This window comes from Mesocricetus auratus, unplaced genomic scaffold (genome assembly GCF_017639785.1).
Source record: "Mesocricetus auratus isolate SY011 unplaced genomic scaffold, BCM_Maur_2.0 Super-Scaffold_100023, whole genome shotgun sequence".
NCBI classification, from domain to species: Eukaryota; Metazoa; Chordata; class Mammalia; order Rodentia; family Cricetidae; genus Mesocricetus; species Mesocricetus auratus.
In genome coordinates, this window is record NW_024429204.1 from 4,150,167 (window position 1) to 4,294,123 (window position 143,957).

General features: G+C 45.6%; 1 protein-coding gene and 2 long non-coding RNA genes across 10 annotated transcripts; 1 reads left to right on the forward strand and 2 right to left on the reverse strand.

The window, feature by feature from the left end:
• Window positions 1–5,027: 5,027 nt before the first annotated feature.
• On the reverse strand, window positions 5,028–106,326 carry Ubr5 (ubiquitin protein ligase E3 component n-recognin 5). Of its 8 annotated transcripts, none has more exons than XM_040730503.1 (59): window positions 106,040–106,326; window positions 75,899–75,943; window positions 75,286–75,367; window positions 74,794–74,870; window positions 73,913–74,032; window positions 71,873–72,062; window positions 71,573–71,732; window positions 70,865–71,014; window positions 68,351–68,544; window positions 60,761–60,877; window positions 60,567–60,677; window positions 59,485–59,639; window positions 58,670–58,787; window positions 55,281–55,465; window positions 53,063–53,172; window positions 52,291–52,403; window positions 50,415–50,558; window positions 50,218–50,329; window positions 49,863–50,017; window positions 49,231–49,428; window positions 47,571–47,781; window positions 45,036–45,162; window positions 41,255–41,406; window positions 40,722–40,817; window positions 40,245–40,368; window positions 39,663–39,760; window positions 39,065–39,240; window positions 38,588–38,679; window positions 37,221–37,367; window positions 37,026–37,144; window positions 36,821–36,947; window positions 36,604–36,733; window positions 35,616–35,776; window positions 35,276–35,515; window positions 33,602–33,725; window positions 32,902–33,013; window positions 31,834–31,965; window positions 31,256–31,513; window positions 30,544–30,812; window positions 30,164–30,375; window positions 27,770–28,000; window positions 27,122–27,195; window positions 25,464–25,636; window positions 25,268–25,381; window positions 24,194–24,414; window positions 23,045–23,165; window positions 22,858–22,962; window positions 20,814–21,057; window positions 18,392–18,503; window positions 18,000–18,144; window positions 17,077–17,207; window positions 14,909–14,969; window positions 13,358–13,533; window positions 12,790–12,874; window positions 10,634–10,789; window positions 10,235–10,348; window positions 8,842–8,986; window positions 7,380–7,465; window positions 5,028–5,639 (listed from the first exon to the last, which is right to left on the reverse strand). In XM_040730503.1, the coding sequence occupies exons 1-59, from the start codon at window positions 106,099–106,101 to the stop codon at window positions 5,427–5,429; spliced, it is 8,412 nt and encodes a 2,803-aa protein (XP_040586437.1). In that variant the 5' UTR covers window positions 106,102–106,326; the 3' UTR covers window positions 5,028–5,426. The 8 variants fall into 8 exon arrangements, with proteins under 8 accessions (XP_040586437.1, XP_012970736.1, XP_040586438.1 ...); XM_013115282.3 differs by having other exon boundaries at window positions 39,065–39,213; window positions 68,351–68,562; XM_040730504.1 differs by having other exon boundaries at window positions 25,464–25,594; window positions 68,351–68,562.
• Window positions 106,327–114,967: 8,641 nt separating this feature from the next.
• LOC121133663 lies at window positions 114,968–117,881 on the forward strand. Its single transcript, XR_005870615.1, has 2 exons — window positions 114,968–116,111; window positions 117,402–117,881. It is a non-coding gene; the product is annotated as an uncharacterized LOC121133663 (long non-coding RNA).
• Window positions 117,882–129,490: 11,609 nt separating this feature from the next.
• LOC121133741 lies at window positions 129,491–135,781 on the reverse strand. The gene is made up of 2 exons (XR_005870719.1): window positions 135,656–135,781; window positions 129,491–129,943 (listed from the first exon to the last, which is right to left on the reverse strand). It is a non-coding gene; the product is annotated as an uncharacterized LOC121133741 (long non-coding RNA).
• Between the last annotated feature and the right edge of the window lie 8,176 nt (window positions 135,782–143,957).

The following is a 143,957-nucleotide window of genomic DNA, read 5'->3' on the forward strand; positions in this document are numbered from 1 at the left end:
AGGACGTTGACCCTGGAACCACTGGTAGCAGAGATTCCGGTCCCCTCATTTGACAGCTGTGTGCATGTGCTTATGCGTGAGTACCGGTTAATTCACTATACAGACGAAGTCCAGGACGGTGTTCACTTAGGAGGCTGACACACAAAGATCAGAAGCTCAAGGCCAGCCTGAGATACATAATGAGACCGTGTCTCTAAAAACAGTATTTGGGGAAGGAGAAAATGAAATAATAGATTGCAGTGGAACCAAATTGCAGGGTTTTTTTTTTTTTAATTGAAAATGAAACATAGTTCTGGACAAGTAAGAGGTCCCTATCCACTTAGGAACACATCACTTTTATCCTCAGCGGGCATTTCCAGGGCTGTGTTGTTTCATTGGTTGGCTACCTATTAATCCAGTAGGCGTCACTGGCAAAACACGTAATTCACACAATACTTTCATACAAAACATATAAACATGTAATACTTTTCACTCCTTGACTAGGTGGTGCATGCCTCTTAAATTGCATCATGGAACTGCCCAAACATTTTTTAGATGAGTATGAAAATTCCTGATTCCTTTATTACACTCTTCCAAAATATTTGCACATGGAAGTCTCTTTACTAGCTACTTCACAGATGTGGCCCCACGTGACTCTGACCCTTGATTCCCCAGGCTTTCCCTCTGAAAGCCAGACAGGATGACAAGATGCCTTCACTACCCCATGACTCAGCTCTGCACAATCCACATGATGAAGACAATGCAAACATCTACCACCAGTTCAAATAGCCAGCCGGTGCCTTCTAAACACAGAAAAGAGAATCTGGGGACAGAAATTCAACACGGGAAAAGAAAGTCCCCCGTAAACAATTCCCTGGGTGGCCCTGGGGGTCAAGTCTTGAGGCTATATTCTCAATCAAAATAAAAATCTTGTTTTGAAAGTCCTGGAAGTGTTTGGGGTTTAACAAGCCATGTCCACTATGCAGAAAGACCCCCGATGGAGAGGGCTGCACATTCCGAGGTGTACAGGCTGGAGGCTTGTGAAATTGACTGTGTGGGATCATGAAAACTCAATACGAGGCCATGGGAATGACAGGAAGAACGGGTTAATACATGTTCCCAGGGCTGGGAAGATAAGAACACCAGCTGCTCTCTTCTGGGTTCAATTCCCGGCTCCCACATGGCAGCTAACAACTTTCTGTGACTCTGGTTCCAAGGGACTCAACACCGTCTTCCGGGCTCCATGGACACTGCATACATGCGGTGTGTAGCAGTACAGACACACATGCAGGCAAAACTCCCATAAGCATAGAGTAAGACTGAGTAAATCTCATTTCTTCATCAGCCAGAAGCGGTGGAAGGCCCTCAGTAAGCAGTATAGGATGACTACAAGTCAGCAATGCCTTTTAGGCAGAAAAGTTCAGTCCTAAGCGTGGATCTCGTTATATTCGCTGTTGTAGCTCTGACAATCTCAAAGGCATAGCGAACAGAGCATTTGCATCAAGTGAATCAGCAGCCCGTCTGTCTGCTTCTCAGTAACTGTGTGAAGGGCACTTTACCACAGACATCCCAGGCACTGGCACATCCAGGAAAAACACAGAACAAAGGGTACCTACGGTCCTAAGTTAAAACTGGTTGTTGCAGTTCATCAATTTAAAAAGGCTCCGCAGGTGAAGGAGCCTCGAATGCAACGCTGGTGTCCTGAGTTACATCCCAGGAACCCACCTAAAGGCGGGAGAACCAACTCCACAAAGGTGTCCTCAAACCTCCACACCTGTGGAGTGTGGTTACAGAACAAGGTTTCACGTATGTACTTACGAACTACAAGCATGTATGTGATTACACTCATCACCACCTTCTTTCAGAGTGCATAGAATGTTTTCGTGAAATAGTTATGCTGAAGCTAATGCTAACCGGCTCGGAATCTAAAGATGGAAGCATGTCAAACACATTAATGCTCAAGTATTTTACACCAGCTTGGCTTTACAAAATGTTTCTACATTAAACAGCTCATGCTGGATTTCTGAATGTTCATTACCTTCCCCTTTCTAAGTTTTGCTACTTCTAGAAATCTAGTGCTCAAACTCCAAGCCTGTGCTTTTATTTTTCACTTGTTTAGTGCCTATATCCTCATTTGTTACCCCAATCCACTTGTTGATAGTTGAGGGTTATGTTTTGCTATGGGCAGAATTTTCCCAATGAACTAAGGCACAATGTGTTTATTCCCTGAGCGCACTGAATGAATGTGTTAGTGGCGATAATCACATAAGCCTTCTGTTTCTGTAGGCGATGAGCTGACTCCATGAGACAGATGAAAACCCTTTATGTGTGTTGCTGGCTACCTAGGAGCAGAGGCACTTGTGTATAAAGATCCTGCAGGCTAATGTGTGTTACATAAAGTTCACCTAATCATTACTGTGCCATAAGCTTGCCACAGTTTATTTAACTTTGTCAAGTTTCAGAAACAAGTAACCTATTGTATATAACATTGTTGACTTTAGGGCATCCCACATCTTTAAAGTTCTAGAGACCGCTAGGGAAAATAACTGAAGGATAAGTCTGTTGTTAAATCTTTAGCTTTTGCAAAGTAGCATAGTAAGAACATCCAGATGGCCACACGGTTGAAGGCGCCAGGCTGAACATAACAACGCAGCTAGAACCTTTCTGGTACATTTCACTATTCTGTAACTCAGTTGCATGATTGTACTTGCCACAGAATACTACTGCAGTCCAATGTTAGTACCGGTGATATAACTTAACAATTCATTACTCAGTAGCTGGATAATCTTCATTAAATCATGAGACATAGAAAGTAATGAAGAGAAAGTTAATGTAATCAGCAATCTATGTGTCTGAATTGAAGACACATTGTAAATGCATGTGAGGTAACTGAATGCTATTTAAAGTTTTATCTGTATGTTCACACCCATTTCAACCACTAACTACCCAGGCAGTCCATTAAAGGCATATTCATCCAGCCCTGATCAAATGTGAGCCAGGATTGATCAACTGTTGTGCTTTTCACAGACTTCAAGTAGTAAAGACTTGGCTTTAAGAAAACTTGATAGTAGATTTTAACCCATGAGAGAAATGGAATGCCCTCTGGATCGAGTTTTAAATTCACCCAGATGCTGCTCTCTTATGAATGAAGATTGCTGGCTTCCATCATGTAACGTATCAGAAAAGTGACCAAGAGTCAGACAGTGCCCAGGTACCCGCACTGACAAGCCACAGGTGAGTCTCTCCATATAAAAACACGAGAATTATTTCAGCTCAAGCTTTACCCTTGCAGTTGTCATTAAGTACATCGAAACAACCCTATCTTATCTTTATAGCGGGAGCCTTTTCTGGGAACATAAATGTAGTAAAAAGTAATTTCTTTTGAAAACCCTCTCAAGCCCAGCCCAGTAGCCACGACAGAGCCATCTTGATAGTCATACTTCAGGGAAACCGAGAAGCAGCAGAGCTTCAAAGCCAGTAAAGTTCATTCTTGGTCTCCTGATATGTCTCCGGTTGTTTCACTGAATCGCTAAACAAGACCAAAAGAGAACCTTATTTTATATGACTTTATTTTACATTTAGAACCATTTTATGCGTTACTTAAAAAACAAAACCAAAAAACCTCACTCTGCTTTTACTGTTACTAAAAGCATTTTAACCAAAATCTTGATTTAGGAAGACATTTCGCATTATTTTAAATAACGCATTAGTTTAAGTATCTTCATTCTTTCAGTAACTAGTAAAAATAAATTTACAATTAGGATTTCACGTGTCCTAGTCTAATTTGTTAATTTGATCAAGCCTGTCATGTGCACACAGGGCTTATGTTGATGTTTTGTTCCTTTGAAACACACTGATGCTTGTTAGCTCTTAATTCAGAATAATATTTAAACATAAAAACCAATGTTTCATTTTGGTTAACTTACATCTAAAACAACACAGTGTTGTATACATCTTAAGTAACATAGTGACCTTCACTGTATTCAGTTTAAAATATTTTAGTGCTAACAGAATTGTGAATGCCATGTGGTTCAGTCTTTAAAGGAAATTATAAAAGTACAGTCCCTTTAAACATGGCAACTATCCAAGGCTAGAAGTCCTAAACAGGAATTGAAAAGACAGGGACCTTCTGTTCCTTGATATCCCACTGAATAAAACTGCTAAGTCCATGAAATGTAAGGGTAATAGACCACAGTCATATAAGGACGGGAGGGAGGGAGGGAGGGAGGGAGGGAAGAACCTGTCATTTAGTTTTCAGGTAGTTAACTCAAACTTTCTGTGCCATTTAATGGTCACACATCACTTCTATTTGTAAAAAGAAACGGCCTGGCTGGGTGCCATTCGGGGTTCTCTGCTAACTGTAAAATGTGGACTAGTTTTTTAAACTTTCTTATAGTCCATATGTATATATAAACTTAAAAAAAATATATGAATAGAACCATGTCAGTGCATTGTCCCTAGCTTTAAAAAATGTTCAACTATATAAATAAAAACTGTTTCTTCATATTACTTGACATTTCTTCTGTAATTTATTTAAAAAAGTAAAATATAACAAGATACTTAAGGCTAGATACAAAAGTAGTTAAGCTGTTCACGGAACATTTAAAATTCCCCCAAATGTATTTTCAGTAATCATGATCCTATGAAACATTTTACAGTTATCAGAAAGTGCCCAGCTGAGTATACATGACTGAATTCCCTTAGCACAAATGCCTGTTAGGACGCACAGGCAGAAGCCTGTCTGACTGCATTGAGACCGGGGGACAAAGGAAAGGTGAGTGTGCATTGTGCACTGGCCTCCTCATCTCAACAGAAAAAGTGCCCTCTCCCAACTAACGAGTCACATGCGGAATATCAGTGGTGTCATCTAATACCCTGGAGCGCAGTGCAGCTGAAGTAACCGCAATAAAAGTCATTTTTATAGGTAAAAGTGATTTTGTCTCTAAAATTCGAATGCTAAGAACTTTTTACAAGTTCCATATACATAATACACAATTACAGCCAACCACAAATTAAACACCATAAAAAAGTTAAAATGAAACACAGAACATACTTAATTTTTTATTTTGAAATCCCCTATTCCCTCTATACAAGAACCTTTGCTGAAACACTTTCCACAAAGGCAGCAGTGAATTTTCAGAACATTTTACATTTTTTCCCCTCAGCAAAAAAGATAAATCACAGTGTAAATTATGTTGTTCTGCTGTCATCTTTGGCTGGGGTTAGACCTAGAAGCTGGCGACTAGCGGACCATCATAGACAAAAGATGCCAGTGCTCCTCAGGCCTTTAAGCTACACACTCAGCAAGGAATGTTTGCATTTAATCTCTTTAAGGTACCACCAGGGGATGTGACAGCATTAACTTCCATAAACTTTTATAGACAAATGGGAAAAAAATCTACAAAATTAGCTAGTAATATTACACAGCAATACACACTTTTTATACTCTACACAAAACCAAAATTCTTGGTCTTAATGGCGAGTAGTAATTTTTGTTTGAGAATCTGTTTAGAGGAATAGAGAGGGACATAAAGTCGAGAAATACAAGTATTTGCAGTAGGAAGATGTTGGTCGTCTGGTGGTCGTATTGTGATTGAGGGCATAGGCTGAAAACCTTCTTCACTGGCTGGCAGCGATGGGCTTGATGTCCAAAAATAAACCTAAGTAAGAACACATAATTACAACTCTGGCTTTTATAGGCTAATAGTTAACCTTCATTCTGGCAATATAAACCCAACTTGATGCTTAAAACCTAGTTTAAAAATAAAGCCTTATAAACAGAACTGCCCAAATATGAGCTGACTAAAAAACAACAGACATGCTAAGGTGGATTTTTTACTTTGGCGCGCGGGGTGGGGGTTGGGGGAGCTTCAGCATAAATTACTACAGACAACTGCGATGCTGAAAGCACAAGAAATAGTCTTTCCTAGAGAAAGCACACTAGCTGGTTATCCTGAAAACATCTATCTGCATAACCCTACAGCCTGAGCAGGTTTTACTCACGCACTTAGGAACATGAACCAATGCACGCGTGCGCACACACACACACACATGCACGCACGCACGCACGCAGTGCACATGAACTTGAAACGAGCAAGCAGGGGGGTACACATGGGAGTTTTGAGGGAGGGAAGGAGGAAACAATGTAGTTTAATCTCAAAAAATAAAATAAAACGCCCCTTAGTTTTACAATTCTTTTCTTATACTAAACTGCATCAGAAAGGGTTCAGGACACAGGTGTTACACTGTAGCTTTCAAGTCTCTTCCAGTGGCCTCTGAGGCCCTCACTACAGCTAACATCTCTATCTCTTCTTGGGAAAACATTTCTAAAGAAAAGAACTAAGAGTCCCACAGACTGTCCAACCACATTTTATCTACTAGCAAATAATGCAACGTTATCAATGCTGATATCTACAGTACATCAAAATCCACAATAGTCGTCTCGAACTCCAGTACCAATTTGTTTTGTACAACAGGGAAAACAATGCGCAGTGTCAACTGTTACTCTACTTCTGTTAGTAAATATACCAAAGAAATTCTTCTGTGCAGAAGTGTTTATTTTTATGGATATAAAACACTCTGCGATGATCATTTTCTGTGACAGAATTTAATTTGTGGCATTTACTTTGCACAACTAAGTACTGAAGCAAGCCAATCTGACTTTCCAGAGTAGCTCAGAAACTTAATTGTGGTTATTTCCTAAAACATAATTGTATAAGAAACTCATCTCAACACAAATCCACTCCCAAGTACCAGAGCAAAACTGGTCCCACCGTCTCTTTAACAGTAAGAAAAGGCTTCATGTAAGAAATCTCTTCAAGAATGAATAAGCTGGGGTGGGAGAGGTGGCTCAGAGGATAACAGGACTGGATGCTGTTCCCAAAGACTGGATTCATTCATTCATTCATTCATTCATTCATTCATTCATTCATGATTTATTTATTATGTATACAGTGTTCTGTCTGCATGTAACCCTGCAGGCCAGAAGAAGGCACCAGATCTCACTACAGATGGTTGTGAGCCACCATGTGGTTGCTGGGAATTGAACTCAGGACCTCTAGAAGACCAGCCAGTGATCTTAACCACTGAGCCTTCTCTCCAGCCTGAAAGAATGGATTTAATTCCCAGTACCCACACAATGACACAAAATAATCTGACGCTCTCTTGTGTCCTTAGAAGACACTACATGCACATGGACACATATGCAGGTAAAATACCCGTATACATCAAAAAGAAATAAAAAAAAACCAAAGAAGATAGTCAAGAGAAATAGTGACAAGAGCTTTTATCAGTAAACTATGTTCTTCAAGAGGGAAATCCACCCCCCACCTCCTAAAACACCAGAGCAGAACAAAACCCTTGCATTCCATTCCCACAACCTTGTGAAACGTTTCACTTACCAGGTCTTGTCGCTCTGCCATACTCATTTTCTCTACTATTGACCAGAACCAGCGCTTGAACTGCAGGAGTTTCTCAGCATTCTCTCCTGGAATAGAGAGTCAGAACGTACAGTAGACGCTGTTTCTTTAGCACTGTAAACTTCTTACATAAATAAAGACAAACTGTAAAATTTAAGACACCTAACTCCTAATAGGAAATTGCACATCTCAAAACCTTCATAATTAATTATGTAATCCTGACTTGAAATGAGTAGAGGAAAACTGTCATCACCCAAAGCAATAACCCACAACATGAAATGCACCAGTAAACCTGAGTCTCCTTGTGTAATGACTGAGTTTCTAAGCCACACAAGATCTTAAAAGGCAAACTTAGATTCATTCACTGAGTCCACAAGGAGAGGGAGAGGACACCTCAGACACCTTTCTAAAAGGTTTCATGACGCAGGTGCTGCTGACCAGACATCTTTATATATGTTGTCTGTTTCCCCTTCTACAGTTTTGGTTGTCAAAGGAATCAAGTTCTTCTAAGTACCAACATTAAAATGTGTCACAAAACCCACTACGTAGCTACCTATAAATTACCAAGCACAAAGGGGATAAAGAGGGGGAAAAATATTTTAAAATTTCCTGCAATTTGGACTGGCACACACCTTTAATACCAGCACTAGGAGGCAGAGGCAAGTGGGATCTCTGTGAGTTCAAAACTAGCCTGGTCTACAAAGTGAGCTGTAGGACAGCCAGTGCTATATAGACCCTGTTTCAAAAAAATCGAAAAATAAAAATAAAATCCATAATTTGGTGGAGGCCACTATAGAAAACAAAAGGGAAAAAAACTACCATTCACATATGTAGTAATTATAGTACAGCTACGACCTTCTCAACCAACTTCAAAAGCTTAAATAAAACAACTTCAGGGCAAGTTAAACATTGAGATAAAGCTTATTTGCAAAAGATTATCATCACTTTTTTCCCTTCTAGATTCATCGTGTGACGTGTGTCTTTACAAAAAAGCGACCCTGTTATAAATGTACAAAGCAAACATGAGAACACTTATTGTTACTTTAGTACGTAAAAGTCATGTATCTTATACCACAAACAATTTACTGTGTTCTAAATTATACCCATCTTTTTGTTTGGGGGTGTGTGTGTACATGCATGCACACATTTTGTTTTTTTTTTTTAGGCAGGTTCTCATTATGTATCTGAGGCTGGCCTAAACTTTGATTCTCCTGCGTAGGCCTCCCATAATACAAAAGAATAATCTAACTCTAAGCTATCAAAATGTTAAATTTCATCTAATCATACCTTTAAGGCAATTAAAAAAAAAACCCCACCCCGACTCTCATCTGCAGGGCTCGGGGACAGCCTGGGGTCTGAGAGGGCCCCGCTTCACCTGCCGCCCGCACGCACGCACGCACGCACGCACGCACGCACGCACGCACGCACGCACGCGCAGTCCTACCTGACTCGTCATTGAAAGAGGTAAAGCTGATCAACATCTGCACATTGACTTCGCCACAGCCGTTCACCAAGAGCCGGAAGTCCTCCGCTGTTAGGTCTTCTAACGAGTTTTTGGGAAGTACATCTAGTAGACCCTTCCTCATTGCCTAGAGAATTTGAAATGTTTTCTTTTATTGCAAGCAGTATTTTATTTTCCATGGCATCGGTTTCTACAGTTCAGAAGTCACCTAGTGGCTTTATGTGCAGTAGAGAGCTGACATTGTTACACTATATAAATAACTTCAGTCTGGCAAAAGCACACCTTAGAGAAAGCACAGTAACAACATACCCCCAGACTCAAATCCAAAACCTACAGTCCAGAACGACCCTGCGTGCGAATAAATAGTGTACCCAGAGCTGTCCCAGGTGCCTCCCCTTCATCAACTGTTCATCGTGCTCGTGTTGTAGAGAATGAAGCCAGTGCACTGAAGCACTGAGTAACCCGCTAATGAGCAGTAGAACATGGTAGAGTATTAACTTGAACTTAGCACCATTCCTACAAGAATCACCACCAGTCTTCAATTTGCTTTTTTTTTCATTTTTTATGTATTTATATGTATACAGTGTTCTGCCTGCATGTATGACTGCAGGCCAGAAGAGGGCGCCAGAGCTCACTGCAAATGGCTGTGAGCCACCATGTGGTTGCTAGGAATTGAACTCAGGACCTCTGAGCCACCATCTTTTGAATTTACAGAAGCTTTATCCTGGCAAGGGAAAGCTTTAATATTACAGGTCCAGTGTGTTGCTTCTAGAAAAGCACTGACTGCAGAGCTGGCTGTTGTCCTGAGAACTTCATTGTTTGGAATGCCCTCTCCACTGCTGTTAGCGCTGTTAGCCACGCAGTGAGCTATTGTGACGACATGTGTTCCTCTAAAATGCCAGCAATCACGTCTGGGTGTGCAGCCAACACTTCAGGTCCAGCCACCAATAAACACCTGGGCTGGGACAACTTGGACTCCCCTAAACAGATGTTGGTGATGCTTGTACTTGCAACCCTTCAGGTTCCTCTGCTTGTGTAGCTAGGGTGTCTTTGCGTTTAGTAAGGATGACTGAGTCCAGCGAATCCTAGGTTAGGTTAGGAGACACAGGCGGTGATGGGACGCTTAAAGAACTACACTCAGTCCTGCAAGCTCCCTCCAACTTTCGCTCACCAGAACGATTTTCTGATCTTTACACAGCTGCCAACAGTTACATCCAAAAGAAAATGAGTACTTAGTCTCGCCTCTCAACTTCAGTTGTAGGTTCACTTTACATGTGAAGATTTGGGCCTTTTGTAGACAGATTACTGGGCTAATTTACCACAACGCCAAAACAGCTTCATCACACGACACAATACTTTTCTAGAGAATACTTACATGCAATGGCTGTTCTGCAACAACCAACATTCTGTGTTCTGCATACTTCCTCACATACTCATACACATTCTGAGGAGTGACCGGGATATTTACACCGTTTGGAATGAGTTCAACCTATGAAAAAAATCAGAAGTGACATGTAAAAGCAATTCTGAGAAACAATAACAGCCCATGAGAATTTCATTTCCTAAAATTGTAGAATTTAAAATTCTGACAATATCTGAGTGGTGCAAACTCTGTGGTATACATACGTACAAAAATCCTGCCTCAAGTCTGTCTTGCCAATTCCTGCCTCCCCTCTGTGTTCACCTGCAGCGCTCACTCTTATGTGTGCATGCTCTCCCCACAAATAACCCAGTGAACTCTCTTGCAACACCAGCGAGCAGGGATCTGCTTTACCTGTCCTCCGCCCTCTTCTTTACACAGGTCAATCGCAAACGCCAAATCCATGGCTGAGAAAACAGCCTCAGCATCTGAACTCTGAGACGCCAGGATCAGTTGTCGCAAACTCTCATACATCACAGGGTCAAAAAAAGCAAAGTCGTGCCAGTTGACCTAAGGAACAACCACACAAGACAATCTGAAAGCAGCCTCCTTTCTCAAGCCAGCGGTCAATTACAATGTGTGATAGCCTGTACCTTTGGGGCAGGGGAGCGACAGGGATTGAACCCAGAGCCGTGTGCACACTAAGTAAGCGCTCCACCACTGAGCTATATCCCAGCCCGAATTGTATTTAACTTGATAGAGAACTTCCCACAAAACACACAAAACTTCTCTAAAGAGAGAGAGGGAAAAAAGTAAATCTTTGGCTTTGATAATTCATTTAATTTTTCATAACAGGAATTTCTAAATTTAACTACCATGAGGTGGAGCCAACAGCACGCTTTAAAACTAAGTATCAAAACTAATTTGGAAAGCCAGTGTTATTTACTGAGCACGCTGAGGTGAATAAGCTGGCTCCTGACTGTCTCACGTGCTCTTGACGGCCACCGTACACGGCAGGAGGACTTACTAAACTGCTCTCAGAGATGCGTCACTTACTAAGGTCACGTCACTGAGTTAAGCTGACGTACACCGGGTCTCATGAGTTAACATCCCAACACCTTTATTTCTAAGAGCTTTGATATTCACTCGTTTTATGCACAAGAGTGTTTTATCCTGACATGTTAACGGTTAAATTGTGGTCCTAACTAAAAAGGAAAATATATACCTCTCATTACAATAGGCTCATTTAGAGAGAAAGCAGTATCCAGTGATTTAGCTAATTTGATACTAAAATGTGACCAAACACCCATGTGAGGTCATAGGCCCTAATGGAAGAGAGGCCTCTGTAGTTATTTTGTTGAATGGACTCGTCATACCTATCAAATCGTCTTCTCAATAATTTTTTATGACACACATTTAGCACTACTGTCAGCCTCTGTTAGAGAAATTTCTTTCTGCAGTGGTCAGTTTGACTGCAGAATCACCTAGTCAAAGCACTAAGAACGAGTGCTAACTGTCCAGTCATAAATGGGACATCTGTATACTACCCAAGGCTCAGAATCTATTGTGTAAGAAGTAGGCTGGGGCGTGTCTGTGTGTGTGTGTGTGTGTGTGTGTGTGTGTGTGTGTGTCCGTCTGTCTGTCTAAGCCAGAGAAAGGAGCAGTACAGAGACTGATGAGCGTAGCGCGCTCTTCAGCTATCATTTAGGACAGCTGGGATTGCCTGCTTAGACTGGTCAGGGACCTGAGGGGATCACAGTGACCACCCACACCTCCCTAGCAATTTATACAATTACTGGCCGATGGTGGAGGACAGGCCAGTTTCTTCAGTGATTTATCCACTGGCCAAGTGCCACGCTCCTGTCAACAACCTTAACGACACCCACGGTTCTAGTCAGACATGAAAGCAGAAGAAGGGGCAAAACAACACAAGCAGAATGGGGACACGACCAAAATAACTTTGTGGACATAGGTGGAAATGCCCTATTATTATTTTGCATAATTAACATGCTAATAAAAACCACTTAGTATGGTACAGCCACCTCTGAAAGACTCTGCTGTCTTTACAACACTTTAGACATTGTTGTGATACAGCCGAGGAATTAGCAGCACATGCTAATCTTGCCAGGCTATCAGATCGCCAACACATGGAGAAAATAATGCCATTTTATAAGCCAGAGGAATACTAAGCATGTCTGCTTCATTTATTTACTCTCTTTGGCCCCTCTGCGGCACTTCTATGTACTTTTCAAGTTGGAATGTTGTTCAAAACTATACTCTACCACCACCCACTTGTGACCAATTGCAGTGCCAAGCCTAGTATTTTTATAAAGTTGTCAGGGGGGGTTGCTCCTCAGTAGGATCCAGGTCTGTCAGGAACCAACCATAACCGTTACCAACTCTTACGTGCCATCTTCCCACATTCAAAGACTTCAACAATGTCATTAAATACTCGGCAATTATGATTAGAATGCTTTAACACAAACTGAGAAATACTGTATAGGGTACCATCATTACTTTGCAAAAGAAATGTTTACAATTGCAAAAGCAGTTATAGGCATCAAACTTACTTTTCTACCAAGCAACACTTTAATTACATGCCTATTCAATGTGATAGGACATAGTTCATTTTGCAACAGACAAAGTCCAAGAATCCTAAAAATAAGAACAGAAATATAATTTAAATTCAAAACTAATTGTAGAGTTAGCACCACAATACATATATATATATATATAAAATATTGAGAACTTCTCGAAGCCTCATTTCTGACATAAAATAGAGCGCACATCCAATTTTAAAGCTAATATATATAATATTGAGAACCTCTCGAAGCCTCATTTCTGGCATAAAATAGAGCGCATATCCAATTTTAAAGCTAATATATATAATATTGAGAACCTCTCGAAGCCTCATTTCTGGCATAAAATAGAGCGCATATCCAATGTAAAGCTGACAGGCTTTTAGCCAGGGTATGTGGTGACGCACCTCTACCTCCCCAGCCCTGGGAGCCCAGCCCGGGCTACACAGAACACTTGGGGCTAGAGGAGCAGCTCAGTGGTAGAGAGCATGCTTAGGATACGACAAGGCCCTGGGTCCGATCACCACATTCAAATATTAAAGACAGTTAGGTAGTTTACCTGCCGATGTTCCTGAAGCAATTCAACCTTGCTTCTGTGTTTCTGCCAGGTCTCGGAGTATAAAACCCTCTCTTTCCAGGTTGGTAAAACAGGGGCGCGTTGTCATCTCCGTCATCTGTGTCGTCTAAATCCATGTCCACTACACTTCGACTGGAGCCGTGACGCTTGCGGTTTTCCTGATAACAAAGTCATGAGAGGTGAGGCTCCTGAGCGCATCTAAAAAATGAAATCTAAGAAATGGTTCTCTGAAATCCTTCAGAATAAAAGCAACCAGAAGAGCATTCATATCTACATGTGAATCACAATATTAACATTAAACTCCGAGCTACACTGCACAAACCTTAAGTATGCTAAACCTTAATTTCTGTTATTAAAACAAAACAGTTGGGACTGGAACCTCGGGTGACCGGGGGGTGGGGGGTGGGCGTGCCTGGGAAGCACAAAGCCCACGTTCATCTCTACTGCACAAACCAGGCAGAAAGCAAAGGCCTGTGATGCCAGCACTGGCTAGAGGAAAGCCCTAACCTTCAACACAAACCGCGCCCTCTTCACCTTACTGCCTAGCAGGTGTTTTCAGCAGCTATACAGCTCTGCACTGACACTTCTTTCAGCATTTCAATGATGGCCTCTGTTGTTTTCTCTATTATTTCATTGGGTCTGGACAGTTTTAGTGCAGTCTGCCTGAAGTCTGTATCTTAGAAAAGTCATTTCTCCACCACTATTTCAGCCAGGGCTCTTCCTACTGTCTTCCAAAGGCATCAATGTCATCGCTCTTTTACTACTGCCACAGACCCTGAGACAATACCTGAGATCTGTTTTCTACCTGCCATATTCATTTTGTTATTGGCTTTTTTCCTTTGGGGGATTGTACTTGTACTCCAAAAACTTTTTTAAACTTTGTTTTCCTACTGAGAACTTCATCACCATCTCAGACAAACTCTCTTCTGAGAAGAACTGGTCAGTCCTGTCTGGTTCTTGGTTGAGTTTTTTTTTTTTTTTGGTTTTTCGAGACAGGGTTTCTCTGTGGCTTTGCAGGCTGTCCTGGAACTCACTTGGTAGTCCAGCCTGGCCTCGAAGTTTGTCAAGTTGCTACTATTTATTTGTTCAGAATTCAGTTTTGCATTTACACTGATTTTTCTCTATTGTGACCAATGAAAGAGGTTACAGTGAATATTCTCTTGGCTAGCATTAGAAGATTAACTGTGAAATATAAGAAATAAACTAACCACGCCCACAAAGTGCTGTACTGTTTTATTTGCATCTTTGGCACCAGCAGCCTCTTGGAGGAGTGGCTCCTAATATTCTACACTGGATCTCCAAACTTAAGATTAATTCAACCAAGTGGCTGGTGTTATGTTAATATATAACTCAACTTTTTATTTTGACTCTGTAGTAATATACAGTTGTAATAAACTACATAGTTGTCTTTCTATACTGCAAATCATAAATTTTATTTACAAAGACATCATCCTAAATCCTGTTTCCTTCCCCTATATCTCCCTTTTTGATTGTTTTAACTGCTCATTAACACATGTACTGAAAATCCCTTACCTGTACCTTTTCTGAGGAGTCTAATAACCCAAGGTCCAAGATGCTATCAGCTCCATTTTCCCTGAAAATAAAGGAAACCTTTTTACATTCCAAAATATCCATTCATATTTATTACACATTTTAAAAACCAATTTAGCTCAAAACCATGGAATACACTTATAATCCTAGTACCTGGGAGCATGCACTACATAACAAACTTGAGGTCAGTACTTACGGTATACTGCTAAGACATGTTTCAAAAACAAAACCCAAAAAACCCTACTAATGGTCACACATACAATTTAAGAGATGGCTAAGACAGCATATAAGTGTTTATTAGGATGTTAAAACTTTAGTACAAAGTGAGCAATGCAGAAATTGCAGGGAAATGCTTAGAACACAATTATACCAGCAATCAAATCTCTAGCATAAGTCTTACACACAATTACTATTCACTCCATAAAACCAGACCTCAGTTTTGCTCAATAGAAAGTACTATATTAGCAATGCTTACTTACTTTTACAAAATCTTATTTAAAAAAATGCAACTTTCAATTTTCTATACAATAGACTAAGCTATTATCAGTCTGCTCACAGTTCCAGAGACAAGGCAAAGAATAAAGAAACAATAATTAAAAGTCCAGAGAAAGAGCTGGAGAGATGACTCAGAGGTTCTGAGTTCAATTCCCAGCACCCACATGGTGGCTCATAACCATCTGTAATGAGATCTGGCGCCCTCTTTTGGCCTGCAGGCAGAACACCCTACACATAACAAATAAATAAATCCAGAGGAAAACAGTGGCCAAAGAAATTATCAGTAGATGCACAGCTTTTGGCTTGGGCCACTCGAAGGCCTTGAGAAGTGGTTGCTGAGCGCTGATGCTCAGCCTAGCTGCCTACACTACTTCTATAACTGTAGCTAACACAGCTCAAGTCTGGACGGCAGCAGCAGTGGTCCTAGTGCGATGATCTGAGCAGGAGTGGCCTGCACCTACAGCCTCAGATATTTGAGTGCTTAGTCGGGAGTGGGGGTGAGGGGCGGGGAGCACACTATCGGAGAAGTATTAGGAGGTGTGGCCTTGTTGGATGAAGTGTGTCATTGGGGTTTCAAAGCCCAAGCCAAGTCCAGTGCCGCCTCCCCATCCTGCTGCCTGTGGATCAGGACATAGGACTCAGTGCCTCGCCTACCTGCCTGCTCCCTGCCAGACTGATAATGGACTAAACCTCTGAAACTGTAAGCAAACCCCAATTGTGTTTTCCTTTGTAAAAGCTGCCATGGGCATGGTGTCTCTTCACAGCAACAGAACAGACTAATATACCTATCATGTGTGAGGTTCACACAGCACCACATAAATTTTCATTTAAAACAATCCATGCTACAAACTGGATGCAGGAACAAGCCCATCTAAGTGTGGCTTATCTTCCTAACATTTGTCACAGTGAATACAGGGACTATTTGGTATTTTTAGATTTCATATTCAAGTTAAAGAAACAACTTGCACAAAATTTTAAGGTGAATCTGAAGCGCTAGAAGAAATATCTGTAACACAGGAATTTAGGAGATTTAGCACAGATTCTTTGAGCATAATGTGGTCTTTTGCCTGCGGTGCTCCCAATGGGGGACGTGAGCTGTGCTTCAGGTAGATATCAGATATGCTTCTTCTAAACAAAACAGTTTCTAAGCCAGACATGGTAGCTGTAAAACCCGGCATTCACATGTCTGAGGCAGGAAGTTAGGGTTCAAGGCTAGCTTACAATTCTACATGTCAGATCCTTTTTATAACCCAAGAAAGCACGAAAACTTAAGATACTGCATTTAGGAATTATGAGATACTACTTTTTAAAAAACTGAAAAGGTAGTCTACTTCGCTGAGATTTTATTTCATTTTACACGTATGAGTGTTGTTCTGTGCACTAAGCACAGAAGGCATGAAGCCCTCTGGAAGTGGGGTGGCAGTCATGGGTCCCCTGGAAGATCAGCAGGTGCTCCTAAGCACGCTGCAGTCTTGTGAGATGTGTGTGAAGAGCGCACCGTCTGGAGATGAAGGAAGCAGCCGACCGATGTGTGACAGAGACCGGTGTGTGACAGAGACCGTGTGTGACAGAGACCGGTGTGTGACAGAGACCGGTGTGTGACAGAGACCAGTGTGTGACAGAGCGCTGCTCCTCCAGCTGTGCGTGCTACTCACCTTCCATGTGTGATGATGAGCTCCATGGCCTCATCCACCCTTGCCCTCAGGGAGTCTTCACTGGCTAAGAGGAGCAGCAGCTGAGCAGGGGACAACTCCAGCAGCATGCCAGTGATCTTACTCGCAAATGCCTATGCAAGACGGACAAAGCTACTTCATCAACTCTGCTTTCCAAGGCTTCAGTCAAGAGAAGCTAAGAAATAAGCTCAATACAAATTTGAGAGCTAATAAAGCTTTTTATGAAACTGCAAGCTAATCAGACAACTCAGACAAGGAATGCATTTGTTTTGTTGTGGTTAGAATGACAGTCTATCTCTATTTGAATTCTAGGTAAATATACATGCAATTTCTATCATTTTTGTCTTCTTCAGAGAGCCAAAAACACTTTCGTTGAAAAAGTGGGGGAAAAGGAAGGGAGAAAGGTGTCTTTTATTTAAGGCTGACTTACGGCAAGAGACAGAATTGAGTTTCTGTTTCATTAGTCTTTCGGCTATAATGTCGTACATAATACATAAAGACCAAAACAAAAAAACCCACAACTAGTTTACAGGTTTCACACTGAGAGAAATTTAGTAAAATATTCAAATTGAAACCTTGAGCTATTTTATCATCATTAAAGAACTGCCATTTGTTTTAGCTACAGCTTGCTAACAGATTGTATCTATTTCAAAAAGTAACGATAATTTGTGTAGGTAAAAATATAAATAAATATAAATCATAGCTAATTCTCTAACACAAAAGGAAAAGAAACTCAAATCGGGCAGAACTAAATTGTCTCAAACTAAGTTTTATGGGGGGGAAAGATTCAAATTGTACAGTTACTTCCAAGCAACACTTTCATTTCTTCTAAGTAGCTTTTAGTGACTAACTTTAGCTCAAAGCGCCCGCATCCGGTTAATGGTACGGCAGTGCCCAGGACTCACAGGTTGCATGGCTTGGACTCGGGGATAAAGCCTCTCTCCAAGCGCCTGCCGATGAGCTGGGAGGGGATCAGGGTCGTCACTGGGGTTCCCCTCAGAAGCAGGTCTGAAAGGCCTGGTGTCGATGGAAAGCTGTCTCCTGAAGTCTCTGTGAAAAGAAGATTAGACTCTCAAGAGACTGCCCATAGTGCCCAGAAATTTTAAACAAAAGTAAATGCAGCTAATGCATTTCAACAAGAAAATTAAAAGTAAATCCCCAGGTTAAATCAGACCCATTCATTAGTCTGACTACTGTTGCCATGCATCTGCCAATTCCAAATCTCACATTGATTTACAAGTCTTTATCCACCGAGTCTAAAATGTCGGGACTGAGTAAATAGTAAAATCCATCATACCTATCCCGGTCTCTCCGAGAGCCTGCTCGCAAACCACTACTCCTCCTCATCTCCCTTTCTCTTTCTCTTTCCCGATCTCTCTCTCCTCGGTTCCTCAGTCTTTGCATTAAACCTGGAAGATGAGGTGAAAGTCAGCCCACTGAAATAAGCACAATGATTATGTTCCATCAATGCTGAAGGACAGAGCACAGGTGTGGCTGCTGGAGACCACCCACACTGCCAGTGCATCCTCCTGTCTGTCATTGTACCTCTATCCATCATCCACCCACCCACCCACCCACCCACCCACCCATCTATCTATCTATCCATCTATCCATCTATTTATCCACCATCCACCCACCTACCCACCCACCCATCTATCTATCCATCTACCCATCTATCCATCTATTTATCCATCATCCACCCACCCACCCATCCACTCATCTATCCATCCATCTATCTACCCATCTATCTATCTATCTATCCATCCATTCCCATCTATCTATCATCCATCCATTCCCATCTATCATCCATCTATCTATCTATCTATCCATCTACCCATCTATCCATCTATTTATCCATCATCCACCCACCCACCCACTCATCTATCCATGTATCCATCCATCTATCTACCCATCTATGTATCTATCTATCTATCTATCCATCCATTCCCATCTATCTATCATCCATCTATCCATCTATCCATCCATCCATCTATCTATCTATCCATCTATCCATCTATCTATCCATCTATCTACCCATCTATCTATCTATCTATCCATCCATCCACCCACCCACCCACCCACCCACCCGCTCCCCCTCTGGTGCACGTGCACTGTCTGTATGTACACCCATGTGCCTACGCTCATGCATCAGACATCTACCACTGGACACTTTAGATACACTCTCTCACTTGAAACTTGCCATCCCATAACAGGGTTATAAGCCCATACAAGTCATGCCCCGCTTTTAATGTGCTGGGGATGTGAACTCAGGTTCTCCTGTTGTCACAGCAAGACAATTACTAGACCACTTCGCCGTCTCCTTGCTTTTTAAGGGTTACTGGTAATTGTACAGAATAGAATGAATGTACACGGCACATCATACAAGCTCACTTTAATATTTATGAACTACTTTTCCTGGTCATGTCAAAACTACGAGATAATATGTAACAACTACTACTGGATTGATTTCATTATAGACAGTGCTAAAATTTCTTACACAGTCAAAGTCACTGGATACCTTTTCTGTTCTTAGTTTTGGCTTTGAGCACTGTAGACCACCAGAACATTAGCTACTATGAAATTCCAATACTCAATCTGACTGCAGTATTTTTGTCACTCTTTTTAAAAATTACATCTGTGTATTTGCTGTACCCAACAGACAGCATACACATGCCACAACACGTGTGGAGGTCAGAGGACAACTCACAAGACTGGGTCCTCTCTTTCCACCACAGGGGCCCCGGGGATCAAACTCAGGGAATCAGGCTTGGCAACAAGCCCCTTTTACTAATATCTCACCCGTCCTTGAGTATGGATGGCTTAATGATGTCTGATAAAGATATTTCTAAAACGTTAGGATTGTCCAGGCCTCCTCATGCAAATCTGTTAATGTGCTTTCATCGTTTTAAATGGTTAAAGTGATGGCCGAGGCTGGTGAGCTCTCCATCTGATCAGCCAGCCCCTCACACCGTCTATCTCCCAGTCATCTCCGTGGGGGTAGAGTACACATGGCCAGTGAGGTACGGATGGAGCCCAAGTAATTTCTATGAACTTCCTCTGACCAATTACTCCATCCACCCACTGACAAGACTGGAGACCTTCTGACTATACTCGGCACACATTACTGATTACTAGACCTTTGTCATTGTCATAAAGCTCTACATTTTAGAACTGAAAACTAGGTAAGAGTTCTAGCCCCCAAAAGTTGGCTTCATAACTAGGTTGCAAAGTTCCAAGATGGTAAAAAATAAAGCCCTACTTTTAAAGAGGGAAAAAATCCTACTGAAATGAAAGTAATACGCATAGCGACAGTTGGTTTACCCGTGGCCTCAAACTCTTTACTTCGTGGGACTGGAGCATGTTTTTGAGTCAACCTTAAAACAGCCTACCCAAGAGAATTCTGTTTTCTCTTCAATAGCTGGCAACTCCTACAAGGCTGACAGAACACTCCCTCTCTGAGTTTGTATAGTGCCACTGAGGAGCTCACAACTTGTCACCTTAACACCTAACAACAAGGACAGGAGCTGGCGTGACCGCAAACATCCAAGAGCATGTTGCAGTAAAAAGCAGACTGTCAATCCAAGTAGTTTTGTCAAGACTAAATCATACTCTAGAATAAAACTAGCTAAAATATAAATGTATACACATATAGTCATGATTACCACTTATTATGACAAACAAGAGTAATCATTAGGACGCTTGAAATCTAGAGTACTTACTTGTGTGGGTGCCTTTGTTGGCATTCTGGATACAATCTAGATTTGGCAATTTTTCATTTGATAAAAATGCTTGGGCGATGGCTGTATAGAAACTCCGTGCCACCCCACTGCCCTCCCCTGGTTCATCCTTAAAGGTGACTTTAACTCTGTGGACAGCCATTGGTGTGGTAGCACATCTGCGGCCAAAATGATTGTTGAGCTGCCTCATGGTCTGCTGAATGAGAAGATCCCGGTCCCGATCGACCTATTATAATACACCAAACAGTAAATCCATGCTAGAAACCACGGGGTTGGTTTTCCACCTAAAAGTAGAATCTCACCTTTGTCTGGATAGTTTAAATACCACAAAGAAATCTGAGCTCTCAGAAGCTTTTACACTCTAAATACACCACTTCTCAAAGTAAAGACTGTCCTGCACATTAATTAAATAGGGCTAATGGAATTTCACTCAATTAAATCCATTCTTTCACAGAGCAGGCCATGGTGGCGCACGCCTTTAATCCCAGCAATTGGGAGGCAGGGCAGGTGGATCTCTTGAGTTCGAGGCCAGCCTGGTCTACAGAGTGAGCTCGAGGACAGCCAAAGATACACAGAAAAACCCTGCCTAAGGAAAACAAAATGAATGAAAAAAATGAAGATTCACCAGAGAGCAGGAATTTATCCTGTAGCCCAGGAGGGCCTCAAACTACTGATGCGGAAACACATTCAGCTCCCTCGGGGACAGAAAATCTAAGTGTGAAAATGACATGCTGGAGATTCCAGCACACGCAGCCATTCGGTATTGAGGACTGATAAACAACTTCAACAATTTGAGGATTGGCCACAGGCACAAACTTGACAAGCTAAGCTCAACCCCTGAACTGACGTGACAGGAGGGTACAGTCACACCTCCAGGCTGTCTTCCCACACCGCACATGCTCTGACCTGTCCCACACACAGATAAATGGGCCGTTAAAAGGTGCACATTTTTATTATTTATTTATTTATTCATTCATTTATTTAAAGGGAAGGCTTCACTGTCTGGCCCTGGCTGTCCTGGAACTCACTATGTAGACCAGGCTGGCCTCGAACTCACAGAGATCTGCCTGCCTCTACCTCGTGAGTGCTGGTCCCTATCTCAAACCAACAAAAAGAAAACATTTTATTGGTGGTAGTAGTGATATTGTAATTATAAGACTGTTGTAAAATGTGGGATAAAGACAAATTATCCACCAATAATATTCAGTCTAGAAGAAAGGATATCTTCAATTCAAATTCTCACTATGAATTTCACAATAATTTCTTAAAGCTCTAGAAATAACAACCAACCTAGTAGAATGTGTAACCTCAAACTTGAGCCACTTTTAACCTTGTGATTTCTTAAAGAATGGCCGCTGTCAGGCCTGTGGCAGGAAATGCACATGGCACACACGGAAAGTAACAAGGAAGGCAATTACAGACAATATTAAAGGGACCGGGCACTAAAAAGGACACAGCACTAGCCAGCAAACAAGCAAATTATGCACCAATAAGAATAGTCTGGTACTGACTTGTGAAGCAACCTTGTTTCTTATCTAAATTTAAAATGGAAAATAAAAAAAATATTAATATAAAAAAAAAAAAAAAAAAGAATAGTCTGAATGGAATTCAATACCACAGAAGTTTTTAAGTTCATGTTCATGTGTCTGTACATACATGTGCACAGGTATGCTTCACATGTGTGAAGGCCAGAGGTTAGCACTGGGGTTTATTCCTTTATCATTTTCTGCCCTATTTTTTTTTTTTGAGATGAGGTTCTCATTGATTTCAGCAAGATTGGCTGACCAAGGAGTACCAAGAATCCTGTCTCTGCCTCCCCAGTGGAAAGATCAAAGGTACGAAACACACCATCCTGACTGAGCATGGAGATCTGAACTCAGGTCCTCATGCTCGTGTGACAAACATCTTACCAGTCCAAAAGTACCTTTAAAAAAAAAAAAGAGCCTTCTATAAAAGATGCTGGGAGACATCTATTTAATATCTCCATGTTGTGAAGTGCATACTATAGATTAGAAAGGATAAATACCTTTACCTCTAGTGATAAGTCTCTTGATTGCTGGTTTCTCAGTTTCTCCATTTCTCTACGGAACTTTGATTCTTTTACCTCAAAACCACCCAGTTCAGTTAAGATCTTAAAATGAAAAACATAACAGTTAGTCACTGAAACATGTTCTTATCGTGCAGAAGAGAATCCAAGAGCATAAAGTACACACCGATCCAGGCTCTGCTCCCACATCTTCCATGAAAACTCTGCCAAACAGTTCTAAAGACAGGCGCCAGCGTCCCAGCAGCATGTCGTGAGAGATGACCATCCCCATGAAGCTGCACTGTGGCCTGCAGACGTCAAACAGGGGAGGAAGGAATTAGCCAATTCCCCAAATTCAGGCTTCTGGTCAATAGCAGTACCTTTCTTGGGCTTTTAATATTCTGATACCTTAATTATTTCAAGCCATATCCTACTTCATGAAAGACCCTTCCCATGGTGTGTGCGTGTGTGCGTGCGTGTGCACGCGCGCGCGCGTGTGTGTCTGTGTGTGTGTTGACTAGTATCACATCACTATGGCATCTTCTATCTTCAGAGTCAAATGTCCATCTCCACTTCCACAACCTCCAGAACTTTCATTTATTACCTATACAAATGATGCTTAATTAGAGCCCAACACGGGCATGATGTACTGTGGCCTCCTGGCAACAATGCCCATCAGCGCCATCTCCTCCCCGCCGCAGACATCCCGCCACCCGCCTTCGACGTGCCTTTCTTCCCACCCCTTAAGCTAGGTGCCAACCTAACACCCTCGTCCTCACCAGCTGGAACCACTACTAACTGGTCTTCAGACCTCAATTCTTTTCTCCAACCTGGCCTAACCACTCAAAGTCTAGGCTACTAAGATAGAAATTATCCCGTACTCCTTATAGTTGGCGGACAGTGTCCATACATAGCACCCTGTTCATTAGCTAACTTAGCTCATTAACCTAAGCAAAAAAAACTAAGGCATAAACAAGAGCCAGCAAATCACTTAGTGATCATGAACACTGAGCAACAATATATGCTATTAACTTACTTAGTAAACAAAAACCTATCTGCCAGACACACATCTGTGAACCCAATTAAACATGAGATCCCGAAAACTCTACTCTTTCTAGTATTTGCATGTCCCCCTTATCTCAACTGCTGATAAAATGTGTTAAATCAGCATTAAACAGTAAGAAAAATAGATAGCATCTTGGAAATTCAATCCATGAAAAGGAAGACCATCTATGCTAAAGTCCAGAAAGCTCACCAATATTTAACTCTCCGCTAGTAAACTAGGAAACCACAGGAGTGGCAGTAACTAGAATCTGACACACGCACAGAGGCTCACCTGAACGATGTAAGGGGAGGCCCTTCACTCTCGGTGAGTCCGATCTCTGCGAGCAAAGTGCTCTTCAACTGGGCGGCAACATCGTGAGCAGACGGCCCTGGTTTTGAACTCTCGGCTTCCTCAGCCAGCACACTCTGCTCTTCCCCTTCCTTCTTTTGCCGGTTTTGCATGTTCATCACGTTTTTTAGATTGGCAGCATAAGACATTTTAGTTGGGAGCACCTAGGCAATTTGAGGATTAGAAGTTACACATTAGGGGGAAAAGACGTTTTCAATTTAAACAGAGCCCCACAGAAACCCTACGAGAGTTAAGTCATGACAGCCCTCCCTTTCACAGTCTCTACCACCAAATGCAGTCTGCTCCTGTCAACCCGTCCTCGGATGGCCACAAAATCCAACGCACTCAACAGAGCAGCCTAGAGCATTTTCAAAGTACCAAGTCTCCTACATTCTCCTTTACCGCTTAATTGTAAAAATCTATTCAACTATCTTCTCTCATGCTGCCTTTAAACATGATACTATTTTTTCCTACAAAAACAGGATAAATTTTTACCTCTAAAATCAGCCATATATACCTGAAAACTTTAGCTGTGTGATAACTGACATTCCCACTTGAAATTTATAATCTCTTCAAGCCTTACTTCTTACCTAAATCTTTCCTGGGTTAAAGAGAATGAGACAGTACAGGAGAGACAGAATTACTGAGGTGTCATTACTAACTTATCTTTATCATTACTTATTTATCTTTATTTTTGATTCAAGTAGCTCAGCACATCAAGGGAAATCTGAAGACAAAATTACAGGTGCTCGTATATAGCGAGTGATCTTATCTGGAGACCTAAGCTTTCAGCAGCATACATCAACAACACGCTGCAGCACTAAGTACACAAGGAGACATGTGATGTGTGAAAAGAGCAGACAGAGTCAATCAAAGGAACAGCTCTATTATAGAAGGGCCTTGTGGCAATTCTACTATAGAGAGACATAAAATATTCTCAACTAATGCATCTCTTCAAATCTGGATGCTGGGAAAAGAGCTAACTAACAAATACAGCGTAAACTTTTACTATCTTACCTCGAGGCAATTTCTGTCCGTCGTAACTTCCACTAAGCATTTCCCACTACTGGAAGATGAGGAATAAAGACCCTGACTTGGACGGCCAAATAGATCTTCCTTTCTAGCATTTGGCTGGAATTTAACAAGACATATTACAGTTAGACTGAACACTTCAAAACCAGCTGTAAAAGAGCATCGGGCCTGTTTAGTTCACCTGCAACAAATGTGGCTGATCGGCCAAGGGGATGGCTTCAGCCAAAGGCACTTCAAATGGGTTTGGGGGTATACATCCAAGGAACGTCATAGAGTCTGAACGTCGGAAAAAAGGGTGGTTTTGGCCAGTTTCTGCAGGGAGAGATTCATCATCCTTATCATTCAAAGTAGCACCTAAACATTAAAAATTAAAAAAAAAAAAAGTAAGTACAAAGGGTAACAGAAAATCAATCTGTTCAGTCCAAAATGCTTGGCAGCTCTTAGAAAATGTTTATCTACTAGAAAGCAAGTTAAAGGCTGGATTGGAAACAGTCTCATTGTGTGGCAGCCTTGGCTGGCCGGGCTGACCTGCCCCTACTTACCTCAGTATTGACATTAAAGGTCTGTGTGATAGCACAGCTAGCATTTGATGTGCTTTGTAAGTGACATCCAAAAGAACTGAGTGCATTATAATCACACAGCAATAGAAATCTAAGGATGAAAGCGGAATGAACACTGCTCCACTCTGTGTTGGACAGGGGTCTTCTACCCACCCTCTTTTTAGATCCACAGAACAGGCTGACATGCAGCTAGGCTCCTGAGCATGTGCAGGGCTCAGCCTGGTGACACAAAAGGAGACCAAAGAATCCACAACCTCACCGTCTGCGTCCACCCTGAAATCAACAAGGAGCTGCTGTCGAGCAGCTTTGTGCCGGGCATGCCAGCAGCCGCTCTCTTAACGGAACAAAGTCTTGGCGGTGTCTACTAAGGCTGCGGAAATGGTGGACTACGACTGGACTTTCAAAAGGAGAAAGAAAAAGGCCAAACCCACCACAACAAGCAACAACCAAAAACCAAACCCAGAGTGGTTGTCTTTCCCTAAGCTAACCAAAGTATTAGCTGGGAATAATAAACAGGAAAGTGGACTACTGGTTTTCAATCTTTAACTCCCAACTAAGATAATAGAAAACAACAAGTTGGCTCTGCAACAGTTGGTTCCTATCCTTCCTAATGCTGTAACCCTTTAATACAATTCCTCACCTCCAACCATTAAATTATTTTCACTGCTACTTCATAACTGTGATTTTGCTACTATTATGAGTCATAAAGTAAACATGTGTTTTCCGACGGTCTTAGGCAACCTCTGTGAAAAGATCATTCTCTCTCCAAGAGGTCATGACCCCCAGGTAGGTTGAAAACCACTGGTCTACAAGATCCTCCAATTCTGTGGTCTTAAAACTTACTTCTCTCAGTTTCTATAACTAAATCTTCATCAGTATTAATAATTAACATTTCCTATGATTTGAAGTAATGGTGAATTAGAATGGGAAATTCTAAAAGAAAAAGAGACTATTGATATTAATTGAGTCTTAATTATGAAATATATAACAGGAGGATGTGTAAGGAAAATGAGGGAAGGGGAGGGGAGGGAAGGAAAGGGAAGGGAGGGGAAGGAAGGGGAGGGAGGGGAAGGGAGGGAGGGGAGGGGAGGGAGGGGAGGGGAGGGGAGGGGAGGGAAGGGAAGGGAAGGGAAGGGAAGGGAAGGGAAGGGAAGGGAAGGGAAGGGAAGGGAAGGGAAGGGAAGGGAGGAAGTCAGCTCCCCACACGGACAGAACGGTGCAGTTAGAGGCCTGGAGGGAACCCTCTGAGGCAGAAGCCATCCCCTGCCCCTGCACTAACTTTGACTCGTGTCCTCATCGTTCTCGTGCTCAGAGTCTTCATTGTCGATGCCCAGCTCTAAGAGCTCCCGTGTCCTAGGAGAGAGCAGAGTCCATCGTTCAGGAAGAGCAGAGGGGAGGGAATGCAAGAAAAGAACACGAGAAATGCCACCCTCTCGTGTCTAACCCATGTGCTAGTTTGGGTGAGTGTGTCACAGCATGCGCACGCCAGTCAGAAGACAATCTGCAGGAGGTGGTTCTCAAACCACCACGTGAGACCCAAGGCTTGAACTCAGGTGGTTAGGCAAACACCTTTACTGTCTGACACCTCACCCTCAACACTACTCTATATGGTTTCAGATAATGGGAAGTAGTAAAATGATCTGCCAAATTCCCTATAATAACAAAATAGGTCCAACAGAAGCCAAAATAAATAAATATCACTGAAGAAATATTGAGTGTCTACATCAACTTCAGCACAAATATCTCACCAATTAAGTTTAACTGGATTCCAGGTTTTCATTTTAAATGAGAAATCATGACAGAGCAGTTGGGTAGAGGTTGAGCCCAGTTTCCTACATGAAATACCTTTCTTAGCTTCTGCAATGCGTTTAGAGACAACACCAGGCAAGCAGTTCTCAAACAACGCTCCAGGAAAGCATGGATATACCTTTTGCGCTCCAGCTGAGGGGTGTCCAGTGTTGTCTGCTGATTCATTGCTTTAATCCAATATATCAGGGCTTGGAAAACATAAGCCACGTGTTTCAGGGAGCACACGTCCAACACCGGAAGGACATCAGAATGCTCGTCATTATGAGACCGCATTAAAGAAAGGGCGTAATTGAGAAAATCCCCTCGAGCAGACATCATTCCCTGCCGGGCACTAAGCAGCGTGGCACGCCTACAGGAACACCAACAAAAAAAGATGTGTATAAGCTCACACGTATGAAGTCTGTTATATGACAGACTAAGAAGTGAACACCACGGGTTGAAACGATGCCTCATTAGTTAAAAGCACGTGCCACTCTTGCAGAGGACCTGGGTTCAGATCCCAGCACACACATGGTGACCCACAACCACCCATGACTCCATTTCCAGGATCTGACATCCTCTAATTACTTCCTCGGGTACTTCACATGTGCAAAGCATTCATAAACCTAAAATTAAATAAACCATAAGAGAAAGCAGAGCATTCAAATGCTCTTTAGATGTGTCTGAATTTGCATTTCTAACGAGTTGTCCAGCATCATTGGCAAGTCAACACCATGATGAACTCAGATGTGTAATTTGAGTTGTCCCCACCCTTCAGGCAGGAGGACTGCAAGTTCCGTTTACATCACACTCACTAGAGTGGCATGGGCGGGCTATCTATGTCTATAACCCTAGCACATTTGAGGTAGATGCAAGAGGATTAGACGTTCAAGGCCATCCTCTATTGCAAAGTTACTTTTAGGTCAGAAAAGGGGGGTGAGGATGGGGGAGGGATATAGAGAAACTAAAGCTCTCTCAAATACCGCTTTTAGGAAAACGGTCTGGCAGTGTCTCAAAATGTTAAGCATGCACCATTATCACATGACCTAGCAATTCCACAACTAGATAAAACCAAAACTGAATGTCCACACAAAACCTTTAAGAGATGTGTAACATCATGCACAAGACCGGAAAGGTAGAAATGTTCCAACCAAACACCATTGTGCTAAATGACAGAAGCCAGTCCAAAAAGACCACAGATTGTATGGTTCTTTTCTTTCTTTTTTTGGGGGTGGGGGTTGGGGGGGTGTTTGAGACAGGATTTCTCTGTGTAGCTTTGGAGCCTGTACTGGGACTTGCTCTGTAGACCAGGCTGGACTCACAGAGATCCGCCTGTCTCTGCCTCCCAAGTGCTAGGATTAATTAAAGGCGTGCGCCACCAACGCCCATTCGTATTGTTTGACTCTATTTACATAATATGTTCAGAATCTATAGATAGAAAACAGGGTAGGAATGACCATTAAGAAGTGTAAGGCCGGGCGGTGGTGGCGCACGCCTTTAATCCCAGCACTCGGGAGGCAGAGGCAGGCGGATCTCTGTGAGTTCGAGGCCAGGCTGGACCGACAGCCTCCAAAACAATACAGAGAAACCCTGTCTCGTAAAACAAAACAAAACAAAACAAAAAAAAAAAAAAAGAAGTGCAAGATTTCCTAAAGAGATGATGAAATGTTCCAAATGTGTAGTGAGTCAATGAATCACACACTTAAAAGAGAGTAAGTTACACACACTAAGTGATTATAATGTAACGATGACTGGGCGGGGTAGGGGCATACGATGCTGACCCCAATCAAGATCCTATGTGAGAGCCCTGTGTTGTTTCTAAGAGGATTCTATGCAGATGCCTGGTCAGACAGGACTGTGAACCATGTGGGTGGGTACACCGCCCCAGGAGCCCAGAGAAGGGTGCCCTGCCCATCTCAACAACTGTATCTCAATGTTTTCCTTCCGTCTCTTCCTCCCTTGCTGTCCCCAGACCCTGCCTGCAGCTCACCGTTATACTGCATAACTGAACACGAGGTGCACAGTAAACATAAATATATTTTATGATCTAACAGGATAAGAGAGGGGGAGGAGCGCTCTCTCTCTCTCTCTCTCTCTCTCTCACACACACATCTCTCTCTCTCTCTCTCTCTCTCACACACACACACACACACACACACACACACACACACACACACACACACACACATCCTAAAGTACAAACTGCATTTATGATCAGTCCTAGTCAGAAACAAGTCTTTCCAGAAATAGATGCCTAAAAAAGGAGGCAGAGAGAATTAAGACATTTGGAAACAAGGACAGAGGCTAACAATAGTTTTTAGGAATACATTCCTAGGATGACACGAATGGATTAAAAAAAAAAAACTTTGCTAACTAAATTATTTTGCTTAAACTGCCTATCAAAAACAAGTAATATGAGGTAGTTCTCCTTTACCAAAAGATGAGGTTAAATGTTAAGAGCAATTAAAATTTTCTAACCTAGGATTTTAGGGGCTCTGACTCAACACACAGATGCATATGGAGAATTTCATACCGTCTGCCTTCCAGAGTCCTTAAACTGGCCTCCTCTCGCGCAGTCATCCTCTCTCTGCGAGCTGAGTTCTGAGAGGCATGAAGGGGGTGGTTTGGATGTCCTGGGTCGCCAGCAGATGCTAATGCAGAACCATAACGTAATTGAGCTTCAGTAGAATCCATAATACTGACCATCCAGTTCCACGTGGGAATAAGCTTTTCTTCTACATAGTTCTATGAAGATCAAACTAAAATAGTCAACACTGTCCACACAAAGCTGAATTTGATACAGTAACAGTATGTCAACACTTAAGTATTTGTAATATTCCCATTATATTGAAATTCTCCTTAAGTGATGGGAAGACACTTAGGCTAAGAAGCAACTGTGCAATGGTCTCATACCTGTAAGTTGACTGCATCTTGGTAAGTCAGCTTCACAGCTGCTGGAATCTGAGAGTACACTAGGTGATTATACTTAGGGATAAGGCCCATCAAGTCCGAGATTTGTCGGATGACAATGCTGTAAGCCCTGGCTAAACTGCTGGCAGATGTTAAGTAGCTGCTGGCATTGCTAGCCTCCAAAGCAGCGGCTGCGGCTGCAGCACTTGTACTGATGGTGCCGCTCCGGCGTAAATTTGAAGGATCAATATAAATCAAACCCGCAGAACTCGCTATAAGGAAAAAGGACAATTATCGTTAGCTAACATGCTGCTAACTGCTACTGCCATCCACTGTCCATGCTCACACAAATCTAAATGATCAATCAATATGCACATGAGCTATACAATGAGGAAGTGCTGCGGTGGACAAGAAGTAATTATACATTATTAACCAGGAGTAATTCTGTACTTCACAACCAGCACCAAAGAAAGCATTTGGCAAATATGTTGTTACAACTGGAGGCGTGGAGACCAAAGTCGGGTTTGGGGACACTAGTGACATCTACCAGGTAAAGGCTGTGGGTATAATTTAATATCCTACAATGTCCACAATTTAATATTATTTAATATCCACAGAAGAGCTCAACAACGAAGAATCATCCATCCCAAGCAGACAGTGAAGCAAAAGTGAAGAGCCCCAGTGCGAGCGTGTCTGTGTGCTTGGGTGGACTTGCCTGCGGGCGTAGATGTACTAGAAGGGGCTGTGCTGGCCGCTCGCTGGTGCTGCGTGTTACGGACAGCCCACTGCATGGAACGCGGAGCCTGGGCTGCGCCGCTCGCATGGGAGCTATTGGTGGTTCTTTCCAGCGGCTCGTCCAGCATGAAGGTCTCCTGCTCCAGGTCGTCACTCTGACTGCTGCTGCTGTCAGAGTCACTCGAGTCGTTTGACTGAGAATCGTCTTCAGAAAAAAAGGCAGGAACACTGCTCGCTCCTAAAGTTTTAAAGTGTAAAACAAAAACACGCTGCAGTCCACTGATAATTAACTTTACATGAACCACCTCACTCAAGAAAATATATTGAACAGTGCCAGATGATTTGTAATACTGAGAAACCACCATAAAGTTTAATTAGAATAGAACCCTTTTAAATAAACTTTAATATTAATCCATTACTGAAAAAACAAAAGAAACCAAAAGCCGACAGGACAGCCACAGGAAAGAGGTTCAAGTACAGGAAGGCTCTAGCTGACCACACATGTATCATACAGGCTTTGCACATGCCAGCCGCGGCTTCTGCGACGAGGCCACATACCTGCTTCTGAGCCAGCAGTCGCTGCGGTGACAACACTTCTGCGTCCACTAGCATTATCTTGGTTACTATGGTTACTTTCACTGTCACTCTCTGTCTCAGCAGCTGCTAACAAATCTAGCTCCATGTCACTTCCTAGAAAAGTATTAAAAATTCACCAAACAATCAAAACAGGTCTAGGCACACGTCAGTACTATGCAGAGAGACTATGGACTGTTTTCCTTTCTCTCCACTGCAAATTTCTTTGTTAAATTGGGATTAATTTATATCAGAGGTGAGGGGAATCAGACAGGATCTTCCTAAGTAGCCAAGGCTGGCCTTAAATTCAAAATCCAGCCTCAGCTTACAGAGGGTTGATCATTTCATGGTTTAAGGGCCAGTGAGATGGCTCAGAGGGCACAGGCACTAGTGCAGAGTCTGAAACATAGGCACTAGTGCAGAGTCTGAAATCTGAGCGCGGTCAGCAGGCCTCACTCACAAGGTGGCTAGAGAGCAGAGTTGCCGCTGACCTCTCACTCAGCCGTGGCACACACACGCTTGCACTCAGACTGTACACACGCTAAACAAACGGTGTGAGTAGGGCTCGTGAGACACGGTTTCTCTGTGCAGCTCTGGCTGTCCAAGAACTCACAGAGATCCGCCTGCCTCTGCCTCCCGTGTGCTGGGATTAAAGGCGTGTGCCGCCACACCTGGCTAACTGAATGAATTTTTCAAATTACATGTATTTATTGAGTAAAGCAATAAAAAGGGCCTGTGTGTAGAGCCAGAGGACAGCTAGTGGGATGTGCTGTCTCCTTTCAGCATGAGGGTCCCCAGGCCTGAGTCAGTCCCCGCAGTGGGCGGAGCTTGCTTGGCCCCCACCGCAGTCATGCACATCTGTAAGCCCAGCGCTTGGCAAGCGGAGGCGGACGATGGCAAGTTCAAGGCCGTCTACGCGGTGAGCCTGCGGTCGGCCTGGTATACATGAGTCCCTGGCTGAATTGAACAACGAGGTGGGGTGGGAGCAGCTATTCTCTGCAAGGGAATATCACTTGCTAAAACCTGCAACCACACTGCAGAGTGCTGGCATACCGTCCTCATCATGCTCGTCGTGGTGGCCCTCAGCCTCCGCATTCTCCTCCCCGTGCTCCTCCTGTTCGTCGTGATGGTCCTCCTCTCCAGCCACGCCTTCCACCACCTCAACCTAAACCCACAAGCTGAGTTGTAGACAATTACAGCACGCAGCAGACCTCTGTCGCTATCAGTTTCATCGACAGAATAGTGAAATAAAATACAAAGCACTCTAAAATAAGAAACTCTAGATTTATAACATGCAGTTTTAAAAATCATTTGCTAATGCAATTTTCAAATTCTATCAAAATTTATCAAAATTCTATTGACATCTCCCACAGTTTGTAATTTCCGTCCATAAACAGAACCTTAAAAGTGTAAGCAGGAAGCTGTTCTAAGGGGTGGTGGAGGGGTTGGATTTTCTATGTCCTTCAACCATTATAAAACTCCAATCCCGGCTTTCACATATTAAGCTATTAAAAAATAATTTGAGACTATCTTTACCCATAATATTTGAGTTAAAAAAACAAGTTGTGTCCAGGTTCCTGGTACTCAACAAAGGAACGGTTGCTGACATCACTGTAATGCTAACACATCCAGACACAGAAAACAGACGTCCACGGGTTGGACGGGACTCAGTGACCGCTGCTCCGGTGAACACTGATAGTGACCGCTGCTCCCTCCCATCAGTGAGTCACCTGCACGTAAACAGCTGACCCACCTCCTCCACATCTGCTGACACAATATCGTCCTGCTCTTCATCTCGGCCTCTCACAGGCTGGGACTGGCTGACGCGCCTCTGCTGTGGGTTCCGGATGATGTACGATGACGGCGACTGGCTGGAGCTGCAAGCAGGTCAGGCGGTGAGAACACAGGCGTCACAGTGTGCAGGTCACCACACGCTTCTCACCGGAACCCATGCTTTAGCTCATTCCTTACATCCTTCCTGTCCTCCAGCATCCTCAGATGCAAGACACAGGTGTCAACATCCATCCATGCATCAGCAGAAACCTGCTCTGCACCAGCCTGTACTCACTGACTCGTGTGTTTGTGTGTGTAAATCGTTAATAAATCCTATCCTAAAAGCAGTAACAACCAATCATAGAGTGCCCAAAGTTGCACCTCTTCTAAAACTTGACTTAGAAATAACAAAGGCAGGTGCTTCCATGTAAAATAAAGATGAAATTAAGTTTTAAACATACCAGAAACTGGAGATGTGATATTAAACAGTCTGTGGTAATTTCATTTAGAGATTCAGGAATGGGCTCAAATAAATAAAATTGAGCAATGTTAAGACGGAAAACTCATATCTGAGAGCCACTAAGCCAACAGCGCCTCGACAGCAGTCGGTACTCTCCAGCCAGGAAGCTCAGTGCCTGGTAAAACAGACGCCTGACTGCGGAAACAGAGGAACTGCAGGAAACCTTCACAGGTGAAAAGATCCGCCTGTGATCTCTGAGTTCGAGACCAGCCTAGTCTACAAGAGTTAGTTCCAGGACAGTCTCCAAAGCCACAGAGAAGCCCTGTCTCAACAACGCCCCCCACCCCCCAAAAAAAAAAACCTCTACCGGGCATGGTGGCTCATGTATGTCATCCCAACAGTTGGGAAGCTCAGGCAAAAGAACTGCCTTGAGTTTGAGGCCAGCCCAGGTTACAAAACCAGGTCTTGAGGTGTTGTAGGTTTTAGAAGCACTACAAATAAAAGTCAATATATGTAATTACTATTTTTTTTTTTTGGAAAAACAGCACAAAGTAATTAAGAAACTGGCTCTTCTCAGGGTACTGGGATCAGTATCCCATGAAATCCAGCAGACTTGGCTAACAAAACCATTAGACAATCAACTACACCTGAGAAGTTGTACAACTTAATTTACAAAGCTTTCAGAAATCAAAAGTTTCTCGATGGTAGGACCATGGCTGAAGAGCTTTGTCAGATAAAGTGGAATTCACTGAATAACAGGTGGTTTCCAGAAACGACAGAGGAAAACCCCAGCACTAAAGAGTCTTTTTCTTTCTTCTGTTTTAAAATTTGGTCTGGTTTTTTGTTTTTGTTTGAGACAGGGTTTCTCTGTGTAGCCCTGGTTGTCCCTGAACTAACTCTGTAGATCAGGCTGACCTAGAGAGATCCACCTGCCTGTGTCCTGAGTTAAAGGCACGTGCCACCACCGCCCAGCTATTTTTTTTTCCTTAATTTCTGTCTTGGTCCAATTTCCACTTTAGCAGTGAGTTGTTTTCAAGACTTTGTAAGCTTTCGGTTGCTGATACTCTGTTTTAATCCATGGTGGTCAGATATGTACCAAAACATCATCAGACTTGCATTCAGGTAACAAAATTAAACCTGAGGAAACCTGTTTGACGGACAAACACACCATTTGCCCACGGAGAACTAACGTACCTGCTTGACTGATCCGACGATGGCCGTGGTGGTAACGGTTCGACTGAAAACAGCTCTTCACTGCCTTGCATGGCGTCTATGCTAGTGCTGGCCAGGGTGAACGGTGCGGTGGGGCGGGCAATCCCCATCCTGACAGGAACAATCAGAGACTCTGCCACATTGCACAACTCTTCTACAGCATAAGGAAGCAGTGCTTGGAACACACGTTTGCATTTTCCAATTGGCTGAGGGATGAAATTGCTACAGCCGAAAGGAAAACAGAATCTCTGTGAGTCCTCTCAGACACATATTGACACCACCACACTAAAACTGTGTGTGAAAAAAATTTTAAGTGCCTTACTTTTTCTTTTTGGATGAAGCCATTTCCACGCTAAGAATGACAAACACTCTTGCCACCGACCGTAGAAACCTCATTGTCACTGCGACTGCTTCTTCTCGGCGTCCAGGCGTATATTTGTTTTGAAGTTCTTTTACTAATGTGCCCAGTAGAGTATCCAAAAGCTTTAAAAGTAATCATTTTATTAATGCTGAGATTATTTCAAAGGTGTCAAATATGAAGTATGAGGCTCTGGTACTTTGTAAATGGTAATCGTTCCCAACAAAGTATTAGAAATGATTACTGTGTGTGTGTGTGTGTGTGTGTGTGTGTGGAGCTGAGAGAAACTTGTAGGAACTGGTCTTCTCCTTGGACTGAACTCAGGGTGTGTGCCAAGTACTTTTCTGTATCTGCCTAACCACCTGGCCAGCTTCATAACAAAATCTTGGAACAAACTGAGCCAAACCATTTACAGAGTCACTGTGTGTCTGATGGATAGTGGGTCCCAAATGTATAGCACCTTGGCTTTTGTCTGAACTACATATACCCATCACAATTGTGTAGAAAAGAATTTCAAATATGTCAATCAGCACACTGTGTACTCTCTACAGTACACCTCAAGTACAAAGTAGATCCAAATATTTGCAATTTCATAGCTACTAAACTATTAAATACCATCTTATGCATAGTTTGTGAAACAGATATCAACTACAAATACCCCATTTTGTGTTTTTTTTTCTTTTTATAATGTTTCTTATAACAACTTTTACATCAAGACATGTTGCATTTCATTTCAGGAAATGGCTAGGCTATGGTGTAAAAATTTCCTATGGATATATTCACAAAACATTTTTGCTTTCTTAATTTTGCATTATTTTGTCCTAATTCTATGCTGCTATTTTCAATTATTTAGTGTAGGTTTGTAGGGAACAGGGCTGAATGGTTGTAATCAGAGGTTACTAGCATCACGACTGACTTAGACTCATGGGGTGGTAAGAATCAATGAACTCACCAAAATGTCCGCCGTACACTTGACGATAAGGCAATGGGTGAAACAGTCCAGCCGTATTGTACCACTCTGCTGGTTGAGGTAGACTTGCTCTTCCGGCAAGAGGTGGCCTACCCTACTGCTGGCACTCAGACTGGAAAAAGGAAAGACAGACACGCTGCAGAAAGCAACACTAACTCAGGATGCAGAGACAGCTTCAAATGTCCTAACAGATACATACGGGTCCTTATTCTCCTGTGATCCAAACATGATCATAGATCTTAAGGCATTCCAGTCCTGCAGGACTCGCTCTAGTGCGAGCTGGGCAAACCTTGGAGGCTCTAAGTCGTGATCAGGCATATCTGAATCTGAAAAGGAGGAAGGGGTGGGTCAGACAAATAAAGCTCACTGCTTTGCACACAGTCACAACTGTTCGGAGCACTCACCTTCAGGACTGGCTGTTTTCCGGTTGCGATCCTCCCTGATTCGTGGTGGCCTGTACTGACAATGTTCCACTGTCTGCCTGGCCACAGTCTGTACTAGGAACAGCAACAGGTGCTCTCCCCTGGAAAACAGAGCATGTTGTGAGCGAGAGAGGTACCAACACCTGCTGAGCGCTCTAATCTAAGAATTCTACTTGCCTACTGTTTGGCAGGGTGACCAGATTTGTAGCAGTGAGCAGGCGATAAAGGAGATCAAGACGAGCTGATTTCTGTCCAGCAATCAGAGTTTTACACTTACATTTCTCCCAACAATCACAATAGGCTGTTGGTGAAGTCCGCTTCAGTCTATAAGGAATTCACAGCAAAGTTCATATTTGGAAAAACTTTCAAACAGAGATCTACACTAAACCAGAGATGTGTGGTTTGGTGAAAATGCAAAGTGTAACCATATACCAAAAAAAAGAAAAAGAAAAAAAGAAAAAAATATTTCATGGTGTGAAATCCAGAAAGGAACACTGAGATTCCTATAAAAACAAGCAGCACCCTGGAATGCTCTCAGACAGTCACTTCCTTTGTCTTTCCCCAACCAACCCTAGGGGGCCCCATTGGCATCTAACTCTCTAGCCATTATCAGCAGCCTTTTCTTGCATCTGTCTTTACAGACAGGACTGCAAATGCTGTCAGAACATGACCTGCCTGGTTCATCCTGCCTGCCCTGGAGGTCAGGCAGGGCAGTGAGCACAGTGTATAAATGCAAATGCACTTAGCATCAAAGCAGAAATGGAAAGGATCTCTATGCTTGCCTGTCTATGGGGCAGGGTGAGTGAAGGGTGGAGGCACTACAGTGTGCCACAGGGCATGTTTAGAAGTCAGAGGGCCGTTTGCAGGAGTCTAGTCTCTGTGTCTGTGTCTGTCTGTCTGTCTGTCTCTCTCTCGTTATGTGAACCAGGGGTCAAACTCAGGGTCATCAGGCTTTGTAGCAAGTGCCTTCACTAGCTCTACACTTGTTACTTATATCAGGGTTCCTGTTGGTAGCCCTGAGACACCGCAAACATTAGGTGTTGCATAGTTTTCCTTCAGGTCTGTGAAAACTAATAAAACCAGCTAGGAGGACCCCATTTTGGAATAAAAGATTAAAGGCATTTAAAAATACAACAAGGTATAGACCAATTACTCATCATGACATTGAATGATGGGGGTGGGAACAGTTAAGACTGCAGAGTGCAGAGGAAAAAAACTACTCTGTGCACACTTAGAAGCATTAATCTGATTGATAGTAAACAGAGTCTAATCACATGTTAATCTGCTTAGTTGGTAAGAAACGGATTCTAATCACACATTCCTTAGCCTATTGTCCTGCTTTTAGTTAGGAGGACTACACATAACAGAAAACAAGTACTTGACAATACACAAAATCAAAAGCCACATTTCTGTATATATGAACTGAAATGCAAGGAAACCTCAGACTCTAAACTATGGCAACAATTGAAGCATAATGGAAGTACTTTGTACTGCAATACACACCTCAATACCTTGTAAGACGTTTAAAATACAACTGGACTTACTTGCAATCGTGCCCTTTATGACAGACCCTTGCGCATTCTGTACAACAACAAAGTGACTCCAGTAAACCACAAGTTCGACATTCAAAAATGTCCTGAAATTAAAATGGATCACTTTTTTAAAAGGAGTAATCACATGCATATCATTGTAACTTAGTCACAGGTCATAAGGGCAGGGTAACGGGAACAAGGAGGGCGTGATGAATGTGTAACTGACAAGGTAAAAGGATGAAAACCAATACTACTAGGACATTAAATAATTCACCAAATAGACAGGAACTGTAAAATCTGTATCAAGAGTGTGGATCAGACTCTGCTGCCTGTGAAGACCTAATTCTCATAATCTACCCCATCTAATGGAGTACTGAATGACCCTTTTTGCCATATTTACATAGGAATCAAATAAAAATCAATTCTTTGGATAATTTCTAAAGTAGAAGACAAGAGCAGACATATTCACACACTGTTGGGGTCACTTGCCTGGTTGATGTGCTCTGCTCCAGTCCACGTAAAACTGCAGGTGTCATTGCAGCACAAGACATATAAAGGGGAGTCGTCAGGGTTAGTACCTGACGGGCAAACCATTCCCATAAACACATCTTCCTCTCTTTCGCTTGAGGACACTTCAGCTGAAATATCAGGACACAGAAATTCACCTATCAACAAAGAACTGAATCACACCACAACCTAGGAGCCCTAATACACTTTCAGCATAAATTAGAAACCACTTCCTGTCTAGTTGCAGAGAGCACAGGATGTTCTCAGGGCACCCAGCCCCTACGTGACAGCTCAAAATGTTTTTAACTGCAGTCTCCACTTCCGGGTTATCAGGCACACACATGTGGCACAGACACACATGAACACAAAATACTCATGCAAGTTGCTTTTTTATGAGAAGTTAGAAATGTATTTGAAAAAAGTATTAACAAAACTTTATACACACAAAATTATCGTGGCAGTTTCAATTCTATCACTTATATACACGAGTATGGTTTGAATAATTGCAATAGTAGACATGAAGAGAATCAACTCAAATTAAAAATGAACAACTCATCTAGGCCTTGACTATAGTAATTACCTTTTGCAATTTTCTGGGCTGTTTCTAAGATGGTAATTGCAGCAGGATAAGCTCGGCCACTTACAGCTGACATAAAGGGGGTCATCCCTCTTGCATCCCTAAAATGAGAAAAATTATACAGACATGATGGCTCATATCTTTAAACCTAACGCTAAGGAGGCAGAGGTAGGCAGATCTCTATGAGAAGCCAGGCAGGGCTACACAATGAGCCACTGTCTTAAAAACACAAACAGAAAAGAAAGGGAGTTTTTATTATAAACACACACTGAACTTTGGTCTCAAGTCACAGAAAGATTACTCTGTGCCGCTGTTAGAGACATCATCTTCCCACCGTGTCTACGATGGCCCTGACCACTCTCCTGCCTCAGCTATATAAGTGCTGGAACCTTGCATTACCCATGGCAACTTCATTCTGCACTCTGACCCGACTAACATAAAAGTTGTTTCTATTCATGCAAGGTATATGCTCTGATGCTTAGAAGGCCTCTTCACTAAAGGAAATGTAAGTCCACATCAACTATGACAGCAGCATGAGTAACACTCTAACGATGGATCTGAACAGTCAGTCGCTGAGCTGCTTACTTGGCGGAAAGGAGCTCCCGTAGGTACGGCTGCAACACTGCACTATCACACAACAATTTTAATATAAAATGCGCATTTGCCTTTCGATCCTTGGACTCCACTACAGCAGGTTCTGTGGAAGGACCTGTAATTAAGCAGAGCCATTCAGTACCAAGAAAAGGTGAGAAAGACAGAGCTCTAGAAAACCTCAAGTTCATAGAGTACGCCACCACAGCAAATTATCGTGATACAAAGAATTTAAGCATATAACACCTTTTATAAATTTCAATTGATTTCTCAATGTGTGTGTGCAAACACTACACTGTATTATATATATAGAAGAATTATATATATAAGAATATTATATATATAGAAGATTAAGTAGAGTGCAATACTTTCTAAACAAAGAAAAAGAGAACCTCTGAGACAGAACTATGAACGTTATTCAGATCCCTGTATCCACTGAGTCAGCCCAAGCAGACAGCAGTCTGGTCTTACCTGGGATGGTGGAGGTGCTTGGTCCTTGACCACTGCCAGTCGCTGCTGTGGTAAGAGATCCCACAGCGGGGGCCAGGATAAAATCAATGTCACCATCTTTCAGTAAACAGAACAGCAGGATGCACATCATTATGAGCAACATGCCCTAACCTCTCTCCTAACAGGCCTGAAAGCTTTGCTCCACAAACCAAGGGTCAAATCAAACAAAAGGTTAAGTGGAAAGTTCTTTTCCAGACTATGGAAGGAATCCACTGGGCAAATCATACATTTATACTGATGTATTACCAATCAAGGTACCATCAAGCCTTTACCAGCATAGAAATAAATTATGCCAGAGAATATTCTAAAAATAAATAAATAAGCAAAAAACAACAAACAAACAAAAAACCAAACCCCTTAGATAAATTTTTCCACTAATCAAGTTGTAGTGTTTACATTCTACCATCAAAATGTTAAGTATTTCACTAAAATGTCATTTCTTCTTTCACAACCTTGCCTTTTTATTAAGCACTAAAGAAAACAAGAGCTCTTACCAGGATCCATTGAAGGAGGGTCAGGAACCCAACTAGGGGGGGCTATGGGGGGTGAGACTGGGTCCTGGTGGTCACTGGATGAAGCTCCAGCCTCATGTCTACCCAGACCAGCTGCTCTGAGTGACCGTCTCATCATTTCCCGCAATCTCAGACTAGAAGGACAAAATCACAACTCATTACCACGTCTAAGCTGGCAGCAGGTGTACAGAGGCCCATCTGAGAGCCGCTACACTGTTGCATAAGCAAGTACTCCAGGCAAGGGAAGTGCAGTACAAAGACCAGCTCTGTAATCACAGACGAGTCAGTGCAGGACAGAGGTGAAGCTAGGGGCGGAGCTTAGTACCCAATGCAGCCCTGAGAGCAGCAGTGCCCTAGCGCACTTGAGCAAGGTACGATGAGTATGATCTTTCACACACTTAGACAGTACAACAGTTTCTCAGACAGAGTTCCCAAAAATTAAGTTCAATAACAAATACTAATAAAACTACTGATTAGTACAAAATGAGTATCATTAGCCTACTAAATCCCTTTTCTGTGAACTCAAAAGCAATTAAACTAATATCCACATGAATTAGATTTTTAATATCAAAAGATGTCCCCCCATCCAACAAAAAAGCCTTCATAAACAGTACAGCTCACACATTCAAGAAATGAGTAAAACTAAAAACATTACTGACCAAGTGTGATTTGTTCCCTCCTGCTATGAGAGAGAGAGAGAGGGGGGGGGTGCATAGGTGCCCTACGTCACGAAGGCCTCATGTGGGGACTGGTGCCTTCCTACAAAGCCTGTGCTGTACAAGAATAAAGAAAAGCTTCCGCTAGCCACACACTCATGCCTAGGATAATAGCGATCAAGAGAGCACAAATCCCTCTACTGAGCCAGTGCTTACAGCTTCTAAATAAAAAGTAAAGACTCAATTGTAAGGGCAAGATAGCAGATGGGAACTTCACTTTCCATGCAGCCAGACTCTCAAAGACATGACTTCCCATGGGAGAGACTAATACTGTATGAGAGGCATACTCTAACAATCTGAAGGGCTCTGTTAGTGGTTGCGGTCTCCAGCTGTAATCACTAGTTAATCAGAGCAAATGTCATTCTATATCAACATACTTTGCTTTTATAAGAAAAGGATGAAGGGCCTGAGTTTAAGAGGTTGTTTCCAGGAGGCATTTTTAGAAACTTATTTGTGGTGTGCTTTTTGGAACAAATGCTGGAAGACCCCACAAAGTTAAATTGTAATGTCTCAAATACTGGATTACCTATTAAAACATTAACTACTACAAATACCTATTGAACAGTCTTCCCCACCTCCCCAATTTAAAATTTTAAGATTAAGCAATTAAGATTAAACGTTTTTAGCAGCGTGACTATTTCAGTCAAAGGCACTCAAGGGCAGCTTTCTCCCCAGTTCAGGCCCAGCAGTCTGTGCACTGTGAAGACAGACGCTCCAGGTGAGCCCGAGGAAGGCAGAAGGTAGTGAACGGGAAACACTGGGATAACCTGAAAACGGATGTGTCTGGGGCTCATTAAGGAAAGTGCCAGGGTCACAGCAAAATGCCTACTAGGTGAGAAACATGACATACTGACTGCAAAGGGAAGCCAGGCAAAAGAAACAAATAGTGGCAAACTAGAGGTATACATATTCACCTAAAGGCATTCGGATGTTTAAAAAATTAACACTGCATAGGCCAAAGGAAACACATGTGGGGTGCTCTCCAACTTCTAGCTGAGAGCACATTAGAATAAATGAAGGTAAACGGAGACCATAGTCTCATCTTGAACGTGCAAGCTCCCAACTTTGCTGTTGTCATGTAGTCAATTCAATATTAAATAAGGGGTTCACTCCTTGTCATTTTTAAATTGTCCTTAACCTTTTTCTTCATTAGCTCATACAGATTCTTAAAAAATAAAAACAAAAACAAAAAGAAAATCATTCTTCAAGATGCTGTACACAATTCATGGAGATTCACCTGGATCCTCAGTGCTGAGGACAATACTGAGGAGGGGCCACCTTGGCTGCTAAGATTCAGAGTTTTGACAGTTCTTCACATAGGCTTGCCTGGAGTCATCGTGTTTTCTGACAATATGGAAGAATTCAAGGATGGTGTAATTTCCTCTTTGTGAGCACGTTATATCCATGCTATAGAAGCCTTAGAATCCAGTCATGTTCAAACATAACACTGTGACAGAAAAGTGAAGGTCATGCGTCTTCCCGTTAACAACGCTAGAGCACACACACCTGCAATCAGATGTACCAGTCAAGCTTTGCACTAACTGCCCTTGTACTCAGGACTACGCGTCATAGCATCATCTGAAGGCATTACAGCATTCCATTCAATGAGACTGCATCAGTCCTGAGCTTACGGCTCAGGATGCCCAGCCTGTATACTCATCAAGGGGCATCGCCTACAAAGTCCACTGTAGGCTAGAGGAGGATCTCACTTCAGTGAAGCAGTCTGTGGACTTCCTACTGCCCGGCGTGGATAATAAGCCTCCTTCCTGTGCTGTCATCTGGTCAGCCGGCAGCCCTGAGTTTGCACTGGTTAAGAGCACTGCAGTGGAATCTTCGGCAAATTCCTCAAAGGAGCTTACTCTGCAAATTTATTTCTGTGAGCGATTCATCGCCCACTCTTGAAGCTCCTTTTAGTCTTTGCCTTCAAATAATCCTTATATGAAAAGATGGCAGTATTGGCATTGGACCAACCATATCAGAGTCCAAAGTGACTGGCACCTGTAATTTCCCTGAGGAAATGAGATACCTGAAATAATTCAGAGACTAATATCTTCGTGAAGAATTTAAGTTGCTTTCCATTTTAGAGTCAACACTTTGCTTAATGTAGTTCTAGATAAATAAGTTGGTAATAATTTCCATTCTGTACAGCATACATAATGTTTCTGTACTATTTAAAACTATAATTTGGTCACCCACAGAGTCTTTTGTTAAGTCTCATTCACTTTTGGACCTTTTTGAGCTCAGGAAAACCATCAACTTGGTAGCTTTCCTAATGCCAAATTAAGAAAAAACAACATCTGGGAGGGAAAGAGGAGTGTGCAGCAGAAAACAGGCCAGTGGAGTCTTCGCTTGAGTGGGTGTCTCCACCTATCACGTGACTGCCCGCGAACAGTGCTTTCTCTCGAATGCCACGTGTCAGTCACAACACCCTGACCCTCACAGCCAGAAGAAATTTGTCTTTTTTCCTACCGAAAACCACTGGATTCTTTATTGTCTAGCCAAAGGCCTAGCAAGTTTAAGAGGTTATAAAGGATTGTCCATCCAACAACTCAGAAAACCTGAAAATTAAAACCAAACATTCAAAACAGACACCAGCCTTTTATTTCTTCCCAGATCATTAAGGTATCTGAGGAATGGACCTAAATAAGCAATATGAAAATTAAAAGATTGAGGGTTGGTTTTTGTTTGGGGTTTTTTGGGGGGGAATCAAAGACTATAAGGTGTTCCTGGGGGGGGGGGGGAATCAATGACTATAAGGTGTTCCTTGTTCTCCATCTAAAGAAAACAGCCACCTCAGAAGAAAGGGGAGTTTACATGAAGCTGAGCTGTGTTTAGAATCATCCCATTCATCAGGTGTCAGAGCTCCTAGTGTTCAAAGCTGAACTCTAATTAGTAATCAGACCTTTTCCCACAGTGCCATTGGAAGAAGCCAAAAAGCAAAGCAGGCCCCACCAATTCATGCACACGGACAGTTAGAGATACACACTGCTCTCTGTACTTGGGACTGTTTGCCTCCAATTAAACTTTCCGTGTAAAAATCATATTACCTTCGACTACTTGATGACGCAGCCCGGTTACCTGGGCCATTACTTGAAACGACTGAGATTGCGTTTGCGATGGCCTCCACAGCAGAGAGCCTCTCTGCAAACGTGTTTCTTTCTGAACGCTCTGCTTCTGAAACACAAGAGGAAATCAGGGTTTAACCCTGAAAACAACTGATAGTGTGGACTGATCAGTAAACACTAACTCACTCAGGCAGTACTTGAATTAACATAGCACACAACTGTTCTCCATGACAAAGCTTCAACTATGACCTCTGTTTCTTTATTCTGCCTCATTTCAGGAGCATAAAAACTTAAGTAGACTTGAATTTGCCTTTTACTGCTGAGTTAAAAAAAAAAGACTCACTTATTAGTATGTCAGCCTTAGTTTATATGCTATTTATAAACAAGCCCTAGGGATTCTGGTGGAATAAAAATGAAACTTGCATACCACAACTCCATATGCACTTACCGCAGAAGCATCAGCAGAGTTCAGAGCACTTACAAAGCAGCTCTTAGGTTCCTCCTTGAGTCAACTTAAAACTCCAGGGCTCAACCTGGCTTTGGTGGCCACACTTTAATCCCAGCACTCAGAGGCAGAGGCAGGAGGATCTCTGCGAGTTTGAAGCCAGCCTGGTCTACAGAGCGAGTTCCAGGACAGGTTCCACATCTACAGAGAAATCCTATCTCGAAACAATCCCCCCAACCAAAACAACAACAAAAAAAGTCCTCCAAGGCCAAAACAAACAAACAAAAAAAAAACCACCTTATTGACTTTTCAAAAACATGTAACAACCTAGCAACTTATTTTTTCCCTTCTACATTCCAAACAAGACACTTCAGGGGTGGGGGACTGGGGGCTGGAGAGACAGCCAGCTCAGCAGTAGGAGCACCCAAGTTCCCAGGGACTCCTACTGAGCTCACATTCACCCTAACTCCGCCTCCAGGAGAACCAACACCTCTAGCCTCCCCAGCACTGGCCCAAAAGTCCACAGACAGACACAGAGATGAAAACTTTTAGGGAGTGGAGACATGCCCAGTAATTAAAACACTTCCTGTTCCTCCAGAGGACCAGAAATCAGTTCCCAGCAAGTGACTCACAGCTGCTTGTAAGTGCAGCTCAGGCAATCTGATAGCTCTGCTCTACTCAGACACCTGCAGCCCCGTGTGCACACCCACAGACCTAACATGTACACAGCCGCGTGTGCACACCCACAGGCCTAACATGTACACACACCCACAGACCTAACATGTACACAGCCCCGTGTGCACACCCACAGGCCTAACATGTACACAGCCCCGTGTGCACACCCACAGACCTAACATGTACACAGCCCCGTGTGCACACCCACAGGCCTAACATGTACACAGCTGCCGTGTGCACACACCCACAGACCTAACATGTACACAGCCGCATGTGCACACCCACAGGCCTAACATGTGCACACACCCACAGACCTAACATGTACACAGCCCCGTGTGCACACCCACAGGCCTAACATGTACACAGCCCCGTGTGCACACCCACAGGCCTAACATGTACACAGCCGCCGTGTGCACACACCCACAGACCTAACATGTACACAGCCGCGTGTGCACACCCACAGGCCTAACATGTACACAGCCGCCGTGTGCACACACCCACAGACCTAACATGTACACAGCCCCGTGTGCACACCCACAGGCCTAACATGTACACAGCCGCCGTGTGCACACACCCACAGGCCTAACATGTACACAGCCGCCGTGTGCACACACCCACAGACCTAACATGTACACAGCCGCGTGTGCACACCCACAGGCCTAACATGTGCACACACCCACAGGCCTAACATGTACACAGCCGCGTGTGCACACCCACAGGCCTAACATGTACACACACCCACAGACCTAACATGTGCACACACCCACAGGCCTAACATGTACACAGCCACGTGTGTACACCCACAGGCCTAACATGTACACAGCCGCCATGTGCACACACCCACAGGCCTAACATGTACACAGCCGCCGTGTGCACACCCACAGGCCTAACATGTACACACACCCACAGACCTAACATGTACACACACCCACAGGCCTAACATGTACACAGCCGCCATGTGCACACACCCACAGGCCTAACATGTACACAGCCACCGTGTGCACACACCCACAGGCCTAACATGTACACAGCCGCCGTGTGCACACACCCACAGGCCTAACATGTACACAGCCGCCATGTGCACACACCCACAGACCTAACATGTACACATCATTGAAAATAGGCTTTTTAAAGTCATTAAGTTCATTTAGTATCAACATACTCAGCTTATATGTTATTCCAAACACAGATCAAACCTACTGCTGGCTTCCGTATCTAACCCTCAGAAATATTTTTACTGCCCTACAAAGTCAGCCCTTCCAAGACTATACAAAATAAGAAGAGTGCAAGTGCATGTTCTGTACGGGGAGTGGGGGTGGGACTGGGGGAGGGGGGTGGAGGGTGTCAGCTTCTCTTCCCAAGCCCTTCCAAGGCCTGGTTTTGGATCTGAGTCTTACCCTCTTCTTCCTTAGTTTCCTTGTTGCTAGTTGGAAAGCAAACAGATACGCAAGCATGCAGAATGTTCCGGTTCCCATCACATCTGTGGCTGATGAACGTCTGCAGCATCTGTAGGTTTTGCTCTAAAACAACTGCTTGCTCAAGATTCACAAGATACTGCCGGCAGGCCTCATAGTCACAGCGGAGAATATGCTGCATTAAGGTCTGCTTCTGTAAGCGGGCAGGAGAGAGAGGGCAGAAAGACTTCAGTGAAACCGAGCAGCAAACATGTTCAAAATGGCCGCTCTAATGCAATCAGATTTTCAAGTAACCTGGTAAGAGCGGCTGGATTCATCTGTACTCTGTAAGAATAGTGTATCGGTGAGAACAGAAACGAACAGAAACGTTCTCTAACTTTGCAGCTAACGGAAAGCAATCATACGGTGAGTAACTAACTGAATGAGAACGCCTGGGGCATGACAAACTGACCGCGTTTGGTGACGCCCTGGTATTTACTAAGCTACTGTCAGAGCCCACTAAGCGAAAGGATGTACATTTTATTCAGGCTTACCCGCCGGCACCTCACTGTACGAAAGGTGCGCTTCAGTGATAAGAAGCACTCGCCTGACCACCTAAGGTCAATCTGCATGGCCCACATGGTGAAAAGAAGCGAACCCCACAAGTTGCCCTCTGCCCCCACAGGTGCCTCCCACCACACCACCCAGTCATGTGCATACACAGTAATAAAGTGTGTAAAGAGTTACGCTGTGGTACGTGGAATTATGATAGGTGTGATTTCCAAAGTCAAAAGCAGACCTAACTCTCCAAGGCCTGACAGTGCAGTAGGTGTGCAGAGAAAACATCCTTAGTCATCCCACAGCACAAACACGTAGTTCAGGGGCTGGAGATGCCTGGGCAGTTAAAAGCATATGATGCTCTCGCAGAGGACCCAGATTCTGTTCCCAGAACCCACAGCCCTGTCATTCTAGTTCTAGGGGATCTGGCATTTTGCTCTGGCCCCTGTGGGCGCCAGGAATGCACACACTGCACAAACATGCTTGCAAACTTTCATATACATATAAAAACACACACAGAAGTAGTACCAAAGGGAACACTTAATAGAACATAAAACACTTGCTTCATTTTCAAAAGCAAACTCATTCATTATATGTAGCTTTTACTAGAACAAACAGGTATGCAGGGGAATACAGACGGACAAAGAGAAGGGCACTAAACAACTTCTTAGAAAATTGCCTTCAATAATGCTTCCCTCCCCGGGAAGAAAGTGCAATAGAGAGGTCATTGTCCACATGAGAAAATAGGTCTTAAGGTACTTGGCATGTGTGGCAAAAGCTGCTTTCGCTGTGGAACTGACTTCCACTCTGGGTACCACAGACGGAAATCTCCTGTCTTGGCCCTCGGCACAGACACCACTTCCTCAAAAGCTTGCTATACAGTCGGTCTGACTTCTATCTGTGACCACTATGCTGTCCCAACAGTATATACGCCTTTATTTAAAAAAAAAATGATGCCATAACTGATGATTTTTCTTATCTCTGTTGTATTAAAAAACTATTGGCTCTTATAGGGAAGGAAGGAACGAGATTTTTCAAGAATTTTCTCAAGATTTCAGTATTTCTTTTGAATTAAAATGTTAAGCGATTTCAAAAGGTAATTTACCTCTACAGCCATGATGATAACAGCGGCTTTCTTTTTGATTGTTGAGTTAGCAGGAAGATTTATTAAAGAATGCACACCCATCCCAAGACTACTAATTGGTGGGAGATCAAGCCAGTCAGGGTCCCGAATTCCTCCCATGCAGTCTTTGGCCATGGGGTAGATAGTACCATTTCCATCTCGGAGAATAATAGGAGATTCCTGTAATGGATGAAAAATAATAATGCTCGATCCCAATCAAAAATAATCATACAACCCTACTGTGACCATGCATGCCCAAATTGTAAGTACTTAGGAGGATAAAATATAACAGGGAGAGCAAGAATTCAAGTTCAGCCTAATCTGAGACTCTTATCAAAGAAAGGAAGGAAGGAAAGGAGGGAGGGAGGGAGGGAGGGGAGGGGAGGGGAGGGGAGGGGGATGGAGGGGAAGGGTGAGGGTAACCAAAGATTGACTTTACACTAAGTGTGTCTACTTTAAAATAAAGGTTAGCAATATCAAATCAAATCTAAAACTCTCAAACAGAATGTGCTGAACATCCTGAATTTTTCTTCAATTTCTAGTAGGCAAACGGTAAGTAACACAAAAATGCCAGCTTTGTATCTGTTCTTAAGAAGCAAAATTGAGCCTCTTACCTGCCCAGCAGTGAAAATAGCTACATTCCTCTCATTCTGACCAAGAAAAGCAATGCTGCTTGTTGGGAAATTATTTTCTTGTTCAGCTTTTCCCGTAGCAAGATCAAAGATACAGTACCGCACCCAGCTCCCCGTCTTCAGAACGGCATGCACACCTTTCAAAGGCACGGAACGGAAAGTAGAGAATCTTAGCATTACTCAATCTTAGCAGTTACTAAATTTTAACCTCTCCAACAACACTTAGGAATAAAGTCAGCCACATTTCACTCTATTATGCGACATGCCGGGGGCAAAGACTGTCAAGTCAGCACTCCCGTATGTGGCAGCTGTAACCAGGAAAGCTAGGAACACTCACCTTTGGAGTCCACATTCACTGCTAGTATTTCAGTCTTCTCTGGTATACAAAGCTTTTTAGGAGTCCTCTGGAAACAGTCGGGAACTTTCGGTGTACCTCCGGTTTTGACAACCTGCCACCAACATAGGGAGTTTTGCTCTCACTGTAACAAAGCCACTGCATCCATCCCAGAATACACTGAGAACCCGATACGATACCTGCAGCTCGTCAATTCTGAGCAGCCTGCAGTCCTGCAGGAGTGAAGAAGGGTCAGCATCCGGGCCAGAGCTGCTCGGACAGTTCGTGCTACTGGATGTTCCCGGAAACTTCACAGCAACATAGGCACCGTCCACCTTCAGCACCTGAAAATAAGAGGCAAATACAAACATTAACAGTAAAAACAGTTCATGTGAAATTAGCATGCAAATTTCACCTGCCAAGCTGATTTAATGCTAAAGTCACCTGAATCCCTATAAATATGTGACCTCAGTGAGCACAACATTGTTGCATTAACCTGAAAAAAACAATTAAATCTCTGCTGTCACATCCACATTCAAGACTAAAAGAACCAACTCATGGAGCCAACGATCTCAAGGCATGTTAACTACTTACTGACCAAACCTCTCAGCTTCCTTCTTTATTGCTGTCACCTGACAGAAAATGCTTTCTATCATTTGTAATGTAACCTAGGCTGCTCTTCACGGTGCAACTCAGTGGGAACCTTGAATAAATTGTGATCCTTCTACCTCTACCTCCCAAGTGATGAGATTACAAATAAACGACACCCTGCCCAGTCTGCCACTTTCTTCAGCATGTAGGCCAGTAGCCTAGAAAGCTACAAACCTAGATCTTCAAATGGAATTAGCATGACTGAGTAAGTTCAAATTACCAGATGCATAGCGTGTGGCAACACTGCCATCTTGGTTTTTCATCTCCTTCCTTTGCGTACAAATGAAAAACCATATTTTCAAAGGTCATCATATTTAGAAAATAAAAATAATTAAAAAGAAGTCACCGGTATTCTCTACCTGTAGGGATATTCAGAATACGTACAAAAGGGTCAATTAATTAACAGCATTGAAGCTGATGGCTTCTCTTTACTTCAGGAGGAAATGAGGAGAAAGCAGAGAGCAGATCGTAGAGAACAGTGCTTAATGCTACGATCAGTCCCCTGCGGTTTCAGAGTTCCAGTCAGACTGCATCAAAGGAACGCAGATGGCTCAGCAGCACACGCTGTGCAGTTGTGAGGACCAGTGCAGCTCAGTAAGTGTCCTGCAAGAAGGGCCTGGACTCTGGCTGCAAGGGACTCAGCACACAGACACACACTCACGTGAGCATGCATGCACACCTCACACACACATAGATAGTAATCTGCTCTCTTCAACTCCACATGTGAAATTACCCCAAATAACTTATAAACAAAACAGCACTCCAATGCCCAAGGCACACATGTGATAGCAATTCTTGGTTGCCAAAACTTAACTATCTGAAATTAACTAAAACTCCAGGCGCAGGGTACTCCTGTAAGGGATTTTTTTTCTTTCTTAATCTGGATCTTTGGAGTGGGAAACTACACCTTTAATCCACCTAAATTTAATCTGACCACACCCCCTGCTGGCAGCCCACAGAGGATACAGAGCAACCCCCTTCACTCTGCCCGCTTGCTCTCACTCGCTAGCTGGTCATTCCTTCCCTGCCCTGGAGCAGACTTTTCCAGGATCCCAGTGTACAATGAATACCAGCCCAGACATCGAGCCTCATGGACTGACCAACTACTGGGTCCTTGGACCTTCCTGTGCAGTAGAGAGCCACTGTTGGACTAGTTGGATCACAGCCTCTAAGTCATTCTAATAAATGCTGCGTGCGTGCGAGAGTATATACCCATTTCATCAGCTCTGCTCCCCAGACGGCCCTGACTAAGGCCGCCCAGCATCGTCTCTTCACCTTCAGCATCAGACACAGAACTGACACTAAGGAACCACGGAGGGAGACAATATGAGGAAAGGCATCCATGAGAAAGGGGTCTCAGACACTAACCACGGAAATCCTCAAATGAAGTAGTCAGTAACCAATTCTCATGTGTAGAGAACAAACCTTGCCGACAGGAACATTCTTGACGTCCTCAACAAAAACAACTTCCCGGAGAGACCACTGCTCTTCGTTCACCTTCTCCTCTTCTTTTGGGGCAGGAGTTGATCGACGCCGTTCTTAGACAACAACAGAATGGTAAGTACCAAAGGAAAACATAAAACATCTTTACAGAGTCCATCTAAGCACACCAGCAGTGCAGAATCCTTAAGACCCCCCTCCTTTCTGAAAACTAAAGCTCTCATCTCAGTAAACTCAGCAATTAAAGAAGGGCTATACCTGGTTACTGCCAAACTACTAACACGACTACACACTAAAATGAGTTATGCCAACATTTAAAAAGGAGTATCTGCTATGTTCTTCTTAAAACCATCATAGAACTCCAAAGTGCAACTTTCAAGAAACTTGAAACCCAAGACATGGTTCTAATCTTAGCTTTATAAATTACATAAATCCTAAGCAACAGTTGAAATCCTGTCAAAGTATATACAAAATAGTTAAGTCTCAAAAAGAACTGGAACATACCCTGGACAGTGGGGGAGGGACAATTTCCTTTGATGATTACAAAGAACTTTATTTTTAAACTATGTTTCAAAAACAACTGAAACAATTAACACTATACATAAGTAGTCTCTTTCTGCTTGAAGTTGTACAACAACAGAAAATAGCAAAAGCACAGGCAATACCTAGGAAAAGCCTGTTTAAATGCCACTGAGTTAACAAGTGAGACAAACAGCCCTCTGTCTACCTGGGTCTACACAGCGCACAGGAAACCTACTGTAGGGCATTGACGCGCTGCTGGCTATGGAGGAGGCGTCGCTGCAGGTGGAGGCGGGGGATGGCGGGGGACCCATCTCTGTCTTCACAGGTTCCTGCTTACTCTCAGGCCTAAGTGACAGAGCATTGTCTTTAGAACTAGGAGTAAACAGAAACTTTCAAACAAATTATCAAAACAAGTTTAGAGTGGGGGGAAGTCTTATTAAATGGATAAGAGTTTTACACATAAAACTACAGTTTCATGCAATAAAAAATATAGAGGACACACATCAGAAAGATAACAGTGCAAAAAGCAAAACAAAAACAGCCAGGCATTGGTGGGAAACATGCCATTAATCCCAGCACGGGGGAGGCAGAAGAAGAGGAAGAAGAAGGAAGAAAGGAGGAGGAGGGAGGGAGAGGAGGGAGGAGGGAGGGAGAGGAAAGAGGAGGGAGGGGGAGAGAGAAGGAGAAGGAGAAGCAGTCACACTCTGAACAAAGCCCCCAGGCCTTCTCTAGGAAAAAGCCAAAGCATCCTAACTGTGACAACTCTATGTTCTACAGGTGATAAAGCATACATTTATATACAGTAAAATCATTTTTAGTCACAGCCCCTTAGTTTCTCACAAACCTTCTAAAAGTTTTTAATATATCACATACAGAAATAATTTGGGTCTTCATCTTAACCCTCTTGCTTCCTAATGCTCTTACTGGGAATTCTACCTGAATGTATTTAAGAGGAGAAAAAAAAAAAAAAAAAAAGACAGAGTCTCACCATGTAACCCTGGCTACCTGGAATTCATCATGCAGACCACACTGGTCTCTGCTTTCCATGTTGGGATTAATTAAAGGCATGAGCCAAATGTTGAAATTATTCTGAAAGTAGCCACGTTGTTTTCACCGTTGTCTTAAGCAACAGAGCTAAGCCCAGCAACCCTGCTGCTCCGTCCCGGGAGAAGGTGGAGCAGACCAATATTGACTGATGGCCAGCATTCCTCCCGCGAAGGTGCTTTGCTTAAGCTCTATTTAAACAGAAATGGCTGTGTTCTCAATATAGAGCTTTGTTGATAGAAACTGATAAATCCAAAGAAGACTGTGAAAATCTCTAAGTTATACAGTCTGAGTATCATATTCTGTTCATCTTGTTTACAGGTTATGCCTGGTTGTTTGTTGTTTTGGTTTGAGACAGGGGGTCTCTCTATGTAGCACTGACTAGGCTGAACTCCCTATGTAGACCAGGCCAGCTGTGAACGTGAGGTTGTGTTCCTGCCTCTACTTCATGTGCCAGGACTACAGGCGTGCACCTAGACCTCCATGCCCAGGTTGACTGACACCTGTGCACCCAGACCATCACACCCAGAAAATTGATATTTGTACATAAAAGCTGACCCAACACCTAGCACTATAAATTTCAATTTTTTATAGAGTTCAAAAATATGAAAGTCTGATCTATTTTTATTTTTAGGGCCACTTTTAAAAAAAACCTAAATTATCAAATTTAACTATTAGTGTCATGGATTTGATTACTTTTTTTTAACTTTTTATTTATGTATGTATCACTGCTCTGCATGCATGTATGCCTGCAGACCAGAAGAGGGCACCAGACCTTATTATAGATGGTTGTGAGCCACCATGTGGCCGCTGGGAATTGAACTCGGGACCACTGGATGAGCCAGTGCTCTTAAACGTCTGAGCCATCTCTCCAATCTGGGTTTGATTTCTTAAGACTATATTTTTAGCTTACTAACAAACCCTGTGCTTCTGAGTTTCAGCGTGCACTTGTATGTAACATCAGAAAAAATGTCAGAGGTTATATTGATGAATTTATAAAATTTATAATCATATGAACACCTGTATATGTAGTGTAAGCACATCATTTTCCAATGTACCAAAATTTAGCGAAAAAGAAAACACTCTTCCATGTAATAATAGTAACATGTTTTTATCAGACTAAAGGCTCTAGGTAGAACATGTTAGAGCTATGTGACACCTGCAAAGAACACGAGCTAATGACAAAAAGGAGGAAGGGAAACAAAGACCACACAAAGAGAAGGCTCCATGTCAAGTGTGTGCCTTACTGAGAGCTGGAGAGCCGGCTCAGCCATGAACTAAAGCACCTGCTGCCTTTCTCCCCCAGCTCCACACACACACACACACAAGCAAAGCTCGGCAGCTCCCCATTTCCTGATGCAAACTCTTGATGGCCACGTTCACACACACAGCAGGGCCGCGGTACTCACTTTGTCTCGATGGTTTTGCTGGCTTTTTCCATGCTCTTCAGGCTCTCTGGAGACCGCAGCTGAAATCTACAGCTGTCATTCATATTCCAAACTGACTCCATTAAGACACCAACTTTAGGAATCCCAGCACTGATTGAAAACGCAACTGCTCCAGCATGATAAAGAGGATTATTTCTTAAGCACACCTAGCAAACAAAAGAAAATCACAGCCAAGGTGACACAGCAAACAATGACAAACAGTTCAAACGTCTGCAACAGTGGGCTTCCTATGTTTTCCAACACAAGCCTCCACTCAACAAGGGCTCACTGAACCTCATCCAATCATCAGACCCTACTTCTAATCAACAGAGATTCCGTGTCTGCTAGACACACATCCTTAAGACTCACGCGGTCAGGGTCAGCTGTTCCACTGAGGGACAAGTCAGCAGAAACAACAGGAAAAACTGGAAATGGCACAACACTTCAACTAAAATGTGAAGGGACTACTACTACGTTCTTCTCTACTCCAGGCCACTGTGCGCTATCTCTTCCTAACTCTGATGCTCCTCAGGAGCTAGCTGATACCTGTCTCTATCAGAAAGCGTCTCTATGGATGCTTTCCTGAGAAGGACTAGCTGATACCTGTCTCTATCAGAAAGCGTCTCTATGGATGCTTTCCTCAGACGCTTCATTCAGTGTGCACTGTAATCTTTCAACTTAAAGGAAGCAGGTGTGACAGCTTAGGCCTAGAAATGCCTCAGCAAAGTCAGATTCCTAAATAAGCAAATAAATAAATATAGGCCGTGACATCAGGGGCTTAAACAAGTTTCAAGTGTCAATAACCTGTACATTTCTCACTTGCTAGCTTAAGGATAATGAACATTAAAGGACCTTGTACAATAAGGTTACACACCAAAGCTCTAAAAGCCAGGTTTGTGGCACTTACCCACGCTGAAAGAAAGCTGCACACTGTCGGGCATAGCATAATAGTGACTTAGTTCTCCCCAAGACAATTACATACCATCAACTATAGGTCTCAAAGGCAAACTTGGAAAAAGGCTTTAGCCAGACTTTCAGGAAAAACAGTCCAGTCTGCCGCCTTCCACCACAGCCAAAACAGCCACTACGGGGCATGCTCCTACCTTCTCTTACATGTCTCTCTACCCAACACTCAGTAACTGTACCTACTTAAAGTCATATGAAAATCAGCGTCAGGCATAATGGTGCCTCCTTTTAACCCCAGAACTCAGGAGGCAAAGAGAGGAGCATCTACCTCTGTGAGTTTAAGCCCAGCCCAATTTTTATAAAGCAAGTTGCAAGCCAACTTTCAAGGCAGTCCCACAAACCTTCCTCAATAAACTACATTTCTGCTTCACTTGAAAAAGTAAAATTTTGCCAGGCAGTGATGGCACACGCCTTTAGTCCCAGTACTAGAGAGGCAAAGGCAGGTGACTCTCTGTGAGCGAGTTCCGGGACAGCCAAGGTGGTCACACAGAGAAACCCTGTCTCAAAAAATAAAATAAAATCTAGTGAAAAGAGAGCAAAAAATATTCAAAAAAATTTACTGGAGATTCAAACTTGCATTAGCATTAACTGAAATTACTTATTAGCCCTTATCACAATAAATGCACTTGCAGACAAGGAATAAATCCTAGTCTGGGTCAGCAGATCACTCAATTCATACAAGATGAATACAGACGGACTATTAGGATCTATGGGTGCAGATGGAGCTAACCAACTATTCTTTCTGACAGCAAACCATGCTTTTCTTTTCTGTGACTCCATAAACCTCCAGTTTCAAAACAAAAACTTAATTGCACCTCGAGGCACTCTGATATGGTCTATCCTTCAGCAATGTTACCAGTCTATGGTGTTTAAAACTTATCCTTTTGGTTGGAGAGAAGGCTCTCAACAATTAACACACACTGCTCCGAGAGAGGACTTGGGTTTGGCTTCCGATGCCCACATGACCACTCACAACCAACTGTAACTCCAGCCCCTACCCTGGCCTCCTCCAGCACCAGGCAGGCACACATGCCATGTAATGTGCACGCACAGGCGAAAGTAGTGAAACCCATAAAATAAAAGCTCTTAAGCTAAAACCAAGTCATAGAACCTTCCTTCTCACCTCCCCTGCTCACAGTATGTCCATATAGTGCACTGAAGCTGGGGTCAAGCATGACTAGGAGGGACAAGGACGACTGAGCTGGGAGCGCTGCGGGGCCAGCCAGCACACCACACTGTAAGGGCCGCGTTTGTCCTAAGTCCTAGGGCCTGAAGCTCTCAGAGCCTGCTCTCATTCCAACACTTATAAGGAATGAATTTATCACAGCAGATAAATCTCCATCAGGTCCTTCTGATCCCAGGTCATCCCATTTTAATAACCTTAATAACCAGTAAGTATATACCTAACTCATATGACAGTAACAAAACCTGAACTGAAAAATAGTCAAAATATCAGTGCAATCGTCTGTGAGAGTGCACGTGCGTGCGTGCGTGCGTGCCCACGAGTGCAGGTACCTGCAGGACCCAGAGGACTGCGACCAATCACCTGGAGATGGAGTTACAGGCAGGCAGCTGTGAACGGCCCAACAAGAATGCTCAAAACTGAACACAGATTCTCTGCAATAGTGCACTCTTAACCACTCATCTCTCGCACCAGCCCTCTCAGAATCATTTTACAGGTGTTTGTGCACACACTTGTGTGTACACATGTGCCCTGGTGTTGAGGGTGTAAGTTAGGGACAACTCAGCCACGCTATTTCACTCCTCCCGTTCTGTAGGTCTCAAGATTCAAGATCAGGCCATCAGATTAGCAGAAAGCTGAGACACCTCCATAGCTCAATTTGACTAAACTCTTAGTATCTTCTCCTTCACTCAACTTGCTATCCTCTGGCTGAGGCATTCAGAGATAATCCACTGCACAGAGATAAACGGCTGAAGAATGAAAGGGACATAGGTCCTGCAGGAGCCTCAGCACTTGGAAAAGCACTAGAGCATTAGAAAATCATTTTCTAGCATACCATCTCAGAGCGTCTTACTGACAATACCCCACAGAGCAGTTTTCAGCCTGGGCTGACAATCAACCACAGCCTTACCCCGCCCTGTCACTAGGACAACCTGAGCTAACATTCCTGAAAGGGTCACTCCAGGTTCTCTCTACTGGAAAAGTACTAACGAGTTCCTAAAGCCAGGTCGATGAAGGAAAAGCACACACAAACACAAGACTAGAATCTACAGTTATCTGAGTGCAGAAAGGAGAGTAACGTGGCTCCTAGAAACGGATACATACAAGAACACAGGCATTTGAGTTACTCTTGACGAACTGGAAAATGCCTGTCCACAGGGACTGCTCATCAGGAAAGGAAGGGAGGCCATTTAGACAGACAGGCCTCACTCCGACCACTCACCTGAGTCCCAACCGTGATATTTGGCATGGAGGAAAGGCCAGCACTAGATTTGGGCTTTTTATTTTTTGCTCTAGCTTTCTCTAACATTTTCTTCCTTTGACTAAAAGGGACAACACCCCTGAAAAGAAAACCACAGACTGGTCAAGAAGACAGCAAAAAAAAATCATTAAGTAAGTCTGAAATTATAGTCACTTAGCATTGCAGGTACATTGCTTCTCCAATTGTTTTATTTCAGAGCAGTATTAATCTGCAATTACAGCTTCACTTCATGTTGTTCGTAACCTTATTAACAAATAACTGGAACCAGCTTCATTAAATCTTTAAGACTAAACTCTACGGAAAGTAACTTTTTCTTACAAATAATTACTTTTGATGATACAAATTTACTGGTAACCCCTGAAAATACAACAAAGAGTAAATGTTGAGCCTTATTAACATATGAATATAAAGAAAAAACTTCATGCAATGAAATTTTAAAATAAAATGTCCCAAAATTTGCAATTCGTGTAAAATTGAAGTATGTGTATGTGTTCAGAAGGAAGGATTAAAACCACCTGCAAATACTAGCTGTAATCACCTATGCAATGTGGGAGTCGGTACAATTTATTCCACTTTGTACTTTCATGAAATGTGATAACATGTTTGCTAAGTATACTGTTTGCATAAATTTATTCTTACTATTTAAATGCAACTGCTCCAAAGGGAAATTCATGTCTCTACAAAGCACTACCTTTTCAATGACCTCGAGGCGGTACTCTTCTCTTCCAAACTGCTTTCTTTCTATGTGACAAGAATACTCTGTGGAAGACACTCACCACCAATATAAGTTATTCTCCAGCTGGGCGCAGGTATAAAGAGCACAACAATGTAAAGAAACGATCCGCTCTCCCTGAAGTTCAGAGTACGTCTGTGCCGTGTGCTCTAACTTAGAAGCCACAGAACTCAAAGTTTCGTCCACCCATGTAGCAACCTAAGGAAAACAACAGTAGAGGTTTAAGGAAAAGAGGCAAGACACAGTACATTCTATCAGCTCCCAGTCTGAAGCGTTTGTTGGAGTTCAGCACTACAAAAGCAGAGGGTGCAGAAAAGGTTCCTGGGGCTGGAGACAGCTCAGTGATTAAGAGCACTTGCTGCTCTTGCAGACACCCAGGCTCAGCCGCCACCACCCACACGGAGGGTCACATGGAGGGCCACCACACACATGGCCTCAGGCACATGCACAGGGTACATCAACACATGTGCAAGTCAGCAAAACACTCATCACACACGTGAAAAACACTCCAACACTTTCTTCAAGAGTAACTCAAATCCCAACCATTTCTAAGACACTAGCCAAGACTACGTGTGCTCCTCTCTGGGGACAGGGAGAAGGAGACAAGTTCTACTGCAATCCAGCCTGACCTCAAACTCGTGACCTCCCTGCTTCAGCACCCCAAATGACACAAGTACAGGCACGGGGCCACCAAGAATTTGTAATACAGTTCAGTAGCTTTAAAGCCATGGCCGTCTCCAGCCACAGCACCCCGACATGCCCGGCCTCTTGCGCCCTTTCCCCTGCCTGCCTCTCAGCAACTCCCCTTCTGGCTTCCCTGGGGTGCTTCTTCTTCCTTAGCAGTAGAAAGCCACTGTAAACACATATGCCAACCAGCAGGATGGGCTAAAAGTTCACCCACCGGACCCTCACACAGTGAGGAGAGAACGGATTCTCCAATGTGAGCCATGCGCCCACATGAGCTATACTAAGCAACTGTAAACAGCTTCAAAGTTAAACAACACTATAAAGCAGCTAACAAAAATGGAATTATTGTAAATGTTAATGAAGACGAAAAAGGTCAGAGAAAGCACGCCACAACTTTAATCATTAAATAAATGGTCGTCAATGCAGATTGGTTCCTACCTTGTTGTTTTCAGTAGCTACAGTTGCTCTTATGCTATTTGCAGACAGGAGGACTATCTTTTCATTGGTCAGCCCCAAAAATGCTGCTCGTGGATGGTGTAATGAAGGATTCTTTGAAAGCAGAAGAAAAATGTATTACCATTTCTTATGTTGCTATGTAGAGTCACTAACTCCAGGTTAGATATAACAAGTACCTGGGCACTTCTATAAGGCTCGGACTCACTCCATCTCCACTGATAAAGCTCTCCTTTACTGCTGACAGCGAGAAGCTCAGAATACAGAGCCCCAATGCAGGTAAATTTTGTTCCATCCTATAAAGTAAAAATAAAACAAAACCATGAATACAAAAATTGCCACATCCCTCGGTTTAGAGGCCACTTTCGATCCCTACAAATCTCGAATGCTCTCATAAGCAAATAAAGCACAGTCTCAAGACCGATAAGCCCACGGCTCCCTTCCCAGTGCCAAGTGGACACGATATGTCTTCAGCTTCCTGTTTGCAGAAGCACATCCACAGGATGTCGCACGACTATCCTTGCTGCCGTCTCTGCGTCCACTTCAGATAATCCATGCGTGCCCTCTCCTCAATCTATGCTAGGACACTCTCGCCAACTCTCAAGTTCAGCTCTCAGCCCAGAACACAGCCCAGAACACTCACCACCCCATCTGAGACAAATGTAAGGTCTTCTCTGCTACTGTAACCTCGAACAGTCCACAGGGTTAGGGTTAGGAAGTGTGCTGAATAAGGGGGAGGGGAGTGTGAGACCCTTCCAAACTGCTGAACCCAATGGCCTATCTATCAGCTTTTTAAGGTGAAGCTTCATTAACTTTTAAGGGGAAAGACACGTAACCATGTAACAGACTAGACACAAAACAGGCAATGACTGTAAGAAGCATAAACTTGCACTTACGGAATCTTCCTTGGTCAGCTCAGCTACAGTGCTGGCTTAGCTAACTGGGGTATCTGTCAGGGCTCTCAGCACAGGTCACTAGTCAGAATATATAAGACACACCCCGACTTCAATCTGACTGCATCTGCACCAGCTGCTTCAAGTCACCTTACAGATGGCATCAGTGACACCATCAGAAATTCTCATTCTTTAGTCACCAAATCCTCACTCCGTAAGGCACGGGCACCACAAGACCACCGCCCTTTCCTTGCAGGAGCTGGGCCACATCTTACCTTCTCTATCTCTTCCTCTCCTCTCAACCCTTTAGCTAAACTGTAATACAATGGCCGGGCAGTGCTGACACACATCTTTAATTCCAGCACTTAGGAGGCAAAGGCAGGCAGATCACAAGTCACAAGACAACCAAGGGTACAAAGAGAGACCCTTTCTCAAAAAAAAAAAAAAAAGAAGAAGAAAAAACAGTAACAACAAATTTAAATATAATGGAATGACATTGTCTAAAATCTAAGTCCGCCTCCTAAAGCAGCTTGATGTTGCTATTTCTCTAAACACACTTTTCACATCACAAAGGAACATATTTTATCAAGTATCTGGGAGGGGTGTGAACCTATCTGCAACATGCCCAGCACAGGACCTACTGTAAAACAGGTGCTTAGTCAGATTCAGCCATGACAACGCGGCTCCCCACTTCACCTTCTATGCACCCAAGTGATGACAGCTCCCAGAGGCTGGCTCCCTGCACAGCTCCACCTCTGTGTCACATAACCAAAGCCCCTTTCTAATCTCTTACCACCTCCAGCTCCAGAGAGACCTCCTACCTCCTTTGAAGGCCACACAGACACACACACTGAACACAGCCCCTCCTGTACCCCTTTCCCACAACAACCCTTCAAACTAGGCTGTCCTTAGTGCGCCTCGTGGTTAGCCTCTCACTTAGGCTGTTTCACCGTACCAGTTTACTGAAGCGAATACATGGTAATCCCAGTGCCAAGTGGACACTCTATGTTTATCCATCTGCTTGCCACAAACACTACATGCCAGCCGTGTATGCCAGTACACACCTCTAAGTGCTCATGCTGAGGTAGGAGGATTGAGAGCTCGGGGATAGCCTGGGCTACACAGCTACCCTGTGCCCTGCCATGCTCCTTTATTTTCAATTCACTAACCACTTATTCCACCCCCTTATCACACCATGTGCCCTCCAGACTGTGTCACTGTCCCCTTATATACCTCCACCTCCAGCCCCCGTGACTACACTAAGGAGCACTACACTTTGAAATCCAGTGTCCAGGTATACCTGCAGGACTCTGGAAAGATCCAGAGCTGGCATAGAATAAACATATTTCAGTATCAGTTAAAGCATAAGGAGAGGAATGCGGGGGGGGGGGGGGGCACGACCCAGAAAAAGCATGAGTATGGGCTTCTCAGAGAGTCATGGATACTGAGACACCCCAAGTCTGTGGGTATCCAAGTATCTCTCCTACAAGGCCCACCCTCATCTGTGGTTCTCACAGGCCTCCACTAGTGAGGCCCGTCACCCACCACTTATCAGAGGAACCTGGCAGCCCTCTCCACTCAGCAATCTGGCAGCCAGGGGAGAGTAACTTGCTAAGGTCTTCTCATTCTGCTCAACAATCCTACAACATGCTCACAGCTAACTAGATGCTCTCTTCCTTTTCCTGTATGTATCGAGAGCAACCCCATCCCAACAATTGTCGACCCTGAGGACCCTGGGTCACTGGGCAGCTGACTTCAGACATGGACGATGTCTCCAGCCTCGCACTTCTCCCTCAAAGGCAGCAGCGATCTGTAGTCACTGTTCTGCAAACAGACCGTGAGCTCTCACCACTCAGTCTAAGCGTGACTGCGCTCAATGCCCACTTTACATCACAAACTTAGAGGTCAGATCCTCCGTGAAGCCCTTCTCCAACCTCTCATGTGGGATCAGTCGCCCCCACTCGATCCGCACTGATGCTGAGGCCAGCACATCACACTGCTGCGCCTGCTCCTCAATGAGCTCCTTGGAGCTGGGTCACTGCGGGCCAGCATGACACACGGCATGGAGCGAAGGCACACCAACCAACTGCACAGTGAACACATAAACCTGAACCCCAACATCTTCCATAAATGCTGTCAAAGTCAGCCCAGCCTAACTATAAAAACACAATGACAAGACTCCCTGGAGCTGATTTATTCATTTAAAAAAACCAATAAACGTGACATCCATCCATGACAGCCCACTGTTCTTTCACCAGGACATGTCCTAGGTGAGCCACCTGGGCTGATCAGAACCTGAAAATCTGCTATGGACGATCACCAGCCCAGGGAAGGAACAGAAATGTCACTGAGCGCTAAATACGCCATATCGCCATGACCGAAGGAGCAGCAGTGCCGTTTGGCCGGCGGGGCTCCTGCACCTCATCTCTTCTCTCCTAACGGTGTCCTTTCTGGTGCTCCCGGTGTGCGGTCCTCACACACATTCTTACACACTTTGTAAACTTTGTTTCTGTCTTGTTTGCCTGGTACTCACTTTGAAACACAAGTTGTCCTTGAACACATGCAATTCTCCTGAGTACTGGGATCACAGGCATGCCTGAATAGAGTAAACTTCTATGGACATTTTTTAGAAATTCCCAATATCAATAAACAAGTTTCCACTTCCCATACTGAAAGCCATGGTAAAGATGAAGCAACACGGCTAGTAAGGGCGCTGCCATAGCACATAAGGCTGATACCAAATGCAGAGCCAGGGGTCACAGGTCAGCCCCTCACCGCCACTCAGAGAGACAGATACAGCACACACGGTCCTGCAGGTATACCTGGACACTGGATTTCAAAGTGTAGTGCTCCTTAGTGAAGTCACGGGAGCTGGAGGTGGAGGTATATAAGGGGACAGTGACACAGTCTGGAGGGCACATGGTGTGATAAGGGGGTTGGAATAAGTGGTTAGTGAATTGAAAATAAAGGAGCATGGCAGGCCACGGGGTTAGGGCTAGGGCTAGGGCTAGGGTTAGGTAGGGGTACACGTACTCACTTCCTCTTAAACTATCTGAAAACATCCAGGCTGGTAAGGGACACACTGCTAATACGTGCTGCCCTGCCAATCCCTTCTGTATCCACAGACAGACAGACAGACAGACAGACAGACAGAAGCCACCACAATGCCCTCCTGGGAGCTCAAGCTTTCAATTTCAAAGTGTGTGCTACCAGAGCCAAGGCAAAGCTGCCGGGCGTGGCGAGCTCACTCGTGGACATGTGGGAGTCACTGCACCTCTGAGCTCACTCGTGGTCATGTGGGAGTCACTGCACCTCTGAGCTCACTCGTGGACATGTGGGAGTCACTGCACCTCTGAGCTCACTCGTGGACATGTGGGAGTCACTGCACCTCTGAGCTCACTCGTGGACATGTGGGAGTCACTGCACCTCTGAGGTTCCAACTGGACATTCCAGCACATCCCAGGAAAGCCACACTCCTCTCAGACAACTGTAACTGAGGCAGCAGACATCTACTGATTGACCGACTGCTCCAGGGGAAGTGCGTTTCTAGACTTTTACGCCACGCATGCGCAGCTGCCAGCTGCTTTACACCGTTCACCTCATGGTTCCACGCCGTCTGGATACCTGACTGTACTCTGGCTTTTCCTTTCTGAAGACTCCACATTTACATGAAATCACACAGCCTATGTTTGGAACTGATTCCCGTAGCGTGACTTCCTCTAAGCTATCCCTTTTGTGACAAACAGATTTTGCTTGTGTGTGTGTGTGTGTGTGTGTGTGTGTGTGTGTGTGTGTGTGTGTCTGTGTGTGTGTGTCTGTGTGTGTGTGTGTGTGTGTGTCTGAGGGTGTGGGTGTGTGTGGGTGTGGGTGTGGGGGTAGGGGGGGTGGGGGTGTGGGTGTGTGTGTGTGGATGTGTGCAGTGCACACCCTTTATAAGGTGGCTTCATCCCCTTTGCACACATATTCCTCAGTGTTAAGTCCACTGACCTCTATGTACAGTGCACGCCACAGCACCCACCTACCCACAGAAATAAACACAATAAATAAGTAAATAGATGAGTATAAAAAATTACAGAATGTGAGTTAGGTAATTCCCTGAAATTAAAATGAGCTATATTAATTTTTTGCCTCGAGGACTGTTTCCTGCTTAGGAAGCCTACCAGGCTCTGGCTTCACTGCTGACTATTCCACTAACAAGCTACATGCATGTCAGAGACAGGAAGTCTTCTGTCAACGTGAGGTGCTAAGTCTGTTGCAAATAACAGGACAGAGCTGAAGAGATGGCTCGGGAGCTGAGAGCTCTGTCTACTCCTAAGAGCACCCAGGTTCAAGGACAGCATCGTCCAACGCTCCAGCGCGTCTTCCGATGCCCAGAGAAACCAAGCAGAAAGCACACAGACATGCATGCAGGCGAATACCTGACATACACAAGCTATAAAAACTCCAATAACTGTAACATACAAAAGTAAGACTACCTTGTCATACACCGATAAACTAAGAATATAAAAACACACTATCCTATCAACATAATGTACCAGGTAGTGGTGGCCACACACCTTTAATTCCAACACTCGGGAGGCAGAGGCAGGCGGATCTCTGTGAGTTTGAGGCCAGCCTGGTCTACAGAGTGAGTTTCAGGACAGCCTCCAAAACAATACAGAGAAACCCTGTCTCAAAAAACCAAAAAAGAAAAAGCCTAAGTGATCAATACAGTCCCACTATCTAGCAAAGCAAAGGCCTCTCTCTAGCAGCGATCAGAACACAATGGTGGAGCCAAGCTCCCATGTGCCCTGGTTCTCAAGGGTCAGCTTACACACAACACGCCCAACTGTCCTGAGCTGGGACTCCCAGATCCTCGTTACAGCCCAGTTCTCAGCAGATGGCAGTGTGGCAGCCACCAAGTGCATCCCAATCCTATTGCCTATGTAGCACGCTGACTTCCTTCAACCCTTCCAAGCCTTCCTTCCCCTCCCTCAGGACTCACAATCGGGTGGAAACAACCCAGGCAAGAGACGTGACAGCTACTGAACAATGGTGTCAACCCCGTGGTTTCATGGAGAGAGGAAAGAGAAGGCGCGGGAGGAAGGGGAGAGAGAGATGGGGAGAACGAGGAGAAGAGAAAGGGAAGAAAAGGAAGGAGAGAAGAGGGAGGAGGGAGGAGGGAGGAGGGAGAAGTACTGCATGGTTTGAACACTACCACAAAGACAAGGAACCGGGCATGTTTCCACCATTGATAACTAAAAGAACACAATTAAGGAAAAGTATGTCAACTTCCAATAAAAAACAATCCAAAGACAGGCCCCTCCTGCATTCAAGTTTCCCACATGAGCTAAGTAGCAAAAAATATACTAACTGCATTAAGATTGATAATAACTACGGAAAACATAAATCTGGGAGGTTTAATATTCCCCCAAATTTGAGTTCAAACAAATTAAGAGTAAACTGAGGTCAGTTCTCTTCATCTGCTGGTGGTTAACCTCTAAGTTGACCCACACACACCCTTTTCCCCTGCTCAAGACTGGGTCTCATGTGGCCCAGTCTAGTCTGGAGTTCGATTCTCCTGTCTCACCTTCCCAAACAATAGCATAAGAGGTGTGTACCAAAAGATCAGTTTATTTATCCTTAATTAATTAATTAGTCCCTTTAATTCAAGCACTTGGGAGGCAAAGGCAGGCAGATCTCTGTTTTAGGCCGGCCCGGTCTACAGAGAGTCCCAGAACTACACAGAGAAACCCGGTCTCGAAAAACAAACCAACCACCCAGCCAATCAACCAAAGAACCAAAAACAATTAGTCCCACTCAACTATCTGCAGAATTAGGGGAGAAAAGAGGGTATAGTTTCTTAATGAGTGAAGGCCACAGACTTCTAAAGAAGCCTTTGAAAATAAATTAACCACTTAAGACAGTGCGACACAGGCCATGAACACACGCCATAGACAGAATTAAGCTGTGGTAGAGATGGATTTGTTCACCAAGTGAACAAACAAGCCCTAGGTGCATCAGACTCACTTCCTGTCCTTATGTGGCCTGCTCGGTCCACTACTGTCGCAGCCGTCAAAGGGTCTGTCACAACGTACTGTCAGACAACAGCAGTTATCTAACTCCACAAACACAGAGCCTTCATCTTGTTCTGACATGCATGTTGCATCAACAACCAGAGCTTGGCATGCAGGAACTAGGGTCCAACTGGCATTTCAAATTTAGCAAAGTAAATCTCTACCAAAGATTATAACAATTTTTGTTTTGTTTTGTTTTTGTTGTTGTTTGAGACAGCGTTTCTCTGTGCAGCTTTGTAGACCAGGCTGGTCTCGAACTCACAGATATCCGCCTGCCTCTGGCTCCCGAGTGCTGGAATTAAAGGCGTGCGCCACCACCTCCCGGCTATTAAAACAATTATTAAAATAATTATCACCAGGAAAAATGTCCTGGAGGACACGTGCTCAGGGGTTACTGAGACCATCACCCCAGTTTCTCTGGTGTCTTGGAGGACACGTGCTCAGGGGTTACTGAGACCATCACCCCAGTTTCTCTGGTGTCTTGGAGGACACGTGCTCAGGGGTTACTGAGATCATCACCCCAGTTTCTCTGGTGTCCTGGAGGACACGTGCTCAGGGGTTACTGAGACCATCACCCCAGTTTCTCTGGTATCCTGGAGGACACGTGCTCAGGGGTTACTGAGACCATCACCCCAGTTTCTCTGACTCACTCCACCAGCAGCAACACCACTGCACACGTGGTGCACGCACGGCCGGGGCAATGCTCTAGCAGACAAGCACTCTCAAGAGTCCCAAACAATGACAATAACCACACAGAGACCCTTCAGTGGAGGGGAGGGTGTTAGCAATCTACTCAAAAGTGTAACCCTTCTCCAAATACCTTCTCAGGCCACCACTGCAAATCTTCCCCCAGGGACACAGGACTTTGGACAGGCGTGCTCTTCTTATCCGGGTTTGGCTCTCCTTCTTTGCTGGAAGAGCCCCTCTCGTTATCAAATGAGGCTCCATCGAGCCACCTCCGTTCCCGCAAACGTAGGACAGATTCCCGCTCCCGCAAAAGCTCCGAGTCTCTCTCTAAGGGAAGAAGGAGAACTGGTATGCAATGGGGTCACACCAGTGGGATAAAAGTAAGCCACTCTCTAGTACACACCCTGCAGGACGCAGCTAACAGCACTTCAGATACTCAAAACGTACACAAGCAACGGCTAATCAGGCTGACACGAAGCTTCAGGCAGTAACCCTTCAAGTGACTGGGGACAACTATAAACTAGTATATTGTGAGGCATCCTGGTGCTTCCAGAGCAGATTGTAGACTAAAATAATTTCATTTCGTATTTGTGTTTTTGGATTTAAATAGTCTGGAATTATTACTTCATCCATATTATTATTATTCATATGAAACTCATATTGTATCATTAGAAATACTTAGTATAAGAGTCATTGATTTATAAACTAGAATTCATATATAAATACATGTAAGCTAGTTTTTACGTCAACTTGACAGTCATCTAGGAAAAAACCACACTGACTGGGAAAGCGACCCTACCAGACTAGCCCATGCTATTTTCCTGAAGAGTGGTTGGTGTGGAGGGGCCCAGCCCATGGTGGCGCTGTAAGCAGACAGGTGTGGCTGAGCCAGCCCTGTGAAGCAAGCCAGTCAGCAGCTTCCTTCCCTCCGGGGTGCACTGGCTCCTCCTCCTCCTGGCTTCCCTCAGACTGTGCCATGGAAGTGTACACTGAAATAAACCTCTTCCTCCTCCTTCCTAAACCACTTTTGGTCACGGTGTTTTATCTCGGCACAAACCAAGAGTATTTTTTACAAATCTTCAAGGTTTGTTGTTTTCAATGAAGAAACAAAACAAAAACAAAAAACACACACACCAACGCTAATAGGCTGAACTGTAAATACATCAGGATAAAGTAAAAACTCAAGTCCTTGTGAAAGGTAAATTTACAGCATGGACTTTATAGGTGAGTCATTTAAAATGTCTTGAGAAGATGACAGTGTGGGGGCGGGGCTTTCTAGAGAGTCTTTCTGTACTGTCCTTCAAACTGGCCTCAAATTATCTAAAGCCACACAGTCACACCTCAGGTGTGACAGTCAAAAGAGCCAGGTGTGGAGCCCTCGGAGAGGCCGGGGAAAGTGACTCTCTGACTTCAGTGACAGTCAGAGCTTTACAAAGAAACCGTGTCCTGGAAAAGTAAGTAACGCAGTAAAAACTACCCTTTTCAGGACTTTAATAGCTGAGCCACAGGAAACTGCTGCATCTGAGGCTGCGCATACAGCTCTAGGTAACCACTTGCCCAGCACGTGACAAGCTTTGGTTTCAATTCCCCAACACCACTAAAACAAAAACTACCACAGTGCCCAAGTCAAAAGTGGTTGAGTACCAGCTATTTCACACAATTCAGACTAAAAGTATCTACACAGAATGAACTGAAGAAACTCAGGAGTTACTAATGTCAAAACATTAAGTGTTTGAAAATTCCACACTTGCTCTTTTGAAAGCAACGCAGTTGCAGCTGCTACCCGTGTCCGTGTGAACCGGTCACCCACAAAGGTGGGAGATTTATAAAGACTCAACTTCTGCAGCAAGGTCATCCTTAACAGAACTCGGCATCTTTCCTAGTTTCCTGACTATTGCTAATTACAGCTTTTTCTCTATTATTTAAATCAAGCAGTTTTTAACTCTGGAAAGCAAAAAAAAATTTTTTTAGTTGCAGAGTATAAGTTTTACATGTGCCTACTAGAGGTTGGCTTAAGTGGGTCAAAATCTGCACTATATGCCTTGTAAAGATTTTAAACTTGAGCCGGGCGTTGGTGGCGCATGCCTTTAATCCCAGCACTAGGGAGGCAGAGGCAGGTGGATCTCTGTGAGTTCGAGGCCAGCCTGGTCTACAAAGTGAGTTCCAGGACAGCCTCCAAAGCTACAGAGAAACCCTGTCTCGAAAAACCAAAAAAAAAAAAAAAAAACAAAAAGATTTTAAGCTTGTATAAACAGATATCTGCGCATTTAATACTGGTCAGTCCTGCCTGCTAAGTGTTTCATATTTCACTTTTACATCTACTCGGCATTTAAAATGAACATGACTATTTTTTTTTCAAACAAGTTAAGATTTTTTTCCCTGAATGATGATGGATGCTACTGTGAACTAGAAATCTGCTTTTAGTTAGATGGAAATCTATCTTACTAGGTAAAAATAGACTTCGGCATGTGCTATACAATATAAGGCCCTCTCTGAAATATTTTTGTGCTTTGAAGCCAAGGATCCCTAGTCCACTGACATGTAATGACTTCACCCGACTGCAATACTCTGAGCTCAGACAGATGCCTTTACCACTATCTTTCCACATAACAAGCCCACAAACAAGAAGAAATAAATGCAAAATTACCTCGAGATGAGCCTAGCCTAGAAAGTGATGAGCGACGAAAAGAAGGGTAACCAAAATAGCTAATGTCCTCAGAAAACATGGCGTCAGCATCGATAATGACACTTGGGTGGGCAGAGTGAATGTCAGCATCAAGAAGAGACATAAGATCCTCTACAAATAAACACAAACAGACATAAATGAAGCAGCTACAGACAATGTATCTGTAGACCACTAAAAGATCATTAAGAATTAAAATATATTAAAATCAGGGACTATTTTCAACAGAGTACAAAAAAAATCTCAAGATCTAGGAAATAATGTTAACATTATAAACATAAATCTTAAGGACCATAACATGCATAATTGCTACAGGCTCTGTTCACTAAATTACAGACTACTTTAAGATACTTAACAACATTACAGAAACAAAATACAAACTATAAATGCAGTTCAGAAAGTACCAATGTTCAGTAATGACATCATCAAACAACATCCCACATGTCGGCTAGGGATGAATCCATTAATACAATCACGTCTTAATTAGGATCAAGCCCAAATCCACTGAACAAAAACACTTTCCCTTAAAAGGCACTTTATAATCAACTGTATGGCAAGAAATATCCACCACTTTCCAAAACCCAGACATAACCACCAGGTATACTTTTAAAGGCCCAGTCCTCAGCCAGAGGAGCAGCGGGCAGGAGAGGAGTGTAAGCTCAAGGTACCAACCTCCAGGCAGGTAAGATTCACTGGCCGTGTCATCCCCATCATCTCCGTCTTCATCATCTCGGCTGAGTAAATTATTTACAGCAAGGTTTACATCAAGGTTTGTCCGCTGAAGTTCTCGAATAATAACACTTCTGGATTTGCCTTGTAAAACAACCTGAGCCTAAAATAAACAAAGGATAGTGCTATGCTGATTTCAAAGCCACATTTTTCAACTCTTCACAGACATGACTACGGGGATGCGTCCCACCATCCTCAACCTCCCCCTCCTGCCTTTGCAGCAAAGGTTCTGAAAGAGCCCACCTGTGAAATCAGCTCCTCAGGGATGACGGAGGCTGGGATAACCGGCTGGGGCTGACTGCCCAGAAGTCCAGACCCCCGATCCCGCCCTGTGCGAATGACTCGAGTCTGTCGCCGGGAATCCCGAGCTCCAGCAGATGATCTCCCAGAGGAGCCTCCTCCACTTCCCCCAACGCCAGAACTCCAGCGGCTCCTAGATATTGGGCAGTTTGTAAAGTCTTTAAACAATTCACTCCAAGAAGTCATGTTGAGTCTCACTCTTGTATTACCTAGTTAGAATTCTGGAACAAGCTTTGTCTAAACTTATAATATGCAAATATAAATTTAGTTTTAAACAATAAATACAACAACCTTTCCATCTTTGTTGAAGACCTGCATACAGAGGTGGGTATCATAGTATCTCCCTATAATCCCAACACTCAGGAGACAGAAGTCCAGCCTGGGCCACATCCTGAGACCCTACCCAAAATCTGCCTGAGGAGATAGTTAAGTTCCTAAGTAGGAGGACCCCAGACTTTCTTGGCAGCCAGCCCAACTAAGTAGGCGACACCCAGTTCAGTGCCCTGCTGCAGGACTACAGAGGGAGTGACTGGGGAAGAGGCGTGGCATGTACCATTAGGATCCACACACAGGAGTGCTCGCACACCCACACCTACAAACGCACGCTCGCGCACGCACGCACGCGCGCACACACACACACACACACACACACACCGAGACACATGTGTGAAAAGTGGAAGAACTACACCAATCAGTCTAAAACAATGTAGCAAGCAGAGTGATTTTATGTCCCAGTCAGCTGTGAAAGAGGCACTTGAAGCTTACTGTGTGAATCTAATCACTAATTTCATCTAAAAATGCCCCAGTCTGGCTAATAATCCATGTGGCCAATGAATGAACACAAAAGAAATGAATTGCTATTTCTACCAAGTAGTGCATACCATTTCCCCCTAAGCAAGGAATGCTAAAAATCTGATGGGATGATATTATCTAAGCTCGCACATATGTCCATCTTAACAAGCATCACAAACTAAATGTCAAGAGGTATATAAACAGGCGTCATGAAAAAAAAAAGGAGTATCTATCTGCCTACCAAAAGAGGTCATCCATCAGTTTAAATTTAGTAGCATAGTTTCAATTCAGTGTCACAGTACCAGCTGGCAGCTGACTAGCTCTGTTTTGGGAACCCTGCATTCAGTTTAGTTGCCCATTACTGTAACCATTGCTACAGCAGATCTTGGGGTTCCCCACTCTGTTTAACCTGTCAGAATTCAAACACACCCTAAACATTCTTCTAACCAACGTGGGCTTTAGACAGATGAATATGCTACGCTAAGCACATAGTGCTGGTTTTAGTTTTACAAGATGGTACTGAATGTGCAATTCCTTTTATCCATAATTAAGGCAGAGACAAGAGGCAGGCATATTGCTCTGAGTTCGAGGCTAGCCTAGTCTACAGAAGTAGTTCCAGGATAGCCAGGGTGGGAATGGCATGCTCACACACCAATCAAACCCCGGGCCCCCCCCCACACACACACACACAAAGTATAGCTGGGTGTGGTTCTCTGTAGATTCAAGGCCAACCTGGTCCACAGAGTGAGTTCTAGGACAGCTATAACTATGTAGATACACTGTCCCAAATTCCAAAAAAGAACCAAAGCATAAAATGAATAAAAACACATGCTTAGAATTTACAAATAGCTTCTTTAATCTGACAGTATATAAACTTCACAAAAAAATGGTATGAGCTTAAATTTTTTTTTAAAAAGCACTACCATATTTGGATACCAAAAAGAAATGTTAGATTTTTTCCCCCAGAAAAATAATTCACAATAGATTGCCGTTGAATACAAAACCTTTTTAAATTTTCAAATGATACAACCCCATTAAGTGACACTTTAGACGTCTCGCATGTCTACTGGTCAGCAATCTAGATTCTGCAATTAGTTTGTGTGGGGTAGACAATACTGCCATGATCGTCACAGCACAAGGCGCTCACAGGCATTGGCAGAGAAGAGATGCCTGCAACTGGACACCACTTACCCCAGAGTGTTGCCTGCCAGCCTGCCCAGAGTCTCAGAACCAGAGAGAAACCACGGGGAGTCACTTGTCCTTCCAGGCCTGGAAGTCCTTCCTGCCCCTGAGCTGCTGTTCAGCTTTGACCTAGGAGAGTCAAGAGATAAACGGGTCATCCAACAGCGCAGGCTGCTGGGGGAGGCGAGGCCAAGGCTAGAACCTCCCCTGTAGAATGACGACCTGCTCCACAGTCGGGCTACTCCTACTAAAACATGCAGCTGACACTAGCAGAAACTGCTCTCAATTTCAAATAGAAATGAATGGTAAATAGCAATTTTCTTTACGGTTTACAATTGATCATGTTTTTCTAAGAAACAATCAAGTAGAAGTTGTATCTTATGAAGCATCCTTTAATACACTATAATTTTTAAAGACCAAAATTTGAAGAGGAAAAAAAACTTGACTGCTTTCAGACTGAGTTGACATGACCTGCATGGTCATTTCAGTGAACACACCAGCACACCTTCAAGACCAGCCTTGAAACCTCCCACCCCAGCAAGTCATTTCCCTCTCATGCCTTTTTTATCATGAGGATAACCAAGATCAAAACATTGCTTTTCTGAAATACCTCCTAAGGGTTAAATGTGTACTGCATTAAATACAAAATCCAAGATAAGGATGTAGCTCTGTGGTAAAGCACTGTCTACTATATACTATGCTTCAGATTTGACTCCCAAAACACCATGCATGCGCGCTCTCTCTCTCTCTCTCTCTCTCTCTCTCTCTCTCTCTCTCTCTCTCTCTCTCTCTCTCTCTCTCTCTCACACACACACACACACACACACACACACACACACACACACACACACACACACACACACACACACGGGGAAAAAAAGACATCTTACCCATCGTTATTATCAGGTTTACCCAATTCCAGTCTGTCTGGTTGTACTGAAAAACCAATTCTACAAATTCTGCCATCCTAAAAGCAAAGAAAACATGTAAAATTCTGAAAAGACACTAGTTTCAATTTATTCCGTAATCAGATTCTGCCTATCACTGTCAACTCAGAAGACAAGGGCACCCGAGAGGAAGCACAGGCCTGGGCTGAGGAACATGACCGAGTACCGCAGGCTCAGGAAAGCCTCGGAACAGGACAGGGCTATTCAGGGTGAGCGCTCTGTGCACAGTGACTGCGCAGCAGTTCTTCTGAACTCGCTTCCAGGCTCACTAAATCATTTCCGCCCCAGTCTCTGGGCCAGTGAGTTTACGCGGAAAGAGACTGGGCATCAGGAAACCCCTCCACGCACCCCGTTTCCCTTGACTATAGGGAAGCGCTGACGCAGGTGGGCATGACTTCCATTTCTCGGTTGTCTACCTCATGGGGAAGACTTTACCTCCAGGAGAAAGGCAGCGTGATTCGGTCCTACAACGCACTGTTTTATAGCAGCCTGCTCCAGGACATTCAAAGGCGGGTGGCTAGGGAAAAGAAAAAGCATTGAAAATAAAGTGAACTGACTCCTGAACTGAACTGCAAAGCAGTAAATACAGTGTAATGCCTACCATATCAGTGCAGCTGCATGGCACGCCAAACTGTCTAAAATACAGCATTATGGAAACCATAACTTAAACCATCCCAACTTTGATGGTAAGAGTAAAAGATGTGGCGGCGACATATAGCTTTCTTTAATCCTGCAATCTCTGTGCTGGGAGTTAGAGGCTAGCCTGACCCACGTATTCAAAGACAGCCAGGGCCACACCGCAGAAGAGGATTCTTAAACTAATCTAATCACATAAAAATGAATCCTTTGGGGCTGAAGACAGAGCCCAGCAGTTAAAACACACTGACTGCTCTTCCAGAGGATCCAGGTTCAATTCCCAGCAAGCACCCACATGGGAACTCACCCCCTTACACAGGCAAAACACCAATTAATGTTTTTAAAAATGAACCCTGCAGCTCCATGCTAGGGCAGATGCTTACCACATTCACCCATGTGCTTAAAGTCTTACCTGTTCAAATTGTGCTTGTTCAGCTTCTCTGAAACTTCCCGTAACCTTAAAACACAAAAGCCAAGTGTTAATAACCCTGGAACTGGCCCTGCATAAGCAAGATGGCTCTGGCAGACACGCACAAGTCCTGGGCTGATCCCCACAGTAACACACAGAGCAATCACAAGAGACACTGTTAGTTCTAGCCAGAGCAATAAGACAACAAAAGGAGATCAAGGGGATACAAATTGGAAAGGAAGAAGTCAAACTTTCACTATTTGCAGATGATATGATACTTTACATAAGTGACCTGAAAAACTCTACCAGGGGACTCCTACAACTGATAAATACCTTCAGCAAAGTGGCAGGATACAAGATCAACTCAAGAAAATCAGTAGCCCTACTATATACAGATAATAAAAGGGTTAAGCAAGAAATCAGAGAAACATCACCCTTTACACAAATACCTTGGGGTAATGCTAACCAAACAAGTGAAAAGACCTGTATAGTGAGAACTTTGAGTCTTTAAAGAAAGAAATTAAAGAAGATACCAGAAAATGGAGAGATCTCCCATGCTCTTGGATAGGTAAGATCAACATAGTAAAAATGGCAATCTCACCTAAAGCAATCTACAGATTCAATGCTATCCCCACTGAAATCCCAGCACAGTTCTTCACAGACCTTGAAAGAACAATTCTCAACTTTATATGGAAAAACAAAAGACACAGAATAGCCAAAACCACCCTGTCCAACAAGGCAACGTCTAGAGGCATCACCACCCCTGACTTCAAGCTCTATTATAAAGCTATAGTCCTGAAAACATCTTGGTACTGGCACAAAAATAGACAGGTAGACCAATAGAATCAAATAGAAAACCCAGATATTAACCCACACACACATCAACACTTGGTTTTTGACAAAGAAGCTAATATTATACAATGGAAAAAAGAAAGCATCTTCAACAAATGGTGCTGGCATAACTGGTTGCCAGCATGTAGAAGACTGCAGATAGACCCCACGTCTATCGCCTTGCACAAAACTTAAGTCCAAATGGATTAAAGAACTCCTCCCCCTTTCTAACCCATCAGCAACTCCAGGATTAACCACATTCTAGTTTGTGTAACAAACACCAGCAGCAAAACTGCTTCCTGAGCAAATGCCAAACGGAAAACTCATTTTGAAAAACTGCAGTTTAGCCAGCTGGTAGTGGTGCACGGCACTAATCCCAACACTGAGGAGGCAGAGGCAGGCAGATCTCTGCGAGTTCAAGGCCAGCCTGGTCTACAGAGGGAGTTCCAGGACAGCCAGGAGGACGGTTACACAGAGAAACTCTGTCTCAAACAAAAACCTGCAGTTTAACCCAGGTGTAACGGAGGCAGGCAGAGCTCTGTGACTTTAGGCCAGCCCGGTCTACACAATGAGTTTGAGGACAGCCAGAACTACACAGTGAAACCTTATTGGGGTTTTGAAAGTACATGGATATTAGGAAATGAAAGTAACTGGGAAGCATGATGTGAAAATTTACCTCAATGGAGTTTTGCCCAAGCCTAGGGACCACCTGAAGGGACAGCCTGGGTCCTACTAGGGGACATGAGCTGAATGGAACCTCGTGTCTGCAAGGACACCGCCTGTGTCCACAGGAAGCTCTGCACATGCTTAGAGAAAGAGCTCTGGACTAAGCAGGGGGCTCAGGGGGAAGTGCCTGCCCCACAAGCATCAGGGCCTCAGTCTGGACCCCCACTCCACATAAAAGCCAGGCTTGGCAGCACACCCCATTACTCCCAGTGCTGGGGTGGGGGTTGCAGAGACACACGACACCCAAATAGAGAAGAAACCAGGAGCCACGTTCAATAGAGACCAAGTCTCAAAAATATGGAGTGCCTCACTCCTTTAATCCCAGAGCTTGGGAGGCAGAAGCAGAGGCAGGAGGATCTGTGAATGTGAGGCCTGACTGGTCTACATAGTGAGCTCCAGGACAGCCTTGACTACATAGAGACTGTATACACACACACACACACACACACACGCGCGCGCGCGCGGTAGATGAAGGCAGCCAATGCCAACCTTTGGTATACACATGGGTACACAATCCCAAAAGAACTCTCCCGGAACCACATAAGAGAGATAATAACTTATGCTGTCCATCATAATTTTTCTGTTTCCCTCAAAGACACTGTCCGGAATTAATACAAAATGTGATCAGCCTAAAGAAGTAATTTTATCATATACAATATACCCAGAGATGCTCAAGAATTCTTTTCTTCAAGTTACCTAAACAACTGTCTAATCTTTAAAAAAAAAATTGGAAAGAATTTTTATACAAATAAGCTGAGAGGGACTGGAGAGGTGGTCCAGAAGTTAAGAGCAGTTGGCTGCTCTTCCAGGGGACCCGGCTTCAATTCCCAGCCCCCTCATGGTGGCTCCCAACTGTCTGTAACTCCAGTTCCAGGGGCTCTGACGCCTAGAGAGCTTACAGAGTCATTGCACCCATGGGTAAATGCTCTATTACTGCAGTGAGTGCCTGAGAACCAGTAGTCTTGACTTTGTCGAGTGGCGCACTACTAGGGCACACACAATGACAAGCCTGTGCAATAACTGACCCCAACCAAAGCAAAAAGTCGTGCAATCTCCACCGCCACCACCAGAAAAACTAATCTCATTTTACTAGCCTGGTGGTGTGTTTGCTTTCATTAACAGGTTGCCTTGGTTCTGGGGGGAATCAAGTTTTTCCCCTAAATTCCAGTTTGCTCTATTATAGGAGACATTTCTGTTTCAAAACAAGGTTAAATACAAGAGTAATGTACAATGGAATTCAAAAGCTAACTAGGAAATGAAGACAAAATAGACTGGGACTGCACACCAGAGCGACAGCAGCCTTCAGTCCACAGAGTGACAGCAGCCTTCAGTCCATCCACAGAGTGACAGCAGCCTTCAGTCCATCCACAGAGTGAAAGCAGCCTTCAGTCCATCCACAGAGTGACAGCAGCTTCAGTCCACAGAGTGACAGCAGCCTTCAGTCCAGAGTGAAAGCAGCCTTCAGTCCATCCACAGAGTGACATCAGCCTTCAGTCCATCCACAGAGTGACAGCAGCCTTCAGTCCACAGAGTGACAGCAGCCTTCAGTAGGCCTGCAGCCGAGGCCGAACTCTGGCTGTGCATATTCACTAAGAACACACAAAACTCCCCCAGACTAGAGTCAAAGTGTGGCAAAGGGCTAAGGCTTAATTTCCCCCTCACCACAGCAGTGACACACAAAAGACACATTTGTTCACTGGCATACAAAACTCTTTTCTCATTACCACGTCTTTTCTATTAGCTCAAAAATAGACAAATTAGGGGAGATGGTCAAAACTTCCTTCAAAATTGGAAAAGTAAACGCCCCAGTGGCTTCCCCAGGGTTTCAGGTAGATGCTTATGGAACTAAACTAAGCTTTGGGGATGCTAAGGAGCTAGAAAACAATTAACTACTCAACCTCAAGAGCAGAGAAAACAGGTCCTGCATCAGTCAGTTAAATCCTTTCATCTGAAACTCACAGTTCAAGAGAGCCAGTGAAGCTGGGCCTGGTGGTGCACACCTTTACCCCAAACTCTCTTTGTAAATTCACTGGACTACAATACAGTGAGTTCTGGACCCCCAGAGACTCTGAGGCCTTATCTCAAAACACAAAGATGGTCAGTGAGACAGCTGAGAGGGTAAAGTCACTCACTACAAAAGCCTGATGCCATGAGTTTAATCCCTGGAACCCACATTTCAAAAGCAACAACAAAACTGAAGAATACCAACTCCAAAGTTGTCCCGACTTTCACATCTGTGCTGTCAAGTTTTATCCACGCAGGTAACCTGTACAAAAAAGGACACTCTCCACAGTCCAGCATGGTTGCACCATGCTGGCAATCCCAGCACCGGGAGGCAGGAGCAGGAGGGCCAAAACCCGTTTGAGACTAGCCAGGTGCAAAAGCAAGATTGTTTCACAGCAAATGAAACAGTTAATGTTTCTTTAACCCATAGTTAAAACTGGGTGAGGCATGGCTATGATCTAAACACTCAGGGAAGCCAGTCCCAGCTACAGATTGAGTTCTAGGACAGCTGGGTATATAACAAGACCCTGACTAAAAGAAAATAATAAAAGGGGGGGCATAATTAATTAACGTCCTAGGCTCACAGAGATCCGCCTGCCTCTGCCTCCTGAGTGCTGGGGTTAGAGCCGTGCACCACCTTCAGGCTTCCATATCTGAACTGTGCATTCAGATACTCTGCTCGTGTTAACTGGGGTAGGAGGGGGTGTTACTGTTGTCTGAACAGACTCTCATGGATCCCAGGCTGGGGACCCACCTGCACCCACCTTCTGTTTTGAGTGGTGGGATTACAGATGTGCGCCACCACATGTGATTCATATGGTGCCGGGAAATGAATCAACCAGCCGAGCTCCATCCCCAGCCTCCATGTCATTTTTATAGGCAAATCAGTCGACACAGAGGCAAATACTTCCCACTTCACCTCTTAATGAGCACTGTAGCCAAGAGGCTTTCAAGTGGCCCTACCCTAGCTCTGGCTAGCCATTCACTGTGGAATAAGTACTCACGCACCACTGAAGGTCACCTGAGCCCGCAGACCTGAACCACGACTCTCACAGAGAGCACCTTAAACTCCTGTCTGCATTCACACCACAGGAGGCATGTGCTGCCAAGACACACACAGACACGCTAAAATGTGCAAGAAGGAAGGGCGGTGGTGGCGCACGCCTTTAATCCCAGCACTAGGGAAGCAGAGGCAGGCAGATCTCTGTGAGTTCGAGGCCAGCCTGTTCCAGGACAGTCTGGACAGTTACAGAAAAACCCTGTCTCTAAATAAAAAATAAATAAATAAATAAATAAATAGTAATAATAATAAATAAAATCTCATTTTTTGTTGTTGTTGCTTTCAGAGACGAGGGCTCTCTCTCTATGTAGTCCTGGCTGTCTTGGACCTTGCTCTATAGACCAGGCATTATATGTCAGGCATTGTAGCTCTGGAGCTGTGGACAGCAAAGAAAAGCCCGGAAGGGTTATGCCCAGGGTGGAGAGGGAGGCTGTTGTACATCTCCAGTCTTCTTCCCTGCCCTGTAACGTACCTTCCTGACTCTCAAATTTGATCAAGATCACATTAGAGTCCTCAAAGTAATTTAATGAGGACTCCAAAGGATTTGCTGATGGTAACCTCACCTCCATCATGATAAAATTAAAACCCTGATAACACTTACTACAGACTGACAACAATTTCATTCCTAACAAAAACATTTGGTTGGGGGATGTTTCTGCCTTGTTAGTGGGCTCTCAGATGGCCTTTTACGGTGCAGCAAGTTGGAGAGTGACTCAGTATGGGACGGGTATGGCTGGGAGGGAAGAGCTTCATTACTGAGGGTGACAACACTAAGAACGGTCGGTCTTTAAGGAGGCCGTCCTACAGAGACGGCATAGAAAGGAAGTGTGTGGTTGTGAGTGAAGCTTCCAGCTGACTTGAACTCCAAGCGTGGTCTCCTCAGCAGCTAACTAGAACTGGATGTGTGCAACCTAAGTCCATCTACTCAGTTACTTTCCAAAGGCTCCTGGTGTCCCATCTTAATATCCTTTTCAGGTAACTAAGTGATGGTTTCTAAACAGCTCAGGGTGGCAGCGACCCGAATCCACGCCTGACTCATCTATAGCGCCATGTGCTATTCACATGGGAAATACTTGCCAAGACTTCGTCAGCTACCACTGCTCTTGTCCCTACAATGTCAAACTCCAAGAGTTTTTGAGAAAACTCAGTACTAGAAACAAACACCATAGTTGTTTTTTCAAGACAGGGCTTCTCTCTGTAGCTTTGGAGACTGTCCTGGAACTCGCTCTGTAGACCAGGCTGGCCTTGAACTCACAGAGATCCGTCTGCGTCTGCCTCTGCCTCCCGAGTGCTGGGGTTAAAGGTGTGCACCACCAACGCCTGGCAATAGTTGTTTTTCTTAAAACAACAGTTATTTCATTGGAGGAGGAGGAAGAGGAGGAGGAGGAGGAGGAAGAGTAGGAAGGAAGCTTCTATGAAGTCACTGGTACAAAATACAACTGCAGTCACAAAAGACTTCCCCTCCACACAACTGTTAAGGTGCTCTTACACTGAGACATGAGAGGCAACAGGTAATTAATTGCTGCTGCCTTATCAATGCTTGCCCCCTCCAAATGCAAGAGTGAATGAACCCTGACACACCTTGGGCTATGCCTTGACTTTTCACTAAGAATGGCTATTTGACCCACAACTGCTTCTGAATTATGCCTCAAATGTGAGGACGATTAAAAGACAAGTCTCAGCATTCTAGTGAAATCTTCAGGCTCTACAGACCACACTGCTGCAGCTCTAGATAACACACACGGTTAGAGTGTGTTCAAGGGTGTCAGAACAAAGTTCTTGTCCCAGGAACATGAAGAACTGCTTCAGACCTCCAGCACCCGCATCAAAGCAGAATGGAGGCAGGAGGCTGACCTCTACTCTCCATACAGTCAGTCACCACACATGAGCAAACATACTCATACACCACACACACACACACACACACACACACACACACACACACACACACACACACTCTGCATGTACACTTTATTAAATCAATCAAATAAAATAATGGAAATTAAATAATAAACACAAATGCAAATAACTGCCCATCCTTCTCATGAAATCAATCAAAGCTTCCTGGCTACGCCAGGCATGGGGACACACCCTTAAGCGCAGCAGCAGGGAACACAGGGCAGGCAGATCTTAAGAGTTGAGGCCAGCTATCTGTATGACCCAAGTTGCAAGCCAGTCCAGTAACAGAAAGATAAGGTGAGTTCACACGCACAGCAGTGAGCAGAGACACCTGCCCTGCGGTGCTTCCGGTTTGGAGACAGCGGACACAGAAGGCCCACCCTGCCTCTGGAAAAGGCCATTTCCTCAGAGATGAGTAAAATGATCTAATCCCTCTTTGCTCAGCCACAGGCCTGTCCACATTGTCTCTCTCTAAATTTGGCTTGGCATCCCTCTAAGCCTCCTACCTCCTTGCCTATCCACAGAGAAGCAAACACCTGGCGTCACTCTGCAATGACCCAAGTGGCACAGATGATGGCTTACAGAGAGACTTCCAGTCCACCTTCTCAGTCAGTCACAAGCAGGACTTACACTTGCTCTAGCACTTATGAGGATGGCGGATGCCGGCCTATCAAAGACTTTCACTGTATAGACCAAAGACACGAGACACGAGACAAACGGAAGAGTCTACGTAAATGCCGTAAATATACTACATGATGCATGTTTTCTTAAATGTCCATCTTGGTAATCTACGTCCTCTAAAACAGTTTCTAATTGAGACTTCAAAGATCCCTACAAAATCAAAATGACAAAATTTAGGTTATAAAAAGCTCCAATAGAGAAATAATTTCTCCCCAGAGTCTGATTTCTGTGGTTAGAAATCCCCATTTAATGTTTCAGGTAACGTAAGACAAGGAGACACAAGTCCCAAATGACTGAGCATGTGAAAGACGGATACCCAGGGAGAGTGCACTCCAAACACAAAAATGAGTCACTTTCCCTTAAACCAAAACCAGCCTGGCTATTTTCAGCTCTGCTCAAAACAGGAAAAGGGAAAGAGGGCCATGCCAGGCGGACGGACAAGAGGGGATTTGGTAGGAAAGGCCAAAGATACGGCCTTTTTACAGTCTTTTCTGATAGCTGTAAGTCCTGGCTCATCTCACTTCTTTATTTTCCCTTCCCTGACAGGATCAGGTCTCTCTGTGGCTCTGACTGTCCTACTCTGCAGGCCAGACTGGTCAAATCTGCTAAGACCCATGTGTCTCTGCCTCTGGAGTGCTGACGTGACATGTGTGCCACTACCCTCAACTTGGCTTCACTACAAACAAACAGTAAACCGTACCTACACGGGAGCCAGGGCATGTCAACAGGACAAGGCAGCTTCACAGCTCCGGCCAGCGTGCAGACCACACAGGCCCCACCTGGTTCCAATACCTACACCTCATTCACAGGAAACCCCTGCCAACAGCACATCCCGTACTCAGATCCTCGCAGCTCCAGTTTTAACCTGACTACTTCCCAACATAGAAAAGCACTTTGACCTCTGGCATAAGGTATGAACAGAAATGAAGACCGGTAATGAAATCCAACTGTTGAGTAGCATGGGAGACTGCACGCCTGACCACTGTCAGAGCTGAAGAGCTGAGTAAGAACTACAGGCTGGTTTCCTGCTGCCCCTGGTCCACAGCACGCGCGCGCACACACACACCCATTTATTTGGCTTGCTTTAACCCCACACATCTTTAAGACAGATTCTCATCTGATAAGTGGAAATGTAACCATCTGTCTAGAAGAGGAGCTTACAGAGGGATTAGAGGTTATTTTGTTGCAAATCTTGGTGAGAGCCAATCACCTAAATGGTCAATAAATAGTAGTTATCAATAGTGGAAACTTACTTTTCACTCTTGCACTGTGTGCTATATTGCAACTTGGCACCTTGCACGCTCTAGCTTGAACGAGTTGTCTGCTAGGAATCTGAGGCTCGCAGCTGATTGAGAGTGGGGCTTCCTTCTCGCCCTGGCATATGCTCTAACCATGTCTCAACTCCACTGTTCAAGTCTGATGCACCCACTGCCCGTCTCCTCCACAGCACTCAGGCTGTCGCCCTTCTTTGGAAACATTATTAACTTCTAAACCCTCAACAGCACACACTGACATGCTTACTAGCTACAATCTGACCGGATCTTAGTTCTAAGCCCTACACTATTTCAAAATAGTGGAGTCCTAGTTTTGTTCATGTTTTTAAGAGTTCATTAGTTTTATCTTTGTGTGAGTGTTTTAAGTGTGTGTAAGAACACCACATGCATGCCTGGTGCCTGAGGAGGGAAGCTAACGAGGGCGTGTGATACCACAGAAGTAGAGCCACCGAAGGTCGTGAGCCATCCTGAAGACGCTGAGAATCAAACCAAGGTCCTGCAGAACAGCACATGCCCGGAGCCCCTGGACTCTCTCCAGCCAGGCAATGCATGCCTAAGGCAGAGCTCGGTGAATTTGAGAACAGCCTGGGCTACATAGAGAAACCACGACTAAAAAAAAAAGGCTAGTCAAGAAAGCTCATACGCAAACCACCAGGAACCCTGTTTATTACTGAAAGATTTATAAGTTCACTCAGAATGGGTCTGGAACTTGTACTAAATAATCTTTGAAATCTCTACCTACTGTGGTTCTGAACAATGAGGCCCTAATGCAGAAAGCCTTCCTTTAGTATAATTCTGGTACACAGAGCACATAAAGAAAATAATTGTTTCTTAACCAAACCAAAGACAGTTAAGATACCTGAAAACACTTTAGGACGCATGGAAGGGAGAATTCTAAGATTTGATATTTATGGTATCATCTAAACAGTGCCAGGGTAGGAGACTATAGCTTCAAGAATAAACATTAGAGGCTAAGCAAGTCTGAGAACAAAATACAGGCAGCTGACTGACAAAAGCGATAAAGAGAAATAATGTATTTCATAAACACCAATCTCATTAAGGGGGACAGAGGACAGAGACACAGGGCCAGTGCAGCCTCAAGTGGATGTGAGTCACAAAACCAAGACCACACTAGGAAGTTGAGCACTCAGCAGGGGGACACCACGGCGGTACTTGCCGGGGCTGACACACAAGGAACTGAGGTAGTCAGTAAGGGTAGAGTACACTAAGCCTTGACTGCAATTCTTTTCAGCTGGAAGACTGGGGCTCCCAAACTCATCTTGAGTACAGAGGGTGCATTTTGAAGGCCACTACGCTTGCACATAAGGAGATGTTCGTTCCAGAAGGACAATATGGCATTACTGGGCAGCCAAGGTTCAAGAGGCTCCAAACCTTATTTGATGCAACACGCATGTATGAACTGACATTACCAGCAGTAACAATGACAAATAAAAAAGAAAAAAAAGGAAATCACACTAGGTATGTGGAGTGGGTGTGTTTTGGGGGAAAATAAATTCTATCTTCAAGACTATGCTAGTTTTTATGTGTCTATCCCTATTACTTCCAAAAATGCACTAAAATAACAAGTGAGTTATAAAGTTATAAGAGAAATCAAGAGTTAGAAAATTCAAGATGTTTGAAAACAGCTAAGAAGGTGCTAACCCTCTTGCCTTTGAACAAAAATAACCATTCAGACCCCCAGGTCCGGAACAGTGGCCAGGGCCTTACCTACAGAAGCAGCAGACGATAAAGACAATGTTTGTGTAAAGCGTACACATTGCTGCCAGACACACTGGGAAGGGGGAGAACCATCAGGTTCAGGCCAGCCTGAGCTACAGAGGTCTATCTCGAAACTCATACAACTTTAAAGCCCTTGAACTAGTTTAAATGTTACTGAACTGGGCACATGGCTCAGTGGTTAAAACCCTTGATGACCCAAGCTCAGTTCCCAGCAGCTACTTTGGCTGGCTTGAGATCCCTTCAGCTCTGGGAGATCAACACCCTCTTCTGGCTCCCCAGGCACCCCCACACGGCTTACATTCAGACACACACATAAACAGACTAAAATAATAACAATAAGCAAACCCTTTTCTTAAAAGATTACTAAACACTAACAGGAATCCTCACAGGATTGTCTTATCACAGAATAGGGTTTTTTCATGTAAACTGCCTTGGGTTAATTAAAGAGGCCCCCCCCAAAAAAATCTGAATTGGAGCTGCAGAGTAGAGATGCTCTTCCAGGACCAGGGTTCAATTCCCAGCACCCACACATGTGTAACTCCAGTTCCAGGGGTCCCAGCCCACTTCTGAACTCCATGGGGACCAGGCACACAACGGTGCACAGATACATACAGGTAAAACATCCATGTGTAAAATAAAAAGTTCTAAATCTAGGTACAGAAAGCCCACAATTCCAGGAGCAGTGGGTCAGAGAAGGGGGGAGGGGCTTCCAGGAACACACCACCCAGGATGGGAAGCAGCTTATGGCTGTAGACCAGAGGCAGTTAGGGAGAGGACAGGGAGAAAGGCAGCTCAACACGCAGCATGCGCTCACATCCACAGAGGAAGACCAACCCCATCAGCCTGCCCGAGACCTGTCTACAAAGGAGACAAACAAACCAGACTAGCTCACCACAGCACCCAGAGCTTGCTGAACAACAGTTTGAACACTCGCCCTCAGAAGTGGCCTAGTCCTTCTCACCTGCGCGTGTCCACATGAATACACTTTCTTCTCAGATTATTATTTCATGCCTGTGTCAGTACTATTTGTGACAGCTGGCTGTGAGCTACCGTGTGGGTGCTGGGAATTTCACTGAGGTCCTCTGGGAGAGCCATCTGTCCAGCCCCAGTGAGTTTCTGTATCTTCTCTCCTTCCTCAGGTTATATGCTGGGTGATCTAGTATGGTGACAGCTCTCATTTTCAGATGATCAGAGCAGGACCATTGTTCACTTCTGAGGCCAGTGTGCTCTTAGCTGTGAAGCTTTCTCTATCCTAAAACGCTAGGGTATGAGGGTGTGGACTGCTCAGAAACTACAAACACAGTTAATCTATGGACTTGCGCTACCTCCAGTAGTTTCAAATGTCTTAAAGTACCTTTTCTTGAGACAATGTCTCATTTTGTTGTGGATTACACAGAAACTGCGGCTGTGTAGACAAGACACTGACACACAATTCAGATTCCCAGCACTAGGATTAAAGGTGTGAACCAGGCCCCTCTCAGAGCTCACTTTTTAATGGAACACAATGGCTAAGTGTTTGGGTTCGTCTTAGCTCTCTGCAGCCAACGGACTGCCCATAAACCACTGTGTGCAGCACCGGCCCCTGTAGCCAGGTCCTAGTTAGCGTTTCCTTTTCCCTCGCCAGCAGTGGTGAAATTAAGTAGAAATAACAAGAGCAGCTCGTCCATCCCAAGTCTCCACTGGTTCAAATGTCTACGGAAACTGCCATGACGAGTCATCGACATTCCCCTGTAATCCCAGCCCTCAGGAAGCAGAGGCAGGAGGACTACAAGTTCAAGGCCAGCCTGGACTAAACAGCAAGACTCTGAGGGGTGGGGGTGTTATCATCCTGAAAGGACTGCCCTAAAACAAGACTTCCCAACTTCAGGAGTTGCCGGCGTGCGGTGGTCACATAAGAAAGAGGAATCGCTGTAGACTATGAATCCACACATAATACTTACTGTGTTTCTCAGCCATGGGTTATTCCTTTGGACACTTCCTATCACTGCCCACTAAGAACTCAGGCAGGCCTGAGAGCCTGCACCTGCGCCTTACAGCGCCAACAACAAGGCTTGGTCAAAGGCAGAGCTTCAAACAGACGAACACAAACAAGCAAAGGGTGTTGTGTGCACGATGGCCTCACAACACTTACAGGTTCACTTCTGTTCTACTCAATTCAAAACTCCAGTATGACTTTAAAACTGACTACAACTAACATCAGAAGAACCCTTTAGGCAAGGCCACGTGTAATGTCCATTTCCAGGAAACTCTCATCTCTGTAGAGATGGTGATGGGCCACAGAACCTCACACATGACGGGCAAGTACTCTAACCACTGAGCTTTCCCCGGACTTCTTCCTTCCCATACGGGAAAGCTACGTTATTGCAAAGTAATAGTCTACCATGCTGGACAGTTCTGTCTACTTGACACAAGGTAGAGTCATCAGACAGGAGGGAGTCTCAACTGAGAAAATGGCTCCCTCGAATGAGGCACGGTCCACTCCCTGAGCTGACCATCCTGTGTGGTGATACATTGTTTGATTTATTAAAGCCATACTAGGTAGCCACAGAAGCCAGGCAGCGGTGGCACAGAGGCATCGGATCTCTCCGAGTTCAAGGCCACCCAGGGCAACAGACTGAATCAGTCTAAAAGAGAAATAGTTCTCATGCCTTTGGCCCCAGGACTCATGAGAGGTATTTAAGACAGGAGCAGGGTCTCAGAGCTGGCATTCATTCTCCAGCCACGCTGAGGAGAGGCAGGAGTCTGAGGCTTGGTGAGAGCCATGGAGACAGGATCAGCCCTTTCAGCCTGAGATAGAGATAGCGGTAAGAGCCAGTGGCTGGCTGCTTTGCTCTTCTGGTCTTGCTGGAACTCAGTATCTGTCTCCTGGCTTTTTATTTGTCACGTTACAAGGCCATCACAGTGAGGCCATCATCTCAGACCAGGTGTCTCTGAACAGAAAAGCACCCAGTCCTAAAGCTGAACGATCATCTAAAAGAAAATACTGTTTTCACAGGAATCACACAGACCAAATACTAACCGCTCGCCCACATTCCTCTAAATCAGGGAGAAGAGCAGTGGTCCACACTTCCTCCATTAGACATGTGAACAATGCTTTTGGAGGCCTCTATGATGGCCCACTGTCAAGTTCATACTTGTGTCTCAAATGCTCACTGTAAATGACACTTTCACAAGGTGTGCTATGTACAATGCAGTAAGTGTCAAACACACGAGTACCAACCTTTTCATGGTATCCAAATCTCCTTCTGGATGATTAACTTTACTAGTATCAGTTATCATCTTTCTTAATGGTGACTTGAAAAGCAATAAATTCTTCCCCGCACTCGGGAGCAGAGGCAGGTAGATCTCTGTGAGTTCAAGGACAGCCTGGCCCACAGAGGGAGTTCCAGGACAGCCAGGACTATACAGCGAAACCATGTCTCAAAAAACAACAGTAATAATAATGATAATATTAATAAATTCTTAGATACAGTTGCCACCCAGAGTTTAATTACTCTCCCCTGGAATGTGTGCTAGACTCAAGACACAACTCTCAAAGAGAATGAGGCATAAATGAGGTCACACAGCCCTAAGGGTAAGTCAGACATAAGAAGTTGCCCCAGCCTGGTTGAGTCTGCCAAACCCTGAGCTGCCACATAACAAGTCTAGCTTCCTTAAAGCCTCCACGCTGGAGACACGCCTATGGAGTCACCAATGAAGTCTTCGGGAAACTTCCATTATGCCAGTGTTCAAGTACAAACGCAAAAGGTAGAACAGGAACCAAGCAGCTGAGCTCTGTAAAACCAGGACAGACAGATGAAAGCGTTAAGTTTGGGGTGACTGATGATCACCCAGTCCAGTCCATAAGAACTCAGTATGATGATCAAAGAGGAACTGGGCATTTCCTCTGGCCTTCTCTCCTCTGCCTATGAGTAAAGCTTCAGCTATGCCTTGGACATCTTCCTGTAACTGAACCACATGAAAACAAAACCAGGGACTGAGAGGGTGGGGCTCAGGGTCCACAGGGCAGCGCTGGCCAAGGGCGCAGGAGACCCTCGGCACCATCCCTGCACTGCCAAAACAAACCAAAAGTAACCCTTACATTAACCTACACTTGTGAACTTCCTTACACATCTCCTCAAAAATAAACTCTTCAAATTCATTCAACCAGAAACTGAAGAATAAATCCCTGTTCAAAAGAAAAGCATCAACAGCAACAAAAAAGCCTCCTCAGCAAGCCCTGGTACCCAACACAGCACTGACAAGTAAGCTCCTCAGACTCCTGCTTCCTCACCCTAATGAGATGCTGCAAGAGACATCAGGATGGCAAGACCACACCCTTGGCCACTGAGCACCTCTAAGAAATCCATCTCTACACACCTCCCAGCCCTGAGCACCAGCTGGACTCAAGAGTCGCGAGCACAGGACGCTATCTCACTGTAACACAGCCCGATGCAAGCATCTACAGAGCAAAGCTGCAACTCACACGAGGTTCGTATTCACCAGGTCTAGGAAAATATCAGGACTACATTCAAACACACACCATGGAAACTGAGATTATTACACTATACGGCTCAGTTCAAAGTTAATGAGGCCAGTGCACTGACACCCTGTAACCCAGCACTGGAAAGCCTGGAGCAGGATGGTTATATGAGGCCCAGACTTAAGATGGGCGAGCATGAAGCCTGACTAGTCTTTGTCACTTTAAAGCAGAGAAGTTTCTAGACCATGTGTGCTGTGTGCGGGGTGTTTTCCATGTGAGAAACTCCCTACCTGCATGCATGTGGGTTTGGAGACCAGGACAACCTCGGGTGTCATTTCTCATCTCTCCCTGGGCCCTTGGCCTCACTGAGTAAGCAAGACAGCTGGCCCAGGGACCAGCCTGTGCCCGCCTCTGGGGTCCTGGGATTTACAACCATATGTCCCCATTGTTTTGGTTTTGGTTTTTTAAGACATACTCAGCTTTATACTCGGGTGCCAAGGACAGAACTTAGCTCTGAGAGCTGGACTTTAAAACAAAAGTTTAAGTTAATGAAAACTGAAAATGTGGTGCTTTGAGAATCAAGAGACAGACCTTTAATCCCAGCAAGGGGTAGGAGGTGCCAGTGAATCTGAGTTTGAAGCCACTCGGAGCTACAAAGTGAAACCCTGTCTTAAAAGAATACACAGGTAAATCGCCTGAATACAGGATGAGTGTATGTGATCCTAAAGAGAAAAACACAAATACTTTTGTAAAAATGTCTCCATGAGGCCAGCAGTGGTGGCGCAAGCCTTTAATTCCAGGACTAGGGAGGCAGAGGCAGGCGGATCTCTGTGAGTTCGAGACCAGCCTGGTTTCCAGGACAGCCTCCAAACCACAGAGAAACCCTATTATCAAAAAAACAAAAAAACCAAAAAGTCTCCATGATAAGCATTTAAATGAAAAAATTGTTTTGAAAGCTATTTTATATCGACATTATAAGGCAAGCAGAGAAATGTAAATACAGTTTCCTCGGTGACTATCATTTTGTAATTCTAAGGTATAAAAATGGCGGAATGGTTATCGAGAAAAAGACCCACATATGGGAGATAAGGTAACTCTCAAACAAGTCAGTAAAGTGAAATAATAAACATATGTACACTTGAAAGCATGGCAGACATCTAACTCAGTCTACAAGAGGAGTACCAGAAAACCTACTGGTCAGTTTACAATTGTTCTGCATGTTTGGAAATGCTCATAGTTGAGAGCTGGGAAAATTTATTTATTTTTAAAAGAGAAGCTCTGACCCCAGCCTCAACTGGCACTGAACTTGTACCAAAGTCTGGGCCTCTTTAGGGCCGGGTTTAGGAACTACAGTTGTGCTACTACACCTGGTGGAAGACTTCAGAACAGAAATCACTATCACCAAAGCGACAGACTCAAGAAGGATCACGGGTTAGAAATGCCTTGTTCACTTCATACAAAGGAGGATACAAGTTGTTCTTTTTTTAAGAGGAGGAAGAGGAAGATGACAATTGAGATGGCTCAGCAGGTTAAAAAAGAAAAAACATAACACTTGCTGAATTAGCTGCAGAGTTCAAAGAACCCAAACCCATGTCAAAGTAGAGCTGACTTCTAATCACCACATTCATTGTGTGACACACATGTGCACACACCCTCCACCACACACACACACAATAAACTTTTTAATCTAAAGACTAAATTCAACATTCCTTCTAAAACTCAGAACATAGCTTTGGTCTCGGGCTCAATGGTACACAGCTTGCCTAACATGCAGGAGGTTCCATCCTCAGGGCCACATAAACCAGACATAATGGTGCTCTCTGGGAAACATCGGCAGTAGTATCAGGAATTCTGCTATTACACACACACATACCCGCACGCATGCACGCACACAACAAATAAGCAAGCAGGCAGGTCATGTGTGATGGTGTATGCGGTTACTGGAGCATTCGAGTGGATGGATGTCTGTGAGCTTAAAGCCAGCCTGGACTACAGAGTGAGTCCCAAGAAAGCCAGAGCTATATGATAAAGAGACTGCCATATAAAATAAACAAGCAAATAAAATAGTTGTAAGGAGCTCATGCCCACCTTTCCAGCACTCAGGAGGGTGAGTCATAGTGAGTCTGATGCCAGCCTGGGCTACACAGTTAATGCCAAGCCAATATGGCTGTGGGATTTCATGAAGACACTGTGCTCACTTTTTAGACTTTTAAAGACTACTGTTGTATTTGTGCTGCCTGAGTGCCACAGCAGCAGGTGCAGGGTGCCTTCAGAGCGATGCCTGTCTGTCTACCGTGGGTCCCGAGGAGTGACTGCAGGTGTCAAGCTTTCACAGTAAACAGCCTTCATCGGCTTGTTTGGTTTTTTTGTTTGTTTAAGACACGGTCTCTCTACATAGTCCTGGAACTTCTTGTGTAGACCAGGCTGGCCTCGAACTCACAGAGATCCGCCTGCCTCTGCCTCGAGTGCTGGGATCAAAGGCATGCGCCACCACCGCCCGGCTGATTCTCCCACTTTGGAGCCTTCCCAGGTGCCTAGAAAGCCCGTGGGTTCTTTTCACGGCCCTGCCCTGCCCTGCAGCCCAAGCTCCTCCATCAACCCCTTAGCTACCCGGCACTTACCCACGGCCCCACCCTCACCCTCAAGAATTCCTCAGGCAACCTTCCCACCTCCCAACACCATCCTCAGCAGACTTCACCACAGTTAGGGCTGCCACTCCCATGAACCATCAGAACCAGAGCTCACACAGCAGAGCCCCTAACCCTGCTGGCGTAAACGACAAGCCCGTATTTAAACACAGGGACTCGCATCCACTATACAATACCCCTGCAGCTAGCTATTGCTGTACACACAGGCGAGACAAAGCTGTACAGCAGCTAACCAGGCCCGACCTCCGCGCCTGACGTAAACACTCCAGCACTCCAGGCTAGGGTAGGAGGCCCTTCTCTTTTCTTTAACAGTTTTCTTTTTTCCAAGACAAGGTTTCTCTGTGTAGCCCAGGCTGACCTGTAACTACTTCTGTAGACCAGGCTGGGCTGGCCTTGAACTCAGAGATTCACCTGCCTCTGCCTCCCAGGGCCTCACTGAGGTAGGAAAATCTCAAATTTGAGGTTATATGGTGAAGATGCCATCTTAAAAAAAAAAAAAAAAGAAAGAAATCAAGCCAGACGTGGTGAAACACATCTTTCACCTTTGGTGGAGGCAGGCAGATCTGTGTGAGACTGAGACCAGCCTGGTATACACAGTGAGTTTGAGGGTAGCCAGAGCTACATAGTGAGACTCTTTCTCAAAGGGGAAAAAAAAAAACGTAGAAATCGGGAGATGTATTTCTGACTATTTATTTCACCTCTCCTTGGAGCCTTCGGCACAAAGCATAATAGGCAATTCTACAGCCCTTAAAAGATACCGCATGAGGCCTTTAATCCCAGCACATCAGAGGCACAGGCAGGTGGATCTCTGTGAGTTCGACACCAAGCCTGGTCTACACAAGAAGTTCCAGGACTATGTAGAGAGACAGGCTCCAAAACAATACAGAGAAACCCTGTCTCAAAACAAAACAAAACAAAACAAAAAAGATACCACATGAAGCCGGGTGTTGGTGGCGCACACCTTTAATCCCAGCTCTCGGGAGGCAGAGGATCTCTGAGTTCGAGGCCAGCCTGGTCTACAGAGCAAGTTCCAGGACAGGTTCCAAAAACAATACAGAGAAGCCCTGTCTCAAAAAAACCAAAAAAAAAAAAAAAAAAAAAAAAAAAAAGATACCCCATGGATGTCCGTAACGCTGATGTACCGCTCACAACATACTAATTGAAACTGAGTCGGATAACCCTGGTCTCATTTACATATCTCTGGAGCCAGTGCCTACAGGAGCAAGAGAGCAGAGGAAAGGCAGACACACAGCACACGCTCGAGCACCCACTCCCCTTGCCAGGTCCAGCACCGGGTCAAAGTACTAGGAAACCATCCTCAAATGCAGAGAGCATCCTCACACAGGAAGTTCTGAACTATAATTAAAATTCTGATGATCAGGCCAGCACAGGCACACCTCTGAGTTCTAAGCTAGTCTAGTTTATCATACAGCAAGGCCCCATCTCAGTTCAACAATAATAAACAGCAAACACAAGATTTCCTGCTAAACCATCTTGCCAGTTCAAGAAAATGTATGTTCTATCGCTAGTACCTGAACAAAATGCAAAATACACAGTATTATTACATGGACACTTCTACCTCTCCTGCAACTTTAAAGAAAGAAAAATGACCCCCAGCTCAGCCCCGAAGCTGCACCAAGCTTGAACCATCTAGTCTAGGCCCTTACTCTTCTCAGAAAAGCTCCAAACACTTCTCAACCCAAAGAGCAAGACCTCGCTGGTCCACAGCGTTCCTGGAGGAACATGCTTGCTTGTGAGGCAAAAGGAAAGGTCCCCTACACTGTTCTAACTCCACCACCGTCGACAGGCTCCACGACTCTACCAGTCCAGTTTGCCTACACACACCAGCTGGAACCTACTGGTGCTGGCGTGGCTGTTAGGTTTCCCTCTGAGTGCCCTTCACTTCTGGGAGGCTGTATCTACGCAACTGTTCATTTCTATAGTTAAAGACAAAGTAAACGAAGTACTGACTCCTTGCATCCTATTTACCCAATGAGTGTGTGTGTGTAGACAGACAGACAGACACACACACACACACACACACACACACACACACACACACACCACATTAAAATATTCTCCTTTTGAAACCTCAGTGGAGGTGCACACCTTTAATCCCAGCACTCAGAAGGCAGAGGCAGGCGGATCTGAGTTAAAGGCCAGCCAGGGCTACAGAGAGACCAAGTGTGCCTGTGGGGGAGGGGATAATGACACAGGACAATGAGACAGCTAAGAACTCAAGCTCCGGGGGAAGGAAAGCCAGGGGCAGTGAAGATCCGGCAGCTTCACTGCTCCTGCTGGCTGTCCCCAGCTAATCGTGTTTCCAGGGCTAAGCAGGGGCAGGAGCTCTACCATGAAACTACACCCCTCTCCCACAGCAAGTTAGAAATGGGTGGTCTTGGCGCTTTGGTGTTCCTAGTGATGCTGGTCGCCAGGTACTGAGAGAAAACGGTACCTAAAAAAGGCAGAGGAAATGACTTACTACAATTGACCAGAATACGCTACTTACAGAGTATCCTTGGTGGAGGAGGGGTCTTCCCGTGTCAAAACTAACAGGCTTTGGGGACACAGCATACATAGACAAGACCCTCAGTGAGCCCATGTTCCCTCAGGACTGTCAGACAGAGTTGGGCATAGTGATCACATAGCAACAGAGAGGCTGAGCTAAGAGGAGGCGGGTTCAAGGCCAGCCTGGACCACTGAAGCTTCCTGGCAACTGAAAGGTCACAGAGACATCTCCATCTCAGCCCCCAAAAGACAACACCCTGTCACGCAGAGCTTTGCCAAACCACAACTACTGTGGAAATGGCAGCTAACCAGCTACTGCCTGCCATCTGTGAACACAAATGCTGGCTCTCAGAAGTCACAGGAAGGTGAGCGGCTGCCAAGATTGTCAACACGGATCACCTCTGACCTGGTCTGCATTCCCTTGGCAGTGACTGAATCCTAACAGGGGATTTGAAGAGCCTGGTCCAGCAATCTGAGTCCATCCCATGCTGCTGAACATAGAAGACAAAGTGCTCCTATACTTCTCCAAAGAAAGACAACAAAAAGTCACCCTGTCCACAGCACCAAAGCACTCCCTTCTCCCTCTCCCTCAACAGAACCCTGGTACAAAAATACAATCATTTCACTGGGGGGGGGGGGCTGTCAACAAGTTCCTTAAAAATTAAAAATTTAACCACCACTAGAAATACAAGCATATTAAGAAAAAGCATGGTGAGAAGGTGGTGGCACACGCCTTTAATCTCAGCATGCGGGAGGCAGACGCAGGCGGATCTCTTGAGTTCAAAGCCAGCCTGGTCTACACAGCAAGTTCCAGGGCAGCCAGGACTACACAGAGAAACCCTGTCTCAAAAACACCAAAATAATTAATCAGTTAGTCGGCAAGCTGGTTAAGGGGGGGAAAGAAAGCATACAGTGAAGTGTGCCTTGTTTGTGCAAAACCCCAGACTCCAAAGGAGAGACACTTCAGCCAGACGTGTTCACAATGAAGACGGCACTCAGTGTTTCTTAAAGACTTCTAGCCACAGATGACACAGCAATAACTAGACAAGCCTAAATGACTTCTGCTTGGGGGAGGGGCAGACAGACCAGGATGTCACCAAATAGATCTGATCCTCTCCAGCCGGACTACCACAGCCAACACAAATTACTCTGGCCAAAAAAACAACGCCAACAATGTAGGAAACTAATCAGCTACAACCTGACACTCCTTCCCTCAAAGCTGCTCATACAAACCCTGTCTTCATCACTTAAGACACAAAAACACTCTACCAAAGTGTCTCCTTTCTTAACTCTCTATCAAAAGAACTTCCTAATCTCAAATTTAACTTTTCCCTTAAGACTTAACAAATCACAGCAAGCAGGCTATCACGAACTGGGAAGGCAGTCTCAACTTTAGGCTAGGCTGTGTTCGAAACCCCAAACGTGCACATGAAACAGAAGAGTTACTCTGTATGCAAAATGAACTCCAAAAGATGAAGTGGGAGGGCTTTAACCCAGCACTCAGGACACGGGCAGGAAGACAGAGCTCTATAAACTTGAGGCCAGCCTGATCTACAGAGTACCAGGCCAGCTACACAGCGAGACTGTCTCAAAATAAAAATAAAGAACAGTAATAACAGATACTTTATTTCATGAACTACACACACCTGAGACTGAATATGGTATTTCTGCTAAGTAATAAATCACACTTGTAAGACAGCATTAGATGCCACTGCTTTATTATCATAGCAAGAATGCAAACTCTACAAAAGCAGTTATCTGAGAATTTACCAGAACTGGAATTGTATTACTACCACACAGGCAAGAATAAAACATGAAATGCCTTATTAAAGAATAATTTCTAAGAACTTATGTAACCCTCTAAATACTAACTCAGAAAGAGGCCATCCGATTTTCACATCTCACTCCCTGGTGTGTGTGCTGCCATAGGAAATCCTGTCCCTCCAAAGGTTATCCCATCACGGTGACAACCCACCAGCGGGTGACGTGCCCGGGAACAAGCCGCAGTGCTGGGGCGGGTGGAGCTCAGTGGTAGTTCAGCACTCAAACAGACAAATGGCAACACAGCTGTCAGGAACATGCAGGCTTCCAGTGTGGAAGTGTGTGGTGGCTCATACCTCAATCCTAGTGCTTAGAGGCTGGGAGGGCTATAGGTTAAGGGTAAATTCCAGGCTGGTCTGGAATAGTCCAGTGAGATTGAGTCAAAAAAAAAAAAAAAAAACACAAACACCATTGTGTCCCACACCCCTCTTAAAGGTCACAGTTCAAAGGTGTTTTCTCCTGAGGTCAGGTTAAAAGCACTTTAATCCTAGCTCTCGGGTGGCTGAGGCAGGTGGAGCTCCGCATTTAAGATCAGCCTGATCTACATTTTTTTTCTTTGAGACGGCAGTTCTCTGTGTAGCCTGGTTGTCCTGGAACTCTGTAGACCAGGCTGGCCTCAAACTCCTGAGTGCTGGGATTAAAGGCATGAGCCAACATCACCTAGCTTTTTTCCTGATTTATTTTATTTTATGTGCATTGGTGTTTTGCTGTGTTTGTGAGAAGGTGTCAGAAGCCCTGGAACTGGAGTGACAACAGATGGGTTGTGAGTCGCCATGTGGGTGCTGGAAATCAAACCCAAGTCCTGTGGAAGAGCAGCCAGAGAACTCTTGTTGCTCTTAGGAGGTTTCAGTCCCCAGCACCCATAGGGTCCCTAACAACTGGTTGTAGCTCCAACTGCGGGGAATCCCATGCCCTCTCTTCCATGTGGTGCACAGACATACAAGCAGGCAAAGCCTACATAAAATAAAATGCTCCATTTAACAAGAGAGAATGTCTAGCATATCAGGACCCAACAAACTGTATTAAACACAACCAGCGAAGTTATCAATCATAAAGACAACAGAGAATCTGGACAGATTTTGGCACCAGTGTATTTTAGGTGTTTAAAGGTTCAGTGTTGAGAAATACAATGAGAATGTATCACTTAAACTATCTGGTGGAGGGAGGCCTGTTAAGACACGACACACCTCAGTTGGTTGATAAGGTGCTCACTGCCAAATCCCTGACAGCCTGAAGATGCTGTGAAGGAGGCCACATGGGGAAGGACAGAGCCCAGCCCACTTCTGTCTGCCACGTGTGTCTGCGGCGCATCCGTTCCAGTGTGCACACACGTGCGCACACAGTGTAGAATGCAAAACTAGACCCCTTTATGGTTCAGCAGATTCTCTCTCTCCTCTCTCTCTCTCTCTCTCTCTCTCTCTCTCTCTCTCTCTCTCTCTCTCTCTCTCACACACACACACACAGGAGCTCCGGCACATCCAAATAATTTTTTTGAGAGAGGGGGATGGGCCCAGTGAGGCTAGGATTGCCATGAGTTGGCGCCAAGAAGATGAATACAGAGTGGTCAGTTTATTATTTTCTGTACTTCTGCAGATGTTTAAATCTTTCAAAAGGTTTTTAAATATTAATATTCGGGAGAATTTTTTAAAACAAGCTGGCAACCAAAAAAAAATCAACAATTCATAATCAGAGCAAGCCAAAAGAAAATTTATTTCCATATGATCAGAATGGCAAGCCATCAAGTCAAAATAAAAACAAAAAACCCACAAGTAGTAACAGCAATTTTTTTCTCAAGACAAGGAAAAGGATACCAACCTGTTGCAACCTAAAATTGATCCTTCATAGCTGGGCAGTGGTAGCGCACGCCTTTAATCCCAGCACTCGGGAGGCAGAGGCAGGCGGATCTCTGTGAGTTCGGTACCAGCCTGGTCTACAGAGCGAGTTCCAGGACAGCCTCCAAAGCCACAGAGAAACCCTGTCTCAAAAAACCAACCAACCAACCACACATTTATATATGTACACGCACATTTATATATGTATGTGTGTGTGTGTGTATGCCCTGTGGTTGTAGGCCCCACTGGCTAAGGCTAGCTATGAATGATGTCCAACACAAAATTACAAACCTAACTTTTAAAAATATAGACTGTTTAAAGATTTCTTATTTTTGCTGTAACTAGGTATGCCTGTGTGACTGTGGGGTTGTGAGCACTTGAGTGTGGTGGCCTCAGAGGCCAGGACTGGGTGCATCCCTATGAAGCTGGAGCAAGAGCTGAGGACTCGGGTCCTCTGTCTGCAAGAGCAGCGCCTGCTCTTAGCACTGAGCCATCCGTCTCTTTGTCCTTTCCTTCTGGTGACTTGATTGCAGTTTTCAAGGGTGAACTTTGTAGATGGCTGTCACATATGTCACACTCAAGAAGGTGGGCCATGGAAGAGGGCTCAGACGGGAGATCACCTGCCTACCTGGGTTGGCACAAGGAAAATCAGGTACAGTGGCTTACACCCTTTATGCCTGTAACCTGTTGGGAGGAATCTAGAAGCAAGACGGTGGAAAGTCAAGGTCACCCTTAGTACACAGTGAGTTTGAGACTGGAAAGGAATACAAGACTGTCTCAGCAAAAAGAAGAGTCACTCGTGGGTGTACACTTGTCATCCTAGCACTCAAGAGGCGGGCCAGAGTGACAGACATACACACACAGTACTCAGGGGCTCCCCACCTGGACACACGCCTCAGAAGGCAGAGGCAGGGGGATCTCTATGAGCTGCAAGCCAGCCAAGGTTGTACAAAAAAAACAAGACAAAGTGCTTGGATGTAATGCAGCCGTCTCTACGGATGACATTTCCCTCTGGCTCTTACCTAGGTCACACAATTGTTAAGGAAAACCCTGGTGGGGCTTCCTGCCTCCACTGGCTCACCTCTGCCAGCACATTTCCTTTGCTATGAGAGCCAGGACCTGTGCCCACGTCTAGGATTCAGTAACTAACTGCTTGCTTTGCAAAACTGCGCTCCCATTTGTCTTGTCTCTCTCTCTTTTTTCTTTGTTTTTTGTTGTTTTGTTTCAGAGACAGGGTTTCTTTATGGCTCTGGAGGCCTTTCTGGAACTCGCTCTTGTAGACCAGGCTGCTCTCCAGCTCACTGAGACCCTCCTGCCTCTGTCTCCCGAGCTGGGATTAAAGGCGTGCGCCACCAACACCAGGCTCCATTTGTCTTCTCAACTTGTTGGGCTAGTCTACACGGTTTTCAATCTTTTCTTAAGCAACTGCCTTTAACCCATTTATTACACATGACTTTCCATCACAATGTTTCTAGTATCAAAATTTTTAGATGACAATCTCAACCTAACACTTGGGTGTTGTTTCTGGTGAGGTTCAGACAAGTTAGTTATTATATAAGCCTCCACACCAACACCTTTGTTCAGTTCTGGGTAATCAATCACCCTCCATACCTTTTGGTTCCAGCTCAGGGTGCAAAGACATAAAACCCAACAGAGCCTTGTCACAGTTAGCCAACCCCATCCTACCTGCACTGTCCTAAGTGGAACCAAAGAACTTGACACACCTATTTACCAAAGGACTGACTTAGACTTTAATTTTGATTAGCTTTCAATTGTGTTTTGAAACTAACCTAAGAACCTGGTTTTTTCACCTGCACTAAAGATAATCATGGCCCAGGTTAGGGCCGGTGCTTAGCAACCCTGAAGCATGGCTTCAGCACTCAAGAGTCTGCAGACACTGCCAGGTCCCCTCCCTGAACGGTAACTGCTGTGAGCTCAATGGACAAACCTGTGACTAAAGTCACTGAGTCAAGTGGCCTGGGGGTCACAGCTAGTCCACCCCAGCCTCAAACCTGCTGCAGTCAGGCCTCACTCTCCCAAGCGCTAGCTAGCATTGCTGGCAGGAGCCGCCATGCCCAGATTGGTTTTCATTTATGCTGTTTTTCAGGGCCTGGAGCTCTGTGGTATAGCACTTCCTAGGATTCTCAGGCTGCCTGGGCCAATCCCAGCACCCTGAGGAAGGAAGGGAGGAAAGCTGTGGAGGGCACTCTAGGAGGAGCATGAACACCAAGTAGCACATATGAAAACAAGTAAAAGTACCGCCTCTCCGTATTTTCCAGACTCACATTTAATACGTGTTTCTCTCATTCATTATCTCAACTGCTCCTCTCTGACCTTGAGGCCAGAACTCAGCCTACCAGTTTCAAATTCCTTTGTGTTCTATCTTGTAGCCTTCTCCCTGAGGGAGAAACTATTAGAGAAAAGCCCTAGTGATATGAGCACCACGCCTGATTACCACTGATTACACAACACATCATAATGCAGAAAGGCAACACTCACAGGAATCCCACATACAATGCAACTCATTTATATTATAACCAACCTGTACCCCAAGGAATAATCTGAGGACAACCTGTGCCATATCCAAGTCACTTCAAGGAGACTTTTCCTTATGGAGCACGAGGAAAGGGTTGAGAAAGTCAGCTCTAACAACAACAAAAACAAGTAACCTGGAGAGAGGGGCGGGGCAGAAGGTGTGCAAACTCTAGGCTGACTGAAGAGTCTTCAGTAAGTCTGTTCTTTACAACTGAAATCAGCGCACCCCAAAGAAACTACATGACGAATATTAGTATGGACTACAGAAAATCTTGGGAGGTAGGGCCTGACATGGCACAGCAAGAGCATGTTCTCACTGGGCAAGCCTGACGGAACCACAGGACACACTCCTCAAACACACAAGCTGTGGTACTGCACACCCACACACAGCTGGGTGAAGACCCTCGCTGCCAAGCCCAACCCTAACCTCCTGGGGAGGATGCGAACAACCAGAGCAAGTGTCCCTGACCTCCAAACCTCTGCTGTGCACACACGTGCCACACACAAATTTCAAAATGCTAAAAAATAAAGCCAGATAAAACGTGTTTCTTATATATTACACAAGACATGTAAGCTGAGGAACAAATGTCAAACCAGCACCTCTGGGGCAGGTGTCTGCCAAGGCTGGGAGCCACGGACAGTGGGGAAGGTCTAGATGTTACAGAATCTAAAGTCAGGGCACCACCATGCAGACTTCAACTAGGGCTCACTGTGCGCCTCTCCTGAGTCATCCCGTAAGTCTTTCACCCGTGTGAGGGGCACAACTCACTTCTCAGGGACTGGTGGCAGGGCGCTCCCAGCTCTCCCTCAGCCCTCAGGCTTCAGAACCAGTCTGGGTCTAGTTCTCCTGCTGTCTGAGACACTGGTAAACAGGAGCGAGGACAAGAAATCCCCTGGAGAGCTGGGGATACGGTTCAGGAGTCAGAACACTGCTGGCTTTGCAGTATGAGGATCCTAACTCCACCCCTAGATGAACTTAATCTAAATAAAGTGAGTCTTCTGTCACAAAGCAACTACTTCAGCACTGAGGAGGCCTTCCACAGGCCATGCACATCACAGCTAAGCAGCATGGCAGGTCTCCAGTGTCACCCGTGATGAGCAGGTTATGACTCAAAGTCACCTGTCTTTCCCTTAACACGCTCATTCCAGGGAGCTAGAAAGATGCTTAGCAGTTCATAACCCGGGCTGCTTCTGCTGAGGGTGTGGGTTCCACTTCCACCCCACCCAGCAGCTCAGTCACCCGGATCTCCTGTACCAGACACAAACGCAGGCACTCATATACACACATAAAATTAAAACAAAATTAAAAACTCATCATCCCGGGTGCTGCACACAGCTGTAATCTCAGCACCTGGAATCTCAGGCTTTGACAGGAAGATTCTGATTTCAAGACAATTTGGGCAACACAGAGACTTCATCCCAGACTGTTATCTAGACAGACAGACAGACAGACAGGAAAATGTCACAAATCTCTAAATATTCTTAATACAATGCATGAACTCTAAAAGAGTCAAAAACAAAGCTGGGCCTGGAAAATGGCAGTATTAAAAAAAACTGAATTTCTCAAACAGCTAAGTAAAAGGAACACTTTTTAAGATAAATCAAGCCGGGCGTTGGTGGCGCACGCCTTTAATCCCAGCACTCGGGAGGCAGAGGCGGGCAGATCTCTGTGAGTTCGAGGCCAGCCTAGTCTACAAGAGCTAGTTCCAGGACAGCCTCCAAAGCCATAGAGAAACCCTGTCTGAAAAAACCAAATAATAATAATAATAATTAAATCGGAATGCCCAACACACACAGGAGATGTAGCATAGTAGAGTGTCTAGAAGCATGAAGAAGCCCTGGGCTCTAGCCCTGGGAAAACGGGGTGTGGGGGGCTCAGGCCTGTAATCACAGCACTAGGGAGTCAGAGATAGGAAGGTCACCATCAGACACACCGTCAACTCCAGGACAGCCAGGATCCTGTCTAAATAAATAAATAACAAATACAAGGCTGGTAACAGCAGCACAAGGGTTTTGGAATGCACCCTCAACTGAAGCGGCTATTTAAAAGTTCTTGGTACAGAAAGTCAGTACTACCACAAGTATGCCCTCCCTCTCTGATGCAACTTACAAGTTACAAAGACAAATGACTCAAGCATGACCAACAGGCTTCTCTGAATGGCAGTAGAGCTGTCCTCACTAGTAGCCTGACTCTAAGATTAAAAAAAGACAAATCTGCCATTGAAGCAGTAAATAAACACATCCAATGAAATCAAGCCAGAATAAGGATCCTATAACAGAACGTTCAAATAGCTTAAAGGTTGTTTCCATATTTAAGGAACTATAAGACAACTCCCAGTAGTTAATCTTTTCAGAGAGCATTCTCAGTTCCACAAACATGTATTTAAACAACATGGCTAAAGATTAGACAAATCTGCATCCAGTGCCAGAAACAAGACCATCTACAGCAGCACTGTAGGCTTCTTCCTCTCTCTCTCCGGGAAGTTCATAACAAACTCATCGCTCACTTAGCAAAATTACACCTCGCTCCTGAACTTGGGAAACGAGGGCCTTCAGCACGCAGAAGACTATGGACCAGCAGGCCTGCATCCGGGGGAGGGACGCTTCCAACGCCCCCCTTCTGCCGGGTAAACACTGAGTCCATCATTAGGTCCCAGGCCCCAAGACACGCTTTGATGGAGGCCTCCCTCGACCTCCGACAATGTCTGCAAGTGTACAGGAACTTTTCCTGCTTTATCTCAGAGCATGAGGCCCAGCAACTCAGTATCCTGAGCCGGCAAGGCACAGCCACGGGGGAAGAATGCAAATCAAAACAGCCTTGCGAGGCCTTTTTTTTAATTTTTAAATCAAAATCCCTCCTCTGCCGGTAACAAACCCAACCGAGAAATCCACAGCGTGTTAAGGAAAGCGGCATTGCGAACTGCAACACCCAGACTTTTCCCCGGTGGACGCGCTATGCGCAGTTTTCAGCTGTCAAATTACAACGCGAAGAAAACGCTATCATCAGAATTAAAAAAAAAAAAAAAGGAAACAAAAAAAAAAAGGCTCTCACCGCAGGAGTTTGGCAGCACCATTTCGAGAGGAGGAGGGAGGGCAAAGGGAATCCAATCCACCCCCTCCCGGGGCAGGCAGCCTCTCCGCAGGCGCTCAATCTAATAATAATAACATCGTCGCGGCGCTCCCTCCGTCCCCTCCCACCCGCGGCGTGCCGGGAATCGCCCTCCCCGCTCGCCCTCTCCCCCCGGGGTGGGGTGGAAGCCCGGCCCCCGGGACCCGGCTCGCGGGAGCCCCGGACCCGCCGCGGCCCTGCCCTCTCTTGCCCACCTCCACCATCCCCCAGCCGCATTGTCTGCCTCTATTCAACTTTGACTAATATGGATTCCTCGGGCCTGGGCCGGGAACCCCGCCACACACACACACACACACTCAGACACACACGCGCGCGCGCACACACACACACACTCAGACACACACGCGCGCGCGCGCACACACACGCATACACTCATGCACACATGCACTCACACTCACACACGCGCGTGCACACCCGCGCTCGCACTCACGCCGGCCAGTCTCACACAGACATACGCATACACTCACACTCACACTCGCGCGTGCACACGCTCACCCACCGGTCAGGCTCACACACACAACACGCACATGACGCCGACACGCATCCGCACACTCACACTCATTCGCGCGCGCACTCACGTACACACTCACTCACGCTCGCGCGCGCGCGCGCGCACACACACCGGTCACACGCGCGCACACACACACAGACACCGGCACACATTCTCACACTCACTCGCGCACGCACGCACGCACTCACGTACACACACACACACGCACGCACGCACACACACACAGACACACACACCCCGACTTCAACGAGGCCGGCTCCTCGCGGGAGGGGGAGGGGGCCGGCTGGGCCGTCCGTCTACACCGCGGCCGCGTCCACACCGCCCTCGCCCCGGCCCCGGCCCCGGCGGGCTCCCCCTCGTTTGGCTCGCACGGGACCTACAGGGGGCGGTAGGGCCCCGGCGCGGCCGTGGGGGAGGGGAGGGAGGGGAGGGGAAGGAGGGAGGGAGGCAGAGAGGCGGCGCCCCTCCCCCGCCGCCCGTACCTGTCATTGAGCTGGTCCTCGGTGCCCGGCAGCGGGTGGACCACGAAGTGGATGGACGTCATGGCGCCGCCCGCTCGCCCCGCTCGCCCGGCTCCCGGGGGCGAGCCTGAGCCTCCTCCTCCTCCTCCGCCGCCGCCGCCCGCTCCCCCCGGGGAGCCCCTTGCCGTCCGCGGAGCCCACGGCCGCCGCCACCGCCGCCTGCTCCTCCTCCTCCTCCTCGGGGCACCCAAACGGAGGCCGGCGAGCGCGCGGGGCCCGCCGCCTCCCCGCCGAGCGTGTGTCGGCGGCCGGGCGCTGCGGCGGCGCGGCGGGCGGGAGGGCGGATCAACGCGCCGCCCGCTCGGCCGGCCACGGCGCGCACGGACGGCGGCGGCGGCTGGAGGGTCCCGCGGCGGACGCGGGGAGCGGCGGGCGAGCCGGGCGGTGGTGCTGGTGGCGCTGGTGGGGAGGTGGGGGGAGACAGCAGCCCGCGGCGCGCGTCACGGCTGACGAACCGCCGCCGCCAGCGCCGCCGCCGCCATCTTCACTTCTGCCCCAGTTTCCTCCGTCTCGCAGGCTGGGCGCCGAGCGGCGGGGGGGGGGAGGGGGGCGGGGACTGGGGGAAGGGGCGGAGCGAACGAGGGCGGGCCCGACGTGGGGGCGGGGCCCCGGCGCGAGGGGCGGGGCGGGGCTCCGGGAAACGGGCGGCCGGGCCGCGCCGATTGGACGGTCGGACGCGCGTCGCTGTAAGGCGCTCTCCTATTGGCGCGCTGGGCCGCGAGCCCGCCCCGCCCCCCCTCGTCGTGGTCGTCGTCCTCCTCCTCCTCCTCCTTCTTCACCCCCCCCACCGGGGCGGGGCCGGCGGGATCCGGGGAGCACGTGCTCGGCCAGCCGGACGGGCGGGCGGGCGGTCCGGGCACGCGCCCTCGCGAGGCTTCTGCCGGCCCCGGATCCGTCGCGGGCCGTCCGTCCCCGGATGCTCCGTCTGGGCTCCCCGTCCTGCAGGCGCGGTTATGGTTACCCGGGAGGTCACACCCCACCCCCTACCACCACCACCACCAAGGGAAGCGGAGACGCGCGGCCTCGGGCGGCGGTTACGTAAGAGCCCCATCGGAACCCCGCGGCGAGGTCGGTCCTGGGAGAGACCGGGGCTGCACCACCCCTGCCATCGGGCAGCCACACAGGAGGGGTGGACGACATTGCCGCCAGCTTCCTGTTCCTCGTGATCTCTTTCCAGGGGCCTTGAAAGATACGACAATGCACCTGTTGGAGGACGAGGTTCCTTGTGGTCTGGGGATACCGGGACTTCGGTTTCTGAAGTCTCTCCATTGCTTTTTCTATTTGCTTATTTGTTTGTTTGTTTTTTTCTCCCCTTCCCTCCATTCCCTCCCCCCTCTCCCCCCCCCCCCCCCGGGGAACCAGTGCGGATTCCCTCTTAAAGTTTGTTTTTTGTTTGTTTGTTTTTCGAGACAGGGTTTCTCTGTATTGCTTTGGAGGCTGTCCTGGAACCTGCTCTGTAGACCAGGCTGGCCTCGAACTCACAGAGATCCGCCTGCCTCTGCCTCCCGAGTGCTGGGATTAAAGGCGTGCGCCACCAACGACCGGCCGTATACAAGGTTCTTAATGGTGGCACAGCACAGCAGTTTTCTTCTCTTCATGCTTCTTAGATTAGGAAGTTTTTTTGAGCATACTGAGGAGAAGTATAAACCAAGGTTGACTGGGAACTCCTCAAGACAGAGCAGTAGCACTTTAGTCTACTTTAGTCTACACTAGATTAGACTAAAGTGGTCTAGGCTGAGCGGATGCACACCTTTTGTCCCAGGACTCACGACAGAGGCTGGCAAACCTCTTGAGTCGTAGGCCAACCCAGTCTAAGAGCTCCAGGCCAGCTAGAACTGCACAGTAAAACCCTGTCTCCATCAATCAATCAATAGTGGTTTGAAGGCCACTGAAACTGTGTAAGTGGACTATGACTAATAACCATCATGTAATTTCTACTTTTTTTTTTTTTTCTTGAGTCGATGTGATGGAAACTGCTGGTTCTAGAACCAGACAAAGCAGATTTTGGGTCCCATTTCTGCTACTTAACAGAAAGTGGCCTCGATGATTTTCCCTGTCATAGCATTTTGTTATGTCTGAATACTGTGTGTCAAACCAAAAGAAGTGTCAATCACACCGCTGTTCGTAGTACACGTAATGAAAGGTTTTAATGCATCATGTGCTCACTATTATACGCTACTTTATACCCGATGTCTCATAATACGCAAATCACATGGCAAGGTAAAGAATGCCCTTGCTGCACACGTGAGGGCTTCGGAGCCCAAACGCCTTGGCTAAGTGCTGAGGCTCCGACTAAAATCCAGCTGCTCTGATGATTTCCATCGTTCACTCTGTATCCCAGCTGCCATCTAGTAGTTAATAATTTAGAGGAACGGGGTATAGAAAACCAGAAGGATGGGCACGATCGATCCAATGAGGGTGCCATTAAAAGAGGAGATCGTTCCAGCTGGAAAGTAGTGAGCAGGGCTTTCCGTGACATTCTGAGGAAACTGGCGTGTGACTGCTTCAGATTTGCTCCTGAGCAGGGCTCAGCCTCCCTGACCTTCTGCTTTTTTTTTTTTTTTTTTTTTTTTTTTTGGTTTTTCAAGTCAGGGTTTCTCTGTGGCTTTGGAGGTTGTCCTGGAACTCACTCTGTAGACCAGGCTGGCCTCAAACTCACAGAGACCCGCCTGCCTCTGCCTCCCGAGTGCTGGGATTAAAGGCGTGCGCCACCAACGTCCGGCGCCCCTCTGCTTTCTTTGCCTTGTCTCTTTCTTCCGAACTGACGGTCCTCCACCCTCTCACGATGCTTCTAGACTGTTTTACCCACTCCTCGTTTTCTGTACCTAAGACCTGAAGTTCCCAACTAACGAAAGGAATTAAAGAAAACTAAGCAGTTGCAGGAACCATCAACGACAGAAAAGCTGATGCAGATCTAACTCAAAGGAGGGAAGAAGTCCCAGCACCATCAAGCAGCAGACCTTGGCAGCGTTGGCCACGTGGTTCTGGATTTAGAGTTGAGAATATAAGGGGTTGTGGAATCTCCTCCCTCTGTGGCTGAGGAAGGCCACTGAGGCCCGGCGCACGACTTTGGTCCCAGCACTCTCCTGGCAGAGACAGGCAGATCTCAGTAAGTTGGAGGCCAGCCTGGTCTACAAACCTACACAGAGAAACCTTGTCTTAAAAAAAAAAAAAAAGGAAGGAAGGAAATGATTGCCTTTAGTACTGTTAGCGCAGCAGTAACAGCCCAGGAAGGGAAAGCTCCTGGTCAAAAGAGTAGACTATCTGGCCTGAGTAGAGACCTTAAGGGATACTAAAGGCACAGGCTGAATAACTAGCCCTTGAATGAGCTGTGTACTTCTCTTTCCTGGAATCTCTGCCCCCTAGCACAGTCCCTATAAGCCACCATGAGGTCACCATGAGGCCTGTTGAGACCTAACTCAGAAAGGCACGACTTTTCCTTTTGCTTTTTGGCTGCTGGCTGGAACCTGTGTCTGATTCTCACTCCCTGCCTGATGTGTTTGTGTAGCAATGTGGCTGCTGCTGTACCGTGTGTCCGGTTTCCATGGCAGTAACTCAAACAGCTTGGGTCAGTTTTTTCCTTCCTCATTCTCCTCCACGCAGCTGCCAAGATTGACACGTTGCCTGTCCATCCTGGTGTTTTTATTTTATTTTATTCTCTTTTAATTCTTATTTGGTTGCTTGACACAGGGTTTCTCTGAATAATAGTACTGGATATCCTGGAACTCGGTAAACCAAGCTGACCTAAAACCCTCAGAGAGCCCCCTACCTCTGCCTCCCAAGTACTGGGATTAGAGGTGTGTACCACCATGCCTGACTTATTTTATTAGTTTTCATCAGACACAGGGTTTCTCTGTGTAAACCTGGCTGTCCTGAAACTTGCTCTGTAGACCAGGCTGGCCTCGAACTCACAGAGATCCGCCTGCTTCTGCCTCTTGAGTGCTAGGATTAAAGGTGTGTACCTCTGCTGCCTGCCTCTTGTTTTAAACTCTAATAAACTTGTTATCAAGCTTAATTGAGTCTGTTCTTTAAAATCTTGTATTAATGAGACCAAGAATCCCAAGAGGTGACCCTGATTTCCCTGGTATCAATACCATGTGGGAATGCAGAAACACATTCCAAGAGGAAGAAAGAGGTCAGCCGGTGCCTGTTTTACCATCGTGGGCAACTGGGATGCAGTCCTACTTGGAGCCCTCTGAGAAACCGTAGCACACCCCACAGTTAACCTCCAGAGAAGGGAAGAAGATGGCTTCTTAACCATCAACTCCAGGTCTCAGAGATGAGGACTGCTCAGGGAGTCTTAGTCTGCTGGCATACAGGGCCTTGCATATTCTGGGCAAATCTCACTTCTCCAGTCAAAGAACAGCCCCAAGAACTTCAAGGAGATCCAGAATTTTGAAACTTACAATGAAAAAAATCAAAAGAATGAAGACTAATAAAGGCCTTTTTGAAAGCAGACAGGCATGGTGATATGTGCCCGTAATCCCAGCACTAGGGGGATCTGAGGCAGAAAGATTGGGAGTCTCAGGCTAGCGTGACTCTATAGCAAGTCCTAGGCCAGTCTGGGCTACACAGACCCTGTCCCCCAAATTAATAATATAATAATTAAAACATGCATGGTAGCAGTACCTCTAATCTCAAAGTGGGAGGAAGAAACAGGAAGATCACTTCAAGTTTGAGGGCCTCCCAGTCTACAAGATGTTTGAAACCAGAGAAAGATTTTTAGCCACAATGCATACCAAGCAAAGAAATAGGACTGTGGAGACTGTGGAGGCGGTGCCACAGGTGAGTGTACTCACTGTTCTTCCAGAGGACCTGTGTTCGATTCCCAGCAAGTCCTTCAGGTTGCATCACAATTCCTATAACTGGAGTTCAGGGGATTTCACATTCTCCCCTGACCTCAGTGTCTGCACACATGTGGCAGGCACACACACACACACAGAGAGAAATAAATAAAAATGAATTTTTTAAATGAAGTGGTACTCATTATTCAGATAAAAGGAAAATGTTTCCCAGTGTAAGCCCAGAGAGACGCCAAGAAATCATGACTGTGTGTGGTTGCACACGACTTCAGTTCAAGGCCAGCCTGTCTTCACAGACAGTTCCAGACCAGCCAGGGTGACAGCAGAACCTTGCGTGAATAAGAGAAAGGACAGAACCCGCTGTGGTGATAGAGACACTCCAGTCCAGGAGCTCGGGGACAACCTAGAAATCCCACCTGCGGAACGAAAGAAGGCAGCGGAGGGAAGTATGCTAACCGTCTGGTTGTTGGGAAGTATGCTAACCGTCTGGTTGTTGGGAAGTATGCTAACTATGGTTGTTGGGAAGTATGCTAACCGTCTGGTTGTTGGGAAGTATGCTAACCGTCTGCTTGTTGGGAAGTATGCTAACTATGGTTGTTGGGAAGTATGCTAACCGTCTGGTTGTTGGGAAGTATGCTAACCGTCTGGTTGTTGGGAAGTATGCTAACCGTCTGGTTGTTGGGAAGTATGCTAACTATGGTTGTTGGGAAGTATGCTAACTGGTTGTTGGGAAGTATGCTAACTATGGTTGTTGGGAAGTATGCTAACTGTCTGGTTGTTGGGAAGTATGCTAACTATGGTTGTTGGGAAGTATGCTAACCGTCTGGTTGTTGGGAAGTATGCTAACCGACTGGTTGTTGGGAAGTATGCTAACCGTCTGGTTGTTGGGAAGTATGCTAACTATGGTTGTTGGGAAGTATGCTAACTGTCTGGTTGTTGGGAAGTATGCTAACTATGGTTGTTGGGAAGTATGCTATCTGTCTGCTTGTTGGGAAGTATGCTAACTATGGTTGTTGGGAAGTATGCTAACTATGGTTGTTGGGAAGTATGCTAACCGTCTGGTTGTTGGCTGCAGAAAGGAACGGGCCTCAGTGATAGCTCACCTGCCCTTTGAGTAGAAGCCCGTGCACTGGGTCCCCAACGTTAGAGGGAGACAGAGATGGAGGGTGTCGAGGCTGATGAGCTCAGACAGGAAGACAGCAAGTTCAAGGCCAATCTGGGCTGTGAAGTGAGCTCAGAGCCGTCACGGGCAGCTTAATGAGGCTCTTCCTCAAAAATCAAAAGTAAAATTCAATCCCCAGGACATGGGAAAGGACAAGACAAAACTACCCTGGTCAAAGTGACAAAGGAAGTTGAAAAGCTAAGTCTTACAATGTTTTGTTTTGTTTTTTTAAACAGGGTCTCGACTGGACAGCGGAGGTGGAAGCTTTAATCCCAGCTCTTGGGAGGCAGAGGCAGGCAGATCTCTAAGTCTGAGGACAGCCTGTGTTATGGAGTGAGTTCCAGGACAGCCAGGGCCACACAGAGAAACTATCTCTAAAACCAGGGAAGAAAAGAAGGAAATGAAGGTAAGAATGGGGGCGGGGGGAAAAGGAAAGAAAAGGAAAAAGACTGTCAATGTGAATATTACATAAATTCTTCTGCTAAGTGGGGAGAGAAGGAAAAATTAAGCACCACACAATTTCATGAGACTAGCAGTGAGTCCTTGTTATAGAACTTGTCAGTCATTAGAAGAAAAAATTTGCACAAGCATGAGTGCAAAAACTCATCAACAAATATCAGCAAAGCAAATCATCATAAGCATAGGTTGGATGACTTGAACTATGAGAACTTATTAGCCAGCATAACTTACTAAGTTCACAAAGTCAGGGAGAGAAACACCAGTGTAGCCAACTGCATGATTCTAATACCATTCATGAAAAAGATTTTAGCAAATTAGGAAGTGAAGAGGAGTTGCCTTAACCAATTGCCCATGAGTATTTATGAGAACCAAAGAAGTGCCTGTGTGTGTGTGTGTGTGTGTGTGTGTGTGTGTGTGTGTGTGTGTGTGTCAGTGTACAGAGGCCAGCTTTCTGTATCATTGCTCCAAGCAGACTCTGTCATGGGCCTAACCTCACACTGGCTAGGCTAGGCTGTCTGGTCAGTGTGCCCTCGGGAGCTGCCTGGTGTCCCTCCACCCCTTACTTGGATTACAAACGTGAGCCACCACACCCAACTTTGTAAGGTTTAGGGCTAGAACTTGGTCCTTGTGCTTTCAAGACTGCACTTTACTGACGGAAACCATCTCCTCATGACTGGAGGTGGCATCACCCACCACAGCTCTCGAAGTTGAGGATTAGACAGAGAAATTTATTTTATTTTTTATTGTATTTGATTTATTTGATTTTTGGTTTTTCGAGACAGGGTTTCTCTTTGGCTTTGGAAACTGTCCACCAACAGCCAGCTCTGAAATTTACTTTTTAAAGGGTTGTAGACAGACGTGGTGGCTCGGGCCTGTGATTCTATCACTTAGACACTTGGGAAATGGAACCAGAATTTGCCATAAATTCGAGCCCAATTTGCACTGCATAGTGAGCCCAGTATAGACCAAATGACAAAGTGAGATCTTGTCTCAGAAACTAGGAGGTAAAAAAGGCTGGGCATTGGTGGCGCAGCCTTTAATCCCAGCACCTGGGAAGCAGAGGCAGTCGGATCTCTGTGAGCTCGAGGTCAGCCAGGGCTATATAGAGAGACCCTGACTCAGAAATTAAAGAGGAGGGAAGGTAAAATAAGCCTGTAAATAAGAAAGTATAAACAAACAAACAAACAAAAACAGCTGAGCATCACAGCATGAACCTATGTATCCCAGGACAAAAGAGAGGCAGGAAAATCTCAGAGTCAGCTACTCTGGGCACAGAGCACCTTGTCTCAACAAGGAAGGAAGGGAGGGAGGGAGGGAAGGAGGGAAGGGTGGGAGGGAGGGAAGGGAGGGAAGGAGGGAAGGGTGGGAGGGAGGGAGGGAGGAAAGCCGGCCACATGCGGTAGCACGCCTATAATCCCAGCCCTAGAGGAAGGAACACTGCCAACTTGAGGTCGGTCTAGTCTACAGGACAAGTTCCAAGCTAGCAACCGACCTGCACTGTAAGACACTGCCACCCCCACCAAACAAAGGGGAATGAGAGGGTGAGCTCAGAGCCATCTGTGTAAAGGTAAGAAAACTTTTCCGTCAAGTTGGAGGCAAGAAACCTGTTCTTACCGCTCGTTTTCAACAGTGTACTAGGGACTTCTGCCAGGGTAGGAGAAGAAAAAGACTCTTAAAAGCAGGGTTAAGCCGGGCGGTGGTGGCGCACGACTTTAATCCCAGCATACCAAAGCGGAGGTAGAGGAGCAGACGATGCTGTCAGGGGCTGTCACTCCTAAGCTGCCTCCGTCCATAGCGGCCAAACAAGCTTGGCTCCAGGAGACCGTCATGCATTATAAGGACACCGTATTTCTGAGAGCTTCCATGGCATTTGGTGTGTGCCACCACTGCCCAGCTTCTATGGTTAGCTAGCGGCTAGCCCCGCCCTCTGATCGCCAGGCAAACTTTAAAAACGGGCGGACTGCCGGGCGTTGGTGGCGCACGCCTTTAATCCCAGCACTCGGGAGGCAGAGGCAGGCGGATCTCTGTGAGTTCGAGGCCAGCCTGGTCTACAAGAGCTAGTTCCGGGACAGCCTCCAAAGCCACAGAGAAACCCTGTCTCGAAAAACCAAAAAAAAAAAAAAAAAAAAAAACGGGCGGACAGACACTTCTTGAAAGGATATTTACAAATGGCCAATAAGTTCATGAAAGATTGTCAAAATTATTGATAATGAAATTAGTGCAAATTGCCTCCCCAATAAGATACTATTTTTATCTACCAGGATGACTAAAATCAAAAGGGCAGGGTACAGAGGTTGAGTCACAATGAGAGAGCAGTTGCCTAGCATGTAGGAAGCCCTGGGTTTGAGATCTCACACCAAAGAAAAGAGAAGGGGAAGCAAGAGGGGGGTGGAAGGAAAAGAAAAGGGGGAGGGGAAGGGAGAAGAAAAAGGGGGGATAAGGTGAAAGAGGAGAGAGAGAGAGAGAGAAAGAGAGAGAGAGAGAGATTGGTTTGCCAACCGAAAGTTTGGACAGCTCCTCAGAACTACAAAGGTCCAAGATCTTTTTTTTTTGGTTTTCCAAGACAGGATTGCTCTGTGGCTTTGGAGGTTGTCCTGAAGCTCACTCTGTAGACCAGGCTGGCCTCGAACTCACAGAGATCTGCCTGCCTCTGTCTCCCGAGTGCTGGCATTAAAGGCGTGCATCACCAACGCCCAGCCCCGCCCTAAGAGCTTTTGGAGTTCTACAAGCAAAAGTATTTAAACCCACAGTCACTTAGGAAACTCAAGTATATGTTCGGAACAGAGAAAAACAGGTGTAGTGGCTCGTGCCTATAGTGTCAGCCAGCGAGTTCAAGGCCAATTAGAGCGAAGTATCTCAACGAATAAATCACTAGGAAAAAAGTGGAAGAAACCCACATATCTGTCAACTTTGAACTGAATAAATAAATGTGACATACCCTCCCAATGGAATATTATTGGCCATTAAAAATTAAGCAACCAGGCATGTAAACCACAACATGAGGAAGCCTTGGAATGTAAGGGAAAGGAGCAGACCCAAAAGGCAGACTAGGGTATGATCCCATTAGTCTGCAACGTCCAGCCAAAGCAAATTCCTCACGCTAGAAAACGGATTGGTGGCTTCGCGTTGAAGAAGTCTGGTTGTTAATAAGCGCGTGGCTAGTCAAGGGAGTGACAACTGTGTTAGCCAGCTTCCTGTCACTGAAATAACCGAGGGGATAAACGTGAAAAGAGGAAAACCTTATTTAGGTCCCTGGCTTCCAGAAGTGCGGGTCCATATCTGGTATTGCGTGGACCGGTCGATCGTGCCCCGTTGCTGCAGAGAGAATGGGGTGGGGGGAGTGTGCACAGCTCATGGCGGGCGGAAGCAGAGAGAGGAACAGGAAGGGGGGTTGCCTCCAGTGACCCCACTTTCAGACGAGGGCGGGCTCGTCCAGAGTGGACTGGCCATCCTCAGGGTCTTGCCTGCAGGGGCTGCCTCCTGACCTGCCAGAGTTGAAGACCCACGTGAAGAGGAGGCTTATCCGAGCCACAGCGAAACATTCCAGAATTGGAGCAAGCTGGTGGTGCACGCCTTTAATCCCAGGACACGGAAGACAGAGGCCACCTCTGTGAGTTCGAGGCCAGACTGATCTATAGAGCAAGTTCTAGGTCAGCCAGGGCTATGTGGAGAGACTGGGATTAGATGGTGATGACAATAGAGGTTTATACTCTCAACTGAAAGTACCGAAACTCATTTAACTCTACACTTTGAGGGGCTAATTTCATGGTGTTTGAATCACAGCTCAAGGAATTTGGTTGTTTTAAAAAAGGAAAAATGGGCCAGGCGATGGTAAACACCTTTTATCCCAGCACTCGGGAGACAGAGGCAGGTGGGTGTCTGAGTTTGAGGCCAGCCTGGTCTACAGAGAAAGTTCCAGGACAGAGAAATGGTTGTTTTATTACTCTTATTCTCTGTGTAATGAGTTCATACTGGGACGAACAATTTTTGGGGGGGGGTTGTTCGAGACACGGTTTCTCTGTGGCTTTGGAGGCTGTCCTGGAACTAATTCTTATAGACCAGGCTGGTCTCAAACTCACAGAGATCTGCTTGCCTCTGCCTCCTGAGTGCTCAGATTAAAGGTGTGCACCACCATCACCGCCTGTCGAGATAAACAATTTTTTTTTTTTTGGTTTTTTGAGACAGGGTTTCTCTGTATTGTTTTGGAGGCTGTCCTGGAACTAGCTCTGTAGACCAGGCTGGCCTCAAACTCACAGAGATCCGCCTGCCTCTGCCTCCCGAGTGCTGGGATTAAAGGCGTGCGCCACCACCGCCCGGCTGAGATAAACAATTTTTAATTAACTATTTTTTTTCATTTTTCGTTTTGTTTTTCGAGACAGGGTTTCTCTGTGTAGCCCTAGCTATCCTGGAACTTGCTCTGTAGTCCAGGCTGGCCTCAAACTCAGAGATCTGTCTGTCTGTACCTCCCAAACACTGGGATTAAAGGCGTGTGCCAGTATAGCCACCATTAGTTAACTGCCTTAACTACCTTCTCATCGGGTTTTAATTTTACTTCCTTCTCTTTTATTTACCTTTTCTGTTTGTTTTGGCTTTGAGTGTTAAGTCTTCATCCAGAGTTTCTGCCCCATCCCCCATGGCCAGTACTGTGATGAGAGACAGAGGGGTGAGGTTACAGACACCCCAGCGAAACGTCTTACAAGTCAGCTGGCTAAAATCACACCGTAAGTGGCAGCCATTCAGGAAGGGTCAGGACCCATAGGACCCTGGTGGTCATTTAACCCACCCCCCCCAGTCCACAGAAGAATCTGAAACTCAGGGGTTAAGTTGCCCGGTGACACTTGTCTTCGACACGCTGCTGAGAATTCAAGGTCATGTACAATGTCTCTTGGCTCCCTCACAGGCCTTGGCAGCTGAAGGTACCCTCAAACAGAGAAACGACTTACAAGATGAGGTAGCAGCCGCTCATTGCTGTGCCACGTGCGCGACATTGCGTGGGGCCTGGAAGCCGGCAGGGAGCAGTGCACACGTTGTCCTCACCCTGTGGCTTCACGGGCCTGGAGATTCCCAAGAGCAGGCTTGGCAGCGGCCACTAACACCTTGAGATAACAGCGGGGATCCCAGGGTCCCTCCCTGTTAGGAGAGTCTGCCGGTGTGTGTGAAAGCTGTGTTTTTAACACGCACACAGCTGGTTCTGGTGAGCAGCCACGGGTGGGGCATGCAGGCCTGGGATATCCTCCCACAATACCCGTGGCTGTTTATCTCTGTATGTGTACATGTAAGTATACATGTGTATATGTGTGTTCGTGTGCATGAGTGCGTACATGTGTGGGGGCCTCCTCATTGTGCAGGCACACGTGGAATAATACATTTATAAATTGTATTTTTTAAAGACTTTTTATTTTTAGTTATGTGTGTGTCTGTGGGAACCCCGAGGTCAGAAGAGGACATCAGATCCCCAAGAGCAATACGTGCTGTTAACTTCAGAGCCATCTCCCCAAGCCCCTACATCTTACTTTCTGAGGTTGGGTCTCTCACCAAACCTGGAACTCACTGCTTCGGTTACCCTGCCTGACGAGAAAGTTCCCCGGGACCCACCCGAGTCTGAGCGCCCGATGCTGAGGTTACAAGCCTGTCCTGGGTCCTGGGGATCTGAACTCAGAACCTTACGCTTGCACAGCAAGCACCCTACCCGCAGAACTATGTTGCCGGGGCTTTGAGAGTCGAGAAAACAAGATCGGAAAGAGGCGTGAGCAGTGCCACAAACTGATGGGGTCTGTTCCCAGCCCAAGCATTTGTTAGACAGACACTGAGCTCCCGCCGTGTCCCAGGCTGTGTGGCAAAAGATGGAGGTGCAGAGAGTGACAATACTGCTCCTGCTCTCAGGGACTTGATGCGAGAAGAGGGGAGGGGGGAGAGGGAGGTAGCAGAATACAGAACATGTAACTGAACCCCTAATGTAGCCAGGGTTAGCCTGCTTTTGATAGACAGAAACAACAACTTCATGTGCCTAGGTTTTACAGGGAAGGGTCAGAGACCAAGTTCCGTCTGGGTAAAAAGGGAAGGTGGCCTCAGTTGAGAGCAGTGGTAAACTTGAGACCAGACCGGCCAAGACAGCCTAGGGGCAGGGTTTGGCTGCAGAAGTGTCCCTGAGGAGAAAGTAAAGAATGGACAGGAGAGATTGCGTCACAGACTAGTCTTCCCATCCCTCCGTCCCCCTGGTGCCCTGGAATCCAGCCTTTAGAGGGTTGCACCCCCTCAGCTCGGAGCCCTTCCCTACAGGGAGGACCAGAGCGTAAGTGACATCAAATATTAGTCTTTTCGGCCGAACAGAGAGACGCGTGTTTTCCGCAAAGGATTCTAGTCTTTCTTTATCCAGCACACCTTGTAAGCCTTCTCAGGCTCACACAAAGGCCCTGCTGCGTTCTTAGAACATAAGAGATAAATATTAGTCTTTTCGGCCGAACAGAGAGACGCGTGTTTTCCGCAAAGGATTCTAGTCTTTCTTTATCCAGCACACCTTGTAAGCCTTCTCAGGCTCACACAAAGGCCCTGCTGCGTTCTTAGAACATAAGAGATTTTAACTGACTGACCACGCCTTCATTCCGTGTCTTCCTGTGCTCAGGTCCTTTTCAAGACCCCAACCTCCGGGGGGGATTAAGATCTCTCAGGCAGCCTGAGAGGGTGGGAATCCAAGTACACATCCTGCCCCGAAGCCTGCACCTCTGCTTTTGTGAGCAGCTGGAATTGAACTCAGGACCTCTGGGAAGAACAGCCAGTGCCCTTAACCGCTGAGCCAGCTCTCCGGCCTGGGTCGGTCTCTTTCTACACACAGACTTATTTCTAACATCTACCTCTGGATTGCTCACACTGCCTCAAGTGAGTTTTTCACATGGATAATGAGCAAACCAATGATTTTCATTCCCTGATCAGGACTATGTAAGATTGTACAGTGATGAGAAGTTTGTACTGCTCGCGTGGAAGCCCTAAGAGTGCTTCGCAGCGCCCACGTTAGACAGCTCAGCAACCGTCTGTAACTCCAGCTTCAGGGGGTCTGACGCCCTCTACTGGCTTCTGATAGTACGCGCGCGCGCGCACACACACACACACACACACACACTCAATTAAAAACAAAATGTAAGCAAGTGTGCTAGGTAAGTAGGATAGGGCTTGAGATGTAGGTTAGGTTAGGTTAGGTATAGGATAAACCACCCACCAAAGTCATATGTTTGTCCTAGGATACCTTTAGCTCCATTTCACAAAAATAACGCTTTCACCATAGCCAGGGGCATGCTATGGTTGTAGGGTGCTCTGTGGCTGTGGGGAACTACGTGGGTCACTGAAGCTCTGGCCCTGGCTCTGACTGGCTCCAGAGTTCCATGGTACAGAAATCTTCCAATCTGTCAGCCTAAACAGTCCCTACTCTAGTCATCTGGGTAAGCAGTTCCCAGTCACTTGTCCAATTTCCCAAGTGTCTTGGTCAGGGGAAAATATTTAATTGTGGCTGGCTTACAGTCAGAGGGCAGTCCATCATCATCATGGGATATGATGATAACGCGTGGCATGCAGGAAGACACCACGCCGGAGAAGTAGCCGAGAGTCCTTTTTTGTAACTTACCCTGCTCATTTACCTCCTTTTCATTGTAAATCTTCATCAGAGTTAGCACTAATAACCACACGACAGAGTGGTTATTAGGCTGTTTTGTGATGTCCTCTGCCAGTGGAATTCATCCAAAATTCTTCACTTTAGCCTCAAGCAGACTCTTAGGACAAGGGCAAAAGGCAGTCACATTCTTCACCAAAGTAACAAAGAATGGTCTCTAGCCCACGTATTAGCGTCCTTTCCTCTGAAACCTCTTGAGGCAGCCCCCTCAGTTCACCCAGCCACACTCAGCACCCCCGTCTTCCATGGACCATGAAGCACCCCACTGCCTTTCTAACCCACAGTCCCAAGGTCCATATTCCTTCAGACAAAAAACGTTTTTAGGCCTGTCTCAGCAATGCCTGAGTCCCCGTTAACAACCTGTGTCTTAGTTAGGGCTTCTGTTGCTGTGAAGAGACCATGGCCATGGCAACTCTTACAAAAAACAAAACATTTCATCGGGGTGGCTTACAGTTCAGAGGTTCAGTCCATTATGTGACATAGCAGCAGGCAGACGCGGTGCTGGAGAAGGAGCTGAGAGTCCCACATCTTGCAGGCAACAGGAAGTAGACTATCTCATTGGCCATGGCTTGAGCCTACGTGAGCCCGCCTCCACAGCATCACTGTCCCTCGAACAAGGCCACACCTCCTAACAGTGCCACTCCTTTTGGGGACCATTCTCTTTCAAACTACACCACAGTGACCCTGTGAGGCCTTGGCTTCCTCTCACTGACCTTATTTTCTGAAGGGAGATAATCCCTGTGGCTTGTCTCACAGACACAGACATGGCCAAGAGGGCTGTCTGTGGGGGGCCCGGCCCAGGCACGCCTATGTGGCTTTACAAGCTGCTCATTCTAGTTCATGAATCCCCAGGTGTATGTGTGAGCGCTCTCCAGTCTCTCAGGGTGAGCTACGGTGTGGTAACATCGCCCTGGCGGCTAACACATGCATTTGTCCAGTACTTTTCTGCATGTACCACGACTTTACACAGACGAAGCTCATTTCTGCCTCCAAAGCACCCTGCTGACCATTCCTCTTTCCCAGCTAAGCGGTGATAAATGACTTGCCTGTGACCACACAGTCACAAAGCAGCATGACCATGGGACCTTCGAGCTCGCTTCCAATTCCCAGCCCGGGGTGGTCACTACAAAATCAGCTGGGGAATGCAAATCCCCCATGCTTGCTACCCACCGGGAGTCATAGGAAGAGCTGTCAGCCAGAGTGGTTTTTCCACAGATTTTTTATCCTGCCAGCCTCTGTGCCTAGAATGTTCCAGCTTGGCACTCTGTGTATGAGTTCAGAGTCTGAACAACTGTATGCCTTGGCCCAACACTGATGCCCTTTCTGAAAGGTGTAAATATTTTTAAACACGTTATCGTCACTCTTGGAATAATAGCGTGTGCCCTGTAAACAGTCTGTCCATTGATTGCTATGTGCTAATAACCCAAATAATAAAAAAGTCACGACTCCAGAGATTTCAAGCTAGGTGTGTTGGCCCGTGTCCTCAGGAGCAGGAGGAACAGGAGTGCAAGGCCACCCTCCACAGCATGGCAAGTTCAAGGTCAGGTCAGCCTGGTTTACTTGTCTCAAAAGAAGGAAGAAAGAAATCAAAACAAACAAACCAGACAAGCCAACAAACCCACAAAACATTTTGTAACATTCCCAAAGCCACACATATAAGGAAAATAACAAAATCAACATCGCTTTACAGATGATAAGAACCAGGGAATAGCCAGGCGTTGGCAGCGCATGCCTTTGATCCCAGCACTCGGGAGGCAGAGGCAGGCGGATCTCTGTGAGTTCGAGGCCAGCCTGGTCTACAGAGAGAGTTCCAGGACAGCCTCCAAAGCCACAGAGAAACCCTGTCTGGAAAAAGCAGGAAGAACTAAAGAATTGAGGAGGCAGGGGCTTCTTGGGGGCAGACGCAGAGCTTTCCAGGGTGGCCTGTGATTGGTGGGATTCTGTAACCTGATCTGCAGGGATTAGTGGAATTTCAAGCTCAGTGATTGATGGGTTTTCAAAACCAGGAGGTGAGCGCAGACTTTTTGCACTATGTCTTCCTCTGTCCTCGGGTCCTCATTCCACAAATTCAAAGCCTGTCTCTTTTCCCTGGTTGGCCACTTAGCATTCATGTGAGTCCTTACAACTAATCGCCAAGAAAGCCACACGCCCAAAGGCAACATCTGTTTGACCCTAACCAGAAAAAGCCTCAAAATATCCCCGTTGACAAACTTTTACAACATCTGTTTGACCCTAACCAGAAAAGCCTCAAAATATCCCCGTTGACAAACTTTTACAATGAATGCCCACCAAACCAGGGCAGTGAGTCTAACGGGCTTTGTATACTGGGCCCTACTACTCATTTAATCCTTCTAAAATTTTTTTTAAAAAGAGGGTTGTCTCTCCAGCACCCAGGAATCCCTAAAATCTAGTGATAGGACGGGGGGGGGGGGGGCAGGGTTCTGTGCATGTCACATATGTGAGACCTTGGGTCCAACCCCCAACACCAAAATATAATGAAATAACATATAGCTGAGATCTAGTCCCAGCAAGAGTTACCTGGATTTTGTTTGTTTGTTTGTTTGTTTGTTTTTGAGAGAGGGTTTCTCTGTGTAGCTTTGGAGCTTGTCCTGGAACTCAATCTGTAGACCAGACTAGCCTCGAACTCACAGAGATCCACCTGCCTCTGCTTCCCAAGTGCTGGGATTAAAGGCGTGTGCCACCAATGCCCGGCCTGGATTTTTTTTTTTAAATCTACATGAACCTGTAAATGTCAGAATGAGAGGAGGCTTGGGGGATCAGTAAGATACCTCAGCAGGTAAAGGTACTCCGAGCTAAACTAAGCTTGATCCTTGAAAACTACCTCTTGGAAAGAGGGAACCAACACCGTAAGTTGTCTTCCGGCTTCAGTATGTGTTCTGTGGCCCATACACCCCCCTGCCACATAAATAACATAAAATAGTCAGTAGGTGTAATAATTATTTTTAAAAGATACAGCTAGTCGTTGCTGGAATAAAACATCCCATCCACAAAATCTGTGATGGGAGATGCCAACCAAGTTGGGACTCTTGCCCAAACTGTAGATGGGGAAGTCACCTTCTGCTCTGAAGGACGCAGATGAGGAGGAGGAAAGAGAAAGGACAGCAGGAGAGCCGCGTGCACCCCCATTTCCAGACGACGGGTGTCACAGGACAGAGCGAAGGCAAACGTGACTGTGTCAGGTCGTCCCGGGCTTCATTTGCCTTTCTAGAATGGGACGCCTTGGTTACTGTGAAGAGACACCATACCTAAGGCCTTGTATTGGGGGCTCGCTTACAGTCGAGAGATAAGTCCGTTGTTCATCATGGTGGGAGTGTGGCAGCAGGCAGGCATGACGCTGGGCCAGCAGTCGAGAGCTTGTGTCTGATCCACAAGCCCCAGGCAGGTAGCTAGCAAGACTAGGTCTGGTGTGGGCTTGGCAACCTCAAAGTCCACCCCCACCTCCAACCCACCCCCATCCCCAATGACAAACCTCCTTCAATAAAGCCACACCCCTAACCCTTCCTAAGCAGTCCACCAACCGGGAATCAAACATTGAAACATATGGGCCTGTGGATCCCACTCAAACCAGCACCGCACCTTCCTAAAATAAGTCTTCTAGTGAGCTAAGCAGAGGGGGCCACTTCGATTTTTTTATTGCTTTTGAGACAGGGGTTTCTCTGTGTAGCCCTGGCTGTCCTGGAACCCTCTTTGTAGACCAGGCTGGCCTTGAACTCACAGAGGCTTAACTGCCTGCCTCTGAGTGGGGAGGAGTAAAGGCGTGGGCTACCTTACCCAGTAAGGGGTTTGGTTTTATAGACAGAGAAGGCGAGTGCAGGAACAGACAGCAAAAGGTGGATTGGTCATTTCAGGGTTAGTTTCCTTGTGTGGGCAGGGAGACAGAACGATAATGTAAAAAAAAAAATAGTAATAACCAGATAGCACCAGTTTATATTTGGAGGCTGAAGGACATTCACTGTCAACGTCAGTTGAAACTTGCCTGCCTAGAAAATTTGGTGACCTTTCTTCTTCCTGATTTTTCTCCAAAGGTCAGTCAGAAAACAATTTATGTCTTGGTTTGGTGATCTGGGACTTGAATGCGACACTATGGTTTCCAGTTCCACCCGCCGGTGCCCAGCACTGGAGCTTACTCTGAACTAATCAGCCTCTTTCAAGAGAGTTGACATAACCTTCTTGCGGCTAGTTGGGGGATACGCCTCCTGGACTGGGTTCCCCAGTGCTGCCTACAGATGATAACATCTGGAATCCCCCCCCCCCACGAACTCATCATCACATGAGTTTGAGGCTCGACGTGTTACTCTGTGCCTGTGGTTTGCGATTCTTCACACGCAGACGTTGACACGGTGTGTGCTTCTGGGCAGCGACAGGCACAGGATTCCTACATACACACACACACACACACACACACACACACACACACACATGTGCCTCAGCCCTGGGCTGTCCTGGTGGGAAGCTTGCAGGAAATGAGATTTGTCGTAGAACATCCCAGATGCACACTGAGCTCCAAACAGAAGAAACAAAACCAAGTTCATGTGTTGACATGTCTGGGGAAATTTCAAAGTGTCAAGAGCAAAAAAGGAATGATTTGCCTACAAAGAACCCTAAGCTGACAGCCAAAGCAGCAGCAGAAGGCAGACGTGGATGACATGCCTTCTCCAAAGTATGAGAGAAACAGCTGCCAACGAAACGGACCTGTGTGACAGAGGCACAGACACTGAGGGCGTTCCAGGACCTCACCGGCGAGGGAGCCTTCCTGCGAGAATCTTGTCAGAGGACGTGGGCCTCGAATAAGAGCAGACACATTAGAGACAAATCAGTGAGCGTTTGGATGGATCCAAACAAACGCTGTGTACACAGGACAAGAACAAGAACAACTCGCCCAGGAAGTCCAGAAGATGAAATTCCAGCGCAGAGCAAATACAGAATTGAGGAGCAGAATAACTGTAAGTCACTCAACAGTCCTAACACTGTTAAGACATGTAAAGACGGGAAAGGGGCCAGATCTGTGCTGTACTCCCCTAATCCAGAACTCCAGGGACTGAGGCAAGAAGATAGAGGATGCTAAGCCATCCTGGGCTAAGTAGCAAGACCCTGTCTCAAAAACAAAAACAAAAAAAAAACTCTGAAAAGGCAATCAATAAAGTGCTAGAAATTGAACAGAAGGACGATGGATGATGGTGACTGCAGAGAAAAGAAGGAATTTCCACAGGACAGACTTGGAAAGACTGACTTTCCCAACTGCACGGTTCCGTGTGCTTCATCAACGTCGAGATAGTGAAAAGGGAAGCTTGCTCATGCTCAGATGACCATTTGTCTGGCGAGGGTCCTCCAAGAGACAGAAGCACAGGGCTTTCCAGTTCAGCAGGAAGCCCGAACTGAAACAGATCGCCCAGGGATGAGCGATTGTTAGAGGCGAGGTTGCCTAGGTTTCTCCAGGCTGCTCGCACACTTAGTGCTAGAGTTCTATCCATTATACTTCAAAGCAGGGTTTCTTTCTGATTTTAACATAATGTACGCCAAACGTAGGGCATCTCAACTGTTCAGAAAGCACATATGAACCTCTTAAGGCAGTTGGACAGCGGAAGAGTCTGCTGGGAGATTTTTGTTGCTGACCCCTGGTGATCGATCAAACCCGCTGCTCAGGTGTGCTGAGGAAGTGCCCCATCCCATATCATCCTTACTTCAGATGCTATGAAGAGGCACCTGTGCCCCCAGGGCTCCTGAGAACCCTTTCCACAGAGATCAGTGCTCAAATACAGAGCGGGGAAATTCCTGCGGCCATTCTGATATACCTGAAGGTGGGGAACCCGGAGAACCCGCTGCCCCTACTGTGAGAAGAAACACAGAAAAACAAAGTAGCGAGTCACAAAGATCTTCAGCCATCACATTGAAACCTGGGGGTTCAGACCTGGGAGAGCCGGACAGTTCATGTCTGTCATGTTCAAAGAAACAAAGTAAGCTCGACACTCAACAAAAACACTAACGTGCCTCGTTCAATGTCCCCTCCCTTACAGAACTAAACAATGGGCCTATGCCATGTCATCTAAGGTGCGTTTGACACTTTCAAGGAGTTTATCTGTCGTAAGACACATTTTGCTACTCAAAGATGTGACTGTCATTAATCCCAGTTTCCTGATTGCGTCATAGAGGTGTCTGTCCCTGCTGCACTGGGTTCCCCCAGGCACAGACGAATAAAATGACTTTATGCAGATTAGGCAGCACTTAGTAATCAATATTCATGTCTCCAGCCATTCTGATGCTGTAGAGGCAGATTGCGAACCAAATCCGGATCACAGATCCTTTCTGTCTTACCTTTTTCTTTTCCGTGATAAGCTATCTGGTGAAAGCTTCGAAACCATACCAAATCTCAATGTCTACGACCACACCACAAACAAATTTTGAAAATCTCATCACTATACCCATATGTGTCTCTAGCTGCCCACTCTCAAAGGATCTAGCATCTCGAGTTGGTCCAAGTCTCTCAGCTTCCTTCCTGCTCTTGCATGCCGCCTTCCTCTCCGCCTTTCTGGGCCTGAGCCCGCGGGCACTGACTCCAGTTTTCTCTCATCTTCTGTTCCCTGTTCTGGCTCACCGCCTAGACCCATTCCTCAAAAACACAATAGTACCAAGAAACTTTCCGATCCAAGTGCGTGTAAAGCCGTGAAGTTTCGAAAGTTAAATTTCTCCCACCACGCCCCACATCTCATTTCCCTCTAGTTACCTCTGTTGCGCTGTCAAACATTTTCATCTTTAAGTTACTAATAGGACTCACAGTTGATTTTACAGTTATCCTAAGATTTCTTGTAAGATCCTCGTGCCTGTGTTTTCTGTGAGTGAAAACTGACCTCCTAGCCGCACCCTGCTTCAGACTTCAGAACATCGCAAGGGCGTCTGAAATAATAACTGTGAATGCCACTAATCTTCAGCAACTCCAGTAACCTTCCAAAATATTATGTAACCGGAGAATCCACTTTTACTTTTGGGATTTTGTTTTCATGACCCATAAAGCAGCAATCTCTCTGGCCTTTTGTTGCTGATGAGTTAGAATTACTTGGTTAGTTCATTTTCAGTTCTTATTACCACTGCAACTTTAATTTTCATACACAATTATCTACTTATAATAGGTCTCATGAAAGAAGACATGTCCGTGGTGTCTAATTTTAGACTTCTAGATGGTTCGCTTTGCTTTAGACAGAATTTGGCAGACTACGCGGAACAAAATGAAAGCTTGCCCTAAAATGTCTAACACTCAAATAGTCAGACTGTACCTGACTGGTATAGACAGTGTAGCTCAGTGAGCGGAGTTCTCAGCAGGGGTGAAGCCCCACACCTTATAAATTGGCCCTAGGGAGGTTGGAGGCAGGAGGATCGAGAGTTGAAGGCCATCTTTGGATACATAGAGAGTTTGAGACCAGCCGGGGCGACATTAGTTCGTTTGTTCCTCAAACGAACAAAAAATCATGCTAATTTTTGCTATGCAAACATCTCTAAAGGTCCAATGCAGCTGTGTGGTGCCAGGTCTTTTGGTTCCTTTGGCAAGAAGAAAATAACCTGCCCATTATGCATTAAAACATGGGGAAGGAGCCAGGCGTTGGTGGTGCACGCATTTAATCCCAGCACTCGGGAGGCAGAGGCAGGTGCATCTCTGTGAGTTCAAGGCCAGCCTGGTCTACAGAGCAAGTTCCAGGACAACCTCCAAAACAATACAGAGAAACCCTGTCTCGAAAAACCAAAAAAAAAAAAAAAAAAAACAGTGGGGAAAACATTTATCATATCACAAAAATGTGTTCTGCCAGGCAGATGCTTGCAATAACTAATCTTATAGTTATTTACAATAGCACATATGTGATATTTATACATTATATGTACTTATATTTGCTGGGGAAGAAATTTGAATCTTCGACTAGAAAGGCGTGCAGAGGCTCAGTCAGTAAATGCCTGCGACACTAGCACAGGGTCCTGAGTTCAGACCCACGGCACCCACACTGACAGCTGGGTGCAGCCTGTGGAATCCCAGCACTGGAGAGGCAGAGAAAGACGGGTAGGGCTCTGGGGCTCTTTGGCCAGCCACCGTATCCCAGTGGGTGACTTCCAGGGTCAATCCAGTGGGTGACCTCCATCTCAAAAAATAAGGAGAGGCATGAGAAAAATATCCAGCATCAATTTCTGGCCTCCATACATATGCATGTTCTCAGCACACACAGTCATGTGCACACACACACTCATACACACACTCACACTCACTCATACACACACATTCATATATATGCTCACACACATCCACACTCATACACACTCACACTTATACACACACTCATATATATGCTCACACACATCCACACTCATACACACACTCATATGCGCACACTCATACATCCTCACACTTATACACACACTCATATATATGCTCACACTCATACACACTCCAATCACACTCATATACACATTCATATATATGCTCACACTCATATACACTCACGCTCATACACACTCATACAAACCATATATACACTCATACACACTCATATACATGCTCACACTCACACACACTCATACACACTAATATATATGCTCACACACATCCACACTTAAACACACGCGCTCGCACACTCACACTGCAGGTATTCCAGCTGTCATTACCTTTATGCCCTGCTGCACAGGCCAGCCCACTTCCTGTCCCCAGCTTTGCCCATGAGGTCACCTACATCATTCCTGAAGCAAACAGTTCAGTTTGAGCAGTGCAAACTTCAGATGTTAAAGATAGAACATAACCCTCCACATGCCAAGTACTAGGATTAAGTCCTACAAGAGTGGTTTTAAATGTCCTCCAGTTGATTTATAAAATATAAATTCAGTCATTGGAATGATAAAGACGGGATAGTTATAGGATGCCATAACAATATCATTCTTTTTTTTTTGTGGAGGGGGGGTTTCAAAACAGGGTTTCTCTGTATTGTTTTGGAGGCTGTCCTGAAACTCACTCTGTAGACCAGGCTGGCCTCAAAATCAGAGATCCTCCTGCCTCTGCCTCCCGAGTGCTGGAATTAAAGGTGTGCGCCACCACTGCCCAGCACTTTTTTAAAATTATGTGTATGACTGTATTTTGTCTGTGCATCACCTGTGTACAGTGCACGGAGCTCTTGGAACCAGAGTCACAGACAGTTGTGAGCCACCGCGTGGGTGCTGGAATTGAACCTGAGTCCTCTAGAAGAGCAGGCAAGAGCAGCCAGTGCTCTTAACTGCTGAGCCATCTCTCCAACCCCCAAGATTATTCTCCTCAGCAAATTCAATACCGGTTTTCAAGACGATTGACAGTGCAGAGAAAAAAAAAGTACAATTTATTTATTAAGCCGGCCACAGAGAATAGAAACGTTTGCTTTGCTTTTGTTTTTCTGAGATGGGGGGGGGCTCTCACTGTGTTGCCTAGGCTGACCTTGAACTCCCAGGCTCAAGAAACCATTTTTGCTTCAGCCTCCCAAGTACCCGAGTTTACTCCTTTGTGCTGGGAATGGAGTCCAGGACTTTGCCCATCGTAACATGCAGCTTTCAACAGAGTCACAGCTCCTGCTGCTTATGAGATGACCAAGGATTTCTCTGGGATTAAATTTTTTTTTTCTGCAAAAAGGAATACGCAAGGCTGTGCCCCAGTACTGCTCACAAACATGAGTGTCAAGTGGCCATTTGCAGCCCCGTGTGAGAAGAGTCCATTCCTGTCTCACGTTCCTTAGCAAAGCTCAACCTCTGTACTGGTCACGAGAAGTCTAGAAGGAAACAAAAGGACTTGGTAGTTCTCTCCAAACTTTCAATTCATTGTATTCCACTACTCTTGTAACAGTTGAACACTGACAGTATAAAGATGGTTGAAATGAGTTGAGTGTGGTCTTCCATTCCTGTAATCCCAGCACTTGGGCGGTGTAGGGAAAAGGGACCAGTCAAAGAAACACACCCTGAGCAGAGCCAAAGAAACACACTTTGGCCCTGCAACCAGAACCAAAGAAATATACCCTGACCCTAAAACCAGTGCCAAAGGAACACACTTTGTCCCTGGAACCAGAGTCAGTGAAAGAAATGCACCCTGGCCCTAAAATTGGAGCCAAAAGGCTAAAAAGGACCAGAGAAAGAAATACACTTTGGCCCTGAAACCAGAGCCAAATCTGACCCTAATCCTGTGTAAAAAAGTAACCAATCGCAGAGCAGAGCTTTAGCCAATCTGAGCTCAGCACTGAAATTGGACCAATCCCTACTCTGGAAAAACTTCCCCGCCCCCAAGAATCCCTATATAAACCCTGTGTATGTTCAGCTTGGCTGAACTTTCAATAAACCCCTTTGGATGACCTTTGGGTGGAGATCTTTTGCGGCGGCGACAGAGCAGAGCAGAGCAGAGCAAGCAGAGGCGACCCTGGGCAGAGCAGAGCAGAGCAGAGCGAGCAGCCCTGTAACACTTGCCCAGGAAACCTTCCTCCGCAGAGCAGAGTTTTTTCACTCTGCTACTCCCTGCTCTCAGTTCTCCAGGAGCAGAGCTGAACTGTAGCAACTTTCCCCGAGAAACCTGCCAAGAAAACTGCTACACTAGGTGAACATCCCCAGCTGGAAGACCCTGTCCTGCCAGAGTGGAGCTGATACACCGGAGAAGCCTTTCTCTGAGGCAAGGCTGTAAGCTGCCAAGCTTACTGCAACCTGTGGTGGTCCTTGGCTCCCGAGCTCCAGGATACCTTTCCACCTCAGCTGTGTAACACTGAGTATTCTGTGACTCCCGAGTGCCAGAATACCTGACCCACTCCTGTTCCATCCTGTCCCGACCCATCCCGAAACGCTTACTGGCGGTGGCGGCAAGATGACTCAGTGGGTAAAGGTTTGCGGTGATATTCTTTCTGCTTGTGATCTAACAAATAAAGCTTGCCTGCAGATCAGAGCACAGAGCTAGCTACACTAGTTAGCCTTTAGAGGTCAGACAGTGGTGGCGCACACTTTTAATCCCAGCACTCGGGAGGCAGAGGCAGGTGGATCTTTGTGAGTTCGAGGCCGGGCTGGACTGATAGTCTCCAAAACAATACAGAGAAACCCTGTCTCTTAAAAACCAAAAAAAAAAAAAAAAAAAAAAGAGAGAGAGAGAGAGATGTCGCCGTCTGCTGCGCAGCCTGTGTCCGAGAACGTGCGGAGGGTGTCGGGGATTGACAACACAAAGACTTGTTCAACGATGTAAAGAAAACTTTAAACAGGCTCCAAAAAGGTTCAAGAAAACTTCCTAAGAAAGGCTCCCACCAGAGAAGCTTCTGCTCTCCTCTCTACCCTGGCTGGTTCTGCTCTGACACCAAAAACTGATCTGGGCGTGGCAGAAGAGGCAGTTAGTCTTTGGACAAGGTCGAGGTCAGGGTGGTTTCTGTGGGCAGGCCTTTTCCAGGAACTTATTGCCCCCGGGCATTGTATTGTTTTTAGTAAACATTGTCTTACAGCTGCCTACTCCCAGGCAGAAGGGGAAGTGGGTCTCTGCTCAAGGTCTGGTATCCCCACAGAGAGAGACAGAGGCGGGTGGTGGTGGCTCGCACCTTTGATCCCAGTACTTGGGAGGTGGAGACAGGAGTGATATGTCCGGGTAAAGAGAAGAATATAAGGCGGGAGGAGACAGGAGTTCATCGAATTCAGTGTGAGGGTTCACAGGGCCAGGATCGCTCCTTTGGTCTGAGGATTCTGTAGAGGAAAGGAGTCTCTCTTGTGGCTGCTCCTTTATTCCCTCATCTTGGAGTATTTACCCCAACATCTGACTCTGGGTTTTTATTATTAAGAACCTATTAGAACTGTCTTACAAAGGCTGCTGCTGCCAAACCCCGATGACCCAAGGTCAATCCTCTGGACTCACGGAGTTGATGGAGAGGACAACTCCCAAATGTTGTCCTCTGACCTCCATACATGTGCTATGACATGTGCGCCTCCCCACCCCCACAAACAAATAAAAGTATAAAATAAATAGAGTTCAAAGCCAGCTCAGCTCCATGAGACCTTATCTTAAAAAAAGAAAAGAAGAAAAAAGGTTCTATACCTATCTGTCTGTCTGTCTGTCTGTCTATCTGTCTATCTGTGTCTATATATGGATCTTGCAATTCTTTTTAAACCATAAAATTGGTTATCATGGTTCTCTTTCAGCATACAGAGCACCTAGAGATTACTGGAAGTCTGTGCAGCATCTACAACTGGATTTTTCTTTTTTAAACTAATTTAACTTATTTTTAAAAATGATGTATTACTTTTTTATTTTATGTGTATTGGTGTTTTGGCCTGCATGTGTCCATATATGAGGGTATTGAATCCCCTGGAGCAGACAGTTGTGAGCTGCCATGTGGGTGCTGGGAACTGAACCCTGGTCCTCTGGAGGAGCAGGCGGTGCTCTTATCCACTGAGCCATCTCTCCAAGCCCTAATTTAATTTAATTTAATTTAATTGTATGAGTGTTTTCCCTCCATGCATGCAAAGGTCAGAAGAGGGCATTGGACCACCTGGAACTGGAATTACCGGTGGTTGTGAGTCAATAGGTGGCTGCTGGGAGCGGTACCCAGGTCTCTGCAAGAACAGTCAGTGCTCTTAACCACTGAGCTGTCTCGCCAGCCCCTGCAATTGGTTCTTTAATCATTCGTGAACTGGTGAATGGAACATTTCGCCGGACTAGATTTCCAAACCTGACTTTCTGCTTGCTTTGGCTTTACTGTATGATAATTAAGTCTATATTTAGGACAATATACAATTGTCATTGCTGCCATTTTACGATTTTTTTTCAAACTAATTTACCACTGATGAGAAGTAAATAAAATATATTGGATTATTTTGAAGTTTTGCTTTTGTTGCCTAGATTGGAAAGTGTTGAAAGAAAGTATGGTGGGACCAAATTTTCATTCCTTTAGGTCTAATTTCGTTGCTAAGTGTTGCTAGTTTTTTCTTTTACTCTAGCCCCACATTGGAACGCCAAAATGTTGTTGCTTGTTTTGACTCTTTGGCTCTCAAATAAATCACACATGGGGACTGGTTCTTATTTATGCCTGGTCTTAGCTTGCTTCTAGCCAGCTTTCCTTAACTTAGCATCACCCCATCTATTTTATGTCTCTAGGCTTTTGTCTTTCTCTATTTCTGTATACCTTTCTTTACTTCATACACTCCATTGGGCAGTAGTTGTATTCTCTGGGAGGAATTTTCTATTGCCGTGTTCTATGGTCCTTGGAGTCATCCACTGGCATGGTCTTCCCTGAACCTCATCTTCCTTGGCTTCCTTGGCTACAACTGAACTACATTTGAGAGGACAGCCAACACACACACACACGAGAGAGAGAGAGAGAGAGAGAGAGAGAGAGAGAGAGAGAGAGAGAGAGAGAGAGAGAGAGAGAGAGAGAGAGAGAACACCTAACCCTAACCTGGTCTCAAACAAATGACATTCTTCCTAATGTGGTCTCCCCAACTGTTTATTTTGTTTTTGTTTCTGAAACAGGCTAGCTACAATGTAACTGAGGATAACCTTGTACTTTTGATCCTCCTGCCTGCTCTCTCAAATTCTAATGTTGGAATTATGACTATGTGTCCCTAGTCCTGGCTTGTGTGTTGCTAGAGATGGAACTGAGAGTTTTGTGCATTCTTTTTTTTAATTTATTTTTATTTTATGTGCATTGGTGTTTTGACTGCACATATGTCTGTGTGAAGGTGTCAGATCCCCTGGAACAGGAGTTACAGACAGTTGTGAGCTGCCATGCGAGTGCTGGGAATTGCACCTGGGGCCTTTGGAAGAGCAGCCAGTGCTCCAAGTCACTGAGCCATCTCTCCAGCCCCGGGTTCTGTGCATTCTAAACTAAGCAAGCTATCTACCAACCTGGGTGTGTGCCTAGCCCCTCATCAGACGGGATTTTACTTGGGTAAATTTCATAGATGGCTATTAAGTCATTAGACCCCTGTGTCTTGGCAAATAGGTAGATGAAATGATGAACCTTGAATTTTGTTTTGTTTTGTTTTTTTAGGATGGTTATCACATTGCATGCTATAACCAAGACTTTTCAGATGTGTATCCTCCTCTGTCTTCTGAGGGGGTATTAAGGAACGTCAGTGCATTGGTTACTGGGATCTCCGCTAGCATTAGGAAGCCTGGGTTTCTGATAGCCTTAACTTGATACCTTGGCAAAGTGGGTGGGCTTTGCTTTCTTGTTTTCACTTTCCCCGTCAAGGGCATGCTATTTACTTGCAATCTCTTTGCCATACTATTTATCTCCCCACACCCCCCCATGGCAGAGTTAATCACTTTGGAATCTGAATTGAGTTGAACACTAGTCTCTAGTGCTCATGGTTCCAACCACACTTATTTGGAGTCTCTAAAGGATTGCCAGCCTGCTGGTGGGTGACATCAAACTCTCTATAACAGCCACGTAACCCAGGCTGGCCTTGAACCTGCTCCTCGTGCCTCAGCCTCCCAAGTGCTGGGATTACCAGTACGAACTGCCATGACTGGCTTGATCCCTACTCTTGGAACAGATACTTCTATTTCTGTAGTAAAACTAACCATTACATGGCCATATGGCCACTCAGAATAAGTGTTACCTTTCTTAGCCTTCCTTGTAACAAACTCTGGCCCTGAGACTTAGTTTAGGCACATGTAACATGAGTGCTAATAATAAGTCTTAATAATAAAAGCCGGGCGTTGGTGGCGCACGCCTTTAATCCCAGCACTCGGGAGGCAGAGGCAGGCGGATCTCTGTGAGTTCGAGGCCAGCCTGGTCTACAGAGCGAGATCCAGGACAGCCTCCAAAGCCACAGAGAAACCTTGTCTCAAAAAACCAAAAAATAAAAAAATAAAAAAATAAAAAAAAACCAGGCTGGGTGTTGGTGGCACACGCCTTTAATCCCAGCACTCGGGAGGCAGAGGCAGGCGGATCTCTGTGAGGTCGAGGCCAGCCTGGTCTACAGAGTGAGTTCCAGGACAGCCTCCAAAACAATACAGAGAAACCCTGTTTCCAAAAACCAAATAAATAAATAAATAAAAGATAAAAACCCGGAGTCAGATATAAGGGGAAATGCTGAGTGATCAGAGCAAAACCAGTCACCTTAGCTACTCAGCCTCCCAGCCAAAACTGACTGAGCTCCTGCCTCCTTTCGCCTTATCACTCCCTCTCTGCCCAGCAGTCTCACTTCCTGTCTCTCTGCACAGACCTCCAGACCTCTATGGTTAGCTAGTGGTTAGCCCCGCCCTCTGATCTTCAGGCAAACTTTATTTGTTAGACTATAAACAAGACGTCACCACAACTGTCACTCTACGAAACAGGTGTGCCGTGTGTCTCTCTCTCTCTGAACTGTGTCACGAAAACCGTATGTCAAAGACGGGAGAACGGGGAGATAGGACGGGCTGGTGAGAGACGGCTCAGTGGGTGAACGGACTTGCCATGCAGCCCTGAGGAGCTAACCCAAGTTAAAACTCTGGAACCCACTGGAAAGAAAAGACCAAAGCTCACATCTTGGCACTTCTATCGGAGTTGGAGCCAGAGACGGGAGAACCAGCTGGAGCCTTCCCTACACGGAGCCCAGGTAGAAATAACAGACCGTGCGGGCAAATGGGTGGAAAGAGAACTAACTCCCAGAAAGCTGTCCTCTGACGCCCCTGCTCGCGCGCGCGCACGCGCACACACACACACACACACACACACACACACACACACACACACACACACAGAATAAACGACGAGCTGGTCAATAACCACACGCAGTTTTCCCTACTAAGTACAACTGAATCCCAAGAATGTTGCACAGAGGCAAACATAATGGGCAGGAGTGGGGTTTGAGGCCCCGCCCCCTAGCACAGCAAAAACAAACAACAGAACCAGAAACGCTCTAAGCTATGGAGAGGAGACAGGGAGACAGATCACCTATGGATGCGGTGACCCAAGCCACAGCATGGCAGTGAGTTCCCGGTGTTCTTTTTTTGCCTACTGTATCTTGGATTTGGAAGGGAGCTATCCAGCAACTTGGAAATGCCAACAGGCTAAGAAAAGAAAAAGGGCTCCCACAAAAGCCTGCTCTCCCTGGCCAAGGACCTGAAAAGGGGCAGCCGGACAAGGACGGAAAACACTTTCAGCTGAAAACGGCTCTAACTGGAGCCAAACTCCACAGAGAAGCTGTGGCTCACATACCACCGCTGCTAGAAAAGGCTGAACTGGGGAGCCTGGGTCCCAGCCTCACTGGTCTGTGGAGCCAGTGCTGAGCGTACAATGTGAATATAAAACCACTACATGGCCGCGTGGTGTGGAAGAGGCCGTGTAGGGCCTGAGAACTCCATCCCTGCAAGAGGGCAGAGACCACGCAGGCAGCTTGTGCCTCCTCCGTATTACCCCCCTCTCTGCCATAGTGAGACACATTTTTTGCCCCTCTGGGGTGGTGTCAGAGTACGACTTTATGTATGCCCAGCAGCAACCAGGCTACCCCATACTCTGTGATGTCAGTGGAAGCCACATGGGGTACAGAATGCCATGCTTCTATCCATCTCAGTCAAAACAAAAAAACTAGCAGGGGCCCGGGGTTATAGCTCAGTGGTATGAGACCTGCCTAACGAGTTTGAGGTCCTGGGTTTATTTCTCCGCACTTCCGCACTGCAGACATGGAAGACTCTCACCTGACCTAGAAAAAGCTGAACAGAAAGTAATAGAGAAAATAATTGAAATCAATGAGAAAACAGCCATGAAGGAAAACACTGAAACAGAGATATTTCTATGAAAAGACACAGCACAGTGGGCAGATAAGTGGTAAGACTAGGAAACCAAGAAGAATTATTGTTGCTGGAGCTTCCAGAAGCTGTTTGGCCCCAAATGAACACACAGATGCTATATTAGTTATAAAATTGTTGGCTGGTGGCTAGGGCTTCTTATTGGCTAGCTCTGTCTTAATCACTAAACCGTAACTACTAATCTAAGTATTTCCACGTGGTCTTATCGTACCAGAGAAGGGTTGGACCTGTTACTCCTTTGGTGGCCTACGTGGAGACTATTCTGGCTGGCCCTCTCTGCCTACTTTTCCTAGAATTCTCCTTGTCTCCTAGTCCTGCCGATGTTCCTGTCTCATTGGCTGAACAGTGTTTTATTCATTAACCAATAAGAGAAACATATATACAGAAGGACAACCCCCTTGGAATTACATAGTAGGAACGAAACAGAATTCTAGATGTACACCCGTCCACACGTCACACATGTAACACCAAGGCTGTGAAATATAGGTCACATGTCTTGCATGCAAGCCCACATTCCCACATGGTCACTGCAAACAACACCACACACAGTGTTTGCATTTCAACGAAATGGGATCACAGTGTTTACATTTCAATGAAATGGGATCACAGTGTTTACCATTTCAACGAAATGGGATTCTTTTGCTGTTTGTTAGTTTTGAGACGTGGTCTCTCTACACAGGCCTGGCTTTCCTGGAACTCACTATGTAGACCAGATGAGTCTTAACTCACAGAGATCTACCTGTCTTTGCCTGGGATTAAAGGCATGCACCACCATGGGTGGCCATAGGCACTTTTTAAAACCAGAAACCAAGAGCTCCTGCCTGGTGTCCTACTCCGATTTCTATCACTGAGGTTTATGTGCTCCATTACCATGACCAAAAGCAGCTTGAGGAGAAAGGGGAATATTTGACTTAGATGTCCCCATCACAGACCATCCCTGAGGGAAGCCAAGACAGGAACTCCAACAAGAGACCTTAGAGGAATGCTGCTGATTGGCCTGCTCACTCTGTTTTCTTTTTTATTTATTTATTTTGGTTTCTTGAGACAGGGTTTCTCTGTGACTTTGGAGCCTATCCTGGCACTCACTCTGTAGCCCAGGCTGGCCTCAAACTCACAGAAATCTACCTGCCTCTGCCTCCCGAGTGCTGAGAATAAAGGTGTGCACCATCAACACCTGGCTATAAGATAATTCTATGAGATAACTGAATAAGATAACTATATGAGATAATTATAAGATAATTCTATGAGACAACTATATAAGATAATTCTGAGACAACTATATAAGATAACTCTGAGATAATTGTATAAGATAACTATATGAGATAACCCTATTAGATAACTATATAACTATGAAATAACTGTATAAGATAACTATATATTGTAGCAACACTCAGCCATGGCTTGATGAGGCTTCATGGTTTATACCAGGAAATCAAGTTTTGTTACAATTAAAAAAAAGTCAAACAGAAGTTGGGTGAAGAGGCACATGCCTATAGTTATGGCTACTCATGAGGCTGGGACAGAGGACTGCTTAGATCCAGAAGTTTGAGGCCCACTTGGGCAATAGCAAGAGACTCCTACATTTTAAAAGAAAAAAAAAAAACAAGAGGAAATTAATGTAGCAGATCATGAATAAAAAAGCAAAGTTCCACATCCATCTATGAATTAAATGCACATAAAATTTAAATAAATTAGCCAGGCAGTAGTGGTACACGCCTTTAATCCCAGCACCAGAGACGCAGAGGCAGGCGGAGCTCTGTGAGTTTGAGGCCAGCCTGGTCTACAAGAGCGAGTTCTAGGATAGCCAGGGCTACACTGAGAAACCCTCTCTCAACCCCTGCCCCCCCCCAAAAAAAACCTTGACAAAAACCAACTTAAGTGATGGTGCATTTGAACTCATACAGGAAGGTATAACTCATCATAATGGGTGAATACACACATACACACACACACACACACATACACACATTAAAATAAAAGGAGAGAGGGGGCTATAGAGAAGGTTCAGTGGTTAAAAGAGCTTACTGTTTTTCCAGAGAACCCAAGTTTCGTTCCCAATGTAACCTTCTGTAACTCCGCCTCCAGATTTCTAGGGGATCTGAAGCCTCCTGGGTACCTACACTCACATGTACACACCCCTTCCCCTACATACACGTAATTAAAAGCGAGATGAATCTGCATACTCATAACTAAAAGTGAGACAAATCCTAAAAAAAATAAAATAACGGGGGAAAAAGAAAAATCAACAAGGCGACATTTAACCGAAAAGAATAGGTGAATGGCAATTAACGACACACAACACGTTCAACATCATCATCATTAAAACTGCCGTAAGACGTTACTACAGACCTTTCAAAACGACTGACACAAAATCGTGCCCATACCACATGCTAGCAGGGAGCCGAGGCGCTCACACACACTGACGCAAACGAAAAGAGGACACTGCCACTCCGGAAAACAGTCTTCCGTATGCAAATGCCACGCCAGCGAAGCAGTTTCACTCCTGGGGTTTTACCCCAGAGAAATGAAAAGCTATGTTAATGAAAAATTGTAATGAATATTTATAGGCACTTCGTTCATAATGGCCCAGATTTTGAAATAAACCAGATGTTCTCCGATAGACGAGCAGCTGATGAATAATCTGTGATACATCCATGCCATGCTTTCCAGGCGGGGTCTCACTGTGTAGCCCTGGGTGACCTGGATGTCAGGTCTCAAACTCAGGACAAATGACTGACTGAGGTGCCTATTTCATGTATCAAAGTGGATGCTGGCCGCCTGCACCTCCCTTCCCTTCCCCCAGCTTCTCAGGCGCCTGTACAGCCCAGCCATTTTGGCTAAGCAGGTCTCCTGCTCTCTTGGCCCCTAGGTTTCTGGGTTCTCTCTTTGCTCCCTCCTCTCCTCTCCCTCCTTTGTTGCCCTCTCTCCCCTCAAGGCCCTTCCAAGCCTGGACTCTTCCAGACGCCTCTGGCTGCTCTCTCCCTCATATCTACAGTGAGCGTTCTCCTCAACAGTGCCTAGCAGCATCACGCCCATTTTGCTTTTTATTTTATTTTATTTTTTTATTCTTCTATCTCGGAGTGTTTTGTCCTTATTTTTTCATTTTTCATTCACTGGAACTCATTGCGTAAACCAAGCAGGCCTCAAACCTACAGAGACCCTCCTGCCTCTGCTCCCCAGGACTGGGATTAAAGGTGTGAACCATCACATCCAGTGAAGGGACCAGCCCCCTGGTTTAGCAGCCATGACAGGCTAACCTGTGCTTGTCTGACTATGCCCCTCCTGTCCTGGTCACTAAGGTCAGATGCCCTCCTCGTGGCAAGGAACCAATCAGAAGTTAGTGGTGGGCCTGTGCTTTACAGCTCTGGGTGTGTTTTACAGACAAGTGCACAACAGTGATGTGCAGAGCACAGCAACCGCCCTGGGAGGGCCTATGGGCCATAGCAACCAGTTGACCAATCAGCACAGGGCAGGTCACCCAAACCTGGAAGCGCACCAATCCTGAGACTGTTGTGTACCCCTAGACACTCCCCTTATGCTGCCCTTTAAGATCCCGGCCTGGGGGGGTTCTGGGGGCCTTTTCTCCAGCCACCCACTGATGGGAGATGCCATTCTGTAAATCTGTCTCTTATTGGTTGTTGAATAAGGCACTGTTGGCCAATAAGGAAGCAAGATAGGTGGGACTAGGAATCGAGCAGGATTCTGGGAAGGAGAAACACAGGGAGTCACCATGTAGCTGCCATAGAAGTAAGAGGTCCGGACCCTTTCTCCGGTAAGAGAAATACTTAGATGGGTTAAATACTTAAATCAGAGCTAGCCAACAAGAAACAAGCAAGGCCAACAGCTTCATAATTAATACAGCATCTTGTGTGTTATTTGGGGACTACAACGCGGCAGAGCCCAAGCGACTGGTGGGGAAAAACCAAAGCAGCTGGCAAGGAAAAGGCTTCACTCAACAACCCACCATGGTGGAGGGATAAAGGGTCCGAGCTAATGGAGTTAACTTGTTAAACAAAAGCAATAACAGACTCTGCTCCTGGTTTTCTTGGGGTTCAGAATTTGGGCACAACAGTTTCGAGACAGGGTTTCTCTGTGTAGCCCTGGCTGTCCTGGCACTCACTCTGTAGACCAGGCTGGTCTCAAACTCACAGAGATCCACCTGCCTCTGCCTCCTGAGTGCTGGGACTAAATGTGTGTGCCGCGGCAATTTTAAAACAAAAGAGTATAATTTTTTTGTTGTTGTTTTTTCGAGACAGGGTTTCTCTGTAGCTTTGAAAAGAGTATAATTTTAAAAGTGGAAAACTTTTTACCTGTCTGTGCATGGGAGCACACATGTGGGTGCGTGTGCTTGGAAACCAGAGGGTGCTGTCTCCTGTCACTCTCTCTGCTCCTGTGAGGCAGGCTGTCTCCCCAAACCTGGGCCTTGTGTTTTTCCTGGGCCTTGTGTTTCCTCTGCCAGGCTGGAAGCCAGCAAACCCCCCAGGGACCTGCCTTTCTCCACTCCCTTCTAAGCTGGGGTTCTAGGCATTTACAGGGACAGAAATCCTCTCGGTGGGGGCTGGGTTCTCAACTTCCATCCCCTTGGTTTCGACCATGAGCTCCTAGCTGTTTGATTGTCGCTCCTGTTTCACAAAAGACTTGTTTGTGGGACTGAAATCTGACTTGTTAGATGTTTCGTGCAAAAGGCAGCTAGGTTTACTGTATGAAATTTGAGGGGCCAGCGGGACGACTCAGTGAATAAAGATACTGTGGCTTAAGCCTCTCGACTTTAGTTCCAACTCCAGAACACACATAAAGGTGAAAGGAGAGATGAGACTCCACAAAACTGTCTCTGACCTCCGCACATAAATGTCCCCTACCCGACAGCACGCATTGGTGAGCACACGCTGGTGCGTGCACACACACTCATACACCCACACATACCACACACACGCTCACACACCACACGCACACACACCACACACAGGCACGCACACACACACACACATACACCACACACAGGCACACATACCACACACACGCTCACACACCACACGCACACACACCACACACCACACCACACACACACACACCACACACAGGCACACACACCACACACACACGCACGCACGCACGTGCGTGCGCACACACACACACACACACACCTACTACTAAATAGCATTTAAAAAATATAATAAGACTGGGAGTACAGGTCAGTGCTACAGTTTGTTCTTAGTATTCATGAGGCCCTGAAGTCATCCACTACCACTAACTAACTAACTAACTAACTCGCTAGCTAGCTAACTGTATATAGCATAAGCCTGGATTTCTCAGACCTGTACTTACCTTGAGAAGGCGAAGGCTTAGTTAAATTTTGCTAGAAGATACTGTCAGATTCTTCCCTATCATGAGGAAACGGTGCACGCCAGCGTAAAGCACCTGTTTTCTAGGCCTGGGCATTACGGCTCTCAGCTGGCCCCGGGCTCAGGTGCGTGTCTGATGCCTATGGGACTTATACCTCTGACCACGGCTTCTAAATTCCTGTTCCCGTGACCCCCATTCACACTACCTAGGGAATCTAGGCCTATAACGTAGGAATAGAGACCAAATATATATAGATATAGATATATATTTTTTTGAGATAGGGTTTCTCTGTATTGTTTTGGAGGCTGTCCTGGAACTCACTCTGTAGACCAGGCTGGTCTTGAACTCACAGAGATCCGCCTGCCTCTGCTTCTTGAGTGCTGGGATTAAAGGTGTGTGCCGCCACCACCACCCAGTAATAAATTATAGAGATTTATTTTTAAGTAAGTCTTTGCTGTACATATAAACTCACCATTTATTAAAGATTTAAAAAAAAAGAAAATTGCATGCTAAATGGGACGATTGTGCCTGATAGCTTTTTTTTTTTATAGAAAGAATTAAATCTTGGCTGAACATTCAATACTGCGAAATGCAGAACAGCTTCAAGGCTTAGCGGCGTGGATTGAGATTTTAGTGTTATAATCGTTGCTGCCAAGAACACCATTTCTCATAAATACATAGTACAAAATGGCAGAGGTTATATACTTAAGATCCTTTCAGGAATAATTAAAAATCAGCTTCTAATCCCAAGGCAATATCCATTTAACAATTTCTTTTTTTTTTTTCTTTATGGAACTCAAGTCAGCCACTCAAAAAGCAATTTTTAAAATGCGACGTTCTAACACGATGAAACCCAAAACTGAGGGAAACAATGACTTTCTCTTTTGAAAGTAAACCGTTAATGTGGCTAAGAGCAGGGAATTTTGTAAGTATGGTTAAAAAAACACACACACACACACAGTCATTCCTAAAAACCTGAGCTGAGGCCAGTCAGACAGCGTTCATGGCTTTGTCTGGCGTGATGGCATGTGCCGTGTGAAATCCTCATGCCGTGTGTCCTAACCCTTCCGTGTAGTCACAGGATATAACATAGGCAAGGGCTCCAATAGAACATATTTGATTTTTAAATTGATTTTTGGCCTCATGTATTCAGAAACCTTTTACCGTTAGCGAATTTTCTACACTGCCCCATTTAATTATACCATCCGGCATGAGGTTTGACCCACTGTTTACAAGGCCAAGCGAGTAGGAACGGGCTCTCGACGGAGCAGGTAATTTCCCCTGAAACAACGTAAGAAATGGTTTGGGCCTTTCCTTCAGGGTTATATACTGAGGTCATGATTGCATATTGACCACTTTGTGGGCAGCTGGGACCTGTAACTTTCTGTAGTGGAAGAATAAAGAGACAGGCATTCCCTGCCACAGCAGACACGAGTAAATCTGTCATCACAATACAGGAATGGCCCTAACAGGCTCTCAGTCTCCTGTCTAATTAGCGCCAGAAACAATAGTACCAGACCAATCATTCAGAAACAAAATTCACTATTTGGGGTAGATATTCCACAGCTTTGTCGCTAGGTTAGTTCATTACTTTTCCTGGGAAGACATTAACAGATGCTTTTTCACCCTGGATAGGGTAGCAATTACAGACCAAAGAAACACCCCCACCCAAGTCTACTTCACCCAACCTTCGA

What these genes read in the sequence shown, in the direction of transcription:
- Ubr5 (XM_040730500.1), bottom strand. Translation starts at nt 106,101, where the DNA reads ATGACGTCCATCCACTTCGTGGTCCACCCGCTGCCGGGCACCGAGGAC. An exon ending in CAGCGCGTCAATGCCCTACA is followed by an intron (nt 52,404 to 53,062) that starts GTAGGTTTCCTG and finishes TTGTTGTCTAAG; the next exon opens with AACGGCGTCGATCAACTCCT. An exon ending in CGACGAGCATGATGAGGACG is followed by an intron (nt 31,966 to 32,901) that starts GTATGCCAGCAC and finishes ATACTTTTCTAG; the next exon opens with GAAGTGACATGGAGCTAGAT.